This window comes from Gymnoscopelus braueri, assembly GCF_963280865.1.
Source record: "Gymnoscopelus braueri genome assembly, chromosome: 6".
In the NCBI taxonomy this organism is placed as follows: Eukaryota; Metazoa; Chordata; class Actinopteri; order Myctophiformes; family Myctophidae; genus Gymnoscopelus; species Gymnoscopelus braueri.
Genome location: NC_137607.1, coordinates 10,869,036 through 11,013,214, shown reverse-complemented (window position 1 = coordinate 11,013,214; position 144,179 = coordinate 10,869,036). Strand labels below are relative to the sequence as shown.

The 144,179-nt window shown below is 42.2% G+C and overlaps 9 protein-coding genes and 2 pseudogenes across 11 annotated transcripts; 7 read left to right on the top strand and 4 right to left on the bottom strand.

The window, feature by feature from the left end:
- Positions 1 to 25,388: 25,388 nt before the first annotated feature.
- On the bottom strand, positions 25,389 to 26,907 carry LOC308086777 (excitatory amino acid transporter 1-like; annotated as a pseudogene). The gene has a single exon. The product of its transcript is annotated as an excitatory amino acid transporter 1-like (transcript).
- A 5,743-nt stretch (positions 26,908 to 32,650) lies between these two features.
- LOC308086579 (apelin receptor B-like) lies at positions 32,651 to 34,218 on the bottom strand (the record flags this gene model as incomplete). The annotated part of the gene is made up of 2 exons (XM_080430187.1): positions 32,651 to 33,311; positions 33,800 to 34,218. The coding sequence occupies 2 exons, from the start codon at positions 34,216 to 34,218 to the stop codon at positions 32,651 to 32,653; spliced, it is 1,080 nt and encodes a 359-aa protein (XP_080286313.1).
- Positions 34,219 to 38,680: 4,462 nt separating this feature from the next.
- LOC308087288 (apelin receptor B-like) lies at positions 38,681 to 40,240 on the bottom strand (the record flags this gene model as incomplete). The annotated part of the gene is made up of 2 exons (XM_080431068.1): positions 38,681 to 39,338; positions 39,822 to 40,240. 2 exons carry the CDS (start codon positions 40,238 to 40,240, stop codon positions 38,681 to 38,683), a joined length of 1,077 nt encoding a protein of 358 aa, XP_080287194.1.
- Positions 40,241 to 44,795: 4,555 nt separating this feature from the next.
- LOC308087368 (apelin receptor B-like) lies at positions 44,796 to 46,367 on the top strand (annotated as a pseudogene). Its single transcript has 2 exons — positions 44,796 to 45,213; positions 45,716 to 46,367. The product of its transcript is annotated as an apelin receptor B-like (transcript).
- Positions 46,368 to 49,676: 3,309 nt separating this feature from the next.
- On the top strand, positions 49,677 to 51,221 carry LOC308086776 (apelin receptor B-like; the record flags this gene model as incomplete). The annotated part of the gene is made up of 2 exons (XM_080430426.1): positions 49,677 to 50,095; positions 50,582 to 51,221. 2 exons carry the CDS (start codon positions 49,677 to 49,679, stop codon positions 51,219 to 51,221), a joined length of 1,059 nt encoding a protein of 352 aa, XP_080286552.1.
- A 4,443-nt stretch (positions 51,222 to 55,664) lies between these two features.
- On the top strand, positions 55,665 to 57,167 carry LOC308086516 (apelin receptor B-like; the record flags this gene model as incomplete). Its single annotated transcript, XM_080430073.1, has 2 exons — positions 55,665 to 56,083; positions 56,510 to 57,167. The coding sequence occupies 2 exons, from the start codon at positions 55,665 to 55,667 to the stop codon at positions 57,165 to 57,167; spliced, it is 1,077 nt and encodes a 358-aa protein (XP_080286199.1).
- Positions 57,168 to 67,058: 9,891 nt separating this feature from the next.
- On the top strand, positions 67,059 to 68,498 carry LOC308086663 (apelin receptor B-like; the record flags this gene model as incomplete). The annotated part of the gene is made up of 2 exons (XM_080430294.1): positions 67,059 to 67,414; positions 67,841 to 68,498. 2 exons carry the CDS (start codon positions 67,059 to 67,061, stop codon positions 68,496 to 68,498), a joined length of 1,014 nt encoding a protein of 337 aa, XP_080286420.1.
- A 9,683-nt stretch (positions 68,499 to 78,181) lies between these two features.
- On the top strand, positions 78,182 to 80,265 carry LOC308087045 (apelin receptor B-like; the record flags this gene model as incomplete). Its single annotated transcript, XM_080430695.1, has 2 exons — positions 78,182 to 78,600; positions 79,608 to 80,265. The coding sequence occupies 2 exons, from the start codon at positions 78,182 to 78,184 to the stop codon at positions 80,263 to 80,265; spliced, it is 1,077 nt and encodes a 358-aa protein (XP_080286821.1).
- Positions 80,266 to 90,175: 9,910 nt separating this feature from the next.
- LOC308086477 (large ribosomal subunit protein uL13m-like) lies at positions 90,176 to 90,715 on the top strand (the record flags this gene model as incomplete). Its single annotated transcript, XM_080430012.1, has 1 exon — positions 90,176 to 90,715. One exon carries the CDS (start codon positions 90,176 to 90,178, stop codon positions 90,713 to 90,715), a length of 540 nt encoding a protein of 179 aa, XP_080286138.1.
- Positions 90,716 to 91,394: 679 nt separating this feature from the next.
- Positions 91,395 to 91,745, bottom strand: LOC308086775 (succinate dehydrogenase assembly factor 4, mitochondrial-like; the record flags this gene model as incomplete). Its single annotated transcript, XM_080430425.1, has 1 exon — positions 91,395 to 91,745. One exon carries the CDS (start codon positions 91,743 to 91,745, stop codon positions 91,395 to 91,397), a length of 351 nt encoding a protein of 116 aa, XP_080286551.1.
- Positions 91,746 to 128,284: 36,539 nt separating this feature from the next.
- Positions 128,285 to 130,871, top strand: LOC308086636 (uncharacterized protein). The gene is made up of 4 exons (XM_080430261.1): positions 128,285 to 128,370; positions 128,515 to 128,679; positions 128,770 to 129,014; positions 129,375 to 130,871. The coding sequence occupies exons 1-4, from the start codon at positions 128,324 to 128,326 to the stop codon at positions 129,392 to 129,394; spliced, it is 477 nt and encodes a 158-aa protein (XP_080286387.1). The 5' UTR covers positions 128,285 to 128,323; the 3' UTR covers positions 129,395 to 130,871.
- Positions 130,872 to 144,179: the final 13,308 nt, after the last annotated feature.

Genomic DNA, 144,179 nt, shown 5'->3' with positions numbered 1-144,179 from the left:
CAGTTGTGAGAACGTTAGACTGAAGATCTAAAGGTCCCTGGTTCGATCCCGGGTTTCGGCAGTTGAAATGAGGTACTGAACACGATGTATCTCTGAGAGTTACAGCTAAACTCAAATGGTAAAACATTGATCATGACAATAATATGCAACCTTTTAAATGGTCAGTAGATAAGAGTGATTTGTATGATGCCTGTAATATTTAGCGCTACCTCATTACACAGTCATTGCAAAACAAAATATTGGATGTGAGCCCAGTGTAGGCCGAAATAGCTCAGTTGCGAGAGCCTTAGACTGAAGATATAAAGGTCCCTGGTTCGATCCCGGGTTTCGGCAGTTGCAATGAGGTACTGAACACGATGTATCTCTGATGGTTACAGCTTAACTCAAATGGGAAAACATTGACGATGACAATAATATGCAACCTTTTAAATGGTCAGTAGATAAGAGTGATTTGTATGATGCCTGTAATATTTAGCGCTAACTCATTACACAGTCATTGCAAAACAAAATATTGGATGTGAGCTCTGTGTAGGCCGAAATAGCTCAGTTGGGAGAGCGTTAGACTGAAGATCTAAAGGTCCCTGGTTCGATCCTGGGTTTCGGCAGTTTCAATGAGGTACTGAACAGGATCTGTCTCTGATGGTAACAGCCCTTACGCACATGGGAAAACATTGAAGATGATGACAATAATATGCAACCTTTTAAATGGTCAGTAGATAAGAGTGGTTTGTATAATGCCTCTAATATTTAGCGCTACCTCATTACACAGTCATTTCAAGACAAAATATTAGATGTGACCCCTGTTTAGGCCGAAATAGCTCAGTTGGGAGAGCGTTAGACTGAAGATCTAAAGGTCCCTGGTTCGATCCCGGGTTTCGGCAGTTGCAATGAGGTACTGAACACGATGTATCTCTGATGGTTACAGCTAAACTCAAATGGAAAACATTGATGATGACAATGATATGCAACCTTTTAAATGGTCAGTAGATAAGAGTGATTTGTATGATACCTGTAATATTTAGCGCTACCTCATTACACAGTCATTGCAAAACAAAATATTGGATGTGAGCTCTGTGTAGGCCGAAATAGCTCAGTTGGGAGAGAGTTAGACTGAAGATCTAAAGGTCCCTGGTTCGATCCCGGTTTTCGGCAGTTGCAATGAGGTACTGAACACGATGTATCTCTGATGGTTACAGCTAAACTCAAATGGGAAAACATTGATGATGACAATAATATGAAACCTTTTAAATGGTCAGTAGATAAGAGTGATTTGTATGATGCCTCTAATATTTAGCGCTAACTCATTACACAGTCATTGCAAAACAAAATATTGGATGTGAGCCCTGTGTAGGCCGAAATAGCTCAGTTGGGAGAGCGTTAGACTGAAGATCTAAAGGTCCCTGGTTCGATCCCGGGTTTCGGCAGTTGCAATGAGGTACCGAATACGATATATCTCTGATGGTTACAGCTAAACTCAAAAGGGAAAACATTGAAGATGACAATAATATGAAACCTTTTAAATGGTCAGTAGATAAGAGTGTTTTGTATGATGCCTTTAATATTTAGTGCTACCTCATTACACAGTCATTGCAAAAAAAAAATGGATGTGAGCCCTGTGTAGGCCGAAATAGCTCAGTTGGGAGAGCGTTAGACTGAAGATCTAAAGGTCCCTGGTTCGATCCCGGGTTTCGGCAGTTGCAATGAGGTACTGAACAGGATCTGTCTCTGATGGTAACAGCCCTTACGCACGTGGGAAAACATTGAAGATGATAACAATAATATGCAACCTTTTAAATGGTCAGTAGATAAGAGTGGTTTGTATGATGCCTCTAATATTTAGCGCTACCTCATTACACAGTCATTGCAAAACAAAATATTGGATATGAGCCCAGTGTAGGCCGAAATAGCTCAGTTGGGAGAGCGTTAGACTGAAGATCTAAAGGTCCCTGGTTCGATCCCGGGTTTCGGCAGTTGCAATGAGGTACTGAACACGATGTATCTCTGATGGTTACAGCTTAACTCAAATGGGAAAACATTGACGATGACAATAATATGAAACCTTTTAAATGGTCAGTAGATAAGAGTGATTTGTATGATGCCTGTAATATTTAGCGCTACCTCATTACACAGTAATTTCAAAACAAAATATTGGATGTGAGCCCTGTGTAGGCCGAAATAGCTCAGTTGGGAGAGCGTTAGACTGAAGATCTAAAGGTCCCTGGTTCGATCCCGGGTTTCGGCAGTTGCAATGAGGTACTGAACACGATGTATCTCTGATGGTTACAGCTAAACTCAAATGGGAAAACAATGATGATGACAATAATATGCAACCTTTTAAATGGTCAGTAGATAAGAGTGATTTGTATGATGCCTGTAATATTTAGCGCTACCTCATTACACAGTCATTGCAAAACAAAATATTGGATGTGACCCCTGTGTAGGCCGAAATAGCTCAGTTGGGAGAGCGTTAGACTGAAGATCTAAAGGTCCGTGGTTCGATCCCGGGTTTCGGCAGTTGCAATGAGGTACTGAACACGATGTATCTCTGATGGTTAAAGCTAAACGCAAATGGGAAAACATTGATGATGACAATAATATGCAACCTTTTAAATGGTCAGTAGATAAGAGTGATTTGTATGATACCTGTAATATTTAGCGCTACCTCATTACACAGTCATTGCAAAACAAAATATTGGATGCGAGCCCAGTGTAGGCCGAAATAGCTCAGTTGCGACAGCCTTAGACTGAAGATCTAAAGGTCCCTGGTTCGATCCCGGGTTTCGGCAGTTGCAATGAGGTACTGAACACAATGTATCTCTGATGGTTACAGCTTAACTCAAATGGGAAAACATTGACGATGACAATAATATGAAACCTTATAAATGGTCAGTAGATAAGAGTGATTTGTATGATGCCTCTAATATTTAGCGCTAACTCATTACACAGTCATTGCAAAACAAAATATTGGATGTGAGCCCTGTGTAGGCCGAAATAGCTCAGTTGTGAGAACGTTAGACTGAAGATCTAAAGGTCCCTGGTTCGATCCCGGGTTTCGGCAGTTGCAATGAGGTACTGAACACGATGTATCTCTGAGAGTTACAGCTAAACTCAAATGGTAAAACATTGATGATGACAATAATATGCAACCTTTTAAATGGTCAGTAGATAAGAGTGATTTGTATGATGCCTGTAATATTTAGCGCTACCTCATTACACAGTCATTGCAAAACAAAATATTGGATGTGAGCCCAGTGTAGGCCGAAATAGCTAAGTTGCGAGAGCCTTAGACTGAAGATATAAAGGTCCCTGGTTCGATCCCGGGTTTCGGCAGTTGCAATGAGGTACTGAACACGATGTATCTCTGATGGTTACAGCTTAACTCAAATGGGAAAACATTGACGATGACAATAATATGCAACCTTTTAAATGGTCAGTAGATAAGAGTGATTTGTATGATGCCTGTAATATTTAGCGCTAACTCATTACACAGTCATTGCAAAACAAAATATTGGATGTGAGCCCTGTGTAGGCCGAAATAGCTCAGTTGTGAGAACGTTAGACTGAAGATCTAAAGGTCCCTGGTTCGATCCCGGGTTTCGGCAGTTGAAATGAGGTACTGAACACGATGTATCTCTGAGAGTTACAGCTAAACTCAAATGGTAAAACATTGATCATGACAATAATATGCAACCTTTTAAATGGTCAGTAGATAAGAGTGATTTGTATGATGCCTGTAATATTTAGCGCTACCTCATTACACAGTCATTGCAAAACAAAATATTGGATGTGAGCCCAGTGTAGGCCGAAATAGCTCAGTTGCGAGAGCCTTAGACTGAAGATATAAAGGTCCCTGGTTCGATCCCGGGTTTCGGCAGTTGCAATGAGGTACTGAACACGATGTATCTCTGATGGTTACAGCTTAACTCAAATGGGAAAACATTGACGATGACAATAATATGCAACCTTTTAAATGGTCAGTAGATAAGAGTGATTTGTATGATGCCTGTAATATTTAGCGCTAACTCATTACACAGTCATTGCAAAACAAAATATTGGATGTGAGCTCTGTGTAGGCCGAAATAGCTCAGTTGGGAGAGCGTTAGACTGAAGATCTAAAGGTCCCTGGTTCGATCCTGGGTTTCGGCAGTTTCAATGAGGTACTGAACAGGATCTGTCTCTGATGGTAACAGCCCTTACGCACATGGGAAAACATTGAAGATGATGACAATAATATGCAACCTTTTAAATGGTCAGTAGATAAGAGTGGTTTGTATAATGCCTCTAATATTTAGCGCTACCTCATTACACAGTCATTTCAAGACAAAATATTAGATGTGACCCCTGTTTAGGCCGAAATAGCTCAGTTGGGAGAGCGTTAGACTGAAGATCTAAAGGTCCCTGGTTCGATCCCGGGTTTCGGCAGTTGCAATGAGGTACTGAACACGATGTATCTCTGATGGTTACAGCTAAACTCAAATGGAAAACATTGATGATGACAATGATATGCAACCTTTTAAATGGTCAGTAGATAAGAGTGATTTGTATGATACCTGTAATATTTAGCGCTACCTCATTACACAGTCATTGCAAAACAAAATATTGGATGTGAGCTCTGTGTAGGCCGAAATAGCTCAGTTGGGAGAGAGTTAGACTGAAGATCTAAAGGTCCCTGGTTCGATCCCGGTTTTCGGCAGTTGCAATGAGGTACTGAACACGATGTATCTCTGATGGTTACAGCTAAACTCAAATGGGAAAACATTGATGATGACAATAATATGAAACCTTTTAAATGGTCAGTAGATAAGAGTGATTTGTATGATGCCTCTAATATTTAGCGCTAACTCATTACACAGTCATTGCAAAACAAAATATTGGATGTGAGCCCTGTGTAGGCCGAAATAGCTCAGTTGGGAGAGCGTTAGACTGAAGATCTAAAGGTCCCTGGTTCGATCCCGGGTTTCGGCAGTTGCAATGAGGTACCGAATACGATATATCTCTGATGGTTACAGCTAAACTCAAAAGGGAAAACATTGAAGATGACAATAATATGAAACCTTTTAAATGGTCAGTAGATAAGAGTGTTTTGTATGATGCCTTTAATATTTAGTGCTACCTCATTACACAGTCATTGCAAAAAAAAAATGGATGTGAGCCCTGTGTAGGCCGAAATAGCTCAGTTGGGAGAGCGTTAGACTGAAGATCTAAAGGTCCCTGGTTCGATCCCGGGTTTCGGCAGTTGCAATGAGGTACTGAACAGGATCTGTCTCTGATGGTAACAGCCCTTACGCACGTGGGAAAACATTGAAGATGATAACAATAATATGCAACCTTTTAAATGGTCAGTAGATAAGAGTGGTTTGTATGATGCCTCTAATATTTAGCGCTACCTCATTACACAGTCATTGCAAAACAAAATATTGGATATGAGCCCAGTGTAGGCCGAAATAGCTCAGTTGGGAGAGCGTTAGACTGAAGATCTAAAGGTCCCTGGTTCGATCCCGGGTTTCGGCAGTTGCAATGAGGTACTGAACACGATGTATCTCTGATGGTTACAGCTTAACTCAAATGGGAAAACATTGACGATGACAATAATATGAAACCTTTTAAATGGTCAGTAGATAAGAGTGATTTGTATGATGCCTGTAATATTTAGCGCTACCTCATTACACAGTAATTTCAAAACAAAATATTGGATGTGAGCCCTGTGTAGGCCGAAATAGCTCAGTTGGGAGAGCGTTAGACTGAAGATCTAAAGGTCCCTGGTTCGATCCCGGGTTTCGGCAGTTGCAATGAGGTACTGAACACGATGTATCTCTGATGGTTACAGCTAAACTCAAATGGGAAAACATTGATGATGACAATAATATGCAACCTTTTAAATGGTCAGTAGATAAGAGTGATTTGTATGATGCCTGTAATATTTAGCGCTACCTCATTACACAGTCATTGCAAAACAAAATATTGGATGTGACCCCTGTGTAGGCCGAAATAGCTCAGTTGGGAGAGCGTTAGACTGAAGATCTAAAGGTCCGTGGTTCGATCCCGGGTTTCGGCAGTTGCAATGAGGTACTGAACACGATGTATCTCTGATGGTTAAAGCTAAACGCAAATGGGAAAACATTGATGATGACAATAATATGCAACCTTTTAAATGGTCAGTAGATAAGAGTGATTTGTATGATACCTGTAATATTTAGCGCTACCTCATTACACAGTCATTGCAAAACAAAATATTGGATGCGAGCCCAGTGTAGGCCGAAATAGCTCAGTTGCGACAGCCTTAGACTGAAGATCTAAAGGTCCCTGGTTCGATCCCGGGTTTCGGCAGTTGCAATGAGGTACTGAACACAATGTATCTCTGATGGTTACAGCTTAACTCAAATGGGAAAACATTGACGATGACAATAATATGAAACCTTTTAAATGGTCAGTAGATAAGAGTGATTTGTATGATGCCTCTAATATTTAGCGCTAACTCATTACACAGTCATTGCAAAACAAAATATTGGATGTGAGCCCTGTGTAGGCCGAAATAGCTCAGTTGTGAGAACGTTAGACTGAAGATCTAAAGGTCCCTGGTTCGATCCCGGGTTTCGGCAGTTGCAATGAGGTACTGAACACGATGTATCTCTGAGAGTTACAGCTAAACTCAAATGGTAAAACATTGATGATGACAATAATATGCAACCTTTTAAATGGTCAGTAGATAAGAGTGATTTGTATGATGCCTGTAATATTTAGCGCTACCTCATTACACAGTCATTGCAAAACAAAATATTGGATGTGAGCCCAGTGTAGGCCGAAATAGCTAAGTTGCGAGAGCCTTAGACTGAAGATATAAAGGTCCCTGGTTCGATCCCGGGTTTCGGCAGTTGCAATGAGGTACTGAACACGATGTATCTCTGATGGTTACAGCTTAACTCAAATGGGAAAACATTGACGATGACAATAATATGCAACCTTTTAAATGGTCAGTAGATAAGAGTGATTTGTATGATGCCTGTAATATTTAGCGCTAACTCATTACACAGTCATTGCAAAACAAAATATTGGATGTGAGCCCTGTGTAGGCCGAAATAGCTCAGTTGGGAGAGCGTTAGACTGAAGATCTAAAGGTCCCTGGTTCGATCCCGGGTTTCGGCAGTTTCAATGAGGTACTGAACAGGATCTGTGTCTGATGGTAACAGCCCTTACGCACATGGGAAAACATTGAAGATGATGACAATAATATGCAACCTTTTAAATGGTCAGTAGATAAGAGTGGTTTGTATAATGCCTCTAATATTTAGCGCTACCTCATTACACAGTCATTTCAAGACAAAATATTAGATGTGACCCCTGTTTAGGCCGAAATAGCTCAGTTGGGAGAGCGTTAGACTGAAGATCTAAAGGTCCCTGGTTCGATCCCGGGTTTCGGCAGTTGCAATGAGGTACTGAACACGATGTATCTCTGATGGTTACAGCTAAACTCAAATGGAAAACATTGATGATGACAATGATAATATTATGCAACCTTTTAAATGGTCAGTAGATATATTTAGCGCTACCTCATTACACAGTCATTGCAAACCAAAATATTAGATGTGACCCCTGTGTAGGCCGAAATAGCTCATTTGGGAGAGCGTTGGACTGAAAATGTAAAGGTTCCTGGTTCGATCCCAGGTTTCGGCAGTTGCAATGAGGTACTGAACAGGATCTGTCTCTGATGGTAACAGCCCTTACTCACATGGGAAAACATTGAAGATGATGACAATAATATTCAACCTTTTAAATGGTCAGTAGATAAGAGTGGTTTGTATGATGCCTTTAATAGTTAGCGCTACCTCATTACACAGTCATTGCAAAACAAAATATTGGATGTGACCCCTGTGTAGGCCGAAATAGCTCAGTTGGGAGAGCGTTAGACTGAAGATCTAAAGGTCCCTGTTTCGATACCGGGTTTCGGCAGTTGCAATGAGCTATTGAGCAGGATGTGTCTCTGATGGTTACAGCCCTTACTCACATGGGAAAAAATAGATGATGACAAATATCCAACTTTTTTAATGATCAGTAGATAAGAGCTGTTTTTATGATGCCTGTCATATTTAGCGCTACCTCATTGCACAGTCATTGCAAAACAAAATATTGGATGTGACCCTTGTCTCGGCTGAAATAGCTATACCCGACTTCTGATGGACTGGAACGTATTTGACCATTCATGGCACTCCCGGCTGCAATCGTTACTAATGAAAATGACTGCCCTTCATTATCCGGCCAATGAAATAGCCCCCTTCCGCATTTCTTGCCAATGAAATCGCCCCCCCTTGGCTCATTTATTTGTAACCAATGAAAATCCAACCCTCACCTCATATCGCAGCCAATCATGTTTAACTCTTTGACTGCCAGAGTATTTTCATAAAGTACTCCCCAGTGCCAGCAATTTTCGTGTTTTTTATTTTTATATTTTGTAAATTTTCATGAAAATATATTATCAGAGTGTTTTTTTTAAAGACAGCGCACAAATCCGCCACTAGAGAGCAGCACATGACAGCTTGATCAGCTGTCATGACAGCTCGCACTCCACACACAGTGTCAAAGAGAGAAATACATCAAAACAGATGTGACGTGGTCCCAGATTGTCCGATCGGCCAAAATTACGATGTGATACACGACGGCGATGACTGATCGTCACCCAGACCATAGATTATAGAAGAGAACCTGTCCGTTCGTTTGTTATACAGTGTGAAAAAACGTTTGTTTACCTATTATGGACGAAAATGACCGGGGGAAAAGAATCAAAAACCGGAAACGGAACCCAGGTCATGAAACCGGATGCAGATGTGGGTGAAGTAAGTGGAACTCGAAAATAACATTGAATTTTAAGCAGCATAGCGCAATCAGAGATTAAACAATGAACGCGAGTCCAACGCGTCAAACGCGTCGATGGCGTGGGTGGATTAAGTAGTAATTGACGCGTTTTCGAGTCAATGGCGTTTATAGAGTTTTAATGTATACACTCTGCTACATATGTCCACAAATATGCCTTCATTCAGCGTCATTCTTTGAATTAAATTGAATTAAATAAAAGAGCGAAAAAGTCAGTGTACAAGTGATTAATTTAATTACATAACTTGGTCCAGTCCACGGTTGTCACAATATGCATTCATTCAGCATAATTCTTTGAATCCCGTATTGAACGTATTTTGATTGCTTGGTTGTGCGTGCTTTGTTTATTTATTTATGTTATTTCTTGAATGGAATAATAACCTTCTATGATAAGTGAAAGCAGGCCAAAATGAGGGCGATTTAGGAAATACTTTGAATTAGATCATTTTTTCAGTCGGTTTACATTGCACTGGAAAGGTTTATCAACAGAAAGCATGCTTACTCATGCACTTTGATGTCATTATTAAATGCACATCATGCTGGCTTGATACCTTGACATACATGAACAATATTATTAGTTTTTTGTTAATTAATTAATACATTTCATCATACAATCATAAATTCATACAATTATTTAATAGATTTAGCCTACTTGTGTTTCTTATTATCGTATCTGTGCAGGGTGCGAGAGAGCGAGCAAGCGAGCTGTATGAATTTGTGCGCATGCACTCTATGTAGCTTGGTTCCAGACCATAGACCCCGCCCACTCTCTGAGTGGACTTCCCCTCTTGGACTGGTGTTGAAATGTGAACCTAGGTTGTATTCGGTACAAAAAGTACCGTCCAATTAAAGTTCAGAGAATATCTGCTAAAGCAAGCTGTGCGATGACGTCAGATAGGCGAATCCGTGGATCTCTTGTGATTGGTTTAGGGGAATTCGAATCCCCCTTGTAATCACTGACACTGAAGCCAATTTCAGACTGAAGCTCCACACAGCTTCAGGCTGATAATCAGGCTACTCTTGTATGTGCATCACGGCACTGAGATGCATCACACTGGCTGCAAACACTCCATTTTGTCCTTTAACATAACTTCTAATCTATGTAAGGAAACATTGTTTTGCTACCAGTGGATTTTTTTAGTCTTCCTGGTGGTGTGTTGGGTCGTGGGTGCGGGAGAATGTCATCGACAGTATCTGACATGTGGCATTGGTTGCTTTTCCCCTCACCTGTTGTATAGCATTGCCTGCAGACTTGTATGCAGAGCTGCTGTGTTCAGCTCCCGTTGGTTCAGTGGCGTGCTGTCTCGTGGACCAGCCATGAACGCTGATGACGGCATGGTCTCTTAGTTCTTCACCTGTCGTGTATAGTCTCGCATGTAGGCTCGAGGAGTAGCACTGTGTTTATGTCCTTTTATTATTTTTATTGATTAGGTTATTTTGTTTAGATTTATTGTAATGCTGTCAAAATTATTGCGTTAACGGCGGTAATAAATATTTAACGCATTTAACGCATGCGCAGAATGGCCCGCCCCATACATCCCATAATTCCACCAACGCACGTCGCTCACTCGCTCTAGTGTTCCAGCAGGGCGGATGAATGACATGTAAACATGGAGCAAGAACAGGTTGGCCCTCTGGATGGGGAATTTGAGTTTAAAAAGAACGTAGATGGAACAATAAATAAGCAAATAGTTATTTGCAGGCACTGCAAGAAGGAGTTTCAGTTCCACCGCAGCACTTCAAGCTTAAAGTACCATCTCAACGCTAAGCATGCGTTTGTTGGGGCTTCGGCTTCCAGTGCAACACCTGGCCTGCGTCAGACCACACTGAATGAACGCAGGTCAGTAAGCAAGTCCACCTCGGATAAATTAACCAACACAATTGCCAAATGGGTTGCAAAGGACTGTAGACCGATTAGCATAGTTGAAGACAAGGGCTTCGCCGATGTTTTGAAAGTTGCGTCCCTCGACATATCCTACAAGCCACCATCAAGAGGCACAATAATGACCAGAATCCACACACTCTATGACACTGAAAAGGAGAAAAGAAAAGAGGCTTTAGCTCAAGCGGATTATGTCGCCCTGACAGGAGACCACTGGACGTCAGTGAGTAACAATAACTACCTGGGAGTAACTGCACATCAAATCACTGAGACATGGGAATTGAAATCATTTGCGCTAACTGTAATGAAAACAGAAGAACGTCACTTTGCGGAGGCGTGTGCAAAACAGTTCGAAACTGTTGCACGCAAGTGGGACATTGAAGGGAAAGTTACAACCGTAGGGACTGACAGTGCGCGCAATATGATTGCTGCGGCTCGTATTATGCCGTACGAGCACATGCCCTGTATTGCCCACATCTTACAGAGAAGCATCACTGTGAGTCTCGCTGACAGCGGATTTGTCGGCGCGTTGGCCAAGTGTCGCAAAATTGTGGGCCATTTAAAGCACAGCCCGGCTAACACAGCGGAGCTGCACGTAGAACAAAAGGAACTCAAACAGACGGAGGAGCCACTGATCCAAGACGTCCTAACACGGTGGAATTCCACCTTGGAAATGGTCAAGCGCTTGATCCGCAACAAAGATGCAATACAAGCAACCCTGGATCAACAGCAGCATAAACTTGTTATGCTGACGCCACCAGAATGGGACAAAATCCAGAGACTGGAGACCCTTCTAGAGCCCTGCAGGTAAGCCTTCCATAATGTGACCATTCATTGTAGGCTGAAATTGAATTAATATTGAACGTTAATCTACTATTAAATGTAACAACTTGTGTTCAAGTAATTTACTTGTGTCTTTCCTTTTCTTTCTCTCTGTGTGTGTGTGTGTGTGTGTGTGTGTGTGTGTGTGTGTGTGTGTGTGTGTGTGTGTGTGTGTGTGTGTGTGTGTGTGTGTGTGTGTGTGTGTGTGTGTGTGTGTGTGTCTCTCTCTGTGTGTGTGTGTGTGTGTGTGTGTGTGTGTGTGTGTCTGTCTGTCTGTCTGTCTGTCTGTCTGTCTGTCTGTCTGTCTGTCTGTCTGTCTGTCTGTCTGTCTGTCTGTCTGTCTGTCTGTCTGTGTCTCTGTCTGTCTGTCAGTCTGTGTCTCTGTCTGTCTGTCTGTCTGTCGGTCTGTGTCTCTCTCTGTGTCTGTCTCTCTGTCTGTGTGTGTGTCTCTCTCTCTGTGTGTGTGTGTGTGTGTGTGTGTGTGTGTGTGTGTGTGTGTGTGTGTGTCTGTCTGTCTGTCTGTCTGTCTGTCTGTCTGTCTGTCTGTCTGTCTGTCTGTCTGTCTGTCTGTCTGTCTGTCTGTCTGTCTGTCTGTCTGTCTGTCTGTGTGTGTGTCTCTCTCTCTCTGTGTGTGTCTGTATGTCTGTCTGTCTCTCTCTCTCTGTGTGTATCTGTCTGTTATGGAATCGGATCACTGCCAATACTCCTAACTTCAAATAAAGGTTTCAGAACCTTGAAAACCTTTTTTGCAAGACTGAAAACTCGTTTCGAATCTCTGAAAAAAGTGTTGAATCTCTGAAAAAAGTGTTGAATCTCTGAAAAAAGTGTTGATAGGCCGAAAAAAAATTTCAAAACTCTGAACAAATATTTTACAGTGTTTCGCCAACACATTTTCAGAGTTTCAAATTTGTCACAAACACACTTTCAGAATATGCATTTTGGCACTGTTCTCCCTGGGTATTATTTTGTTTTACATGTGTGAAACCTTGTAAACTCCTGACTTAAAATAAAGGGTTCAAAAGGCTTGAAAATAATTTCAAGACTGAGAACTGGTTTTGAATCTTTGAAAAAAGTGTTGATAGGCTGAAAGTGTTTCTCAAATCCTTGCAAACACATTTTACAGTGTTTCGTCAACACCTTTTCAGAGTTTCAAATTGGTCACAAACACACTTTCAGAATATGCATTTTGACACTGTTCTCCTTGGGTATTATTTTGTTTTCCATGTTAGAAACCTTTTAAATGGGAATCGTTTTTGAAACTAGCAACTTTATTGTTGAAAGACTGAAAAAAAAATCAATGGTTAAACTTTATTTTGAAACTGTAATTTAGCGTCACACACACAGCAGCACATTCTCCTCAAATCTCTGAACACACACACACACACGCGCGCGCGCACGCACACACAGCAGCAGCGGCGGCAGAGGCATGCCATAAGTGTTGAAACTCTGAAACTGCTACTCGAAACCTCGCAGGGAGGCGGGGGGGAGCGGAGGCGGGACCAGAGGCGGGGCCGTTTGAAGTCCATTCCATTCGCTCCAAATGACACACTTCAGTTTTATTCATGGTTTACACAGGAAATAATGAACTGATTACAATAATGTAAATTCTCTCAAATCAGTAACAGGTAGGTGATACATATGCCCATCAAATATGGTTTTATTGAAAGGCAATCCAGGTACCAACATTCGGGGAATATCTGACGGCTTGGAGCGCCTCAGTGCGGCTGCAGAGTTCATCTTGGAATTTGTCATTACAATTTTACTGTAATCCACATTCCTAAACCCCCCCACTCCTACACCCCCCCCCCCAAAGGGACCCCCCCCGAACCCCCCCCCCCCCCCCCTGGCCCAAGGGGTCACTCATAATAATTCTATATCAGCATATTTTGTGCATTCAAACAGAACAGTTGAGATTTCATTTGGCCAGATCTCTGGCAATTGTACTTGAATTCTTATAATTTTAATGTTTATATGGTCTTTCAAGTTTATATTTTCATTTGGTATCAGTCATGAATTTATTAGAATGTATTAGAATTCATTTTCTCTATTGATATCAAGCCGGATTTTTCCACGTGCGCAAGTGCATGCTGTAACATAATAATACACAACGTGTACTGTACATATATATAGCCCACTGTAGGCTAACATTTTTGGGGGTTTTAGCTATGGACCCTCAAGCTCCAAGCTCCACCTTAGCGCCGCTAATGGAGCGGTTTCAGAAAAGAAAAATGAAAAAAATTAAACCGAAAAAAAGGTGTGTCTGTCTGTCTGTCTATCTATAAATCTATCTAAATATCTATCTATCTATCTATCAAACTATCTATCTCCAGCATGTTGTTCAACAAATAGCAGATCTACAAGCTCACAACAACTGTTATTGTGAGCTTATCTGCTATTTTCAAATAGCGTATGTATAAAATACGTCTGAATTGGTTAGTGATTCATAATATAATCATTTATATCTGCGAAGTGTAGGATTATTATAATTATTATTATTATATCACAATTAAAGTAAGCGCATCGGTTAGTGTGATTCGGTCGGTCTGTCTGTCGGTCTGTCTGTCTGTCTGTCTGTCTGTCTGTCTGTCTGTCTGTCTGTCTGTCTGTCTGTCTGTCTGTGTATATGTATCTATCTATCTATGTATCTTGTAGATCGATCGATCTGTCTGTCTGTCTGTCTGTCTGTCTGTCTGTCTGTCTGTCTGTCTGTCTGTCTGTCTGTCTGTCTGTCTGTCTGTCTGTCTGTCTGCCTGCCTGTCCGTCTGTCTATCTAACTATCTATCTCCAGCAATATGTACCACTTGCCTACAGCTGCCCCCCCCCCCCCCCCCCCCCCAATAAATAATATCAGTCCAGTAATGACAGCCCCAGATGTAAGCTCCCAACGCGGTGATTAGCAACACGTTGTTCAACAAATAGCAGATCTACAAGCTCGGTTACTGTGAGCTTGTAGATCTGCTATTTTCAAATAGCGTATGTATAAAATAGGTCTGAAGTGGTTAGTGTATGGTTCATAATATAATAATTTATATCAGACAGACAGACAGACAGACAGACAGACTGGTTCAGTCCATTAATGTTGTATTCAGAATAATAAAAAAAATATATATATTATTATTATTATTATTATCATCATTATTATTACCCTTATTATTATTATTATTATTATTACCCATATTATTATTATTACTACAACTTGTTATATCCACATAATAAGGCACGCTACTAGAAGGGTGAGCTTTATAGGTCCATCTTTACTGGGTAACAAACATGTACGCTGGCAACGCACGTTACAAGCCGGTACAACAACAGAGCAGTCACACTTTACGGTTTAGTGTCGTAAACACAACGGTACACTCATACACAACATTTCCCCCCCCCATAGAAAACCATGAAACACAACCCCACCCCCCCAATGTCTTATGCATTCAGAAATTGGTAACATAGTCCTTGAGGTAATCTGGTCGAGCCCGGTCTCGAACTGGCCGTGCCACGGGCACCACCGGGTGGTCATTAGGTGCCGGAGGGCGCACCACCACCGGGTGGTCATCAGGTGCCACAGGGCGCACCGGGGGCAAGTCCATATCACCTGCTGTAAACTCAAAGTCAGTATTAGCCCACATACCTGCGGCAGCAGGCGGTGTAACAGGCATGGCAGCCTCCGGCCCCACGACAGCAGGTGGTGGCACTCGCCGAATGCGCCTGGCATGCCAGCGTGACCCATCGGACAGGCGGAAAGTGGCAGGCCCCAGCTGGTCGGTTATCTGCATAGGCGTGGACCAGAAAGACTGCAGCTTGTGGCCCCTGTGAGGGCGGCGGACGCGGACCCAGTCCAGGGCCGCGAACGATGGAGTCTTCACCCTCCGTGTCCTGTCGAAACGCTGCTTCATCTGACGCTGCCGGTGGCGGACTCTGTTGCGCCCTCGAGCTGAAGGTGGCACCATCACGGAAGCCCTCAGTCGATCCAAAGGCAGCTGCAGCTCCCGTCCCAACATGAGGAATGCTGGGGAGCAACCGGTAGTGGAATGCTGTGAGGCTCTGTAGTGCAGAAGCGTGCGAAGAGCTGTAGAGAAGGAGAAGCCATCTGCCAGGTGAGCTCTGATGCCATTCTTCAGTGTCTGGTTAAATCTTTCCACCCCCCCGTTGGCCTCAGGGTGGTAGAATGATGTACGGACGTGCTTTATGCCCTTGTCCTCCAGGAAGGCAGCAAACTCCGCAGAGATAAACTGGGGGCCATTATCCGTCGTGATGGCCGTAGGGTGCCCCCAGCGGGAGAAGAGCAAGTCCAGGAACTCAGTCACCACGCGGGTGGTAACAGTCCCCGTGGAGAGCACCTCAGGCCACTTGGAATGAAGGTCGTACACCACCACCATGAAACGCTGGTGGTGTGGGACTGCATGAAGCTCCCCGCAGATGTAGAGCTGGAGGTGCTCCCAGGGCTTGTCAGGCCAATGCAGCGGTTGCAGCGGCGGCGGGGCGGGTGGGCCGGTTTTTCCACTGAGAAGGCAAGCTGTACAGTCCCTCACTAAGGCCTTGATGTCTCTGTCAATGCCAGGCCACCACACCAGGTCACGACAGCGCTGCTTCACCCTCACAATGCCCAGATGACCCTCGTGGGCCATGGTCAAGATACATGGTCTTAGGCAGTCAGGCACCACGGTGCAGAGGCCGCGGGCTATGCAGACGTCATTCCAGCAGGACAGCTCGTCCTTGACCCGGTGAAAGGGAACCAGCTGGTCTGGGACCTTAGCGGGCCACCCCGAGCGGATAAAAGTGCGGAGCTGGGAGAGCACCGGGTCCTGTTCCGAGGCTGTCTGGAGCTCTTGGAGTGAGACTGTAGGCTGGAGTGGAGAGTGGAGCATCTGGATGAGGCCCTGCTCAGCGGAGTCAGGACCAGGATCTGGAGAAGGGCCGGGGGTTGCCCGTGACAGTAGATCTGCTACTACGTTGTCACGACCTGGAGTGAATTGCAGGCTGAAGTTATACTGCTGGAGCCGCTCCGACCAGCGATGGATCCTGAGTGGCCTATGCCCTGTGCCAGACGTTGCGAGCAGAGCCGTGAGGGCCTGGTGATCCGTCCGCAGTGTGAAGGAACGGCCATACAAGTACATATGCCAACGCTCGCTCGCTCAGATGCAAGCCAAGGCCTCCCGTTCCCCCACTGAGTACTTTTGTTCTGCTGAGTTAGAGCCCGAGAGGCAAAAGCGATGGGCCGCTCAACGCCAGCATGGATCTGGGACAGCACAGCCCCCAGCGCTGGAGGCGTCACAGGTGAGGAGTGTGGGGCTTGCGAGGTCGAAGTGTGCGAGCAAGGGTGGCGAGGTGAGCTGGACTTTGAGCTGCTGGACGGCGTCTGAACAGGCGGGGGTCCAAACCCATGGTGCGTCCTTCTTCAACAGCTCGCGCAGCGGGGCTGTGGTGGCCGAATACTGAGGGAGAAAACGTAAGTAGTAGGCTGTCATTCCGAGGAACGAGGCCACTTGGGCTGGACAGGCAGGCTCAGGGAGGCGTAGCACAGCCTCCACATTAGACTGGAGTGGACGGAGCCCCTTGGCATTCAGGCGGAACCCCACAAACTCTATCTCAGGCACGGCGAAGACACATTTGTCCCCGTTCAGAGTGAGGTGCTGGCTGGCAAGGACATGGAGGACTCGGCGAAGGCGCTCGTCGTGGGCAGCAGGCGTTGAGCCATGAACCACAATGTCAATCAAATAGATCGCTACCCCAGGGATGCCTGCTAGTATGGTGGCCATGATTTTCTGGAAACAGCTGGGGGCCGAGCTGGGTCCGAAAGGCATCCTCGTGTATCGAAACACCCCCATGTGTGTGACAAAGGCGGTGAGACTCCGGCTGTCAGGGTGTAGAGGAACCTGCAGATAGCCCTGCCGAAGATCCAGCTTTGTGAATATGGTAGAACCATGGAACTGTGTGGTCAGTTCCTCCGCTGTAGGCAACGGGTACTTGTCGGGGATGACTGCCTTGTTAACTGCCTTGAGATCAATGCACAGGCGCAGCTTCCCTGTCTTCTTCCGCACAGCCACCAGATTCGAGATCCATGGTGCCGCGTTGACTGGCTCAATTATGCCTGCCTCCAAGAGGTTGTTGAGCTCTCCAGCCACCTCGTCGCGCAGGGCAAGAGGAACGCGTCGCAGGGGCTGGATGACAGGGTGTACATCAGGGTTGAGGAGGGGCTGGTGGTTAAAGGCAGTGAGGCAACCCAGCCCAGCGAACAGTCCAGGCCATTGTTGGGGCCACAGTGAATCAACATGGTGGATAGTGAGCCCACTGTAATCCATGAGCACAAAACCTAGGTCAGTGAACAAGTCCAGGCCCATGAGGTTAGCACCGTGGCTTGCCACTTGGAATGTGAAAGAGGAAACAGTCTTAGTGCCATAGCGCACCGCGGAGCTGAAGGTGCCCACAATGTTAATTTTGGAATTACCATAACCCTTGAGGGGCACTTTGGACGGCGCAGCAAGCGTGTGGTGTGGGAAAAATTGTGTGACTGTAGCCGCATTCAAGAGGGACGCGTTAGCCCCAGTGTCGAGCAGTAACGGCAGGCACACGCCATCAAGCTCCACAGTACACACCTTGAACGGCCGGCGAGCAGCACTCACAGAGTGTATAGTAGTCGTGGGTGCAGGGTCAGTAGCTGAGAAAGGCTGCCGTGGGGTGGTGGCCGGGGCAGAACGGCAAACCTTGGAAAAATGGTTTTGTTTACCACAACGTTGGCAACGCTGGCCCCTGGCGGGACAGTTTTGGGCTCTGGAAGCATGTGATGATGAGCCGCAGTTACTGCAGCGCTGACCTGGGGGGCGCTGTCGTCCAGCATAGTTTATGTGGGAAGCGTCCTGGAGAGGATCAGGGCTAGCTGAACGCGATGGGGACTCGACCTGCTGTGCTGTGAGTGCAGGCAGTGGAGATGAGGCGCAAGCCAATTGCCTGGCAAACCCCTCTGCTGTCTCAAGTTGAAAAGCTATTTCCACAGCCTTATGGAGAGTCAGATCATCTGGGGACATTATCAATTTCTCACGAACCTTTGGGTTGTTTGTGTGCTCGGCTAGCTGGTCTCTAATCATTTCGTCCTGTAATGCTTCAAACTTGCACAGGCTGGCCAAACCCCTCAGATCGGCCACATATTGGTGAACTGACTCACCCGCACGTTGTCGGCGCTGGCGAAACAAAATCCTACGGAGGATAACGCTTTGTGGGGCTGCAAAATGTCCAGACAGTAATGTGACACAGTCTGCATATTTTTCGGCGGTCCCAAGAGTGGTGAATATCCGCTGTCCTTCTGTGCCCAGGCAGTGGATTAAGATGGCCCTTTTCCGTGCATCGCTTACGTCCGTGAGTCCCAGAGCCGTGATGTAGGTCTCGAACGACCCCAGCCGGCGAGTCCATGGTACAGGAGGCTCGCCCGGGAACGATAAGAAAGCGGGAGGCGGTGAGAAAGTCATCTCCATCCTCGTCGTCAATGTTATATCCACATAATAAGGCACGCTACTAGAAGGGTGAGCTTTATAGGTCCGTCTTTACTGGGTAACAAACATGTACGCTGGCAACGCACGTTACAAGCCGGTACAACAACAGAGCAGTCACACTTTACGGTCTAGTGTCGTAAACACAACGGTACACTCATACACAACACAACTACTATTACGCTATTGTTATTATTATTATTATTATTATTATTATTATTATTATTATTATTATTATTATTATTATTATTATTATTACATTAATGTTGATGTTCTGTCACAGCTCACTGTTGCGCGCACGTTGATTGACGGGTCAGGGTCAGTAATCATCACGTATAGGCCTACTCAGAGACGCTCACATGCTGCAGGTTTCTCAGATGTTTTCTCGTTAATTAACCCACTTGTCACATCTCACATGAATAGTATACGCATCAGACAGACAGACAGACAGACAGACAGACCCAGACCCAATCACACTAACCGATGCGCTTACTTTAATTGTAATATAATAATAATAATTATAATAATCCTACACTTCGCAGATATAAATGATTATATTATGAATCACTAACCAATTCAGACATATTTTATACATACGCTATTTGAAAATAGCAGATAAGCTCACAATAACAGTTGTTGTGAGCTTGTAGATCTGCTATTTGTTGAACAACATGCTGGAGATAGATAGTTTGATAGATAGATAGATAGATAGATATTTAAATAGATTTATAGACAGACAGACAGACAGACAGACAGGCCTTTTTTTCGGTTTAATTTTTTTCATTTTTCTTTTCTGAAACCGCTCCATTAGCGGCGCCAAGGTGGAGCTTAGAGCTTGGGGGTCCATAGCTAAAACCCCCAAAAATGTTAGCCTAGTGGGCTATATATATGTACAGTACACGTTGTGTATTATTATGTTACAGCATGCACTTGCGCACGTGGAAAAATCCGGCTTGATATCAATAGAGAAAATGAATTCTAATACATTCTAATAAATTCATGACTGATACCAAATGAAAATATAAACTTGAAAGACCATATAAACATTAAAATTATAAGAATTCAAGTACAATTGCCAGAGATCTGGCCAAATGAAATCTCAACTGTTCTGTTTGAATGCACAAAATATGCTGATATAGAATTATTATGAGTGACCCCTTGGGCCAGGGGGGGGGGGGGGGTTCGGGGGGGGTCCCTTTGGGGGGGGGGTGTAGGAGTGGGGGGGTTTAGGAATGTGGATTACAGTAAAATTGTAATGACAAATTCCAAGATGAACTCTGCAGCCGCACTGAGGCGCTCCAAGCCGTCAGATATTCCCCGAATGTTGGTACCTGGATTGCCTTTCAATAAAACCATATTTGATGGGCATATGTATCACCTACCTGTTACTGATTTGAGAGAATTTACATTATTGTAATCAGTTCATTATTTCCTGTGTAAACCATGAATAAAACTGAAGTGTGTCATTTGGAGCGAATGGAATGGACTTCAAACGGCCCCGCCTCTGGTCCCGCCTCCGCTCCCCCCCGCCTCCCTGCGAGGTTTCGAGTAGCAGTTTCAGAGTTTCAACACTTATGGCATGCCTCTGCCGCCGCTGCTGCTGTGTGTGCGTGCGCGCGCGCGTGTGTGTGTGTGTGTTCAGAGATTTGAGGAGAATGTGCTGCTGTGTGTGTGACGCTAAATTACAGTTTCAAAATAAAGTTTAACCATTGATTTTTTTTTCAGTCTTTCAACAATAAAGTTGCTAGTTTCAAAAACGATTCCCATTTAAAAGGTTTCTAACATGGAAAACAAAATAATACCCAAGGAGAACAGTGTCAAAATGCATATTCTGAAAGTGTGTTTGTGACCAATTTGAAACTCTGAAAAGGTGTTGACGAAACACTGTAAAATGTGTTTGCAAGGATTTGAGAAACACTTTCAGCCTATCAACACTTTTTTCAAAGATTCAAAACCAGTTCTCAGTCTTGAAATTATTTTCAAGCCTTTTGAACCCTTTATTTTAAGTCAGGAGTTTACAAGGTTTCACACATGTAAAACAAAATAATACCCAGGGAGAACAGTGCCAAAATGCATATTCTGAAAGTGTGTTTGTGACAAATTTGAAACTCTGAAAATGTGTTGGCGAAACACTGTAAAATATTTGTTCAGAGTTTTGAAATTTTTTTTCGGCCTATCAACACTTTTTTCAGAGATTCAACACTTTTTTCAGAGATTCAACACTTTTTTCAGAGATTCGAAACGAGTTTTCAGTCTTGCAGAAAAGGGTTTCAAGGTTCTGAAACCTTTATTTGAAGTTAGGAGTATTGGCAGTGATCCGATTCCATAGTCTGTCTGTCTCTCCGTCTCTCTGTCTGTGTGTGTGTGTGTGTGTGTGTGTGTGTGTGTGTGTGTGTGTGTGTGTGTGTGTGTGTGTGTGTGTGTGTGTGTGTGTGTGTGTGTGTGTGTGTGTGTGTGAATTCCACTGCAGGTATTTAACTGAGCTTCTGGGTGGGGAGGCCTACGTCTCCTGTTCTGTGGTACTACCTGGCCTCTGCCACTTGCGTCGTGTAATGGAAGTTTCTGATGAGGATCCTGCATATTTGGTGAGATTTAAGGGAAAATTCAAGGAAGACCTAGCCTCCCGCCAAGAACACACCAACAATGCATGGCTCAAGATGGCGACGGCACTGGATCCCCGTTTTAAAGACTTAAAGAGCCTTCCCAAGACAGACAGAGAAGCGGTGTGGACCACACTTGGAGGCATGCTGCATTCACCACCCAGAAGATCTCCCCACACTTCTGAAGATGGACCACCCAAGAAGAAAATGAACATTCTTCTACAGTTGGGCTCAGATTCAGAATCGGAGGAAGAGTTACAGCCTGACAGAGCCATACACAGGTACAGAGCAGAGCCCACCACTAGTATGGGGGACTGTCCCTTGCAGTGGTGGACATCTCATGCAGGAGCCCATGACCAGCTGGCCCCACTGGCTCGCAAATATCTAGCCACTCCTGAATCCACAGTTCCATGTGAAAGACTCTTCTCAGTTGCAGGTCACATTGTGCAAAAGAAGCGGTCAGCTTTACTCTCAGAAAATGTGGACAAGTTGGTGTGCCTCAGCAACTGGCTAAAGGATGAATAGAGAAGAGGGCCACATGTAATTGTGTAGGCCATGTTGTGTTGGCCATGTTCCTTTTGGTTTGACAAAAATAAAAGAAAAGAGGTTTCATTCAAATAAGAGAAATGGCTATAAGTGTGTTAAAGAAAGAATGTTCCTAACACCATCCTATTTTGTTTAGAGCAGTGGTTTTCAACCCTTTTCATATCAAGGTGCATTATTTGTTCGGCATTTGAGCATTTGATGAGATTTAGACTCTCAGACCCAAGACTTAGAATAATTTCTAATTTGTTATCGTTGGATACGATTTTGTCCATAATTCCATGCCGTATTGATGGATTTGTTTATTTTTGTTATAATAAACATGCATACATACTGTATGTTAAATGGATATATCAGCCTTATTTCATTTATCTTTCCATTCCCACAACAATATACAGAAAAAAACTTGCATATTTTGGACATAGTTCGAATGGTGATTAATCATAGATTAATTAATTTTTAAGCTGTGATTAATCTGATTAAAAATGTTAATCGTTTGACAGCCCTAATTTATTGTTTAATGTGCAAACCAACGTGTTGTTGTGTGGCTAAAGAGGGCTTAGTAGACTATTTGGCTCGTGTCTTCTCAGTGAGTGCGGGTGGGCCATATAGTGATAGCCCTACATGTGATTGGTCACGTGTGTAGGCTTGTCATTGGGGTTTAGTTAACTGTTGCACCTGCATGCTTATCTCCTTTTAGAATTAAGTGGTGTTGTGTGCTTTGTTAATCATGTTTTTGTGGCTTATAGTGTGGATGTAACAGCGCGTGAATGCTTTTTGGTGGCAGTGAGACTTTAGATTCCCCCTTACTTCAATGTGGATTTGTGTGAACAAAATAAAACAAAAATAATGGTAAACATATTTTACCATTATTTTACAAGTGGTGCCATTGAGGTAAAAAAAAAAAAAAGATTCAAGGGAGTCCTGGCCAAGACAGGAGCAAAACAAAGTTTCACATAAAACAGTGTAAAGTTATGGAAACTTATGTCTTTTAAAATGTAAAAAAAAAAGAAAAGTCAATACTTGTCTTACAAAAAAGAGCAATTTACAATGACACAAAACAAACATTTTCAAATAAAGTAGTACAGCCTTGTGTCCACTAAAGAGCACCACAAACTGCTCAATGACGAAACCCTATGTTCCCTCAGCCCTACATTCAGCCATATGTTCCCTCAGCCATATGGTTCATCAGCCCCATGTTCCCTCAGCCATATGTTAAATCAAGCCCAAGTTTTTTTTTTCTGTCTGTCTGTTATCAGTCAGATATTTTAGCAAGATATCTCCAAACATTTTTGTACATATTGCAACAGTTCACCCATTTAATTTGCGAGATCATACGGAATTCCTCCTAAAACGGTCTCACTGATGGGGTAGTTGTCACTTCGAATGCAGTGTCCTCGTTAATGGAAAACCATCCGAACGGTTCACCGTAGTGTCTGGTGTACGACAGGGTTGTATCATGTCCCCCATTCTCTTCCTGATGGCCATCGACTGGGTTATGAGGAAGACAACAGCCGACAGACCCAGGGGCATCCAGTGGACTCGGTTTTCCCAACTAGAAGAGTGCAACTTTGTACATTTCCAATACATAAGAGCTTAGAGATTGAGGAAAAACATAGGCATGACCCACACTATAAATGCACAGACATACAATATATAATGCAATGATTAAAAAGGCTATACAACCCCCCTGCAGTGTAGAACGTCCTTTACATTCAAAGTAATGCATTGATAGCCTGGCATGGCCAGACTAATATCACTGCGTAGATATTAGTCTGGGATCTCTGTGTGGAACCTGCATTTCCGAGGGGCACATTCAAAAAAGGCCTCTGGTGATAAACCCGCCACATATTTGCATACTGGGCCCTGATGGGTCCCTCACAACTTCGGAGGGAGAGAAATCCAGGGGCGGACCTAATCTGCAGAGGGCATTTTTTTTTTAGCAATGGCAGATTTGTCTGGAACCAGGCTAATGTATTGACAAAGGTCCACACACGCACGCGCGCACGCACGCGCGCGCGCGCGCACACACACACACACACACACACACACACACACACACACACACACACACACAGAACCAAACATTACAATGGAGACAGGATCAATGATTTACTTTTTGATCTCTCTTTCACATCTTTATGTTGATTTTAGGAGCAACCCAATCATAGTCAAATTAGAGTTAGTCAAACATGAAGAGACACAATATTGTATTTGATATCAAGGCATGCAAAATAAATACTGTGAATGCAAACACTGGTCCTCAAAGATAATTTTGAACAAGTTTGCACATACCACCATTTTCAAAAACAAAATTTGAAAACCTGCTACTGCAGGCACAATTTTAAGGCACATTTGCCTTGTGTGTGGGGTGCAGCCTTCAAGAGATGAGGAAATTGTGGGGGAAAAGTTTGTGCACCAGTTGGCGCAACTTTTTGTGTTTGTGGTTTGTGTCTTTCTGTAGAGCTGTGGCTCTCAAACTTTTTCATTTCAAGGACCCCCATAACTCTGAGAGTGTAGTTACAGACCTGTAGGGGTCCATTTGGAAACCCAGAGAGTCCCTGGACCCCACTTTGAGAACCACTGCTATAGAGGCCCTTCAACACGTGGTTCCAATGTGGATATGATTGAATGTTGCATTTATATATTGTATGTATTTGTGAGAAATAGCCCCTTCCCACTTGTTTTGAAGGCAATTAACAGGCAAACAGTATTGAGTAGAAAACCCTGTTTGACGATCATTGTCCCTAATTTGGAAAAAAAAAAAGAAAAGGACAATAAATTGTATTTGTGTTTGACGCACCCTATGATAATATATACCGATTTGTGAGTTTTGAATACAATCTGTAGAAAAAAGAAAGAGAAGCAAACCTAGTCAGGCCGAAATGAGTGTGGCCAATATGGGAAGTTGTGTCATGATCAAGGGACTCTGGGTGGACGATTGTATGACCTGCTTCTCAAAAGTTGGGAACGATGTACAAAAAAGAATTTCACCCACTTTTTTACCTTGTAAACCTGTGATGTGACAATAAAACTGATTCTGATTCTGATTCTGAAGTTACAGGCCAAAACATAAGATAACTGGTGTAGTGCCACCATTGAAGCCATATTCTTACACTGCTATCAGCAGCTCTGCTTCACCAACCAAACCAATGCAATATTCATCTTGCTAATCGGGAAGCAAAGGGCCTTTGGGTCTCACACGATGGTCTCACTGTAGCAGCGTTTGTGCAAGTCTTGACAGATGAGTTGGTAGCAGCGTTTCCCCATTCTCCTCAATGACAGGGTTGCCCAGTTCAGGATCTTCGTTTTGTAGTTCTGCGCGGGACAGATGCTCCACAATGCCCGCGCCAAGAGAGTCACCCAGCACATTGATGGTGGTGCGCACGCGGTCTAGGAACCAATCCACCATGAGGATCAGTGTTATGCCCTCCATGGGCAGTCCCACCGATGCCAATACGATCACCATGGTAATCAGCCCAGCCTGAGGGATGCCTGCTGCTCCAATGCTGGCAAGGGTTGCCGTGAGACTGATGGTGACAACCTGGCCAAAGTTGAGGTCCATGTTATAGACCTGAGCGATAAAAATGGCTGCCACAGCCTCATAGAGGGCAGTACCATCCATGTTGACGGTGGCACCCACAGGGAGGACAAATCGTGTCACTCGCTTATCCACATGGTTGTTTTCTTCCAGACAACGGAAGGTGATTGGCAGGGTGGCAGTACTGGAGGAGGTGCCCAGAGCGGTGAGGAGTGCCTGAAGCAATCCTCCAATGAAGATGTATGGGTTCCTCTTAGTCACCAGGAAAAACAGCAGTGGCAGGACAAGCAGGCCGTGGATTTGAAGGCCCAAAATGACAGTCAGAGTGTACATCCCAAGCTGACTTCCCACCTCTGTAAGGTCATTCATCTCCATGATCTTCCCCGCAATTAGGAACAGGATGCCCACGGGTGCATACCAGATGATGACGGCAACAAGTCTCATGATGGCTTCGTTGAGGCCGTTGAAGAATTCCATGAGCACTTTTCCCTGCTCCTTCATTTTGCTGATGACCAGTCCAAGGCATAGGGAGAATACCACTAAGCCCAGAACATTCACGCCAGGAGAGGAACCTGCTACGGGCACTAGCTCCTCCACTGTCTCCACTACAGTAACGTTGTCCACAGTCACATTCGTGGTGGTTATGATCTTCTTGTACACGGTTTTGTACTGCTTGAAGCAAGCCTCCACCAGGTTAGGGGGGATCATGTTCCTGATGAGGTCCAACATGGCATCGGCAGCCTGTACCGGTTCTAAGGTCCCACCAGAAACCTCAGGGCTGTCGCTGAGGCCATTTCCTGGCCTGAGGACCACAACCAAGACGATGCCCAGGAAGACGGCGAGGAGGGTGGTCACCATGTAATATGCCAATGCACGCATTCCCATCTTGCCCGATGCTTTGTTGTCTAGAGAGGCGATGCCTGTGACCAGACTGGAGACTACCAGTGGTATCATCACCATCTGCAACATCCTCATCAGCATCTCTCCAGGATAGGAAAAGTACTTGATCTGCGACATCGTGAGGTTATGTGGGCGCAGAGCAAAGCCCAGGATCACTCCCACTATAACCGCAGCAATGGTGAAAAGAACAAAGAGGTTCCTCATTAGGAAGTCTTTCACATTCTCCGCAGTGATGGAGCGGAACCTCTTCTTCATACTGTTGGCTCTTCGTTCCATTATTGCCCTTTTGGGAGAAAAATAATTGATTATTGATTGACTGGGCTCAGGGCCCTGTGCTGCAGTAGTGGTGTTCAATCAGAGCTTAACAACCAGTGATGTTTGCTCTTGTGATCGGGTGATGGCTTTGGTGACTACAGCAACGGTACTGAGTATAGTTATCAAAAGGAGCGCCTTCGAACGCGTCTTCGAACGTCTTGAAGGCTGTCTCTGAGCGTCTTGAAGGTCAAGCGTCTATATCTGATGATTCTAAATGATTCTTGAAGTTCCTACATCAATGTCAATGTGGAACTGGGAACGCACTGCTATTATGCTGTTTGGCGGGGTTTACTCACGCCATGATGAGGTCACAAGTTAGTCATGCCCAGATATGGAGCTCCATGTCATGATGTGTTTTAGCTACGTCCTTGTCCAGGTAAAGACCAGCACTGGTTGGAGGGGGCTTGCCAAAGCACCTGCTCAAGGAGGGAGGTGTTGTGAGAAACACGAGTGGTTCAACAAGTTAATCATCAGTTTACATTACGGTGATTCTCAGAACCACATTTGATCTGTGTATTTTTTCAATCTAATATGGGACCCCGATCTCCACTTAAGATCTTCAGTGTTAATTTGGACTCTTACTGGTACAAATGTTTTTCCTTGGCCTCTAGGGAGTACACATAGTTTTACACAGATCGGTGCAGTTATAGGTAAAAACACAAATCGGCCTGTTGTAGCACCACCATGAGGCTGATTTGAACATTTTCAAATAGCATTTCTTTGTGCGTGCAAAATTGCACGGAAATTGCGTTCATGATTTGAGGCATTTTGTTCAAAACAGGCCACCCCTGCAAACTTTGGAAGCCATTCTTAGCCAATCAGGATGGAATATGAAAAATCTGAAAGACACATTTCGTTTAATGACTATAGAGATACTGTGTACCGATTAGCGTGACAAAATATGTAGGAGTACTGTCAACAAATGTGTTTAGCAAAAAGCGGGCCTCCATAACAGGCCCATGTGAAAAAATTGAAGCAGAGGCTGAGGTTCTGATTTGTCATTCAGGGAGTGTGTGTGCACAGTTTCGCTGCAATCAAGCCAAAAAAGTGCTGGAGATTTAGCTACTCACAGACGGACGGATGGACGGACGGAAACACACACACACGCACGCACGCACGCACGCACGCACACGCAGCGTCCGATTGCGGTGAAACTTTACACGCACCTTAGCACTTTGTTGAGGAACAAATGCCCCCCTTTTAACATTGCCCTATTATAGTGCCACCAGGAGGCCGATTTTTGCTAAACCTTTTTTTTATATTACTCCTAGAAATGTTGTCCAAACATCATGTGCAAATCGGTACATATCATCTCTATAGTCAAGTGATCAAGAAGGTCCCGTCCCATTTTTCATATTCCATCCTGATTGGCGAATTTAAAACATTGCTGGCCAACAATAACCTACCTGACCTGGCGGAGACCTGTGTTCCGAGGAGCACTTTTTCTAGTTTATATTAAATGTGGCGCGCATTTGAATCACAAAGAAGCGTACACCCGGAAATAACGAACAAATAACAAACCCAGCCCCGTCTAATATAATGTTAAACGATTTAAAAAAATACAAAAAAAACAAGCTATATTCAACAGCCACTAACTAAAGAACGGAGGGTCGCGGTGACACGCTTTTCCCCCCCGATGGAAGCAAAGACACTCCTCCGTCTTTTACGACACTCGTGTGTTGATCGTCCTGGAGCAAAATATTCTGTGGCTCTTGAAAGGTTAGTAAAAACACTCAAAAACGCTGGCAAGATTTTTTCATTTATTTACTCCCGGCAGTCAATGAGTTAACGGGTGCCGAAATTTCCCAAAACATGAGTTTGTTAGATCATGGTACTTTCACGTTTCAATGTTCAATGATGCTGTAGGTTATTTTACCTATGATCCTAGATTACCGAGGCTGTGTTTACATTGCTTACTGTATGTGTAAATTGTAATTGTAAATTGTGTAATGTTCATGGGGTGCGAAATATCCCCAAATGTGACACTGTTTGTCTCATGTCCCAGACGGACATGCTTATGGGAGATCACTTGACAAAGGATTTTCAGTTTGTGGGGTAGTGTGGGTGATGCTATTTGGTTCAAACAGATTGAGTGAAAAGGTTGAAGCTCTGTATTGTGGTCATTGTTGTGTAGTGTTTGCTCAGTAATCCTGTCTCTCCAACTATTTAGTGAATGGAAAGTGCTGTGTGTGTGTGTGTGTGTGTGTGTGTGTGTGTGTGTGTGTGTGTGTGTGTGTGTGTGTGTGTGTGTGTGGTGGTAAACGTACTCAAATGTATCAGTACTGCAATGTACAATGTATTATCTCTGTTTCAAGTAAAAGTCCAGAATAAAATGTACTTGAGTACAAAAGTATTGGCTACAAGTAAAAGTACCCATTATGAAGAATGTCCCATTTCACAGGTTTTCAAATGTATAGCATGTATAACAATCTTTTGAAAATAGCAGATCTACAAGCTCACAACGCGTCGCATCACGACAAGTTGTGAGCTTGCAGATCTGCTATTTTCAACTAGCCAAAGTTTAAATAGGGCTGAAGTGGTTAATGTACGCTTTGTAATAATAATGCAAATCTACAAAGTAACTAGTAACTAAAGTTTTCTAATCATTGTAGTGGAGTAAAAAGCATTATTATTTGACTTTTGAGATGTAGGCCTAATGGAGTAGAAGTAAAAGTACCACAAACTTTTACTTAATAAGTACTGTCAGTTACACTCTACAAGGAGTGGGTCTCCAGTCACCAGACACTAGCTTTGACAAATCCAAATAAGAGACACCTGTCTAATAAAAATGGATAAGGATAAGATAAAATCTAACCGTATGCACAGTGTTTATCTACCACAATGGGATTGTTAACTCTCACTCACGCTAATATGTCCATAATTTTCGTGCCATGGAAATCCCAAACAATAAATTATTAGTTACCCGCGCCAGCGTCTACACGCTGCGAACCGACTAGCCAGTCAGTGAGGATGCCAGGTTGGAGAAAAACAAGTGCCAGAAACAAGCAAGCTGATTCATGAAAAAACAAAAGCCACAGAGAGCAACACGGTGGATCTATATGGGATCTGAAGGGGTCCGCGATGTTTCGCGCGGCTCCCAAGACTCCCAGGGCGTCCGCGGACCCCCAGGGGGTCCCCCAGGTATTTTTTTCTCTTTTTTTAAAAATCAGTTAATACATACAGAGAGAGGGACACGGAGGGACCAACAAGCACATAGGGGGAAGGGGCGTGCAGCGCCCCGACCCTCTAGTGTATTATATTACAACCTGTATTATAGTACATGCACAGTATAGCTGTTTGAACTTGTAAGTCGTGTCATTAATTTGAACTTGTAAGTCGTGTCATTAATTACCAAAAATAAGAATAGCTTTTAGTTTCCAAAAAAGAGATGATTCCTTATTTCAAGGACTGTTTGGAACCCTACCAGCCACTATGTTGAGAAACACCACTTCAGATGAGGACGATAAACCTCCATTCTGTGCTATTCATACGTCGTACTTTGTGGTATGACTGTCGCACAACAAAAATACGGTTCTTTACCGGAATAGCATAAACTGTTTTGGTTAAAGAACCGTTACAAGCCTACCTATTATCCGACTATAAACTGACCATGTTGCCTGTGAATACTGACAATGTTGCTGCAATGTTATTACCCAATATGTTCTTGCTCTCATCTTGGTCTTCTTCCTCGTCCTCACTGTCCAGCATTGGTACAGTCTCTATAGAATTAACCAAAATGTTATGTTAGGGAAACATTAGCCAAAAATAGCCAATCTACAAGCTCACAATGCGTGGCCACACATGGTGAGCTTGTAGATGGGCTATTTTTGACCAAGAGACTAGGGCCCCTTCTTGAGAGGCACCTTATGCCTAATCTTATTAGGCATGTTTTTATTATTTTGAAAACCTTTTAAATTCTACAAGCTCACGTGTTGATGTAGATCAGCTATTTTCAGTATTTTATATGTAAAAAAAAAAAAAAAAAACATAGCCCAATAAGATTATGCATAAGGTGTCACACAACCTGGTGTTAACAGGAAAAAAAAGTCCAAGTGCAGAAACAACTCAGGTTTAGAGGGTTTTTAGTGGTTTAGACCTGACACTTTAAGCAGCAAAAGTTGTAAGCTGTAAAATAATTATTCAAAAATCAATATACAAAATCCCAAGTTCCCTCAGCTGCTGTCGAACATGTTTGCTTTGGTCTGACCCTTTCGACATACTCTTATTTATCAAATGGATGGCAAAATCTCTGATTAGTGGATCACCTTATATATACCACCCACCTGTCCTAGTCCCTCCTCATCCTCATGCCCACACCTGTTGTGTTATGATAATGAGGGGGAGGGTATATTGTTACTATGTCACTAAAGGGCTGTTTTTCTATTGGCACGTTTGACCCTCAAGGTTTCAGCCTCCAGGTAGAAACTCAAAATAGTCAGAGAAGACATAAAACACCATAAAAACACCACCAGGGGGCTTAATGAAGTTCTATCAACCTCATAGACAGAAAAAGTGCAAAACCATGGCACCACCTCTTTAAAATCACGAAGGCTAATTTGACCTTTGGGATACACAAATAAGTCGTTGTGTCCAAAAACGTAGTTATACTGCACTTTGGCTTTATAGGGCAGTATAGGCCCTAAGCATATGAAATAGCATCAATAAAAGACCAATTAAAATCTTTGAATACGTTGATATAGTTGAACTTACAATTGTTGAATTTCTTGGTGATGTTGGTTAATTTCACTGGACGTTGGTTGTCTTTGGCCTGTTTGAATGTTTGATGGTGTTGGGATGTAAAGCAGACACCATCAAAGTATTTGCCTTCATCGGTTTGTAGTTTGAAATTGAAATATTTTGTTTGCTAGCTGTTGATGCTAATCTGGTGTGACGTTAAATAGGAAGCCTGTAGCTGTAGTGTCCGATAAATGTTTTTGCAGTTTAGCTGGGGGTGTGTTGCTGTTCACTATGAGAATCAATGCCACCTAAACAAAGCACAGGTACTAATACTGTTTGCTAATTAGCTGTACGCCACAGAATGTGACATTAAGAATGTCTTAATAGGGCTAAATCAGCTTCAGCTTCAGACTTTTCAACAGTAGGTCTTGACAGAACACTGTCGTAGAATATATAGCCTATATGCATCTAATAGGGAGGGGAATGGTGTCTCAGAGTCTAGACTCTAGAGGCTGTGACAGCAAAGGTCACCCCTGAGACTGGGTTTAGTTTGTGTGATAGCTATGTCCCTGCTCTATAGCAATTATTACTATGAGAATGTTGAGCTATTTAGCACTTATTTTAAACGAAGCACCATCACTTACAGTACCTTTAAAAATCTATAACAAGTAATAGACGGACCAGTGTAGTTGTTTTGGTTAATCAACCTTTTTATTATAAATCATAACTATATAATTCCTATTCACAATGTGTATTCACATATTTACACATCAGGTTTGTCGCTCCTTACAACAATATTCAGAAAGTGCTTACAATTGAAAACGGCAGCAGTCGTGTGGCAAAAGCATGACTAATACTCTTTGCAATCGCTAGAAGATATCAGAGTAGGCCTAACTGAGGTTTGTGGGGAAAAAAAGATAGGAAAAGATGACACCTGACAACTGACCTAAGGCAATGCCATCATGCTCAGCTGATGATACCGTTTAGTGTCATGAGTCACCCGTTCCATGACATACGTGTGGTGAAGTCACACCTTAGTAGCCAGGCTCTGAACCTGTGTCTTTTGGAAGGACAGCAGGATGACAGGGCTGACATGCAAAGCCTTCTTCAGGTTGAGCAGGCCCAGGGAGGCCCACTGGGAGCGAAAGCGCGGGTCAAAGAAGGCATACAGGAAGGGGTTGAGGCAGCTGTTGACGTAGGCCAGACAGGTGGCGTAGGGGTGAGCCAGGAGGAGGAAACGTAGGAAGGCACATGAGTCAGGAGCCAGGTTCAGGTAGGAGAGAGCGTCAGCACTCTTCAGCACATGGAAGGGAGTCCAACAGGCGGCGAACACCACCACCAGTGTGGTGATGGTCTTCAACAGTCTCCGCTTGCGCCGGTCTTCCTTGCGCAGGCCGTGGAAGTGGCGGGTGACGGTGCATCCGATGAACCAGTAGCACACCATCATGGCCAGGAAAGGTAGAAGAAACCCCAGGACTGAGGAGCAGAGGCTGAGACCGGCCACCAACAGGCTCTCTTGGTGCTTATCTGTCACCACCAGGCTGAAGTCCATGACGCAGGAGGTCCGGTTGCTTGTCTCGTCATGTTTGGTGGTGCGGAAGATCAGAGTGGGGGCAGCCAGTAGAGCAGACAGAAGCCACATTACTGTCAGGGAAGCCCTCATGTAGCCCCGGGTACGAAGTTGTGAGCTGGACATGGAAGAGAGCAGGGTTGTTATAGGTAAATAAAACCAATGAAATAACAAAATCTGAAATTTAAAAAAACAGTTAACTAAAATAAAAACAAAAACATTGCTTTATTTTAAAAAGTATAACTGAATGGAACTGTATTGTTTGTTTACAAAATAAACAAAGCATAGAGAAAATGTGCTTAGTTTTAGTCTCAATATTTCATTCATAAGCCTTATATTTTCTTGATAACAGCTGATCTACAAGCTCACATGTCACCTTGCAACACATTGTGAGCTTATAGTGGCTATTCTCGCATTTAATCTCAATTCTTTTTTTGTTTTAAACATTATAAAAACTAAGCCTTTATAAAACATGTATAATAACAATAATAAACTAGAACACCACTTTGAAAACTAATCAAAACGAAACTGAAATTGAAAACAAAAAGGTCAACACAAGATGAAAATAAAAGTCAAAACTAAAGAAGAAGTGAAAACTCTAATCACCTTGAGGAGGAGTGTACGATGGCCAGGTAGCGGTCGTAGCTCATACAGGTGAGGCAGTAAACGCTGGCGTACATGTTTAGATGGACCATGTAGCTGCTGATCTTGCACAGAGCCACTCCAAAGGGCCAGTGGTAGCCCATGGCAGTGTACACTGCCCACAGAGGCAGAGTGAGCACAAAGGTCAGGTCAGCTACAGCCAGGTTGCTGATGTAGACGTCAGCAGTGCGCCGTTTGCCCTGTGCTCTCCATACGGTGAAGATGACCACTCCGTTTCCAGACAGGCCCAGGATGAAGATGAGCATGTAGAGCACTGGGATGACAGAGTATGAAGGTCCCCACTCTGAATAGTCACACATGCTGGACGTCTGGTTCTCCTCATAGTCATAGTAATCATAAACACTTTCATTTTGCATCTCCATCTCCATTTGTTCCTCTCTGGTGATCCGTTCTTGTATTTGAAATCTGTTAGGAAGTATTTAGTCTCTGTATAGGTTCAAATGAACTTCACAAAGTCCAATGTGAAGAAAGACAAATATTTCTGATGGAAGTAATCCCAGGAGAAGTTGTCAGCACTCTGAAGTGTGTTTGTTACATCTGAGTGGTCTTGTCTTTATATACCCTTGATGCACTGCATGCCCTCCTACTCCTAGGACATGCCCTAGCCCCTCCTCCTGGGACATGTCCTATAGCCCCTCCTCCTAGGACATGCCCTAGCCGGTCATCCAAGGACATGTCATAGCCCCTCCCTCCTAGGACATGCCAAACCCACCCCCTTCCCCTTCCATTCACTGCTCTCTGTACATTTCATATATTATGTTCATTAATTCACAGAAAGTAAACTTCTCCAGGCTCATGTTATAAATCAAAATGCCATCACAGACGGGAACATGCGGTACACAAATACACAATAATCAGGCTATCAATTAATTTCAATTCAAATTCAATTGGCATTAGAAAACACGTCATGTTTAATTGCAGGGAAGTGTCAAGAACATAATAAAACAAACTGTGTAAAGCATACAGTTGTGTGTAAAGTAGTTGTACAGCATTGTGTTAATACAGCTATGTCACATTTTAACTTTAAAAACTGTGCTGTTAGAAATGCTCATACTGTATGTACATGTTGGTGAGGGTAGCTCGGTATAAAGCTTTTTGATATAAAGCTTTTTTAAAGGAATAGCAGCGATCTTTCAGGGTTTTCCGGTCCCTTTTTGGGACAAAAAGCAGCAGTTTGTCAAAACTATTTAAATAGTAGGCCTATACATAAAAGCAGACACTTTTCAAATTATTTTAAAGTTATAACTCCATTGATATGTACAGTAGATCTATGTCTGCGGTCCACTAGGTCCAGAAACCGAGAGTGTATGTTCATCAGGTTTTATGTCCCCCGGGTTTTCTGCCCTGCGCTTACAACCCACTTACACTCACTAACCCTAATCCTAAAGTAAGTGGGGATCATAGAACCCGGGGAACATACGTAGGGATGACCCCGTAAAACCCATAACGGTTAGTAGTCCTTAAGGTGGTCTTCTTCCATTGGATAACCTTCCAACAATAAGGGGGAGTGTTAAATTTTTTTGTCATTGGTTATGTTTTCAAACTCTCTTTGGGTGTTTGTAATCTGTGGGAAGTATGTGTCTCTGATGTCTTGGTATAGTGGGCAGGTGGTTAGAAAGTGTAGCTCTGTTTCCACCACATTCTGTTAGCAGTGGGTGCATAGTCTGTCTTCCCTTGGGAGACACAGGTCTTTCTGTTCTCTATTGCAAGGCTGTGTTCACTGAGTCTGTAGTCAAGCCTTTCCTTAGTTTTGGGTCAGTCACAGTGCTACTGTGTATTCTCTATTCAGGGCCAAATAGCATTCAATTTTGCTATGACTTTAGGTTTCCTCTTTTCAGTAAGTCAGGTAGCTTTCTTTTTTTGTCTGGTAGCGGTGCTTGTGTTTGTGTTTCTTTCACAAATGATGTTTCATCATCATTGACAAAACACGATTTCAAGCGAGATTAAGCAGTTTCCATGGTATACATTATTACTAGATAATGTTAAGAGTATACATGTATTTAAACATCTGTACAGCAACCTATGAACCTTAAAAATCTGTACAGCAACCTATGAACCATATGTCTGGACATGTCATGGGTTGTTTTACCCATGAGGTGTTTTACAATTATTTTGTCAATGCAGCGTCGTTCTCAAACTGGAGCACTGTACTCCCAGTTGAATAGACTGCAGCATTTGCATTTGAATGGTTGTTGTTTCATGGCTGAAACATGTATAGTCAACTAAATATAGATGCCTTGAGCCCTAATGGACTGCTGTGCATTGGAGAAACATTATGTCAACATTTTTTATGTAACTTTGCAGCTATAATGAATACATTACTATGCAGGGAGCAAAACAGTGAACCTTTTGAAAGTATAATTGAAAATGTTAATTTCAGGGGACAGTTGAATATATGGGCAATACTAGAAAAAGTGCTCCTCGGAGCACAAGTCTCCGCCAGGTCAGGTAGATTATTGTGGCCTCCTGGTGGCGCTATAATAGGCCAATGTGAAAAGGGTGCCATTTCTTCTTAGGCCTTGCACGACAATCGGACACTGCATTCGTGATTTGAGGCATTTTGTTACAAAAATGTGGTTTGCTAAATTATACCTGCTGGTGGCGCTATAACAGGCCAATGTGAAAAGGGTGGCATTTCTTCCTGGGCCAAGTGGGAATCTCTGTGGAAAATTTCACGGAAATCGCATGCTGCGTTCATGATTTGAGGCATTTTGTTCAGAATGAACCAATCCTGCAAACTTTGGAAGCCAATTTTAGACAATTAGGATGGAATATGGAAAATCAGACAGATCCGTGTTGATCACATGGCTATAGAGATACTGTGTACCGATTTGCGTGTTTTTTGGACAAAATCTGTAGGAGTAATAGCAAAAAATGTGTTTAGCAAAAGTCGGCCTCATGGTGGCGCTATGACAGGCTGATCTGAAAAATGTGGGGCAGAGGTTCTGCTGTGGCATCCAGGGAGTGTGTGTGCGCAGTTTCACAGCGACAGGGCCAACGGTGGCGGAGATTAGCTGGTCGCAGACAGAAGAACGGACACACACACACACGGACGGACGGACGGACAGGGGGCAGAATATACTCTCTCGCCATGCCTTTCGGCCTGGCGGAGATAATAACAGTGACACATGCAGATAAATACAAAAATCTTCATATATGGGCATATAAGGGACACAGACGGGTATTGCAGGATAATTTATTGATACCAACGTTTCGACCAGGAAAGGTCTTCTTCTTTCCAGGTCGAAAGTTGGTATCAATAAATGATCCTGCATCGTAGCTATGAGTGTGCAGCCTTTTCTTCACTTATAGACTTATTTACCAAGGTCAGCAGCACCTCATAAATACTGGCGTGCACCCTTCTCCTGTTTGTTTATCATATTAATGATCAACATAATGGAGAGGGATGGCAAGACAGTGGATCTGAGATGTTCAATTCACAAAATGTGAAGAATATTCACACACACACACAAACACGCACACGAACACGCACACACACACACACACACACACACAAATGCACACAAATGCACACAAACTGCCATGCTGTAAAAAAAGACTGATTTAATGTGTGTGATGTTTCTATGGTAAAACTAGACAAAGCTCAAATGTGAAAAGAACATGTTATTGTTATGAATACATTGTTCTGTGCTTATTAACTGTAATTAAGCAATTATTAAACAATCAGGATTCTCTCTCTCTCTCTCTCTCTCTCTCTCTCTCTCTCTCTCTCTTCTCAACCAATCCCATCCTACTAACTCCCATCCAAGACCTTGCTTTACCCTCAACTCACTATTCATCTGATTGATCAAGAGAACCAATTCCCGCTTGTTCAAGTATTCTATTAGCCAACGACATAAGGCCTGTTTGTTGGCAGAAGCTCGTGGAATTTATAATTACACTGATGATTGGACAGCTAGTGCTTTCTTGTGGCTGTCATGTGTTTTTTTTTTTTTGACTGACAGTTGGTGGCATCAACCGATACCAGCACTGAGGAGTGTGATTTACCTGTTGTATCAGCAGTTTGTTGATACTGTTTACATGTTTGCAAGACATAATCGTGAGGCTGAACATTCCTATTGTTAAGCCAAAAATAAAATACAAATCTATTTGTATAATCTATCATTAGTCCTTGACACCCCTCGTCTATACAAATGATTAGCCTACTATAATGAAAATGTAGAGCTATCTAGCACTTATTGTAACAAAACAACATTGCTTACAGTACATTTAAGAAGAAACAACAAGTAACAGACAGACCAGTGTAATTATTACTTTTTATTACAAATTATAAAGATGAACTCTATGCACATTCAAAATGAGTATTCACATATTTACAAACAAAAAAATAATCATACCCACAAACACAACATATTGTTGGCTGGTGTATATACATCACATAAGAGGAAGTGCACCTCAAGTGCTTGCAATTGAAAACAGTCATGTGGCAAAAGCATGACTAATACACTTAACATAAGCTAGTAGACCTCAGAGTTCCAAGCGCTACACTTTCCATCATATACCAAAAGAAGATGTCCATTGGTCCGTTTGACACACATTACATATAGTCCCAAATGTTCCCTTGTTTTAAGAAGTTTGGTTTTACCTCAAACATTCCCTCGACTGAAAGTCACGAAGGAAAATTAGCTAATAAATATTTTTTTTTCATCACACAGGTAACGTTACTTTAGCTCTGTTCCTACACATAGTCCACACAATCATAGTGAAGTAAAACATTTCATCATGCTCAGCTGATACACTTAGATTGTCTGCATTGTTCAATTGGAGGCAGTTCATAAGCATTATTCCATGTGTGTGGTGAAGTCACACCTTAGTGGCCACCAGGGACAGAGCCTGTGTCTTTTGGAAGGACAGCAGGATGGCAGGGCTGACATGCAAAGCCTTCTTCAGGTGGACCAGGCCCAGACACTGGGAGCGAAATCGCGGGTCAAAGAAGGCATACAGGAAGGGGTTGAGGCAGCTGTTGACGTAGGCCAGACAGGTGGCGTAGGGGTGAGCCAGGAGGAGGAAACGTAGGAAGGCACATGAGTCAGGAGCCAGGTTCAGGTAGGAGAGAGCGTCAGCACTCTTCAGCACATGGAAGGGAGTCCAACAGGCGGCGAACACCACCACCAGTGTGGTGATGGTCTTCAACAGTCTCCGCTTGCGCCGGTCTTCCTTGCGCAGGCCGTGGAAGTGGCGGGTGACGGTGCATCCGATGAACCAGTAGCACACCATCATGGCCAGGAAAGGTAGAAGAAACCCCAGGACTGAGGAGCAGAGGCTGAGACCGGCCACCAACAGGCTCTCTTGGTGCTTATCTGTCACCACCAGGCTGAAGTCCATGACGCAGGAGGTCCGGTTGCTTGTCTCGTCATGTTTGGTGGTGCGGAAGATCAGAGTGGGGGCAGCCAGTAGAGCAGACAGAAGCCACATTACTGTCAGGGAAGCCCTCATGTAGCCCCGGGTACGAAGTTGTGAGCTGGACATGGAAGAGAGCAGGGTTGTTATAGGTAAATAAAACCAATGAAATAACAAAAACTGAAATTTAAAAAAACAGTTAACTAAAATAAAAACAAAAACATTGCTTTATTTAAAAAAGTATAACTAAATGGAACTGTATTGTTTGTTTACAAAATAAACTAATCATAGTGTGCTTAGTTTTAGTCTCAATATTTCATTCATAAGCCTTATATTTTCTTGAAAACAGCTGATCTACAAGCTCACGTGTCACCTTGCAACACATTGTGAGCTTATAGTGGCTATTCTCGCATTTAATCTCAATTCTTTTTTTGTTTTAAACATTACAAAAACTAAGCCTTTATAAAACATTTATAATAACGATAATAAACTAGAAACCCCACTTTGAAAACGAATCAAAACTAAACTGAAATTGAAAACAAAAAAGTCAACACAAGATGAAAAAAAAAGTCAAAACTAAAGAAGAAGTGAAAACTCTAATCACCTTGAGGAGGAGTGTACTATGGCCAGGTAGCGGTCGTAGCTCATACAGGTGAGGCAGTAAACGCTGGCGTACATGTTTAGATGGACCATGTAGCTGCTGATCTTGCACAGAGCCACTCCAAAGGGCCAGTGGTAGCCCATGGCAGTGTACACTGCCCACAGAGGCAGAGTGAGCACAAAGGTCAGGTCAGCTACAGCCAAGTTGCTGATGTAGACGTCAGCAGTGCGCCGTTTGCCCTGTGCTCTCCATACGGTGAAGATGACCACTCCGTTTCCAGACAGGCCCAGGATGAAGATGAGCATGTAGAGCACTGGGATGACAGAGTATGAAGGTCCCCACTCTGAATAGTCACACATGCTGGATGTCTGGTTCTCCTCATAGTCATAGTAATCATAAACACTTTCATTTTGCATCTCCATCTCCATTTGTTCCTCTCTGGTGATCCGTTCTTGTATTTGAAATCTGTTAGGAAGTATTTAGTCTCTGTATAGGTTCAAATCAACTTCACAAAGTCCAATGTGAAGAAAGACTACTAAGAATATTTCTGATGGAAGTAATCCCAGGAGAAGTTGTCAGCACTCTGAAGTGTGTTTGTTACATCTGAGTGGTCTTGTCTTTATATACCCTTGATGCACTGCATGCCCTCCTACTCCTAGGACATGCCCTAGCCCCTCCTCCTAGGACATGCCCTAGGCCTAATCCATTTTCCTAGGACATGCCCTAACCCTTCCGGCTAGGGCATGCCCTAGCCTGGTCCATTCTCCTAGCACATGCCCTAAAGCCCCCTCCTAGGACATGCCCTAGCCCTTCCTCATAGGACTTTCCCTAGTCCATTCTCCTTGGACATGCCCTAGCCGTACATGTTTTTTTGAAAGTGTTTGAACATTTGAACATGTTTTTTTTTTATACAGACTTCCATCCTGTTGTCTTTGGTCATATCTGCTGTGACTCTGTCTCTGTTAACTGACCAGCTTTCAGTGATCACTGCCACTGTCTTGACGGTGTGTGGGTTGCATGTGCCTTGTTGCCAGTATTGTATATTCTGAAAGAAGAGGAGACAAAGCTTTATTGGCAAGGTAGGCACAAACCAAGATATGAAGTCTGATTAAAGGTGCAATGATTTTGTTTTCTTAAAACAAGTGTTAAATAGCTCTGTATTTTGATTGTAATCATTGCCATTGAGTGTTTGTTCAGTAACATGAGTGAGTAGTGATCCCTGGAGTAGTGATCCCTGTCTCTTTAGTAAACAGTAAATACATTTTCAGGTTGGGACACCAATTGTATCCAATCAGGAGAAAGAACTCCTACAGAATACAGGCTAAACAAGTGAAATGTGAAGTGATGACACGAAGAAGTGAGCAGACAATATTAGAATTGGAACACTATCAAATTGAAGATGACAAATGGGTACTGGCTGAAATTGTCAAACCACCTGAAAATTTATTTTCTGTTTAGACAAATGGAGAGACCAATGTTACTGAACAAACACTCAAGGATTACTATCAGGAATCAGAATCAACTTTATTGTCACATCACAGGTTTACAGATGTAAAACAGTGGGTGAAATTTGTTTTTGTCGTTTTTGTAATTTCCTTAAAAATGGAAGAAGAGGCTGGCCAGGATATATAGAGCTTTAACTTTTTAACAAAAACCTTTTTCTTTTACCCACAAATATAACTACCCTTCCCTGCCTTTAACCCAGTAATAATACATTTTATAAATTTTTAGTAAGACCGGGAACGCATCTGTGAGAGCAGATGTAAAAGCTCATAACGTGGCACGCGTGCTATGAGCTTGTATATATATCTGCTATTTTTGTATAGCCAAAGGAATCTTAAAATGACACACACAGATGTGTTTCTGGCCTTAAAGGGTTGAAGGTGCATTCCGTAACCTTTAGTGTATGTCTCACCTGTGCAAGCGTCAAAATAACTACTGGGCGGAGGATAAAGTGTGCTTTGACTTTGACGCAATACCGCTTGTCAACCAGTAGTGGTCCCACCCGACCACAGGACATACAGTATGTCTCAATAGAAAAGCAGGTTAGACCAAATACAACCACCTCAGTTGTGTTAGTTATTTTGCGTTAACAATAACAGATTTGTCAAAAGAACATTTGTATTCAGTAAATCGTTATGGATTGCAGCTTCAAAATATGGAACTATATGAATTGATGCAAACATGCAACAAAGCAGTGTATTCAAATCAATCCATCTCTCTCTGCCCAAGACCTTGATCAAGTCATCCTATCACTCTGCTTGGATTACTGCAACAGGCTCTATGCACAGCAGCCATATTGGAAAGAAATTGGGCCTCTTCCTTACTTCCTTCACAGGTCTTACCACTTACACTAATTAAGGCTCTGTTTCATTTAGTGTAGCACGGCTGTTCTCAAACTTTTTTAATTTCAAGGATAACTCTGATAGTGTGCAAATGGAACCAAATTGCACCCTTACGGGTCCATTTGGTTCCATTTGAACACTCTCAGAGTTACACATCCGTAGGGGGGCATTTGGAACCCCCTCAAGGAACCATGAGACCAAATCATATGCAAAGCAAAACACAATAATACATGCATAATACACTGGGTGCTTATTAACTGTAATTAAGCCATTATTAAACAATCAGGATTCTCTCTCGCTTGCTCTCTCTCTCTCTCACTTGCTCTCGCTTGCTCTCTCTCTCTCTCTCTCTCTCTCTCTCTCTCTCTCTCTCTCTGTCTCTCTCTCTCGCTCAAACTCCACTGACAGCAAAACTGCAGTATGTGATCGCACACCAGCTGGAAAAAAGAAGGTCTCAATCTTTACCAAAATCCCTGCTAATATTTGTACAATACACTGTCCCTAGCCCCACCTACCCCTCGGCTGTAGCTCCAGGACTCAGTCACTGTTTTTTTAAAATTGTTTTGTTATATTGCATTTTGGGAAGAAAAACTATTGATAACATGCAGATGCAACATGGAATAAAACAAAACAATATATAACCACAACAGAGGTTATAACACAATGTATTTTTCAACTGTCAGTTAGGGGTTAGGGTTACAGTCATAATAATGTTCACTGTTTTTCTCCCTGCAAATTAATGTATTCATTATAGTTCACTGTTTTGCTCCCTGCAAATTAATGTATTCATTATAACTGAAAAGTTGTATTAAAATTGTGGTCCTGCTATATTTGCTGAGAAGTTCACCAGGGCTCAAGCCATTGTATTTAGTTGTCTGTAGCCTGCATGTTTAGCATGTACAGTGGCAGCCATGAAACAACAACTATTGAAATGTAAATGTTGCAGTCTATTCAACTAGGTGTGAGAAGGAGCCTGCATGGACTAAACACTTGTAAAACAGCTCAGCTCATGGGTAGAACCGTCTGTAACATGTCCACACATGCTGGTCCATAGGTTGTTTAATACTAGTGTAATAATCATTTCACCATGCTTAATCTCGCTTGATTTTTTTTGGCTGCATCATTGTTTGCGATATCCTGAATATTGTGTCATTACGTGCAGTATGTACACTTCAGTGGTATTGTGGTTCATAACTTAGGCCTGGAGAACTGTCCTTGCTGTTAATGCACTCAAGCACATTATGACATGAAATTGTGTGGAGGAGAGTGGGAAAACAAACAAATTACCGGCAAAGTCCTGGCAAATTTTTGTTTTGCCCTTGTAAACACAGGTAAACACAGTTTTTTTGGGGGGGAAATGTAAGTTTCTTTTGTTGGGGAAATGGCATTTCCCATGTAGTCGTTGAGAACACAAAGTCTCTCATAGATACCTCCACCTCCTTTAACCCATTTTGGGGCGGGAACACCTTTTTGTAACTATACCTTTCAGGACTGGAACCCCTTTTGGGGTTCCTGTTGCTATGTATAGTATATAGCAACATACATTTGTTGTAATTTGTTTATACATATTTGAAGTTTTTCAGGATTTAGAAGGCGTTTTTGGAATCGCCCTCAGGTCTAAATGGGTTAAGAATGCAGAGGGCATTTTTGCGGGCAGAGGATGTACAAGTGGCCGTGAACCCCACTACCCGCGATGACCCCAGCAGGGTGACATACGCCTATGATATTGACTGGCGGTAGTGGACTTCAAGGAATTGTATCCGTTGAAGGCCAGGCTCCGCTACCTCTTCCACCCTTAGGTCCTTGGGATTAGGGCCCAAAGGCACTGGCCCATCCTGAAGAAGCACGTGAAGTTTTGTGAGTACTCGCCAGAGGTATGGCACCATGGCCACGAGGTCCTCCTCACCTATGTTAATGGGGGCTGGCACAATAACTTGTCGTTAGGCCCTGCCCACAGACAGCCAGTGTCCAAAGGAGCTACTATCAGATACGGAGGGAAAGAGGAAGATGGGGTGGGTCCTCAAAGAGCTTAGAAAGGAGCTAAGAGAGTTGGGGCCTGTGTCAATTCAAAAGAACACCATTGCGGACTTGTCCACAATGGCTAAGAAGTTAGTCCTATTGCTTTCAATTCAACAATAGTTGTGCCGGTCAAGTTTTTTGATTTAAGTGGGTTTAACACTTTACAGATCAGCATGTTAAAATGTTTGACATTTGTTCAAATGCTCAAATGTTTTATCATTATTGTTATTCTTCTCAAGTACCCCCTGAAGTACTCTGTGTACCCCTAGGGCTACCCGCCCCCCACGCCCCCCCCACTCCCCAAATAGAGGAACAATGAGCTAGGGTAGGTCCTAGGAGGGAGAGGGCTTGGGCATGTCCTTGGATGGGACTAGGGCATGCCCTAGGAGTAGGAGGGCATGCAGTGCATCAAGGGTATATAAAGACCAGACCACTCAGATGTAACAAACACACTTCAGAGTGCTGACAACTTCTCCTGGGATTACTTCCATCAGAAATATTTGTCTTTCTTCACATTGGACATTGTAAAGTTAATTTGAACCTATACAGAGACTAAATACTTCCTAACAGGTTTCACATACAAGAACGTATCACCAGAGAGGAACAAATGGAGATGGAGATGCAAAATGAAAGTGTTTATGATTACTATGACTATGAGGAGAACCAGACGTCCAGCATGTGTGACTATTCAGAGTGGGGACCTTCATACTCTGTCATCCCAGTCTCTACATGCTCATCTTCATCCTGGGCCTGTCTGGAAACGGAGTGGTCATCTTCACCGTATGGAGAGCACAGGGCAAACGGCGCACTGCTGACGTCTACATCAGCAACCTGGCTGTAGCTGACCTGACCTTTGTGCTCACTCTGCCTCTGTGGGCAGTGTACACTGCCATGGGCTACCACTGGCCCTTTGGAGTGGCTCTGTGCAAGATCAGCAGCTACATGGTCCATCTGAACATGTACGCCAGCGTTTACTGCCTCACCTGTATGAGCTACGACCGCTACCTGGCCATCGTACACTCCTCCTCAAGGTGATTAGAGTTTTCACTTCTTCATTAGTTTTAACTTTTATTTTCATTTTGTTTTGACTTTTTTGTTTTCAATTTCAGTTTAGTTTTGATTAGTTTTCAATGTAGGTTTTCTAGTTCATTTAAAACATGTTATATTATTTGTAAAGGTTTAGTTTTTGTTAAGTTTTGTATTAGTTGTAATGTTTAGTTTTGTATTAGTTTTAATGTTTAGTTTTGAATTGTAATATAGGATAGTAGGTAGGTAGTTATAGATCAGCTGTTTACATTATTATTGAAGAAAAGGCTTATGAACGAAATATTGAACATGAACAAACTAAAACTAAGTACATTTCTCTATGATAATTTATTTTTGTAAACAAACAATACAGTTCCAGTTCGTTATAGTTTCTTAAATAAAGTAATGTTTTTGTTTCTATTTCAGTTTAAAAAATTATAATAATCTGTCTTTGTTATTTCATGAATTTGAGTTAACTATAACAACCCTGTTCTCCTCCATGTCCAGGTCACAGCTTCGTACCCGGGGCCACATGAGGGCTTCCTTGACAGTAATGTGGCTTCTGTCTGCTCTACTGGCTGCCCCCACTCTGATCTTCCGCACTACCAAACATGACGAGACAAGCAACCGGACCTCCTGCGTCATGGACTTCAGCCTGGTGGTGACAGATAAGCACCAAGAGAGCCTGTTGGTGGCCGGTCTCAGCCTCTGCTCCTCGGTCCTGGGGTTTCTTCTACCTTTCCTGGCCATGATGGTGTGCTACTGGTTCATCGGATGCACCGTCACCCGCCACTTCCACGGCCTGCGCAAGGAAGACCGGCGCAAGCGGAGACTGTTGAAGACCATCACCACACTGGTGGTGGTGTTCGCCGCCTGTTGGACTCCCTTCCATGTGCTGAAGAGTGCTGACGCTCTCTCCTACCTGAACCTGGCTCCTGACTCATGTGCCTTCCTACGTTTCCTCCTCCTGGCTCACCCCTACGCCACCTGTCTGGCCTACGTCAACAGCTGCCTCAACCCCTTCCTGTATGCCTTCTTTGACCCGCGCTTTCGCTCCCAGTGCCTGGTCCACCTGAAGAAGGCTTTGCATGTCAGCCCTGCCATCCTGCTGTCCTTCCAAAAGACACAGGCTTTGTCCTTGGTGGCCACTAAGGTGTGACTTCACCACATGTACGTCATGGAATAATGCTAATGAACTGCCTCCAATTGAACAATGCAGAAAATCTAAGTGTATCAGCTGAGCATGCACTTCCTCTTATGGGATGTATACACCAGACAACAATATGTTGTATTGGTGTAAATAGTTAAATTTTAGTGTGTAAATATGTGAATACTCATTGTGAATGTGCATTATATAGAGTTCATCTTTATCATTTGTAATAAAAAGGTGGATTAACCAAAACGAATTACACTGGTCTCTCTGTTACTTGTTGTTTTGTCTTAAATGTACTGTAAGCGATGTTGATGTGTTAAAATAAGTGCTAAATAGCTCTACATTCCCATTATAGTAGGCTAATAATTTTGAGAGACCAGTGGTGTCAAGAACTTCTAGCCTTTCCCACAAACTAAACCCCGTCTCAGGGTTTGCTGTCACAGATAGATTATACAAATAGAGTTGTATTATATTTTAGGCTTAACAATAGGAATGTTCAGCCTCACGATACAGGAGACACTGTTTACATGTATGTAAGACATATCTTACATACATGTTAACAGTGTCTCCTGTATCTGGACAGTTATGAACTCCTAAAAAGTCACAATGTCTCACAAGATCTGTATCAACAAACTGTTGATACAACAGGTAAATCACACTCCTCAGTGCTGGTATCGGTTGTGCCACCAGCTGTCAGTCAAAACAAACAAATGACAGCCACAACAAAGCACTGTCTTATCATCAGTGTAATTATAAATTCCACAAGCTTCTACCAACAAACAGGCCTGATGATGTTGGTTAATATAATACTTGAACAAGTGGGAATTGGTTCTCTTGATCAATCAGATGAATAGTGAGTAGAGAGGGTAAAGCAAGGTCTTGGATGGAGTATTAGGATGGGGTTGGTTGAGAAGAAGAGTGTTGAGTGATACACTAAGCTGTGTCTGAGACACTCTGTGAATTCATCTTACAGGATCAATATTCTATACATCAATCAATCAATATATCTGTGTGTCTATCTATCTATCTATCTATCTATCTATAATATATATATATATATATATATATATATATATATATATATATATATATATATATATATATATATATATATTTTTTTTTTTTTTTTTTCTTTTTTTTTTCTTCATAATTGTATTGTTTATTCATAATTGTATTGTTTAACTTTCACTTATTATTTTTACACCCAGTGGTGCCAGGTTTTTCCTTATGGTATTTCCAAATATGTATAGGTATGATGTTTCCTTTATAAACTGTGTACAAAACACATTTTGTAAACTGTTTTAAAAGTGCATACACATTATTATTATTATTATTATTATTATTATTATTATTATTATTATTATTATTATATAGACCGGCCTGCTCGGGAACAAAATTGGAAATACATTTCCCGACCGGTTATGCAATACCCGTTGTACCCATTGTCAGAGTACCTGTTGTACCCGTCTGTGTCCCTTAAATGCCAATACATGGACATTTTTGTATGTATCTGTCTCTGTCACGGTTATATTGCCTATATATTCAACTGTCCCCTGAAATTTTACATTTTCAATTATACTTTCAAAAGGTTCACCGTTTTGCTCCCTGTATAGTAATGTATTCATTATAGCTGCAAAGTTACATTAACAATTGTTGACATAATGTTATGTCTCCAATGCACAGCCGTCCATTAGGGCTCAAGGCATTTATATTTAGTTTCAGCCATGAAACAACAACCATTCAAATGCAAATGCTGCAGTCTATTCAACTTGGAGTATACTGGAGCAGTGTAAGAACGACCCTGCATTGACAGAACCATTGTAAAACGCCTAATGGGTAAAACAACACATGACATGTCCAGACATATGGTTGCTTTACAGATGTTTAATCAATATTTACCCTTAAAATAATCTAGTAATTAATTTAAACCATGGAAACTGCTTAATCTCGCTTGAAATCTTTTTTTTGGTCAATACTGCAACATCATTTGTGATAGAAACACAAACACAAGCACCGCTACCAGACAGAAACCCCACTGGACAAAACCTGATTATAAGAAAACTAAAAAGAAAGCTACCTGATTTACTGGAAAGAGTCAACCAAAAGTCATAGGCAAATTGAATGCTATTTGGCCCTAAGTAGAGAATACACACGGTAGCACTGTGACTGACTACAGACTCAGTGAACATAGCCTTGCAATAGAGAACAGAAAGACCTGTCTACACAGGGAAGACAGACTATGCACCCACTGCACACAAAATGTGGTGGAAACAGAGCTACACTTTATAACCACCTGCCCACTATACCAAGACATCAGAGACACATACTTCCCACAGATTACAAACACCCAATATTAGTTTGAACACATGACCAATGACAACAACAAAAAAACTCCCATACCTACTGGGAGAAATACAATAGTGTGCGAACACAGCAGCAAGATTTGTGAACGCAGACATAGACCTACTGTACATATCAATGGAGCTACAACCTTTAAAAACATTTGAAAAGCGTCTGCTTTTTTGTATACTTTTTAAATAGTTTTGGCAAACTGCTGCTTTTTGTCCCAAAAAGAGACTGGAAAACCCTGAAAGATTGCTGCCATTTGTTTCAAAAAGCTTTATATCAAACAGCTTTATACCACCAAGCTACCCTCACCAACATGTGAGTACAGTATGATCATTTCTAACAGGCAGTTTTTCCAAGTTGAAATATCACATAGCTCTGTTTACACGTGGTGTACTCCCTCCAACTGTAAATACTTTACACAGTTTGTTTTATTATGTTTTTGACACTTGCCGTGGCAATATAAACGTATGTTTTCTAATGCCAATAAGGCTCCTTTGAATTTTGAATTGAAATGAATTGATAGCCTGATTATTGTGTATTTGTGTACCGTATGTCCCCCTCAGTGATGGCATTTTGATTTTTGGGGAAGTTTACTTTATGTGAATTAATGAACATATGAAAAGAACAGAGAGCAGTGAATGGACGTGTTCTTCACTCCAGACAGGAGGAGAAGGGGAAAGGGGAGGGGGGGTATGGCATGTCCTAGGAGTGGGTTGGACATGTCCTAGGAGGGAGGGGGCATGCAGTGCATCAAGGGTATATAAAGACCAGACCACTTCAGATGTAACAAACACACTTCAGAGTGCTGACAACCTCTCATGGGATTTTATCCATCAGAAATATTTTGTTTTCTTCTACACACTGCGGACGTTGTTGCTACCTTTAGTTCATTTGAGCCTAAACAGACTAAATACCTCCCACTTATTTCAAATACAAGAACGGATCATCACAGAGGAACAAATGGAGATGGAGATGCAAAATGAAAGTGTTTATGATTACTATGACTATGAGGAGAACCAGATGTCCAGCATGTGTGACTATTCAGAGTGGGGACCTTCATACTCTGTCATCCCAGTGCTCTACATGCTCATCTTCATCCTGGGCCTGTCTGGAAACGGAGTGGTCATCTTCACTGTATGGAGAGCACAGGGAAAACGGCGCACTGCTGACGTCTACATCAGCAACCTGGCTGTAGCTGACCTGACCTTTGTGCTCACTCTGCCTCTGTGGGCAGTGTACACTGCCATGGGCTACCACTGGCCCTTTGGAGTGGCTCTGTGCAAGATCAGCAGCTACATGGTCCATCTAAACATGTACGCCAGCGTTTACTGCCTCACCTGTATGAGCTACGACCGCTACCTGGCCATCGTACACTCCTCCTCAAGGTGATTAGAGTTTTCACTTCTTCTTTAGTTTTGACTTTTATATTAATTTTGTTTTGACTTTTTTGTTTTCAATTTCAGTTTAGTTTTGATTAGTTTTCAATGTAGGTTTTCTAGTTCATTTAAAACATGTTATATTATTTGTAAAGGTTTAGTTTTTGTATTAGTTTTAATGTTTAGTTTTGTATTAGTTTTAATGTTTAGTTTTGTATTGTAATATAGGGTAGTAGGTAGGTAGTTAAAAAAAGTATTTGTTATTAGTTATAGATCAGCTGTTTACACTATTATTGAAGAAAAGGCTTATGAACGAAATATTGAATATGAACAAACTAAAACTAAGTACATTTCTCTATGATTAATTTGTTTTGTAAACTAAATATACAGTTCCAGTTCGTTATATATTTTAAATAAAGTAATGTTTTTGTTTCCGTTTTTGTTATTTCATGAATTTGAGTTAACTATAACAACCCTGTTCTCCTCCATGTCCAGGTCACAGCTTCGTACCCGGGGCCACATGAGGGCTTCCTTGACAGTAATGTGGCTTCTGTCTGCTCTACTGGCTGCCCCCACTCTGATCTTCCGCACTACCAAACATGACGAGACAAGCAACCGGACCTCCTGCGTCATGGACTTCAGCCTGGTGGTGACAGATAAGCACCAAGAGAGCCTGTTGGTGGCCGGTCTCAGCCTCTGCTCCTCGGTCCTGGGGTTTCTTCTTCCTTTCCTGGCCATGATGGTGTGCTACTGGTTCATCGGATGCACCGTCACCCGCCACTTCAACGGCCTGCGCAAGGAAGACCGGCGCAAGCGGAGACTGTTGAAGACCATCACCACACTGGTGGTGGTGTTCGCTGCCTGTTGGACTCCCTTCCATGTGCTGAAGAGTGCTGACGCTCTCTCCTACCTGAACCTGGCTCCTGACTCATGTGCCTTCCTACGTTTCCTCCTCCTGGCTCACCCCTACGCCACCTGTCTGGCCTACGTCAACAGCTGCCTCAACCCCTTCCTGTATGCCTTCTTTGACCCACGCTTTCGCTCCCAGTGCCTGGGCCTGCTCTACCTGAAGAAGGCTTTGCATGCCAGCCCTGCCATCCTGCTGTCCTTCAAAAAGACACAGACAAGTCTCTAGCCAACAAGCTGTGATTTCACCACACGTATGTCATGGAATAATGCTTATGAACTGCCTCCAATTGAACAATGCAGAAAATCTAAGTGTATCAGCTGAGCATGATGACACCTGTGTGACTGAAAAAAGTAAATTGAGGATCATGGTGTATTAGCTCATTTTCCTTCGTGGCTTTCAGTCGAAGGACTTTTTGAGGCAAAACCAAACTTCTTAAAACAAGGGTACATTTGGGACACAGTGTAATGTGTGTCAAACGGACCAATGGACACCTTGATGATGGAAAGTGCAGCGCTTTGAACTCTGATGTCTTCTAGCTTATTTAAAGTGTATTAGTCATGCTTTTACCACATGACTGTTGTTGTTTTCATTTGCAAGCACTTGAGGTGCACTTCCTCTAATGGGATGTATATACACCAGCCAACAATATGTTGTGTTGGTGTAAATAGTTTTTTTTTCCAGTCAACAAGAGGTGATTGAGAGTCTGATTATATTTGTAAGGAGCCTTGTAAATATGTGCATTATAGAGTTCATCTTTATAATTTGTAATAAAAAGGTGGATTAACCAAAAATAATTACACTGGTCTGTCAGTTACTTGTTGTTTTGTCTTAAATGTACTGTAAGCGATGTTGTTGTGTTAAAATAAGTGGTAAATAGCTCTACATTCCCATTATAGTAGGCTAATCATTTCTATAGACCAGGGGTGTCAAGGACTTAGGTCTTCTAGCCTTTCCCACAAAATAAACCCAGTCTCAGGGTTTGCTGTCACATATAGATTATACAAATTGATTTGTATTATCTTTTTGGCTTAACAATAGGAATGTTCAGCCTCACGATAATGTCTTACAAACATGTAAACAGTCTCTCCTGTATCTGAACAGTTATGAACTCCTAAAAAGTCACAATGTCTCACAAGATCCGTATCAACAAACTGTTGATACAACAGGTAAATCACATTCCTCAGTGCTGGTATCGGTTGTGCCACCAGCTGTCAGTCAAAAAAATATAGAATGACAGCCACAAGAAAGCACTGTCTTATCATCAGTGTAATTATTAATTCCACAAGCTTCTGTCAACAAAAGTGCACACACACACACACACAGTCCACACACACACACACACGCGCGCGCGCACGCACGCGCAAGCCGGGATTTTTTCTTCAATTTGGTTTATTGAAAGCATGACTGTTAAGATACTTTTATTGTGTTCTGGCTTTTGTTATAGTTTCTCCCTGACACGCACTCGCGCACACGCGCACGCGCTCATGCTTTCAATTTGGTTTATTGAAAGCATGACTGTTAAGATACTTTTATTGTGTTCTGGCTTTTGTTTTAGTTTCTCCCTGACACACACACAGGCACACACGCACGCACGCACGCACGCACGCACGCACGCACGCACGCACGCACGCACGCACGCACGCACACACACACACACACACACACACACACACACACACACACACAGTGATCCATGAAAATAACTATTCTGTCCCTATCGGTTCACAACTCGGACGGCGCTGATTCGACTCAGCAGAGCATCGGCCGGTCAGCGCGGGCACTCGCGCCTCCTCGGCCTCAAGCTCTGCTGAGTCGGCGCGCCTCCGTCATGGACAATAACTATTATCCCGTGTGCGTGTGAACGCGTGTTCAGCGTTCCCCTAGCGTAGCTTCCTGGTTGCTACGTGGGGGGAACAACAAAAGACAGGTCCTCGTCGCATCAAAGCCCCGCCTCGCCCCGAAGCCCCGTGCCTAAAAACGAGCGCTCTGTCTTCAATCTCCCTGGTTCATCGATCTCCCTGTGACATATATATATATATACAAACACATGTGTGTGTGTCCGTCCATCCATCGACCTGAGAGAGAGAGAGAGAGAGAGAGAGAGAGAGAGAGAGAGAGAGAGAGAGAGAGAGAGAGAGAGAGAGAGAGAGAGAGAGAGAGAGAGAGAGTGTCCTGATTGTTTTATAATGGCTTAATTACAGTTAATAAGCACCCAGTGTATTATGCGATGGGCAGTACAGTATAAGAATGATTTAATCATAACAATAACATGTCCTCTTGGTATTAGAGCATTGTCTAAAGGACTGTCACAAATTAAATCAGTCCTTTTTTACAGCATGGCAGTGTGTGTGTGTGTGTGTGTGTGTGTGTGTGTGTGTGTGTGTGTGTGTGTGTGTGTGTCTGTGTGTGTGTGTCTGTGTCTGTGTGTGTGTGTGTGTGTGTGTGTGTGTGTGTGTGTGTGTGTGTGTGTGTGCATGTGAATGTGCGTGTGTTTGAATATTCTTCACATTTTGTGAATTGAAATTCTCAGATCCACTGTCTTGCCATCCCTCTCCATTATGTTGATCATCAATATGATAAACAATCAGGAGAAGGGCGCACGCCAGTATTTGTGAGGTGCTGCTGACCTTGGTAAATAAGTCTATAAGTGAAGAAAAGGCTGCACACTCATAGCTACGATGCAGGATCATTTATTGATACCAACTTTCCACCTGGAAAGAAGAAGGCCTTTCCAGGTCGAAACGTCGGACACCTTACCTGTCTGTGTCCCTTAAATGCCAATGGACATTTTTGTATGTATCTGTCTGTCACTGTTATATTTCCCATATATTCAACTGTCCCCTGATATTTTACATTTTCAATTATACTTCCCTGAAATTTTACATTTTCAATTATACTTTCAAAAACTGTTTTGCTCCCTGTAAAGTAATGTATTCATTAAAGCTGCAATGTTAGATTAAAAATGTTGCCATAATTGTATGTCTCCAATGCACAGCAGTCCATTAGGGCTCAAGGGATTTATATTTAGTTAACTATACATGTTTCAGCCATGACAAAACCATTGTAAAACGCCTCATGGGTAAAACAACACGTGACATGTCCAGACATATGGTTCATAGGTTGTTGTACAAATGTTTAATCTGTACTATGTAATATGTACTCTTAAAATAATCTAGTAATTAATTCAAACCATGGAATCTGCTTAATCTCGCTTGAAATCTTGTTTTGTCAATACTGCGACATCATTTGTGATGGAAACACAAACACAAGCACCGCTACCAGACAGAAACCCCACTGGACAAAACCAGATTATAAGAAAACTAAAAAGAAAGCTACCTGACTTACTGGAAAGAGTCAACCAAAAGTCATAGCCAAATTGAATGCTATTTGGCCCTAAATAGAGAATACACAGAAGCATTGTGACTGACCCAAAAACTAAGGAAAGGCTTGGACTACAGACTCAGTGAACACAGCCTTGCAATAGAGAACAGAAAGACCTGTCTACCCAGGGAAGACAGACTATGCACCCACTGCACACAAAATGTGGTGGAAACAGAGCTACACTTTCTAACCACCTGCCCACTATACCAAGACATCAGAGACACATACTTCCCACAGATTACAAACACCCAATATTAGTTTGAAAACATGACCAATGACAACAACAACAAAACTCCCATACCTACTGAAATACAACAATGTGTGAACACAGCAGCAAGATTTGTGAACGCAGACATAGACCTACTGTACATATCAATGGAGCTACAACCTTTAAAAACATTTGAAAAGCGTCTGCTTTTTTGTATACTTTTTAAATAGTTTTGGCAAAGTGCTGCTTTTTGTCCCAAAAAGAGACTGGAAAACCCTGAAAGATTACTGCTATTTGTTTCAAAAAGCTTTATATCAAACAGCTTTATACCACAAAGCTACCCTCACCAACATGGACATACAGTATGATCATTTCTAACAGGCAGAAGTTGAAATGTCACATAGCTCTGTTTACACGTGGTGTACTCCCTCCAACTGTAAATACTTTACACAGTTTGTTTTATTATGTTTTTGACACTTGCCGTGGCAATATAAACGTATGTTTTCTAATGCCCATGAGGCTACTTTGAATTTTGAATTGAAATGAATTGATAGCCTGATTATTGTGTATTTGTGTACCATATGTCCCCCTTAGTGATGGCATTTAGATTTTTGGAGAAGTTTACTTTATGTGAATTAATGAACATTATGAAATGAACAGAGAGCAGTGAATGGAAGTGTTCTTCACTCCAGACAGGAGGAGAAGGGGAGGGGGAGGATATGGCATGTCCTAGGAGTGGGTTGGACATGTCCTAGGAGGGAGGGGCTAGGACATGTCCTAGGAGTGGGTTGGACATGTCCTAGGAGGGAGGGGCTAGGACATGTCCTAGGAGGGAGGGGCTAGAACATGTCCTATCCTAGTAGGTTCTGCAGTGCATCAAGGGTATATAAAGACCAGACCACTTCAGATGTAACAAACACACTTCAGAGTGCTGACAACTTCTCCTGGGATTATATCCATCAGAAATATTTTGTTTTCTTCTACACACTGCGGACGTAACTTTAGTTCATTTGAACCTACAAAGACCAAAACTTCCTACCAGCTTTCAAATACAAGAACGTATCACCAGAGAGGAACAAATGGAGATGCAAAATGAAAGTGTTTATGATTACTATGACTATGAGGAGAACCAGACGTCCAGCATGTGTGACTATTCAGAGTGGGGACCTTCATACTCTGTCATCCCAGTGCTCTACATGCTCATCTTCATCCTGGGCCTGTCTGGAAACGGAGTGGTGATCTTCACCGTATGGAGAGCACAGGGCAAACGGCGCACTGCTGACGTCTACATCAGCAACCTGGCTGTAGCTGACCTGACCTTTGTGCTCACTCTGCCTCTGTGGGCAGTGTACACTGCCATGGGCTACCACTGGCCCTTTGGAGTGGCTCTGTGCAAGATCAGCAGCTACATGGTCCATCTAAACATGTACGCCAGCGTTTACTGCCTCACCTGTATGAGCTACGACCGCTACCTGGCCATCGTACACTCCTCCTCAAGGTGATTAGAGTTTTCACATCTTCATTAGTTTTGTTTTATTTTCATTTTGTTTTGACTTTTAAGTAGGTCAGATTACTTTTTAACTGGGTTTGATTACTTTTAAGTGTGTTTTAATTATGTTTTAATTTTAAAGGCTTTGGTTTTGTTACATTGAAGAATAGAGAAAATACATTGAGAATAGCCACTCTATAAGTTCACAACGTGTCGCGATGTGATACATGAGCTTATAGATCAGCTGTTTGCACTGAAATATTGAGAAAGATTAATCATAGAGAAAATGTGCTTGGTTTTAGTTCGTTTTCTAAACAAACAATACCATTTCAGTTAGTTATCTTTTTTTTAAGATAAAATTTGTTTTTTATTTCAGTTTTTGATATTTCATGAATTTGAGTTAACTATAACAACCCTGCTCTCCTCCATGTCCAGCTCACAGCTTCGTACCCGGGGCCACATGAGGGCTTCCCTGACAGTAATGTGGCTTCTGTCTGCTCTACTGGCTACCCCCACTCTGATCTTCCGCACCACCAAACATGACGAGACAAGCAGCCGGACCTCCTGCGTCATGGACTTCAGCCTGGTGGTGACAGATAAGCACCAAGAGAGCCTGTTGGTGGCCGGTCTCAGCCTCTGCTCCTCAGTCCTGGGGTTTCTTCTACCTTTCCTGGCCATGATGGTGTGCTACTGGTTCATCGGATGCACCGTCACCCGCCACTTCCACGGCCTGCGCAAGGAAGACCGGCGCAAGCGGAGACTGTTGAAGACCATCACCACACTGGTGGTGGTGTTCGCTGCCTGTTGGACTCCCTTCCATGTGCTGAAGAGTGCTGACGCTCTCTCCTACCTGAACCTGGCTCCTGACTCATGTGCCTTCCTACGTTTCCTCCTCCTGGCTCACCCCTACGCCACCTGTCTGGCTTACGTCAACAGCTGCCTCAACCCCTTCCTGTATGCCTTCTTTGACCCGCGCTTTCGCTCCCAGTGCCTGGGCCTGGTCCACCTGAAGAAGGCTTTGCATGTCAGCCCTGCCATCCTGCTGTCCTTCCAAAAGACACAGGCCTTGTCCTTGGTGGCGACTAAGGTGTGACTTCCCCACATGTACGTCATGGAATAATGCTTATGAACTGCCTCCAATTGAACAATGCAGACAAATCTAAGTGTATCAGCTGAGCATGATGACCTTGTTTACTTCACTATGATTTTGTGGACTATGTGTAGGAACAGAGCTAAAGTAATGTTACCTGTGTGACCGAAAACAAGTGAGGATTTTAATGTATTATCTAATTTTCCTTTGTGGCTTTCAGTTGAGGGAATGTTTGAGGTAAAACCAAACTTCTTAAAACAAGGGAACATTTGCGACACCTTCTTTTGGTACATGATGGAAAGTGTAGCGCTTGGAACTCTGATGTATTCTAGCTTATGTGAAGTTTATTAGTCATGCTTTTGCCACATGACTGTTGTTGTTTTCATTTGCAAGCACTTGACCTGCACTTCCTCTAATGGGTTGTATATACACCAGACAACAATATGTTGTGTTGGTGTAAATAGTTTAATTTTAGTGTGTAAATATGTGAATACTCATTGTGAATGTGCATTATATAGAGTTAATCTTTAACATTTGTAATAAAAAGGTGGATTAACCAAAACTAATTACACTGGTCTGCCTGTTACTTGTTGTGTTGTCTTAAATGTACTGTAAGCGATGTTGTTGTGTTAAAATAAGTGCTAAATAGCTCTACATTCCCATTATAGTAGGCTAATCATTTTGATAGACCAGGGGTGTCAAGAAATTAGGTCTTCTAGCCTTTCCCACAAACTAAACCCCGTCTCAGGGTTTGCTGTCACAGATAGATTATACAAATAGATTTGTATTCTATTTTTGGCTTAACAATAGGAATGTTCAGCCTGACCATAATGTCTTACATACATATATCTGGACAGTTATGAACTCCTAAAAAGTCACAATGTCTAACAAGATCCGTATCAACAAACTGTTGATACAACAGGTAAATCACACTCCTCAGTGCTGGTATCGGTTGTGCCACCAGCTGTCACCAAATGACAGCCACAAGAAAGCACTGTCTTATCATCAGTGTAATTATAAATTCCTTAAGCTTCAGCCAACAAACAGGCCTGATGACGTTGGTTAATATAATACTTGAACAAGCGGGAATTGGTTCTCTTGATCAATCAGATGAATAGTGAGTTAGAGAGGGTAAAGCGAGGTCTTGGATGGAAATTAGTAGGACGGGATTGGTATCTACTGTATCTATCCGTGTATCTATCTATCTATCTATCTATCTATCTATCTTTCTTTCTATCTATCCATCTATTCATCTGTCCGTCCGTCTGTCCGTCATATATATATATATATATATATATATATATATATATATATATATACACATGTATGTCCGTCCATCCATCAACCTGAGAGAGAGAGAGACAGAGACAGAGAGAGAGAGAGAGAGAGAGAGAGAGAGAGAGAGAGAGAGAGAGAGAGAGAGAGAGAGAGAGAGAGAGACAGACAGACAGACAGACAGACAGACAGACAGACAGACAGGCAGACAGACAGACAGACAGACAGACAGACAGACAGACAGACAGACAGACAGACAGACAGACAGACAGACAGACAGACAGACAGACAGACAGACAGACAGACAGACAGACAGACAGACAGACAGACAGACTCAATCAGGATTCAGAGACAGAATCCTGATTGTTTAATAATGGCTTAATTACAGTTAATAAGCACCCTGTGTATTATGCCATGGGCAGTATAAGAATGATTTGATCATAACAATAACATGTCCTCTTGCTAGAGCACTGTCTAGTTTTACCACAGAAACATCACACAAATTAAATCAGTCCTTTTTACAGCATGGCTGTGTATGAGTATATGTCTGTGTGTGTGTGTGTGTGTGTGTGTGTGTGTGTGTGTGTGTGTGTGTGTGTGTGTGTGTGTGTGTGTGTGTGTGTGTATGTGTGTGTGTGTGTGTGTGTGTGTGTGTGTGTGTGTGTGTGTGTGTGTGTGTGTGTGTGTGTGTGTGTGTGCATCTGTATGAATGTGCGTGTGTGTGAATATTCTTCACATTTTGTGAATTGAAATTCTCAGATCCACTGTCTTGCCATCCCTCTCCATTATGTTGATCATCAATATGATAAACAAACAGGAAAAGGGCGCACGCCAGTATTTATGAGGTGCTGCTGACCTTGGTAAATAAGTCTATAAGTGAAGAAAGGGCTGCACACTCATAGCTACGATGCAGGATCATTTATTGATACCAACTTTCCACCTGGAAAGAAGAAGACCTTTCCAGGTCGAAACGTTGGACACCTTACCTGTCTGTGTCCCTTAAATGCCAATGGACATTAGTTCATGTAGACACGGAAGGCAGATGTTTATATACTTCATTCACACTCCCCGGACCCCCCCCCCCCCATTCGCTAACAAGCTTAAATACAGTTGTACTCCTTTAAGGCTTAAGTTCAAACTCTTGTCATTCTCATTCGCTACAAGCTAACTCACTCACGCCCTCATACCCACAGTGCATCTCAGGCGGTTCATTTAAGCAGCCTCTTTTCTCTGTTCATTCTACGTGCTTAGCTGTCAGTGCCGGTTGTACAGCTGTCAGTGTCAAAATTGGATCAACAATAGCGATCACCCGTAAAACGGTAACTTCTGCCAGCAGATGCGATTTAAGGCGTGGATTTTTGCTCTACTCACCCTTCTTTCGGTGCGGATCATGTTCCAAATGGGAGAACAGGAGGATGATTCGTATTCAGAGGAGGGTGAGGAGGATGCCTTCATTGAGGAGACCCAGATGGAAGCCCGTCCAGAAACCTTGCCTCCGAGCAGCCAACATCGTAGCCAAGAAGGAGCGGTAGAGAACACCCAGTCCGTTCGCCGCTCCAGTAATCGGTTGGCTAGAAGAGGAATCGAATTCCCAGTCATCATGGATTGGCCAGTGGGAAAAATCCTGGAAGAGCTCTTCAGGTTAGGTATCCAACCTCCAGCGGGTATATCGCATGATGCCTTGTTCCAGTTCCTTTGCCAGCAGCAAGAGGGCAGCAGCACGAGCACGGCTCAGGCCAACGCTGCTCCGAGCAGCGCAGCTGCGAACCCCGCCCCCCCAAGGAAAGCTAGAGCCAAGGCTAAAAACATCGAACCTAGCGCTCAATCTGCTCCAAAAAGGGCCAAGATTCAAAACCCTGCGGTTAATCCAACTGTCACTGATCCTGTGCTTGCTGCCCTAAATAAAATCCAGGTTTCGCTGAGTATGATGGATTCCAGGATCCAAACGCTGGAGAGTGGAGTGCCTGCAGCTCCCGTTCCAGATCCAGTCACCGGGCGACGTGCGCAGGTGGATGACGTCATCTCCCCTGGCCGGGTGATCCCTCCGGTCGTGCCCCAGAGGACTCTGGGATCTGCAGTTCCAGCTACGGGTACAGGAGTTCCATTCTTCTCTCCGGCAGCAGCTATTTCCCCGCATCTAAGAAGCCAAATTCTGGCAGGTAACGATGTTAACTTGATTAAGATCTTGCTAAGCTCTGCCGAGTCAGGCCTCGGAGAGAAGCGAATAATTAACTGTGGGGACATATCCGTTTGTCTTAAAGATAGTGATCCGAGACTGACCAAGGACATGACTTTAACAGAGTTTACTGTAGCTTTCGGGGTTTTCAGAGACGTCATCTGCGAAACGTACCCTGACCGGAGAGCTGAGCTAGACACCTACTTGGCCATTGTAGCAGACCTGACTTTGTCCTATGGGGGGACTTTATTCTATCAGTACCATAAATAATTTTCTGCCAAAGCTGCCAACTTTATTCAGAAGTATAATCAGCGCCTGGATTGGTCACTGGTTGACCTGGCCTTAATAAGTAGGCACTTCACAGGGCATTGCGCCCTTTCTTGTTCGGTGTGTGGTTCTTTTACCCACCAGAGCGGGCTCTGCCCAAGAGCAGTCTCAGAGCCTGGCCCCGCTGCCAAGATTGAGCCAGATGCAGATATATCAAGGTGAAGAAAGAGTTTACAAAATCCCAGAATGTGTGTTACAAATTCAATGAAAGTGTATGCCGGTTTAACAACTGTAAATTTTTGCATGTTTGCAGTTTTTGTGGAGACAGCCACCCAAAGTTCATCTGTCCCCGGCGCACATTCAAGAAAAAGTGAATAAACCTTCCACTCCGGTGAACATTCCAGAGATGAAAAAAGCTCTGGCTAAGCATCCAGATCGATGTTTTGTGTTTTATTTGTTGTCAGGGTTAATTCATGGGTTCTTTAATGGTTTGTGTAGTCTCCCCTCCAAGATTTTTGTTTGTGGAAATCTTTTATCTGCTAAAAAAGAACCGGAGGTGGTAGACAAGTTGTTGGCTAGGGAGGTCGAGAAAGGCTATATGATCGGACCTTTTGATGACGCTCCTTTTCCTAACTATCGGATTAATCCGATCGGGGTTGCTACGAGGAAGTATTCGGGAAAAAAACGCTTGATCGTTGACTTGTCGAGCCCTCATGACGAAAGCGAGGATATAATAATTTAATTCCCCTCGCCCGTTTTCCTTATGTTATGCCACTGTGGATCACGCAATCAGTTTAATTAAACTGGCAGGGAAAGGAGCTTGGCTTGGAAAAGCTGACATAGTAGACGCTTTCAAAACAATGCCACTCCATCCCTCGCAGTGGCCCCTGTTTGGGGTTAAATGGCGAGAGAAAATGTATTTTGCTGTCCGACTCACTTTTGGTTGTCGTAGTAGCCCAAACATATTTAACAAGCTTTCAGAAGCGCTATGTTGGATATTGCTTAACACCTACAGGCTGCCATTCCTTGTCCATTTGTTAGACGACTTTCTAGTGGTAGATTTTCCTAACAGTAAGCCAGACTACAGCATCAAAACAGTTAAAGAGGTTTTTGCAAAGTTAGGAGTTCCCCTCTCTGTGGAGAAAACGGTGGATCCTGTGAAAAAACTAGAGTTTTTGGGGATCAATTTAGACACAGAGCTAATGCAAGCGTCGCTGCCTCTCGAAAAATTAGAGCGCATCAGAGGGGTGATGCATCATTTCAACGACGCAGTGTCCATTTCCAAGAGGGAATTGTTGTCCTTATTAGGGCATCTAAATTTCGCTATGCGGATAATTCCCCAGGGGAGATCGTTCATAGCAAGACTTCTCGACCTCTCTAAGTCTGTGAAAAATCGAAATGAACAAGTGTATTTAGATGATGGTTGTAGATCGGATCTGCGGTTTTGGTCAACCTTGTGCAACCAGTGGAATGGCATCTCTTTTTTCTATCACGACGGTTTGAAATCGTCCGTCAATTTGGGTTTTTACACAGACGCAGCCCCTTCTATCGGGTTTGGAGGGTATTTTAATAACGAGTGGTTTGCCGGTCCATGGCCTAAAGAATTACTTGCGCTGCCAAAAAACGAGTTATCTACAGCATTGTTTGAGCTTTACCCGGTGGTGGTCGCAGCCATGCTATGGGGAAATCAGTGGGCAAGAAAATAGATTGTTGTGTTCTGTGATAACGAAGTAACCGTTCACATTATTAACAAGGGCCGATCCGCAATTCCCATTATCAATAGTATTCGTAAGGAGACTGACTTGGACAAGTGTGTTGGGGAATTTCTCAATTTGCGCGTCCCACATTCCGGGACTAGATAATAAAATTGCTGATGCCTTGTCCCGTTTCAAATTTCAGGAGTTCAGGGATCTATGCCCAGATGCAGCTCCATCCAGTCTGGTTTGCCCAGCGTTAGACCAAATAACGCTAGACTAGATGAAAGTTTACAGTCATACATGGATTCGGCTTCTCATTACATGAGACTGGGCCTTTCCAGGAACACATTAAAAGCTTATGATGCTGCATGGTCTTTTTTCAGTTCTTTCTGTGCAGCTTTTTCAGTATCCATTTTTCCGGTTAATATTCCCATGATTTGCGCATTTATAGTTCATTGTGCAGAATCAAAAAGACTTCAGCCCTCTTCTATTAAAGCATTGGTCGCCGGCGTGCAGTTCCATTTAAGATGCCTGAACCCATCCATGGGTAGTCTGCTCGGGGATCCATCAATTAAGCTCCTTTTCAACGGATTAAAGAAAGCACACCCCCAAGGCAATGATAAACGTCTCCCACTTATTCTCCCACTGGTGCATAAATTAGTGTCTCAATTAAGAGCAGGGTGTTTTGGTCCTTTCGTTGATTCTCTCTTGGAAGCAGTTTTTCTTTTGGCATTTTATGGGTTTCTTAGATGTGGGGAATACACTACGTGCACCGAGAGCTTTAACCCCTTGCATGACTTGTCAATTTCTGATTTCTCTCTTCAACCTCACATGTTTTCCATCAATTTAAAGCATTCTAAATCTATCAAGCATTCTAACGGGACATCAATATTCATTGTAAAAACTGATACTGCTTTTTGTCCATGTCTCGCTACCTTCAATGGCGGGTAAATCCTGGGGGAGATGAACCGTTGTTCGTCACGGATGTCGGGAGAGCTATGTCAAGGCCGTGGTTCGCTGCCAGGCTGCGTACAGTGTGCCAGCGATGTGGAATTTGCCCCAAGTTGTACACTCCTCACTCTTTTCGGATCGGGGCAGCAACCTCAGCAGCATCTTTGGTTCCATCATCCACATTGAAAGCCATGGGTCGCTGGTCATCTGCTGCTTATGAACGCTATATTCGTTTAAATACTGATGAAATTATTGCAGCTCAAAAAGCTATGAGTGTAAATGTATGATCAATTATGGAATAAATTCAGGAGTTGCATAATTGATATTTTGTCTAAGTAATTGCTCCTGCCAGAGCGCAGGTCGGGGGTTGGGTAAACATTATAGCATCGGTCGTGTTATGGTCTCACGTTGGCTAATTTGTGGTATTATGATGGTATAATTGTATAGTAGCTTGGTCACGTTGGTTTCATGCATGCTTCAGTGGTATTAGGATGATAGGTGTGGGCATGGCAAACCACTAAGCATTGGTCGTGTTTGGTCTCACGTATACCTAAATGTGGTAGGCTACTAGATTGGTAAATAACTAAGCATTGGTCATGTTGGGTCTCACGTATGCTTAATGGTGGTTAGATGGTAGGTTATTTCATTTATTTAAGGATTTAAATGAAATTGTGTCACGCTTGATGCTTTAACTGATAAACATTCTCATATAGTTTAAGGTGTGGCTCTGTATTTGCTCACTGCAAGTGAGCGCGTGTTGGGGGGTTGTGATTGAAGAGCTGTGTCATTTTGCACAGGAAATCTTTTAATATCACATGAGCAGAGTCACACCGCCAAACTTGAATGCAATATCATTGCATATATGGTTAATGTTAATACATGGTAAATGGTTCATTAACGGTCTGGTTATTTCTGAGCTGAAGTGTCTAAATGAAATTCAGTGTAACGTTAGTTCATGTAGACACGGAAGGCAGATGTTTATATACTTCATTCACACTCCCCGGACCCCCCCCCCCCCCCATTCGCTAACAAGCTTATACAGTTGTACTCCTTTAAGGCTTACGTTCAAACTCTTGTCATTCTCATTCGCTACAAGCTAACTCACTCACGCCCTCATACCCACAGTGCATCTCAGGCGGTTCATTTAAGCAGCCTCTGTTCTCTGTTCATTCTATGTGCTTAGCTGTCAGTGCCGTTGTACAGCTGTCAGTGTCAAAATTCCTCCACCTCCCCGGCCTCCTCCCTGGCATCTGGTTGTTGGTGGGATAGTTCTGTAGATGGCGTTGTATCATGGTGATGGTTGTACATTAAGGGTCTAATGTTGTGTTATGTTATAACTGTTGTGTAATAACTGTTGTATCAGGTAAAAATTGTGTTATATTTATAACTGTTGTGTTATAACTGTTGTGTGTTGTTATAACTGTTTACGCTCTGCTCAGGGGGTTGTGATTGAAGATCTGTGTCATTTTGCACAGGAAATCTTTTAATATCACATGAGCAGAGTCACACCGCCAAACTTGAATGCAATATCATTGCATATATGGTTATGGTTAATATGTTAATAAATGGTAAATGGTTCATTAACGGTCTGGTTATTTCTGAGCTGAAGTGTCTAAATGAATTGTATGTATCTCTCTGTGTCACTGTTATATTTCCCATGTATTAACTGTCCCCTGAAATGTTACATTTTCAATTGTACTTCCCTGAAATTTTACATTTTCAATATACTTTCAAAAGCTTAACTCTTTTGCTCCCTGTAAAGTAATGTATTCATTATAGCTGCATTAGATTTAAAAATGTTGACATAATTGTATGTCTCCAATGCACAGCAGTCCATTAGGGCTCAAGGGATTTATAATTAGTTAACCGCACATGTTTCAGCCATGTAACAACAACCATTCAAATGCAAATGCTGCAGTCTATTCAACTTGGAGTACACTGGAGCAGTGTAAGAACGACCCTGCATTGACAAAACCATTGTAAAACGCCTCATGGGTAAAACAACACATGACATGTCCAGACATAATGGTTCATAGGTTGCTGTACAATGTTTAATCAATATGTACTCTTAAAATAATCTAGTAATTAATATGGAAACTGCTTAATCTCGCTTGAAATCGTAATTGTCAATGATGCAACATCATTTGTGATAGAAACACAAACACAATCACCGCTACCAGACAGAAAACCCACTGGGCAAAACCAGATTATAATAAAACAAAAAAGAAAGCTACCTGATTTACTGGAAAGAGTCAACCAAAAGTCATAGTAAAATGGAATGTTATTTGGCCCTAAATAGAGAATACACACAGTAGCACTGTGACTGACCTAAAACTAAGGAAAGGCTTGACTACAGCCTTGCAATAGAGAACAGAAAGACCTGTCTCCCAAGGGAAGACAGACTATGGACCCACTGCACACAACATGTGGTGGAAACAGAGCTACACTTTCTAACCACCTGCCCACTATACCAAGACATCAGAGACACATACTTCCCACAGATTACAAACACCCAAAATGATGACAAAATACAACAGCAGCAAGATTGTGAACGCAGACATAGACCTACTGTACATATCAATGGAGCTACTACCTTTAAAAACATTTGAAAAGTGTCTGCTTTTTTGTATACTTTTTAAATAGTTTTGGCAAACTGCTGCTTTTTGTCCCAAAAAAAGACGGGAAAACCCTGAAAGAGCACTGCTATTAGTTTAAAAAGCTTTAAATCAAAAAGCTTTATACCAAGCTACCCTCACCAACATGTACATACAGCATGATCATTTCTAACAGGCAGTTTTTCCAAGTTGAAATGTGACATAGCTGTGTTAACACAATGCTGTAAAACTGTTTATACTTTACACAGTTTGTTTTATTATGTTTTTGACTCTTGCCGGCAATATAAACGTATGTTTTCTAATGCCAATAAGGCTCCTTTGAATTGAATTTGAATTTAAATGAATTGATAGCCTGATTATTGCGTATTTGTGCACCGTATGTTCCCTTCAGTGATGGCATTTTGATTTATAACAAGGGCCTGGAGAAGTTCACTTTATGTGAATTAATGAACATTATGAAATGAACAGAGAGCAGTGAATGGAAGTGTTCTTCACTACAGACAGGAGGAGAAGGGGAAGGGGTGGTATGGCATGTCCTATGAGTGGGTTGGACATGTCCTAGGAGGGAGGGGCTAGGACATGTCCTAGGAGGAGGGACTAGAACATGTCCTATCCTAGTAGGGCATGCAGTGCATCAAGGGTATATAAAGACCAGACCACTTCATATATATGCAACAAACACACTTCAGAGTGCTGAAAACTTCTCCTGGGATTTACTTCCATCAGAAATATTTTGTTTTCTTCTACACACTGCGGACGCTGTTGCTAACTTTAGTTCATTTGAACCTACACTGACTAAATACCTCCTACCAGATTTCAAATACAAGAACGGATCACCAGAGAGGAACAAATGGAGATGGAGATGCAAAATGAAAGTGTTTATGATTACTATGAGGAGAACCAGACGTCCAGCATGTGTGACTATTCAGAGTGGGGACCTTCATACTCTGTCATCCCAGTGCTCTACATGCTCATCTTCATCCTGGGCCTGTCTGGAAACGGAGTGGTGATCTTCACCGTATGGAGAGCACAGGGCAAACGGCGCACTGCTGACGTCTACATCAGCAACCTGGCTGTAGCTGACCTGACCTTTGTGCTCACTCTGCCTCTGTGGGCAGTGTACACTGCCATGGGCTACCACTGGCCCTTTGGAGTGGCTCTGTGCAAGATCAGCAGCTACATGGTCCATCTAAACATGTACGCCAGCGTTTACTGCCTCACCTGTATGAGCTACGACCGCTACCTGGCCATCGTACACTCCTCCTCAAGGTGATTAGAGTTTTCACATCTTCATTAGTTTTGTTTTATTTTCATTTTGTTTTGACTTTTAAGTAGGTCAGATTACTTTTTAACTGGGTTTGATTACTTTTAAGTGTGTTTTAATTATGTTTTAATTTTAAAGGCTTTGGTTTTGTTACATTGAAGAATTGAGAAAATACATTGAGAATAGCCACTCTATAAGTTCACAACGTGTCGCGATGTGATACATGAGCTTATAGATCAGCTGTTTGCACTGAAATATTGAGAAAGATTAATCATAGAGAAAATGTGCTTGGTTTTAGTTCGTTTTCTAAACAAACAATACCATTTCAGTTAGTTATCTTTTTTTTAAGATAAAATTTGTTTTTTATTTCAGTTTTTGATATTTCATGAATTTGAGTTAACTATAACAACCCTGCTCTCCTCCATGTCCAGCTCACAGCTTCGTACCCGGGGCCACATGAGGGCTTCCCTGACAGTAATGTGGCTTCTGTCTGCTCTACTGGCTACCCCCACTCTGATCTTCCGCACCACCAAACATGACGAGACAAGCAGCCGGACCTCCTGCGTCATGGACTTCAGCCTGGTGGTGACAGATAAGCACCAAGAGAGCCTGTTGGTGGCCGGTCTCAGCCTCTGCTCCTCAGTCCTGGGGTTTCTTCTACCTTTCCTGGCCATGATGGTGTGCTACTGGTTCATCGGATGCACCGTCACCCGCCACTTCCACGGCCTGCGCAAGGAAGACCGGCGCAAGCGGAGACTGTTGAAGACCATCACCACACTGGTGGTGGTGTTCGCTGCCTGTTGGACTCCCTTCCATGTGCTGAAGAGTGCTGACGCTCTCTCCTACCTGAACCTGGCTCCTGACTCATGTGCCTTCCTACGTTTCCTCCTCCTGGCTCACCCCTACGCCACCTGTCTGGCCTACGTCAACAGCTGCCTCAACCCCTTCCTGTATGCCTTCTTTGACCCGCGCTTTCGCTCCCAGTGCCTGGGCCTGGTCCACCTGAAGAAGGCTTTGCATGTCAGCCCTGCCATCCTGCTGTCCTTCCAAAAGACACAGGCCTTGTCCTTGGTGGCGACTAAGGTGTGACTTCCCCACATGTACGTCATGGAATAATGCTTATGAACTGCCTCCAATTGAACAATGCAGACAAATCTAAGTGTATCAGCTGAGCATGATGACCTTGTTTACTTCACTATGATTTTGTGGACTATGTGTAGGAACAGAGCTAAAGTAATGTTACCTGTGTGACCGAAAACAAGTGAGGATTTTAATGTATTATCTAATTTTCCTTTGTGGCTTTCAGTTGAGGGAATGTTTGAGGTAAAACCAAACTTCTTAAAACAAGGGAACATTTGCGACACCTTCTTTTGGTACATGATGGAAAGTGTAGCGCTTGGAACGCTGATGTATTCTAGCTTATGTGAAGTTTATTAGTCATGCTTTTGCCACATGACTGTTGTTGTTTTCATTTGCAAGCACTTGACCTGCACTTCCTCTAATGGGTTGTATATACACCAGACAACAATATGTTGTGTTGGTGTAAATAGTTTAATTTTAGTGTGTAAATATGTGAATACTCATTGTGAATGTGCATTATATAGAGTTAATCTTTAACATTTGTAATAAAAAGGTGGATTAACCAAAACTAATTACACTGGTCTGCCTGTTACTTGTTGTGTTGTCTTAAATGTACTGTAAGCGATGTTGTTGTGTTAAAATAAGTGCTAAATAGCTCTACATTCCCATTATAGTAGGCTAATCATTTTGATAGACCAGGGGTGTCAAGAAATTAGGTCTTCTAGCCTTTCCCACAAACTAAACCCCGTCTCAGGGTTTGCTGTCACAGATAGATTATACAAATAGATTTGTATTCTATTTTTGGCTTAACAATAGGAATGTTCAGCCTCACCATAATGTCTTACATACATATATCTGGACAGTTATGAACTCCTAAAAAGTCACAATGTCTAACAAGATCCGTATCAACAAACTGTTGATACAACAGGTAAATCACACTCCTCAGTGCTGGTATCGGTTGTGCCACCAGCTGTCACCAAATGACAGCCACAAGAAAGCACTGTCTTATCATCAGTGTAATTATAAATTCCTTAAGCTTCAGCCAACAAACAGGCCTGATGACGTTGGTTAATATAATACTTGAACAAGCGGGAATTGGTTCTCTTGATCAATCAGATGAATAGTGAGTTAGAGAGGGTAAAGCGAGGTCTTGGATGGAAATTAGTAGGACGGGATTGGTATCTAGTCTACTGTATCTATCCGTGTATCTATCTATCTATCTATCTATCTATCTATCTTTCTTTCTATCTATCCATCTATTCATCTGTCCGTCCGTCTGTCCGTCATATATATATATATATATATATATATATATATATATATATATATATATATATATATATATATATACACATGTATGTCCGTCCATCCATCAACCTGAGAGAGAGAGAGACAGAGACAGAGAGAGAGAGAGAGAGAGAGAGAGAGAGAGAGAGAGAGAGAGAGAGAGAGAGAGAGAGAGAGAGAGAGAGAGAGAGAGAGACAGACAGACAGACAGACAGACAGACAGACTCAATCAGGATTCAGAGACAGAATCCTGATTGTTTAATAATGGCTTAATTACAGTTAATAAGCACCCTGTGTATTATGCCATGGGCAGTATAAGAATGATTTGATCATAACAATAACATGTCCTCTTGCTAGAGCACTGTCTAGTTTTACCACAGAAACATCACACAAATTAAATCAGTCCTTTTTACAGCATGGCTGTGTATGAGTATATGTCTGTGTGTGTGTGTGTGTGTGTGTGTGTGTGTGTGTGTGTGTGTGTGTGTGTGTGTGTGTGTGTGTGTGTGTGTGTGTGTGTGTGTGTGTGCATCTGTATGAATGTGCGTGTGTGTGAATATTCTTCACATTTTGTGAATTGAAATTCTCAGATCCACTGTCTTGCCATCCCTCTCCATTATGTTGATCATCAATATGATAAACAAACAGGAAAAGGGCGCACGCCAGTATTTATGAGGTGCTGCTGACCTTGGTAAATAAGTCTATAAGTGAAGAAAGGGCTGCACACTCATAGCTACGATGCAGGATCATTTATTGATACCAACTTTCCACCTGGAAAGAAGAAGACCTTTCCAGGTCGAAACGTTGGACACCTTACCTGTCTGTGTCCCTCAAATGCCAATGGACATTAGTTCATGTAGACACGGAAGGCAGATGTTTATATACTTCATTCACACTCCCCGGACCCCCCCCCCCCCCCATTCGCTAACAAGCTTATAATACAGTTGTACTCCTTTAAGGCTTAAGTTCAAACTCTTGTCATTCTCATTCGCTACAAGCTAACTCACTCACGCCCTCATACCCACAGTGCATCTCAGGCGGTTCATTTAAGCAGCCTATTTTCTCTGTTCATTCTACGTGCTTAGCTGTCAGTGCCGGTTGTACAGCTGTCAGTGTCAAAATTGGATCAACAATAGCGATCACCCGTAAAACGGTAACTTCTGCCAGCAGATGCGATTTAAGGCGTGGATTTTTGCTCTACTCACCCTTCTTTCGGTGCGGATCATGTTCCAAATGGGAGAACAGGAGGATGATTCGTATTCAGAGGAGGGTGAGGAGGATGCCTTCATTGAGGAGACCCAGATGGAAGCCCGTCCAGAAACCTTGCCTCCGAGCAGCCAACATCGTAGCCAAGAAGGAGCGGTAGAGAACACCCAGTCCGTTCGCCGCTCCAGTAATCGGTTGGCTAGAAGAGGAATCGAATTCCCAGTCATCATGGATTGGCCAGTGGGAAAAATCCTGGAAGAGCTCTTCAGGTTAGGTATCCAACCTCCGGCGGGTATATCGCATGATGCCTTGTTCCAGTTCCTTTGCCAGCAGCAAGAGGGCAGCAGCACGAGCACGGCTCAGGCCAACGCTGCTCCGAGCAGCGCAGCTGCGAACCCCGCCCCCCCCAAGGAAAGCTAGAGCCAAGGCTAAAAACATCGAACCTAGCGCTCAATCTGCTCCAAAAAGGGCCAAGATTCAAAACCCTGCGGTTAATCCAACTGTCACTGATCCTGTGCTTGCTGCCCTAAATAAAATCCAGGTTTCGCTGAGTATGATGGATTCCAGGATCCAAACGCTGGAGAGTGGAGTGCCTGCAGCTCCCGTTCCAGATCCAGTCACCGGGCGACGTGCGCAGGTGGATGACGTCATCTCCCCTGGCCGGGTGATCCCTCCGGTCGTGCCCCAGAGGACTCTGGGATCTGCAGTTCCAGCTACGGGTACAGGAGTTCCATTCTTCTCTCCGGCAGCAGCTATTTCCCCGCATCTAAGAAGCCAAATTCTGGCAGGTAACGATGTTAACTTGATTAAGATCTTGCTAAGCTCTGCCGAGTCAGGCCTCGGAGAGAAGCGAATAATTAACTGTGGGGACATATCCGTTTGTCTTAAAGATAGTGATCCGAGACTGACCAAGGACATGACTTTAACAGAGTTTACTGTAGCTTTCGGGGTTTTCAGAGACGTCATCTGCGAAACGTACCCTGACCGGAGAGCTGAGCTAGACACCTACTTGGCCATTGTAGCAGACCTGACTTTGTCCTATGGGGGGACTTTATTCTATCAGTACCATAAATAATTTTCTGCCAAAGCTGCCAACTTTATTCAGAAGTATAATCAGCGCCTGGATTGGTCACTGGTTGACCTGGCCTTAATAAGTAGGCACTTCACAGGGCATCGCGCCCTTTCTTGTTCGGTGTGTGGTTCTTTTACCCACCAGAGCGGGCTCTGCCCAAGAGCAGTCTCAGAGCCTGGCCCCGCTGCCAAGATTGAGCCAGATGCAGATATATCAAGGTGAAGAAAGAGTTTAAAAAATCCCAGAATGTGTGTTACAAATTCAATGAAAGTGTATGCCGGTTTAACAACTGTAAATTTTTGCATGTTTGCAGTTTTTGTGGAGACAGCCACCCAAAGTTCATCTGTCCCCGGCGCACATTCAAGAAAAAGTGAATAAACCTTCCACTCCGGTGAACATTCCAGAGATGAAAAAAGCTCTGGCTAAGCATCCAGATCGATGTTTTGTGTTTTATTTGTTGTCAGGGTTAATTCATGGGTTCTTTAATGGTTTGTGTAGTCTCCCCTCCAAGATTTTTGTTTGTGGAAATCTTTTATCTGCTAAAAAAGAACCGGAGGTGGTAGACAAGTTGTTGGCTAGGGAGGTCGAGAAAGGCTATATGATCGGACCTTTTGATGACGCTCCTTTTCCTAACTATCGGATTAATCCGATCGGGGTTGCTACGAGGAAGTATTCGGGAAAAAAACGCTTGATCGTTGACTTGTCGAGCCCTCATGACGAAAGCGAGGATATAATAATTTAATTCCCCTCGCCCGTTTTCCTTATGTTATGCCACTGTGGATCACGCAATCAGTTTAATTAAACTGGCAGGGAAAGGAGCTTGGCTTGGAAAAGCATAGTAGACGCTTTCAAAACAATGCCACTCCATCCCTCGCAGTGGCCCCTGTTTGGGGTTAAATGGCGAGAGAAAATGTATTTTGCTGTCCGACTCACTTTTGGTTGTCGTAGTAGCCCAAACATATTTAACAAGCTTTCAGAAGCGCTATGTTGGATATTGCTTAACACCTACAGGCTGCCATTCCTTGTCCATTTGTTAGACGACTTTCTAGTGGTAGATTTTCCTAACAGTAAGCCAGACTACAGCATCAAAACGGTTAAAGAGGTTTTTGCAAAGTTAGGAGTTCCCCTCTCTGTGGAGAAAACGGTGGATCCTGTGAAAAAACTAGAGTTTTTGGGGATCAATTTAGACACAGGGCTAATGCAAGCGTCGCTGCCTCTCGAAAAATTAGAGCGCATCAGAGGGGTGATGCATCATTTCAACGACGCAGTGTCCATTTCCAAGAGGGAATTGTTGTCCTTATTAGGGCATCTAAATTTCGCTATGCGGATAATTCCCCAGGGGAGATCGTTCATAGCAAGACTTCTCGACCTCTCTAAGTCTGTGAAAAATCGAAATGAACAAGTGTATTTAGATGATGGTTGTAGATCGGATCTGCGGTTTTGGTCAACCTTGTGCAACCAGTGGAATGGCATCTCTTTTTTCTATCACGACGGTTTGAAATCGTCCGTCAATTTGGGTTTTTACACAGACGCAGCCCCTTCTATCGGGTTTGGAGGGTATTTTAATAACGAGTGGTTTGCCGGTCCATGGCCTAAAGAATTACTTGCGCTGCCAAAAAACGAGTTATCTACAGCATTGTTTGAGCTTTACCCGGTGGTGGTTGCAGCCATGCTATGGGGAAATCAGTGGGCAAGAAAATAGATTGTTGTGTTCTGTGATAACGAAGCAACCGTTCACATTATTAACAAGGGCCGATCCGCAATTCCCATTATCAATAGTATTCGTAAGGAGACTGACTTGGACAAGTGTGTTGGGGAATTTCTCAATTTGCGCGTCCCACATTCCGGGACTAGATAATAAAATTGCTGATGCCTTGTCCCGTTTCAAATTTCAGGAGTTCAGGGATCTATGCCCAGATGCAGCTCCATCCAGTCTGGTTTGCCCAGCGTTAGACCAAATAACGCTAGACTAGATGAAAGTTTACAGTCATACATGGATTCGGCTTCTCATTACATGAGACTGGGCCTTTCCAGGAACACATTAAAAGCTTATGATGCTGCATGGTCTTTTTTCAGTTCTTTCTGTGCAGCTTTTTCAGTATCCATTTTTCCGGTTAATATTCCCATGATTTGCGCATTTATAGTTCATTGTGCAGAATCAAAAAGACTTCAGCCCTCTTCTATTAAAGCATTGGTCGCCGGCATGCAGTTCCATTTAAGATGCCTGAACCCATCCATGGGTAGTCTGCTCGGGGATCCATCAATTAAGCTCCTTTTCAACGGATTAAAGAAAGCACACCCCCAAGGCAATGATAAACGTCTCCCACTTATTCTCCCACTGGTGCATAAATTAGTGTCTCAATTAAGAGCAGGGTGTTTTGGTCCTTTCGTTGATTCTCTCTTGGAAGCAGTTTTTCTTTTGGCATTTTATGGGTTTCTTAGATGTGGGGAATACACTACGTGCACCGAGAGCTTTAACCCCTTGCATGACTTGTCAATTTCTGATTTCTCTCTTCAACCTCACATGTTTTCCATCAATTTAAAGCATTCTAAATCTATCAAGCATTCTAACGGGACATCAATATTCATTGTAAAAACTGATACTGCTTTTTGTCCATTTTCCTCCATGTCTCGCTACCTTCAATGGCGGGTAAATCCTGGGGGAGATGAACCGTTGTTCGTCACGGATGTCGGGAGAGCTATGTCAAGGCCGTGGTTCGCTGCCAGGCTGCGTACAGTGTGCCAGCGATGTGGAATTTGCCCCAAGTTGTACACTCCTCACTCTTTTCGGATCGGGGCAGCAACCTCAGCAGCATCTTTGGTTCCATCATCCACATTGAAAGCCATGGGTCGCTGGTCATCTGCTGCTTATGAACGCTATATTCGTTTAAATACTGATGAAATTATTGCAGCTCAAAAAGCTATGAGTGTAAATGTATGATCAATTATGGAATAAATTCAGGAGTTGCATAATTGATATTTTGTCTAAGTAATTGCTCCTGCCAGAGCGCAGGTCGGGGGTTGGGTAAACATTATAGCATCGGTCGTGTTATGGTCTCATGTTGGCTAATTTGTGGTATTATGATGGTATAATTGTATAGTAGCTTGGTCACGTTGGTTTCATGCATGCTTCAGTGGTATTAGGATGATAGGTGTGGGCATGGCAAACCACTAAGCATTGGTCGTGTTTGGTCTCACGTATACCTAAATGTGGTAGGCTACTAGATTGGTAAATAACTAAGCATTGGTCATGTTGGGTCTCACGTATGCTTAATGGTGGTTAGATGGTAGGTTATTTCATTTATTTAAGGATTTAAATGAAATTGTGTCACGCTTGATGCTTTAACTGATAAACATTCTCATATAGTTTAAGGTGTGGCTCTGTATTTGCTCACTGCAAGTGAGCGCGTGTTGGGGGGTTGTGATTGAAGAGCTGTGTCATTTTGCACAGGAAATCTTTTAATATCACATGAGCAGAGTCACACCGCCAAACTTGAATGCAATATCATTGCATATATGGTTAATGTTAATACATGGTAAATGGTTCATTAACGGTCTGGTTATTTCTGAGCTGAAGTGTCTAAATGAAATTCAGTGTAACGTTAGTTCATGTAGACACGGAAGGCAGATGTTTATATACTTCATTCACACTCCCCGGACCCCCCCCCCCCCCCCCATTCGCTAACAAGCTTATACAGTTGTACTCCTTTAAGGCTTACGTTCAAACTCTTGTCATTCTCATTCGCTACAAGCTAACTCACTCACGCCCTCATACCCACAGTGCATCTCAGGCGGTTCATTTAAGCAGCCTCTGTTCTCTGTTCATTCTATGTGCTTAGCTGTCAGTGCCGTTGTACAGCTGTCAGTGTCAAAATTCCTCCACCTCCCCGGCCTCCTCCCTGGCATCTGGTTGTTGGTGGGATAGTTCTGTAGATGGCGTTGTATCATGGTGATGGTTGTACATTAAGGGTCTAATGTTGTGTTATGTTATAACTGTTGTGTAATAACTGTTGTATCAGGTAAAAATTGTGTTATATTTATAACTGTTGTGTTATAACTGTTGTGTGTTGTTATAACTGTTTACGCTCTGCTCAGGGGGTTGTGATTGAAGATCTGTGTCATTTTGCACAGGAAATCTTTTAATATCACATGAGCAGAGTCACACCGCCAAACTTGAATGCAATATCATTGCATATATGGTTATGGTTAATATGTTAATAAATGGTAAATGGTTCATTAACGGTCTGGTTATTTCTGAGCTGAAGTGTCTAAATGAATTGTATGTATCTCTCTGTGTCACTGTTATATTTCCCATGTATTAACTGTCCCCTGAAATGTTACATTTTCAATTGTACTTCCCTGAAATTTTACATTTTCAATATACTTTCAAAAGCTTAACTCTTTTGCTCCCTGTAAAGTAATGTATTCATTATAGCTGCATTAGATTTAAAAATGTTGACATAATTGTATGTCTCCAATGCACAGCAGTCCATTAGGGCTCAAGGGATTTATAATTAGTTAACTGTACATGTTTCAGCCATGTAACAACAACCATTCAAATGCAAATGCTGCAGTCTATTCAACTTGGAGTACACTGGAGCAGTGTAAGAACGACCCTGCATTGACAAAACCATTGTAAAACGCCTCATGGGTAAAACAACACATGACATGTCCAGACATAATGGTTCATAGGTTGCTGTACAATGTTTAATCAATATGTACTCTTAAAATAATCTAGTAATTAATATGGAAACTGCTTAATCTCGCTTGAAATCGTAATTGTCAATGATGCAACATCATTTGTGATAGAAACACAAACACAATCACCGCTACCAGACAGAAAACCCACTGGGCAAAACCAGATTATAATAAAACAAAAAAGAAAGCTACCTGATTTACTGGAAAGAGTCAACCAAAAGTCATAGTAAAATGGAATGTTATTTGGCCCTAAATAGAGAATACACACAGTAGCACTGTGACTGACCCAAAACTAAGGAAAGGCTTGACTACAGCCTTGCAATAGAGAACAGAAAGACCTGTCTCCCAAGGGAAGACAGACTATGGACCCACTGCACACAACATGTGGTGGAAACAGAGCTACACTTTCTAACCACCTGCCCACTATACCAAGACATCAGAGACACATACTTCCCACAGATTACAAACACCCAAAATGATGACAAAATACAACAGCAGCAAGATTGTGAACGCAGACATAGACCTACTGTACATATCAATGGAGCTACTACCTTTAAAAACATTTGAAAAGTGTCTGCTTTTTTGTATACTTTTTAAATAGTTTTGGCAAACTGCTGCTTTTTGTCCCAAAAAAAGACGGGAAAACCCTGAAAGAGCACGGCTATTAGTTTAAAAAGCTTTAAATCAAAAAGCTTTATACCAAGCTACCCTCACCAACATGTACATACAGCATGATCATTTCTAACAGGCAGTTTTTCCAAGTTGAAATGTGACATAGCTGTGTTAACACAATGCTGTAAAACTGTTTATACTTTACACAGTTTGTTTTATTATGTTTTTGACTCTTGCCGGCAATATAAACGTATGTTTTCTAATGCCAATAAGGCTCCTTTGAATTGAATTTGAATTTAAATGAATTGATAGCCTGATTATTGCGTATTTGTGCACCGTATGTTCCCTTCAGTGATGGCATTTTGATTTATAACAAGGGCCTGGAGAAGTTCACTTTATGTGAATTAATGAACATTATGAAATGAACAGAGAGCAGTGAATGGAAGTGTTCTTCACTACAGACAGGAGGAGAAGGGGAAGGGGTGGTATGGCATGTCCTATGAGTGGGTTGGACATGTCCTAGGAGGGAGGGGCTAGGACATGTCCTAGGAGGAGGGACTAGAACATGTCCTATCCTAGTAGGGCATGCAGTGCATCAAGGGTATATAAAGACCAGACCACTTCATATATATGCAACAAACACACTTCAGAGTGCTGAAAACTTCTCCTGGGATTTACTTCCATCAGAAATATTTTGTTTTCTTCTACACACTGCGGACGCTGTTGCTAACTTTAGTTCATTTGAACCTACACTGACTAAATACCTCCTACCAGATTTCAAATACAAGAACGGATCACCAGAGAGGAACAAATGGAGATGGAGATGCAAAATGAAAGTGTTTATGATTACTATGACTATGAGGAGAACCAGACGTCCAGCATGTGTGACTATTCAGAGTGGGGACCTTCATACTCTGTCATCCCAGTGCTCTACATGCTCATCTTCATCCTGGGCCTGTCTGGAAACGGAGTGGTCATCTTCACCGTATGGAGAGCACAGGGCAAACGGCGCACTGCTGACGTCTACATCAGCAACCTGGCTGTAGCTGACCTGACCTTTGTGCTCACTCTGCCTCTGTGGGCAGTGTACACTGCCATGGGCTACCACTGGCCCTTTGGAGTGGCTCTGTGCAAGATCAGCAGCTACATGGTCCATCTAAACATGTACTCCAGCGTTTACTGCCTCACCTGTATGAGCTACGACCGCTACCTGGCCATCGTACACTCCTCCTCAAGGTGATTAGAGTTTTCACTTCTTCATTAGTTTTAACTTTTATTTTAATTTTGTTTTGACTTTTTTGTTTTCAATTTCAGTTTAGTTTTGATTAGTTTTCAATGCAGGTTTTCTAGTTCATTTAAAACATGTTATATTATTTGTAAAGGTTTAGTATTTGTTAAAGGTAGGGTAAGTGATTTGCAATTATTCAAATAATTGCAAAATGGGTCTATGTTCTGATAGTGCTCGTTACTATAGAGTGTCCTGTCCATATAAAGAGTCTCCATGTCTCTCCAGCTCTTTATAAAACAGAAAATGTATTTTGTAGTTTTTTTTTTTTTTTTTGTAGTTTCATTTCCAATTTTATCCAACCAGGACAGAGAACTCAATCAGGATATAGATTAAACAAGTGAAATTGGAAGTGATGACACTAACAAATGAGCAGACAATTTTTTTACTGGAACACTATACAAATTAAGCTTAAAAATGGGTACTTTCTCCTGATTGGCTGAGATTTTGACACCTACCGAAAAATGTATTTTCTGTTTATTAAAGAGCTGGAGAGACAGGGAGACATCTGTTACTGAACAAACACTCTATAGCAATGATTACTATCAGAATATAGTATTTTAACCTTTTAACAAAATACTTTTTGTTTTAACCAAAAAATATCACTTACCCTACCTTTAAGTTTTGTATTAGTTTTAATGCTTAGTTTTGTATTGTAATATGGGGTAGTAGTTGGTAGTTAAAAAAAGTATTTGTTATTAGTTATAGATCAGCTGTTTACACTATTATTGAAGAAAGGCTTATGAAAGAAATATTGAACATGAACAAACTAAAACTAAGTACATTTTCTCTATGATTAATTTGTTTTGTTAACAAACAATACCGTTCCAGTTCGTTATATTTTTTAAATAAATCAATGTTTTTGTTTTTATTTCAGTTAAAAAAATAATAATAATAAGTTTTTGTTATTTCATGACTTTGAGTTAACTATAACAACCCTGTTCTCCTCCATGTCCAGCTCACAGCTTCGTACCCGCGGCCACATGAGGGCTTCCCTGACAGTAATGTGGCTTCTGTCTGCTCTACTGGCTGCCCCCACTCTGATCTTCCGCACTACCAAACATGACGAGACAAGCAGCCGGACCTCCTGCGTCATGGACTTCAGCCTGGTGGTGACAGATAAGCACCAAGAGAGCCTGTTGGTGGCCGGTCTCAGCCTCTGCTCCTCAGTCCTGGGGTTTCTTCTACCTTTCCTGGCCATGATGGTGTGCTACTGGTTCATCGGATGCACCGTCACCCGCCACTTCCACGGCCTGCGCAAGGAAGACCGGCGCAAGCGGAGACTGTTGAAGACCATCACCACACTGGTGGTGGTGTTCGCCGCCTGTTGGACTCCCTTCCATGTGCTGAAGAGTGCTGACGCTCTCTCCTACCTGAACCTGGCTCCTGACTCATGTGCCTTCCTACGTTTCCTCCTCCTGGCTCACCCCTACGCCACCTGTCTGGCCTATGTCAACAGCTGCCTCAACCCCTTCCTGTATGCCTTCTTTGACCAGCGCTTTCGCTCCCAGTGCCTGGGCCTGGTCCACCTGAAGAAGGCTTTGCATGTCAGCCCTGCCATCCTGCTGTCCTTCCAAAAGACACAGACTCTGTCCCTTGTGGCCACTAAGGTGTGACTTCACCACACATATGTAACCGTTAAAGAATGTAAAGTGTATCAGCTGAGCATGATGGCAATGCCTTTAGTCAGTTGTCATCTTTGATTGTGTGGACTATGGGTATAAACAGAGCTAAAGTAGCATGTTACCTGTGTTACTGAAAACACATAAAAGTGTGGAGTGTGGTGTATTAGTTCAGACTATTATCCGCACTGGATTTCGGTGGAAGGAATGTTTAAGGCAGAAATCAAACTTCTTAAAACAAGGGAACAAAGCTGCAGTAGGCCTACAATGCAGGCATTTTGGACACAGCGGGAATGTGCGTCAAATGGAGCTATATGTTACTTTTTGCTTCATGTAGAGTTCATGCAAAGTGTAGAGCTTGGATCTTTGGATTCTAGCTCTTGTGAAGTGTATTAGTCATGCTTTTGCTGCATGCACTTGTTTTTATTTGTAAGCACTTGGGTGTTCAATTCCCTCTCATGGGATGAATATACACCAGCCAATTAGTGTGTGTGTGTTTGTGTGAATCATTTTGCCAGCCAGCAAGAGGTGACTGAGACTGATCATTGTTGTGGAGCGACAACCTTGATGTGTAAATATGTGAATACACATTGTGAATATGCATTATATGGAATTCAACTTTATGATTTGTAATAGATTCAGATTCAGATTCAGATTCAGATTCCTTTATTTACCATTGTGTAATACACATAGGAATTTGTTTTGGCAATGCATGATTGTGTTTCAATCTTTTTTCACATATAACATAAATAACAACAAACACAAAACAAACACCGTGCAAGAAAATAGATAATATAAAGTGCTATAGTGGACAGTAGTGCAATGTCATTGCCAGTGTCAGGTTTCAGGTTTCAGTGACCCTTGGGGGCGGGGGAGAAGGGAAGCCAGACTCATTGAGCAGCCTGGCAGCTGAGGGGAAAAAGCTTAGTCTGTGGCGTGCTGTGGTGGCCTTCAGCAGCCGCATCCTTCTCCCAGAGGGGAGCAGGGTGAGGAGGCCGTGGCCAGGGTGGGAGGGGTCAGCCATGATCTTTCTTGCCCTCCTCAGCGCCCTGGAGTCGTGCAGGGACTTGAGGGAGGGCAGGGGACAGCCAATCACCCTCTCTGCGGAACGGATCACCCGCTGCAGCTTGACGAGATCTTTTGCAGCTGCAGCGGGGAACCAGGTGATGATGGAATGGGTGAGGATGGACTCGATGATGGCCGTATAAAAACGGGTCATCATAGCCCTTGACAGTCTGTACTTCCTCAGCTGCCTGAGGAAGAACAGTCTCTGCTGAGCCTTTTTCAGAAGGGACATGATGTTCAGTTCCCACTTCAGGTCCTGGGAGATGGTAATGCCCAGGAACTTAAAGGACTCAACAGAGTTCACCAGGGTGCCTCCCAGCATGATGGGAGGGGGAGGGGCTGCTTTCCTCCGGAAATCCACCACCGTCTCCACTGTCTTTTGGGCATTTAGCTCCAGATTGTTGCTGCTGCACCAACTACGCAGCCGCTCGATCTCCCTCCTGTAGGCTGACTCGTCCTCCTTGGAGATCAGGCCCACCAAGGTGGTGTCGTCGGCAAACTTGAGGAGCTTGACCGACGGGTGGAGGGAAACACAGCTGTTGGTGTACAGAGAGAACAGTAGAGGGGACAGGACACAGCCCTGCGGGGAACCGGTGCTGGTGGACCTGGAGCTGGAAATGCTCTTCCCCAGCTTCACACGCTGAGACCTGTTGGTAAGAAAATCCGTAATCCACCTGCAGGTGGAGGCAGGCACTTGCAGCAGGGACAGCTGGTGCTCCAGGATGGATGGTTGGATGGTGTTGAAGGCCGAACTGAAGTCGACAAACAGGATCCTGGCATAGTTGCCGGCAGAGTCCAGATGGTGTAGGGCGTAGTGCAGAGCCATGTTCACGGCGTCCTCCGTGGATCGATTTGCTCTGTACGCGAACTGCAACGGGTCCAGCACAGGATCGGTGATGCGCTTCAGATGAGCCAGGACAAGGCGCTCCAGTACCTTCATGACCACAGAGGTCAGGGCGACGGGTCTGTAGTCATTTAGGCCTGTGACCTTGGCCTTCTTGGGGACGGGGATGATGGTTGAGGCCTTGAAGCATGCTGGGACATGACACAGCTCCAGTGAGGCGTTGAAGATGTTGGTGAACACCGGGGCGAGCTGGTCAGCGCAGTGCTTCAGGACAGAGGGGGAAACAGAATCCGGGCCGGGCGCCTTCCGGGGGTTCTGGCTCCCGAACAGCAGTTTCACCTCTCTCTCCGTGACAGAGAGAGGGGGTGGGGGGGGAGAGGAGGGGGGCCCACTAGGGTACGGAGGTAGTGGTTGTGGCTGGGGGGGTGGAGGGAGAGGGCGGGAGGGAACCTCTCTTTCAAATCTGCAGTAGAACTCATTGAGCTCGTTCGCCAGGGGGAGATTGTCGGACGCTTGTGGCGACTTTGGTTTATAGTTAGTGATGGTCTTGAGGCCTTTCCAGACCGAGGAGGAGTTCCCCTCAGAGAGCTGCTGCTGCAGCTTCTCTGAAAAGCGATGTTTCGCCTCCCTCACTGCTTTGGCAAACCCGTACTTGGCTTGCCTGAACAAAGCCACGTCACCGCTGCGCCTGGCCACCTCCTTCTCTGACCTCAGCCTCCTGAGATGGGCTGAAAACCAGGGCTTGTCGTTGTTGTAGATCTTCCTGAAGCGGAGAGGAACGCAAACTTCCTCACCGAGGCTGATGAATGATGTCACAGTGTCCGTGTATTCATCCAGACTGTTTCCAGCCTCAGGCCCCGCCCACTCAACAAGGTCCTGGTCACAGCCCGCATTCTCCAGCCAGGCACAGAGTCTCTCCTTTGCCTCACTGGACCACACTCTGAAACTCCGCACTACAGGTTTTGATATTTTTAATCTCTGCCTGTAGCGAGGGATCAGATGGATGAGATGGTGATCTCCTTTGCCCAGTGCAGCCCGGGGGACAGAATGGTATGCCTGTCGAATAGTGCAATAGCAGTGATCAAGAGTGTTCATTTCCCTAGTAGCGCATGTGACTTGCTGTCTGTATTTGGGGAGAGCCCGGCTAAGATGAGCCTGGTTAAAGTCCCCAAGCACCACAGCCAAACTGTCCGGGTATTTGCGCTCCGCCCCCGACAGCTGTTCGGTCAGCGTGTCCACAGCTGTGGTGACGTCAGCATCCGGAGGAATGTAAACACACACGAGGATGAACGCATTAAACTCACGGGGGGAATAGAATGGGCGACAGAGTATGAAAAGAGACTCAATGTTAATAGAACAGTATTGTTGCAACACTGTCACATCGGAACACCAGCAATTGTTTACAAAGAACATTAATCCACCTCCACGCGACTTCCCTACCGCCTCGAAGTCTCTGTCGGCACGAAACATGGAGAAACCCTCTAGCTGTACAGCCCCGTCTGGTGATAGTGAGTAAATGTACTTAGTTTAGTTACTTTACACACCACTGCTTACGACAGCTACTGTGGGGATATACAACTGACATAGTTGGGACTGCATGCTAATTGACTAATAAAAAGGTGGATTAACCAAAACAATCAAACTGGTCTGTCTGTTGTTTGCTTGTTAAAGGTACTGTAAGTGATGCTATTTTGTTAAAGTAAGAGTTAAAAAGCTCTATATTCACATGTCCACTTAGATGTAAGAAACACACATAAGAGTATATATTGTTTATATTAATGATCTGTGTACAGTATCAAATACGACACAATGTGTATATTTTGCAGATGACCCAAACATCGTTTGTACCGGGGAGGATATCCAGAGGCTTTTGCAAGCCATGACAACAGAATTAAGTAAATATAAACAGTTCTTCGGCAACAATGAACTATCTCTAAACCTAACAAAAACTAAGTTCAAGGTCTTTCATAATCATGCAATTACCACATAACTCATACTTAAGATTGACAACATTGAAATTTAGCGTGTGGGAGGGTATGGTGTATGCATGTGTGCAAAAACACCATGTTAATTATGTATTCTTGAAGTGTGCAGTAAACACTGTGACGATCTAATTTATTTATGCAAACTGAGCCAGGGGTCGAGCTCGATAAGCATAATGCTTCTCCCCTGCGTCCCCTTTGTCGGCATCTTGGACAACGTATTATGTCAAATCATGGACTTCACAACTTGTGCCTTGGACTTTTTTGAGATTGTGCCTTGTTCTAAATGCACTGATGTACATACTGTAACACAGACATGTATTTTGTTGTCCAAAAGTGCTGAAAATAAACTGAACTGAACAGAACAGAGTATTGACAACGTCTCCTGGGACGCATTGTGAGCTGATTTTCTTCACTAGTATTGATTTTTAGTTTTTGAATATTTATGAGAAATCTTTGATTTATTTTGGGAAAATTGCACAATTTCAATAGGCCTACACCAATACATTGATATTACAAATGTACTTTGTAATTTGTACTTTTGAATACTTGAATATCTAAAAAAAAGCAAGTGCGTTAACTCAAGTCAAAATCTGACTTTCTAAGATAAGAGTTTGAATAATTCTGAGCCTTCAGTAGTGATTAAGTGGCATTTTGTGTTGAATTTGGAGAAACCAGTCATACAATTTGTTTTGTTTAATTTGTTTATTTCATACGGTTGACAGTTTGTACATTTTGTAAATCCTGTATAATCATGGGCCAGCGGACCTATGACTAAGACATAACCATATAGACCTATGACTTAGACATAACCATATAGACCTATGACTTAGACATAACCATATTATAGACCTATGACTTAGACATAACCATATTATAGACCTATGACTTAGACATAACCATATAGACCTATGACTTAGACATAACCATATATAGACCTATGACTTAGACATAACCATATATAGACTTATGACTTAGACATAACCTATGACTTAGACATAACCATATAGAGGCCGGCCATGGGTCTGTCAGTATGACTCAGACATAACTCTGTCATATGGCCATAGATGGGCATATTACTGATGGCATGGATCTCCATATATGGGCATCAAAGAGACAGGAATGGCAGATACAGAGATCTCCATATATGGGCATATTGGCGGTGCACTCTAGTAAGCCATACTCGTCACTTTGCTAAACTAAGTCATTTGTTTAAGTTTTTCAGGAAAAATAAAAAACGGATCCAAAACAAAACTATAGGATATTTCTTAATCATTTCACCCAAAACGTTTATAACAAATTATGACTATTAATTTAAAAATAACACTGTCTGTCAGTTATGTAACATAAGAGATTTAAATAGGTTTAAATAGGATTAAACCTGACTTAGGCCAAATGATTTTGGCCTAAGTCAAAATCATTTGGCAATTATTTTGGCCTAAATCACAAAAACAAGTGACTTAGGCCAAAAAAAAATGCATATTTTAAGTCACACTAGGGAGATAGGCCATTACACTAAAAGGGGCGGGAATAGCATGATCCTTTTCAATTAGGATATAGGGGATTTTACCAGAGGTGGCCAGTGTCATGAGGAGCTGACTGAATATAATTTTCCTCAAAAAATGACTTCGGCCATTAGTTTAGCAAGGTGAAGATATTTGCAGTCGGGTTTGAATAATTTCAAGTGCAACTGTATGGAGCCAGCTGATTTGTTTGGGTCTGATGTCATGCTGACACGGTTAGGTCACACAACGCACGCCATAATATATATATATTTTTTCATTTTCTTTTCACAAATCTTTATTTATAGTCTCATGAAATACAATACAAAACAAACACAAACACAAACAACATACACAAACAAAGAAGTTATCAATGCATCTATATAACATCATCAGAGCCAGGGGGATTTACTAACAGAAAACATTAAAGAGTGAACACAAAAAGACAGTTCTTGTAGCTTCTTTATTTTTTTTTATGTACTGCCTGGCTTCAATCTCAAATACAATGAATGAGGGTTTGGAATGACGAAATTTGGATTTATTTATATGAAATGTAGCTAGAATAATGGTCAAATTAATTATGAATACCTCATTTTTCTTATTATTACTATTATTATCAAAGCCAAACAGTACATTTGCCAGTAAAGACTAAAGTCAGAGTCAACATTATCAACAATATACAGAGATACAACCTTCCAAAACTTGTTAGTGTGGGTACAATTCCAGAATAAGTGCAGCATTGTCTCCGGGTACATTTCACACAATGAACAGTTCACACAGATGTCTTTCTTAAACTTAAGAAGATAATGACTTGCAGGATAATACCTATGGATTTTAAACGAAACCTCCCTCACTTTATTGGTAAGAAGATATTTATATGGAAGATTCCAAATAACTTTCCAGTTCAAGCTATCAACAAATCTGGACCAATAGGATACTACATAAGATGTACTAATAATATTTTTCTGGAATAAAGCCTGTATGCTACGGTTTGTATTTTTTAACTCAGGTGACAGGCAGACACTACACACTGGAGTTTTCACAGGGTCAAGTAATGGTGCGTCATCTGATCTTACTGTCCCTTTATAGCTAGGGAATTTTAGCAAAATATTTGGACCATCTGTGAAAAAATGTACTACCAATAGCTTTCTTCACCAATGTGTGAATTTAGATGTCAAATTTCTCTAGCCTATTGCTTACATTGAACAACCATTAGTTAAACAATCATGACACTTGTCTTTTAGTAGACAACATGGAAGAGGATTCTGTAGCTTGTGGCTTAAGGTGCTTCAGCTGCGGTGGTCCTGAGACTGAGATTCAAAAGCTCTCAAAAGTCACCCAAAAAGGCTATGTACAGATTTTGTCTTATTCTGAGAGTGTGGATGATGCAGCATTAATCAGAAGACTACATGAGGACTGGAAAAACTGAGATGACCCCAAACTAAGATACCATTTGGAATGCAAAACCGAGCTATACAGTCGTGCAAGAGGTATATCCACTGGATATTGTACGTTTTTTTTTTCATTATGATGAAAGTTGCCACTTGCAGATTTCAATCCTATTCTATGTTGTGAGTGACATCATAATTTAATAAAAACTTTAAACATAATCTATTCTTTAGAGCAAGATGAGCAAGACCAACGGCCAGGCAGGAAGAAAAGACGCAGGGCATTGTCTGGGTCAAGTAGTTCAAGTGCTAGCTGGCACACTTGATCTACCATAATACTTGCATCCTTTGCAATGAAGGTATCAATGTTGGCACATTGAAAAGAAACCATGGTAAGTCTTTTGTATGTAAGATTCAAATGAATTTTGATAATTGTTTTTCTTGCTCCTCATTGTAGGCTTCCACTCAAAGTAAAATAATTTAATCATGCACCTTTTATCCAGACAGAGCTCGGCAGTATCGTGCACCTGATAATGTCTACCAGGACCAACTGAAAAGGAGTTTGATGCAGAGAGCAAAGCGACGAGGTGATGACTGGGGACGTGAAGTCACTGGTCGCCTGTCTGGTATTATAGATTTGTTGGCAGAAGAGGCAGTATATCATATTCGATGAAGAAGAGACTTTGAGAACCCTGTTACAAAGTCTAAGGTAACATTATATGGATACACAATACAGCTGTACAATACAACTCACATTTCTTATCCTTTATTAGTCCCCCTCATTCCTGGACCCATATCAATCTTGCAGAATAAATTATTTTGAAGTCAAAAGTTTCAAAATTATATTTCTTCCCTCAGGATAAGAAATGTGAGTTGTATTGTACAGCTGTATTGTATATCCATATAATGTTACCTCAGACTTTGTAACAGGGTTCTCAAAGTCTCTTCTGCATCGAATATGATATACTGCCTCTTCTGCCACCAGGCGACCAGCGACTTCAAGTCCCCAGTCATCACCTCGTCGCTTTGCTCTCTGCATCAAACTCCTTTTCAGTTGGTCCTGGTAGACATTATCAGGTGCACGATACAACTGCCGAGATCTGTCTGGATAAAAGGTAGCCACATACAGTATGTGCATGATTAAATTATTTTACTTTGAGTGGAAGCCTACAATGAGGAGCAAGAAAAGCAATTATCAAAATTCATTTGAATCTTACATACGTGCCAACATTGATACCTTCATTGCAAAGGATGCAAGTATTATGGTAGATCAAGTGTGCCAGCTAGCACTTGAACTACTTGACCCAGACAATGCCCTGCGTCTTTTCTTCCTGCCAGACCGTTGGTCTTGCTCATCTTGCTCTAAAGAATAGATTATGTTTAAAGTTTTTATTAAATTATGATGTCACTCACAACATAGAATAGGATTGAAATCTGCAAGTGGCAACTTTCATCACAATGAAAAAAAAACGTACGATATCCAGTGGATATACCTCTTGCACGACTGTATAGCTCGGTTTTGCATTCCAAATGGTATCTTAGTTTGGGGTCATCTCAGTTTTTCCAGTCCTCATGTAGTCTTCTGATTAATGCTGCATCATCCACACTCTCAGAATAAGACAAAATCTGTACATAGCCTTTTTGGGTGACTTTTGAGAGCTTTTGAATGTCAGTCTCAGGACCACCACAGCTGAAGCACCTTAAGCCACAAGCTACAGAATCCTCTTCCATGTTGTCTACTAAAAGACAAGTGTCATGATTGTTTAACTAATGGTTGTTCAATGTAAGCAATAGGCTAGAGAAAATTGACATCTAAATTCACAGTAATCAAAAGTTTTGCCAGCAGAGGAAAATAAATGCCAAAAAGTAGATAAACTACCGTACCTTAAAATCGTCCAGAAATATTTGCCAGGATGCAACACTCCCGCTCCTTCCCCACATGCAGACAGTGTATCCCACTGAGCATGTGCACAGTAGGTGTACACTCTTATCAAGTGTTTAGCAATATTTTCTTATTTTATTTTTCAGAATAGAATCAATTCAACAACACCCCAATCCCCTACCATTGATTATACACTGATTATACACTAACAATAACCAATATACCAATATTAGATGGCCAGGGAGACATTTTTACTCAAAAATAATGGTTGGAATGGATTCAGCACCCCTGAAAACCCCTAGTTAGACACCTCACAAGACTTTTATTTCTTTTCCTATTTTTCACCCAAGCCCTCTGGGCTCCTTAACTTTGATTGGCTCTCCAGGATTTTCCACGAGGAGTTGGGTTTAAATAAATTGAGAGGTGATTCTAGACACCTATAAGAACACATTGGTGAAGAAAGCTATTGGTAGTAAATTTTTTCACAGATGGTCCAAATATTTTGCTAAAATTCCCTAGCTATTAAGGAGCATCAAAATTCCAGAGGGAATAGCATCCATCACCGTTGCATACTCCTTTGGGGTAATAGGAATGCCAAAAGTTCTAAGAAACTCAGAATAACTTAACAGTGCGCCATTACCATCAAGTAACTGATTCACACGGATAATATTACTGTTAAACCAGTTATGATAAAATAAAGATCTATTTTTAAACAAAATGCACCTATAAATGTATCATTTATGGGGGGGGGAATTGTGTTTATATATCAAAGACCAGGCCAACAACATTTGTTTATGATATTTTGACAGACTTGGAGTAGCCGCTGAGTCAGTGACATCATCACATCAGTCATGATGTCATAGTGAGATGACTGACGTGATCAGAAAGCTCAAAGTAGCACAGCGACCGACACTGTTTCAACATTGAAGAAATACAGAACTGAAACATCGCTTCAGCCCTTTCTGGTTGACTCTGCTTGTGATTTATCAGAGTTTTCGGGACCGTCTCTAGTTCTCATCGGCAAGACATCACTTATGTTAAGCAGCGAGTCTTGACTCAACCAGCAAACCAAACTAAACTCCCAACGCTATTTTTCAGGGACCTTTATAGGTTGGCTAGCCTGTGACATGCTAAGTTGTATAACTGTCTGTGTGGCAGACATTGTTGGGGTAGATTAGCTAAGAATTAACAACTGGTGTCAACCCTGAAACCAAGGAGAATATACTGTAGCCAGAGAAAGAATGTCCAGTTTCTCCAGATCCGCCCAGCAGTGGGCGACCTTCGCCCGTTCGTGGTTCCTGATTGACGCCAACATGCAGCCACCGGGGAAGATAGCTGCCATGTGTTCTGTTAGACTGCAAGGGAAACACAAACCCATCTACCATGCACTGAGTGACTGTGGGGACCACGTGGTGGTAATTAACACCAGACACATCGCCTTCTCTGGGAACAAGTGGGAACAGAAGGTTTACTCATCGCACACTGGGTATCCGGGTGGATTCAAACAAGTCACAGCTACCCAGCTTCACCTCAAAGACCCGAAAGCTATTGTGAAGTTGGCAGTTTATGGGATGCTACCCAGGAACCTGCACAGGCGCACGATGATGCAACGCCTGCACCTCTTTGCCGACGACGTCGTTCCAGATCATATCCTGCCTAACCTGACTGAGACGCTGCCTCAGCCCAGAAAGGTGCCCAGGAAGCTGAATGAGTACGCACAAGAGGAGATAGATGCTTTCCCCATGCTGTGGACACCGCCTGAAGACTACAAGATGGAGTGAGCTCATCAGCAGATGACCAGGTTGTGTTACTGTATGTTGATGCAACTTCACTATGTCCTCTCTAGAGCAAACTGTTGGCTTGAAATATCACGTGAAACGATTAAAAAGGAATACCGGTGCCAAATTGTCTCAATGTGTAAAGACAGCAAATGGCTCTGCATCTTCATTGGAGCTGTGTCTTTGGCTTCAGAGCTGGATACATTCATAAAGGTTTTTTTTAAAGTACATTTTTCCAAGTTATTGTAGTAATGCTGGAAACATGCATGATTTTAGTTGAGTACCACGTGAAATGTTTACCCTGAAGCATAAATAAATAAGCCTTACTGAAAGCTGCTCTGCTATCATCCTTATAAGCTGTACAATTAAGTAATACCTTTAAATCCACTATATTAATGGTATGTATTTCTTAGTTCGGATTCTTAAAAAAATCAGAACTATCCCACATGTTTGATAGTCATGAATATGTTAATACATGTTTGTAAATAACACATGCCAGGGAGTAGGCTAACAAAACATCTAGTCAAACGGAACATTGTGATTTTAATAATAGCATTCCATTGTGTAATACGAACAAACAAATAAATCAATCAAATACACGCTTAGATGTTTTTATTTTTATTTCATTTCCCCAGCAGCCTAAAAAATAGCTCCGTCGTGATTGCTCGTGCCAAAAAACAGACTAAAAATCTATGCAGCGGCCCTTCCTCTCCCAGTCCCCGTAACGTGTGGGCTCCGGCCCTCTGGGGCCCCCTTTCTCCTTGGTTTCAGGTTTGACATCATGAGGAGATTTTTCGAGAACGCCCTTGCCCTTCGCTTCGGGCGTGTTAAACCGCCCCGGTGACGTTACACCCTTGCCCTTCCCTCCGGGTGTGTCAAACCGTCCCTGTGGTGCGTTCTCTTTCCGCAGTGGTTCCTTGTCCTTCACAGATGCACTGACTGACTGTGAGCATCCTCTGAAAGCTGGTTCCACTACGAATCCCTTGGTTACGCAACGGTTGGTTGTAGCAACGCAGAGCCTCAGAAGAGACATTGTGCGGGCGGGACAGGAGCTGTCTGTGACCTGGTGTTCATTCAACTTAGCTAATTTACCTATCATCAACTTACTTTATTCTTTGATACCGCAAACCTATAAGGGTCACTGGAAACTATGGAGCTTATGGAGTCAACCATGACCATATATGGAGCTTATGGAGTCAACCATGACCATATAGCTTATGGACTCAACCATAAGATATGGACTCTTGGGTTGACCTTATACCCTTTTGAGTAGGGTCGGTCCGTGCACACACATTACGCATGCATATATTTCCGAGTTACACTATGTGCAACTCTGAGGTGTTCTGCAACAGTAGGAGAGTAGACAAGTACCTGACCTTCATGTGATCTGAACTACTTTATTGTAAAAGAATAAAATAATGTTATGCCGTATTAAGGAACATGAAACGCAAAAAGTCAAAACACACCTTAGTTTAATTGTTCTGCCTCAAATTGCAGTAAGAACCCACAAGGATATCAAACAGCAAAGGCCCAGACAACATGACAGGTTGGCTTCACTGACTGAAAAACAAAGACTTTGAACCAACAATAACACATGGCACTCTTAACAGATTGGCTGCGAAGGACGTAGATCTACGTCATTTCAAATCCAACCGTTGACCGCCATTGACATAGATCTATTCTACGCCAATTAAAAAAAAACAGGAATTGACTCGACTCTGATAGAAGGAATGGACGGATGTGACGTCATCCCAAAAAACGTCACTTCTGTCCACTCCTATATTAGGATCTGTAGAAAAACACATCTAGCTTCTTTTTTTTTGTGGTGAAAACCAGCCATTTTCAACGGGATATAGCAATAAAATGGCCGATCACGGTAAAAACGTTTTTGCTCCAGTGAATACACTAGACCCTCCCCCACCCCCAGACACTCTTTGTTTTCATCCGCGGCTCTCCAAAGATCGCCAAAACAAGGTAAAAAACGCTGGCACCAGTGTCAAATGTCGCTACATTGCAGTATCAATACTGCAATGTAGGTACTCTGTTATGTGTTGCATCGCAACGCATTGTGAGCTTGTAGATCGGCTATTTTCAAATGGCCGAAATGTATATAGGGCTAAAGTGGTTAATGCATGTTTTGTAATAATAATCAAAATCTACAAAGTAACTAGTAACTAAAGTTTTCAAATAATTGTAGTGGACCAAGAGTATAATATTTGCCTCTGAGATGTAGTGGAGTAGAAGTAAAAGTACAGAAAATTGGAAATACTCGAGTAAAGTAAAAAATACTTTCCTACTCCTGTTTCCGATTGATTTGAGTGGACTCACCTGTGATGACCAGCTGAGACTGGTCTGCCAACGAGCTGAGACAATATAAAGACTGCCTGAGCAGTCAGTATGGCCAGTTCACTTGTCTCTCTCAGTCTGTTTGGCTCAGTGTTAGTTAAGAGGCTGTCTAGTGGTGGAGAAATTACCATTAAATGAATGTAGACATACCATAATGTAGACAAACTGTCACAAGTAAAAGTCTTGCACTCAAAATGCAACTTGAGTAAAAGTACGAAAGTAATTGGCATGAAATTGTACAAAGTGCCGAAGTAAACGTACTTTTCTAAAAAACGTTTCTTTGTCCAGAATTTGTCAATGAAAATGCAGTATTCTCACTTGTAAAATGGCACCAACATGCTCGATAAATTATTTTGAATGTTGGAAATGTAAACCGCTTGCACATATGAACAGTACCGTGGGAAGTAGGGGTGCGGGGGGGTGCGGCCGTCCCCCCCTCCCCCCAGGTACCGCACCCCCTACCGCCCCCCCATAAATATATATATTTTTTTGATAATAAATCGGTAAAATCAGGCAAAAATAAGAATTAAATATCATAACTCTAACCTAACCCTAATCCTAACCCTAAAACCAAAATAAAGGAACCAAAAACTGGGAAAAAAAACTAACCCAATCCGCCCAAAACCGCGAAAAAAAATTGCGCATGCGAAGTTTAGTCATCTTGGAAGGACACAGGATGTGGTGGTAAACAATTAGCAGCTGCCTGTCACAAATAACTGTAGTTAAACAGGCAAGTTAAACAGGCAATTCACTAGTAAAGACCACACCATCAAACATAATCGAGTTGGGTTGTATTTATTGGATCTGAAATCAGCATGGATTGATTGAGCAATGGAGGAATGAGGGGAGGAGGGGTTGAAGGTTGAGGAGTAGAGTTAGGTAAGCAGGGAGCAATGGAGGAGGAGGCGTTGGGCTGAGGGCAGGTCAAGGAGCTTTATTGTCATTCCATACAGAACGAAATGTATTACTCAGGTCCTGGTCATGGCAGAGTAAATAAATAAGATAAATAAGACACCTAAACACAACAAAGGCTAAAACTACAACAACTATATAAAAACAACAGCATTTAAAAAAAACTGTTAATGTGTCACGGTTCAATTCATAGTGCAGAGTTCATTGGTAGTTTTTACAGATCACTAAGAGCGAGAGTTCATGATTCGCACAGCTTCGGGGAAAAAGCTGTTTTTCAGCCTGGTGGTGCTGGCCTTAATGCTGCGCAACCTCCTTCCCGAGGGGAGGAGGTCAAACAGACCGTGAGCAGGGTGGGTGGCATCTTCCATGATGCTAGTAGCCTTATTCCTACACCTGCTGATATAAATGTCACTGATGGCAGGTAGGCTGCTTCCGATTATTTTTTGAGCAGACTTCACCACCTGCTGCAGAGCTTTTCTGTCAGCAGCAGAGCAGTTTCTGTGCCATGCGGTGATGCAGGATGTAAGGATGCTCTCCACCGCACACCCATAGAAGGAAGTAAGGACAGGGGTACCTAGCCCCGGCCGCTTCAATCTCCTCAGGAAAGGAGTGAGGTGACGAAAGGAAGGGGAGGATGAAGTGGAGGATGAAGTGATGTGCGATATTAACGAGGGGATGTGAAGTTAGAGGAATGGCAGGCGAGTGGGATGAGGGGATGGAGGGTTGGGAAGATGTGATGAGGGGTGAGGTGAAGAAGGAGAAAGGAGCGAGTGGTGAGGTGATCAAGATGGGGTGGAGAAAGAGCACGGGGATCGAGGGTGATTTAGTGAGGATGGGGTGGAGGGGAAATGGGAGAAGGGTGGCGAGATGAAGTGAAGGGGTGATGGGACGAAAGGTGATGTGAAGAAGGGTGATATGATGACATGGATTGAAGCAAAATAAAATCTCACGACTGAAAAAAAAATTGTATGGCCAAGTCCTATTATAACATTTGTGAAACAGTGTGAAAGGAGCCCCCCACAGTAGCGCCGTTTCCTAAACAATGAACACAATATGTAAAATTAGGTTTTAAGTCATATTGTTTCTGCCTTGAAAAAAAAAAGGCTTTAGCCTTTGCTTTTATGAAATATCTGAGATATTAGGGTTTTATGGAATATGCTTCTGAACATATTGCTAGTTTGACCACTTCAAATGATCTAATCTTTCAAAATAATAATCGAAAATAGCCTATTCTACAAGCTCTCAATGCATTGAGAGCTTGTAGATCGGCTATTTTCGCTGCGCAACATGCTTCCATAGAAAACATGCTGGCTTCTATGGACTCCAAATGACTGAAATCAGTCATGGTGACTGAGAACTTTAATCCATGTATGATGAAGATGAGGTGAAGGGGGATGAAGTGTGATGTGATGACAAAGGGTGAATGATGAAGATGAGGTGAAAGGGCAAGGGGACGAAGGTCGGTGCGGTCAAGGAGTGTTGGTCCAGGAGCAGGTGGTAGTTGGTGGTTCCGGGGGGGAATGAACTTTGAGTATTTGGCTTTGGGGTCCGTAGAGCTGAGTGGCGCTGATTTACGCCTGAAGACCCCCATCAGGAACCTGAAGGAAAGGATGAGGAATGGTTAGTGGAGCACACAAAGAACCGTGGGGAGACTGGAGTGGTGGAGGGATGCGAGAAACGAAATGACAGGTGACGGTGGTCATGGCTCATGTATATACAACCCTTGATTAGCTTGGTGGGAGGCGATAAGGGAGGAGTTGTTATCAAAGGGATCACAAGCAGGTGAGCTTGGGAGGAGTTGATATCCGCCAGATCGGAGGCGATTACAAAGGGGAGGAGATACTTTTTTTTATTTTTTATTTTGTATACATTTTTATCCCACGATTTTTGTAAAACATTTTTTCACCCAGTGCCAATTATCTAAGTAATCATGGGCGCTACACTCCCTCTGCCAGCCTAGGGTGAGCCTAGAGCCGAGCTCATGCCTCACGCAAGCCGCTTCTTATCTATATGATATATATCCCTTGTTAGACGTAGCGCGTGGAAGGAACACGTTTTTCCAACCAATTCCTTTCCCCTTCATCAGGTGCCCTGGCTGACCAGGGGGAGGCAGTATAGAGACCAGGATTACTGCATGTTTTTGTGAGGGTACTTACCCTAGGTGACACGGGAGAACATGCAAACACCACACAGAGAGGCCCTTTCGCCAACCCCACCTAGGGTATGGGCAATAATGACGCGGAGGAGAGAATACGCCCCTAGTGCCCACAGCGTCCCTGGCGGGAATCGAACCCTAATACCGAATCATCCCCTCTCATGTCTCAAGAGTGGAGCTCTCATACAACTGCTAATGAAATGAATATGATATCACAATACACTCAGAAACTAAAATCCCCATTACTTAGTTGTCCTGATTGTGAAAAAGGGGAGGAGAGAGAGCGACTATTGTTCAGTGGGTAGTTAAAGGATGGAGACGTTATATTCTAAATAAGCGGTCAATCCACTGTAAAATCAAAACGAACCAGGAACAGAGAACAGGAGTCAAGCTGAATGGTTAACTCACCAGGAACCTTCTTGGGGAGGATGGAGGAGACATATTTCGGTATCTCCTGCAGCGTGGAGGGCTTGAGCATCTCCATGTCTATTGTGAAGTCGTCAACGCCAGGGGTCATGTTCTCGTGGGTCTGCAAGAGCTTGCAGACATGCCCCCTCTGCTCGTTGTTTAGCCCGCAGATGTTATAGGCGAGCTGGAGGAACATGTGCTTCACTTCAGGTTTCATGGTGGGGGGCTCTGCCATCTGAGGCAAAATAGGGAGTGTCAGGATGTAAACACTAATTGGTAAGTTTATTACATTGCGTCAGAGCCATTTTGGTTTGTGACTGTTAGTAATGCTGAAATTTACTGAGGAGAGAGAGAGAGAGAGAGCGAGAGAGAGCGAGAGAGAGAGAGAGAGAGAGAGAGACACTCTGTATGTTCAGTGCAGCACCGGTTTAAAAAAAAGAAAAAATACGCACCGACATTCCATAGGCTAAATCAATGCATTTTGTGATCACATCGCACAGAGGCTGCTCTAAACCTATTATCAAATAGGATTCTATAAGCGGCGCTTCATGTCCTCTTTCACTACATCCATAAATCTCCAGGTCTGAGGTTATGACGTCAATCAAACTTTCATTTTCAACTACCCCATAACAGTCATCCAACGTTAGAGGCCAACATTAATTCAATGTCTAACTAACATCAGAATTTGACGTCAAACCAACGTTGGGTTATGTATGACGTCAATCAAACTTTCATTTTCAACTACCCCACAACAGTCATCTAACGTTAGAGGCCAACATTAATTCAATGTCTAACTAACATCAGAATTTGACGTCAAACCAACGTTGGGTTATGACGTCAATCAAACTTTAATTTTCAACTTAAATACAACTTGTATCCGACGTTAGATCACAACGTTAATTTAATGTCTAAATAACATCAGAGTTTGACATCAAACCAACGTTGGGTTTTGACGTCAATCAAACTTTCATTTTCAACTTAAATACAACTTGTATCCAACATTAGATCACAACATTAATTCAATGTCTAAATAACATCAGAGTTTGACATCAAACCAACGTTGGGTTTTGACGTCAATCAAACTTTCATTTTCAACTAAAATACAACTTGTATCCAACGTCAGATCACAACATTAATTCAATGTCTAAATTAACATCAGAGTTTGACAGCAAACCAACATTGGGTTAAAGGAGAATTTTGGACTAAAGTTTTCTTACCTTTTCTATGACGTTATGATATCTTAGGAGGAATGGTACAGTAGAAAATTTTCATAACTCCACCCCTGAGCCGCCACAGCTTAAAAGGTGCGCGGATAGGCCTTAGGTTAGATCACATATTTTAATAGCTTTTTTTATTAATTTTTTTGGTGAGATCTGACGTTCATAGTGACAGAACATTGTCCCAAAAAAAAAATAAAAAATAAAAAAACAGAAGTCTCGCTAGACGAGATTGAAATCTCGAGATTTCAATCTCTTCTAGCGAGAATTCTGTTTTTTTTTTTTTTTTTTTTTTTTTGGTTGCATAGTGTTCTGTCACTATGAACGTCAGATCTAAAAAAAAAAAAAAAAAAAAAAAAGCTATTAAAATATGTGATCTAACCTAAGGCCTATCTGCGCACCTTTTAAGCTGTGGCGGCTCAGGGGTGGAGTTATGAAAATTTTCTACTGTACCATTCCTCCTAAGATATCATAACGTCATAGAAAAGGTAAGAAAACTTTAGTCCAAAATTCCCCTTTAAGACGCCTATCAGATTTTCATTTTCAACTAAAATACAACTTGTATCCAATGTTGGAGCCCAACAATAAATATTGTTGAAAATGATAAACTGATTGACGTTAATCTCTGATGTTGTGTACACGTTATCTTTTTTTCTCTACTCCAACAGTATGCAAGTTCAATTTTGGTTAAATGAAATTCGGACTGACGTCATAACCCAATGTTGGCAAGACGTCATCCTCCAATGTTGGTCAGACTTTAAATTGTGGTTGTAAGTAAGAATTGCATTTCTCTCAAACCCAACGTTGGGTTGACATCAATATCCAACATTGTTCAGATGTTGCATGTTTGTTGTAAATCAATATCAATATCTTCAACTTCCTACATTAGACAAGACGTGAGAAAAGAATAACAATCTTGGTTATCAAGACTGCTTTATTTAACAAACTATTAAACTATTAACTATTTTTTAAATTATTTTTTCAAAATAAACATATACAATATTGTGTTTACATATACAATAAAACTTAGTACAAATGTACAAATATGTACAACATTTCAACTTTGTTTGCGTTCGTTTATGTGCTAAAAGAGTGACTTTGAGATCTGTTTCAGCTTACAATGTAAGTCAATGAGGAGCATATTTTGAATTATCAATTTCTAATTGATGGAGCAATTATTTTTGATTTCTAGTCCACCTTTGGAGTTACATCATGACAAGGTAACTACACAACCCAAACCTCTACCAAAGTGGTCTTGCCCTTGCAAAGTACAAATATGTGCAAACCTTTAAAATGAAAAACCTTTTTAAAGTGTACTTACAAAAAAAAATTACAATTTACAATAAAACTTTTGGTGACCACGTCTCTCCATTATCACTTAACCATTACAAATATGTACAAAATTCTAAACGGAATCATTTGGACCCATTAAAAATGTTGAAATAGAAAAACTTGGACCGTTGAAATGAAAAAACTTGGACCCTGGAAACCCTTTGAAATTGTGCAAACATGCTTGAGGTGCACCTGAGCTGGCTGCTAGGCAATCGGCTGCTCTGCACGGGCACTCGATTGCCTGGCAGCTCCTATCCTCCCACCTATTCCGTCTTCCTTCGTCCACCTCCCCCGACCCTGTCAGGTGCATACTTGAGACAGAGGGCCATCTGTTCGTGGATGGCTGACTCTGTCTCCTGGCTGCTCCTCTGGACACTCTCTGTAAGACATGACAAGATGGGCTACAGTAAGCAGTAAAACTGCTGACATTCTAAGTGGCCAAACATTTAATTAATATAATGCTCACAGGGATTTCAACTTTGGACGCTGTTCAGCAGGCTACATCTTTGGCATAACAAAATGAAAGCCAGCAGAGATATCAGTTTTAAAGATGTCAAAGAACATAAAAGACCACATATAACATATCCAGCATGTTTACACTTGAAAGCATTGTGGGTAGTGGCCAGGTTGTTCACAAGTGGCCACTGTGTCAAGACATGATTACTTGTTTTCACAAAACCATACTAAACACTGGATATATGCCGTTTACCTGTGATGACAGCACAGAGGCGGAGCTTGGTAAAGGCCAGCTTGGGCTTGGCACCCTTCATGTTACATCACCTCATTTGTCATCAACCTGTGGATACAAAAGGTAATTTAAAAGTGATGTAATTAAATTATTGATGTAAATATAATAACTTATGACTAGTAGAGTTAAAAAATGGGCTGGAGCAGTAGAAGTTAGCACTCAAACTGCAGAAAAAAAATGATATCACCATTACAAAAGTTAAAACCACCACCACTGTTTCAACAGTTTGGCCTGGTGTTCCCTATGCAATGGCAAGTCTACCCAATTCCCATAATATTAATGCTTCCTTAAAAGCCATAAAATAAACTTACTTCTCCATGACCTTCCTTACGTTATCCTTTAGTGATGTCCCTCCTACCATCGTCAATGCATTGATCTGAAATTAAGGGGGTTGAGGAAAAAAAAAGTGTTCAGAATTACACCATGACTGTTGGAAGATAGTGATTGAAACACTCTACATTAGATAAAACTGTACCATGTTGGCATCACTTCATTGATTGAATACTTTGACAGAAATGTAAACAGCACTGTGGTACAGAAAGATATTAATGCTAAAAGGATAACACAATAACGACCTGGGGACTCATTTCCATTGTGATTCTGTGTATTCAATTCATCAACAGAGCATCAAATATTACACATTAACCCATTAATACCTGGAACGCATCTGTGTCACTTTTAGATTTCTTTAGGCTATTCAAAAATAGCAGATATACAAGTTCATAGCGCGGCACCGAGTGCCGCGCTATGAACTTGTAGATCTGCTATTTTTGAAAAATCGAGGAAAAAAAAAGGTTTTTTTTTTCATTTTTTTTTAGGATTTAGAAGACATTTCTAGAATCTTCTCAGGTCTTAAAGGGTTAATACATGTCATCAACAAATATAAACAGCTATATTTAGCCAATCGTATCTCAGATCTCTACCTACCAATGCATTTTGTGATATTTAAATTCAATGTAGGGCCTACAACTGGGGGGAAACATTTGAGATTTAAAAACAAACTGCATTGCAAAACCAAGGCAAAGACTGTAGAGCAGTCTTTCATATTGGGATGGTATCAGGATTGGTTTTCAAAGCAGAGGCTGTAGGTTGGTAAGTTGAGGATTTCTCCACTGTTCTAAACATACATTGAATTTAGAGGTTCCAAGATAGTAGGCGAAGCGTGCCAATACGGCTGGCTATACTACAGTTGTGAAACCTACCAGCTTCTCCCTGTCGGATGCAGAGCTGAGGGATTCATCGAGCTCATTCAGCTCCTCCAGGGTTGTCAGCCTATTCGGAAGCGGCACTTTGCTGCTGGCTTGCTCTTTCAGCGACATGTCCTGCAGCCCATCCCTGATGGCCACCAGCAGCTCCAGGACTTTCCTCTGAAATTCTAACGCATTGAAACAAATAATCACAATTAGAGCACGACCTTACCAACAACACAACGGAATTGCGTGTGTGTGTGTGTGTGGCTTGCTTACTTGCTTGCTGCATTGGGAAAGGGGAGTTTCTGGAGCTGCTGGGCCGATGTGACTGCAGGGCAGTCGCTTTTCTTTTCTCTGTTTAGTGAGACAGGCATCGATGAGAAGGTGAACTGCTCTACTTTTCTTCAATATAAATCACCTTTGCATTAAGTGCAGGCTTAATATATCCTCCAAATGTGACCTAGTGGCAGCTAGTGTTCTTCCAAAAAAAAAAGAAGCTAGTGTTCTTCCGAATTGAAATAAATGCAAACAATGATGACTTGAACAAACCAACAATCTTAAGTTGATTTTTTTTTTTGAAAGATGCACAACATTGTTTAGGATTAACTATTAAGCCCCCCTCCCACACACACAATATCTATTACATCGTATGTATGTATGGACTAGCAAATACCAATATGTGTATGGGCCAAATGTTTATTAAAACAATCTGACTTCATACAAACCTTTTGGCCTGACAGTTTTTTCCGGACTGGCTGGCATACTCTGTGTGCTAAGGACACTCCTTGTCCGAGTCTTCCATGGCCGGCATCTCTGGCTCTGGAAGGCTGTGGCCTAGAGAAAACAGTGATTAACACCTTAGTCTGTAATTCCAATGCATTGAAACGAATGATCACCACAATTAGAAAGAGGACAACCTTACCACCAACACAACGTAAGTGTGCATCGCTTACTTGCTAGGTTCGTTGGGGGTGCGGCTTGGGATGTGGAGGAGACTCCAACTTTGTTAATCTTTTTTGGAGGAGCTGGCAGCTGTAGGCTTAGGTGGCCTAAAGAAAACAGTGATTAACACCTTCCTCTGAAATTCTAATGCATTGAAACGAATGATCATCACAATTAGAAAGGGGATAACGTCACCACCAACACAACAGAAGTGTACGTGTGTGTTGCTTAATTGCTTGTGGCGTTGGATTACCTTTGGAAGAGCTGGGCACAGCGGACTTCTTTAACTTCTTCTTTGGAGCCGGCAGCTCTGGCTCCGGACTCTCGTCTGGCTCCGGACTGTTGCGGCCTAAAGAAAACAGTGATTACAACCTGGTCTTTTAACTGTCTTCAGCTGTATTGTATGTGAAACTTAAAAGTTGCAATATTCCTCATCGATATTGCTCGTGTCACTAGGCATTTGCCATTAACATCCAGCGGTGGGGGGAACTAACCTTCATTACCTTCCTCACGGTCCTCGTCTTCATACTCAGAATCTAATTAAAAGACAAATGTTAGCAAAAACGTATTCTGTTGAAAAGAGGATTTTTATTGCCTAGAGTATGTCGTCGATAATGACAGTAGCCGTGACGCAAATATTCATTTGTTCACAAAGCCTAAAAGCCACAACAGAAATGTTGCTTTTATGTTCCAAAATGTTCAATGCCAAAAACACATAATGAAATAATTATTCAGTTATTTGAGTGACAATTAATCCATTGTCAAGTAAGCGTTATATATAATCAGTGAAGATTGACTGCAAAGTTAAAGAGAAAATACCATAAGCGTAGTCTGCATAAACTGCATCTTTGTCTGGCGTTTCTCTGGAGCAGCTGCTTCTGAACCACTTGTGAGGTTTTGGTCCTCACACTCATCAAAGTTATCTATCAATCATAAATAAACCATGGCAAAGCAAAAAGGTTGTCAATGCCTGACATATGGCAGGTTAATTAAGACAAAGTGCACATAATAGATGCAACTACCTACCAGATCGCGTCTTCACCTTCAGTAGCGGAAACCGCCGCCAACCATCTGTAGGTGGGCGGCGTTCACGAAATTCACGAAATTTTGCCTTCCAACGCTCCAGCTTTTCAATCGTTTCTTCCAGCTCCAAAAGGGTCGCCTTGGCTCTCTTCCGCCTGCGCAGGCATGCGGCAGACATACATGGAGTGTTAGGGGAGGGGTTCGGTCCTCTGGGGGAGATGGGAGGTCCCCCAGAGGGACCAGGAACCGGGGCTTCCTCGGGAACTTCCTGGGGAACCGGCGGGGTTCCTTCAATTAAATCAAATTCTGAGACCACTGCTACTGCTGGGGCAGAGGCCCGCAGCGCTCCAACTAACCTTTTCACCTCCTCCCAGGTGGCGAGGTGTAAGAGGAGCCTGCGAGTGCGGGCGCGCTCTTCTCTGTCCTTCACCCCCTTTAGATGCATCTCCAAGTGCCTTTAGACTTTGGCAGTTTTTTTTGGCACGTGGGGCAAGGAACCTGGGAAATGCGAATCCTCCCCCTGGCCAACTTCAGGAAAATCACAATTTCCTCAGGGTTCTTCAGTAGGTGTTTTTTTCTGAGGTGTCCCTTCATGTCGGCCAAAACCTTACGACACTCGGGGAAGGGGCAGGGGGCTTTTTCTGGATTTTTTCTTTCGGACGCTTTCGATGGCTTCTTGGCCTTCCCCTGAAACCACAATAACACTGCTTTAAAAAAGTGCATTGGCTTAGAATGGTGTCCCTTTTGTCAAACACTGAGGGACTTGCATCACTATATGCAATCCAATGTCATTGTACATTTCAAAAGGATTGTCAAATTGGCATTGACATGGGAAAGGGTCATGCCAAGATGACATATGGTACGTTGAATAGGACAGTCATTTTGGAATAGACTTGGGAAAAGTCTATGCCAAGTTGACATTTGTTACAATGGAAAAGGACAGTCAATTTTGCATTGACATGGGAAAGGTCTATGCCAAGTTGACATCTAACCTACAATCCGATTGTGTCGCTGTTTGTTCATGTGTTTGTCAAAAACTCGCCACTGCGCATGCGTATGCACCGCTGTTGCCAGATCGTGCGCGAGCAACAAGCAACCAGCTTCATGAAAAAACACAACGCTGCGCACTGCGCATGCGTCGACGCACTTTCTCTAACCAATTTACACCCACTTCACGCTTACAAAACCTGGACATGGCAAAGTCGCTCATCGTTCTGTGATTGACAGCAAAAGTTGGCCAATCAGGTGGCGAGTTCGCAGCCTGAAAAAATACGAACGGCAGCCATTGTTGGTTGTCCGAGTGCCTTCACTTCTTATTTTCGCTTATTAAACGCACTCAAACTACTGCTTTGAGGCACGGAATTCACTTATAACATATCGTTTGGATAGAATTTAGTTGTTTCACTTCATATGTGTGGTCAATTAATCATGACAGAGCCTATTTAAAAATAAATATTCAGAGAACCGTCAGGGGCGAACAGTCACACGCATGTATCCCAATAAGTCAACCTATTTTGCCAGTAGCCATCTCAAAAGTCCCGTTGCGTCATGGCTGTCCCCCCCACCACACCCCCACCACACACACACACACAGGGAGAGAGAATAGTCAGCTAAACAGCGCGACATAATTTTCGCTGACGCAGAGACAGAGAGACAGAGAGAGGAAGAGAGGGAGGGAGGGAAAGACAAAATAAGCAAGCCCTCGCTTATTTTCCCGCGGACGTAATTTATTTGTCATTGTGGTGAATGTTTGCCGCTGATGTTTGTTGTGTGAAGCTTAATGTCAGAGTGTTTGTGTTGGAGCGCCTCAGTGCGGCTGCTGAGTTCATGTGCAACATCTTGCATGCTGGCTGTGGGTGGCTTCACAGTTTTCCTTCGCCGTGTCTGTAGGTCATGGCCTGTCTCCAGGGACCCCCAAGGGGGGGGGGGGGGGGGGCGGCCACCCTCTGGGTTTTATTTTTTATTTTTTTATCCCATGATTTTGTACCGCCAAACAACATTTTCTTTGGCGGGGTTAGGGGGGGGGGGTACTAGAATTCTGCCCACGTAGCGGGCAGAACTTCTAGTTTGTTACAATGGAAAAGGACAGTAAATTTCGCATTGACCTGGGAAACGGCCATGCCAAGTAATCAGTCAATTTGGCAACATCCCAGTGAGCCATAGTCGTCTATTAGACCTCCGTCTAAAACTAGGTTATAATTGGTCTAAAAGTGAAAGTTTTTTCAACGTCTATTCTTAGCCTAGACGTTGATTAGCTGTTTTTTAAGCGTCTATATTTAGACCGTCTATATTATAGACGTCATTTCAACGGCTATGATATAGACGGTCTATATATAGACGCTTAAAAAACAGCTAATCAACGTCTAGGCTAAGAATAGACGTTGAAAAAACTTTCACTTTTAGACCAATTATAACCCGGTTTTAGCCTAGACCTTAGACGTTTTTTAAACGTCTAATAGCCCGAAAAATGCTCAGTGGGATAGCGATGCTGAAAATGATCCCTAGTTAATTAAAAGTGTCTCAATGCATTATAAGTGTCCTCTGTTACTCCGATGCAATCTAAAAAAATCCAGGGACCCACCAGAAAATAATATTTGAGTTAAAAATATTTTACAAAGATTGTAGGTGCTTTGTTGCATTGGCAACATTTGGATTTGGCCACAAAAAAACGTTATTGGTCGAGTCCACCCAGGTGTCTGGCACCGTCCCCTCTTCCTCGCAGTTCTTTTCCCTCCATACTGCCCTAACCCAAGCCATACTGTAGGGAAGAAAAAAGAAATAAATTAAACATGACTTTAAAATACATATACAGAGCCTATTTTGGCACTGTAGTAAATTGGGGAGAAAAAAAAGGGGTAACAAAATAATTGGCCACTGTGAATTTAATTTAAAAAAAAATGAATGTGCCCCTAAATCTTTGATTGTGGCCGAAAAAAATCACATCGAAATACACACATCGAGTCTCATCTACCCCATGTTGTTGATGAAGGGTGAAGAAATTTAATTTTACAAGTTCTTTAAAGTAGTAATAGTCTCTTTGTTGTCAAAGTAAATAGCAATTCACTTTTGTTAGATATTGCGCTCCAAGCTGTGCAGTAAAGGCATAAGCACATAATCCTCTTTGATAGGGTAGACAAGCCACTTTACGAACCATTTCTTCTATTTCAACAAGCCTGCGCTTTTTCCGGACTTTCTCCAAGTTTTTGACAAATACTATATCGATAAGCTTGGAATCACAAGGCAAATTAAAAAAGCTGTCTAGGTCCTCTTGTGATGTGACATCGCATGAGAATTTTCCATCGTCACGTTTTTCCTGTACAAATGCAAAGTGTCCATCTTTCAAGAGGAAACACCCATTTCTCTCATTTACTGAAACAAAATGCCAACTCTTTTCTTTCTTCTTCCTGTGGCTCCCTGCCTTCTCTTGTTCAATAAGTCTCTTTGCAACTTGACTGATGGGATTCTTGGCATTTCTCACCATTTTCTTCACAATTTGAAGATGATTCTCAAAAGGAAATGCAGATATGTCGTTGAGAGAACATTTGTAATGACTACAGTCTTCCGGCAGATGTTTCAAGCCATGGACATTATACACAGAAAAGGCTGATGTGTCTTACATTCGTCGACAAAAGTGCGTAAAATATCTCCCGCATAGTTCATGTAAGACTCACGGCTTTTCTCAGAAGTATTGATACAGCTACTGTCAAGCAGAGGAAGTGTTGATATACGTTGGTGTGCAACACCTTTTTAAAAACTACAGGTCCAGTGTACAGAAGGAACTGTCTGGCTCTGTTGCTTTCTACCGATCCAAATCCTGTAGGGTTCTTGGTTGGCGAGCAAATTCACTTGGCAGCTTGCCAGATAAAGACACAAGATTACTTGAAATATCCCCTACTTGTTTTTGTGACAGTCTACATCCAAGCGGCCCTTTTTTAAAGAAGCACAGCAGTCTTTTCACAACTCCTAGACATACTAGATGCATGTAGTCCAGAGGAAAACCTGTGACACATCCTATCCCTATAATATGTTAAGGGGATCCCCAACTTGATGATCAACATAATCTCTATCAGCAAATTCTACATCAGTCCTTAAAGCGTGGTCTCCCTCGTACACAACTCTTATGTTTGTGTACTCCCCCTTAACTATGCATCTTTCACAACTGTGATATCCGGTGTGCCCCTTTATACATTTTAAAAATGCTCGAGCTGGAGCATCACAAACAGATAGATAGATATGCATTTGGCTGCGGACCCCTCATCTCAAAATATGTTGTTCCAGGGACCCCTCAGAAGCAAAGGTTTGAGTTACAAAAGTTCGCTTTGAAATATATAAAGATTTTCAAAAATACCAGATATACAAGTTCATCACGGCACTCTGTGCCGCGCTATGAGCTCGTATATTTGCTATTTTTGAATATCCAAAGAAATCTTAAAATGACAGATGCGTTCTCGGTCTTAATGGATTAAGTTACTAGCAGATCGATGAACTTGGTCTCGACTGTCTAGACTTGTGTTTTAATCTGAATGTAAAGCATGTTGAACTATTTTTAGGTCTGAAAGGTGCTATATAAATAAAAAAAAATGTTATATTAAAGCATGAGACACAGCCATTGGATTTCGGTTACATAACTAAACTATAAACAACCACAAATCTACATGTGAGCTATAAGCTCGCAGCATGCCGCAATATGGTGCATTGTGGGCTTGTAGATTAGCTATTTTCAGCAAGCGGTATATTAGATACAAGCAGCCATATAACTTCTTCCTCAAGGCCTAATGGCAGAGGGGATGAAACTGGCACTGTCCTTAATTGCCTTCCTGAATAGAGAGGCACCATATCTCCTACCCGAGGGCAGGACCTGAAAGCAGGTGCTGAGGTTATGATTTGGGTCTCTCACGATCTTTGCTGCTTTCTTCACTGTCTTCTGGTCATAGATGCTCATTCCTATGTTAATCCTATGTTAATTCATGCTGGTGTGACAACCGGCGGTCGGCAGCCTTTGTTAACTTTGCTTAGGTGTGAATTTAAAGTTGTTTTAAATCTATGCATATGCCTGTGCGTGCTCCTGTTCAAAAAGGTTGTTGCACAGCGTGTTAGGCCGTCCCATGACCAATGCAACCCTGGCCCCAGGAGCAACTGGATTGGCATTTGTCTGAAAGCACAGCTGCACTGTAATGTAGCACAAGTGAAGAAAATAAATATGTGTGCAATATTGCTTGTGTCTCAAGTCAAAATCAGTTATCTGGAAAAGGAGGGTTATACAACTTGCATTGTTGATTTGATCTCGGGTGGGACACTATTGTAAAGACGTCATGCGGACGTCGCTTACACTGCAGGTCACACTGGTGTGACACTCAGCAGTCGGCAGCCTTTGTAAACTTTGTTGAGGTGTGAGGGTAGTTTTTAATCGATGCATGTGCATGGGGTGGTACGTAGCTCATCATGGAAGAACAGTTTTACCACGGTTGACACGGCTACAAATTTCTCTGGTTGGACTTTTGCAGGTTAAACAGATGATTATTACACTATGCCTTCTGCCATTCCTGTCCTTATTCTTCATCCAGATTACACTATGCCTTCTGCCATTCCTGTCCTTATTCTTCATCCAGATTATGTTGGATTTTGTTTACATAACAGTAACATTAGCCCCCAAAAATATCTACATCTATGATGTTAGAAAGAATGTAACGTTGAGTGGATATTTATTATCAGATGTTGGGTTTTGGTCACAATACCCGACAACAGCATGTCAGTATTCTACCCTTTACGTTGGGATAATATGTTGAAAAGATGTCGGATGTCAGCTACTTAACAACACAACTTAAAAGCAACCAAAAAATCAACGTTGAATAATGTTATAATTTCACATTGAGTGGACGTTAGCATAATACGTTGAAAGAGGTTGGTATTGGTTACTTACCAACACAACTTAAAATCAACAAAAAAACAACGTTTAATGGTGTTAGAATTTAACATTGTGTGGACATTATTATAATAACGTTCAGCAGACAATGTGTTTTGGTCACGATACCCGACAACAATATGTCAGTATTCTACGTCATTACGACATTAGCATCATACATTGAACAGAGGTTGGGTATTGGTTACTTACCAACACAACTTAAAACTAACCAGATATCAACGTTTAATGATGTTAGAATGTAACATTGTGTGGACGTTAGCATAATAACGTTAAGCAGACATTGGGTTTTGGTCACAATACCCGACAACAGCATGTCAGTATTCTACGTCAGTGTGACGTTAGCATGATACGTTGAACAGACGTTGGGTATTGGTTACTTACCAACACAACCTAAAACTAACCAGATATCAACGTTTAATGATGTTAGAATGTAACATTGTGTGGACGTTAGCATACTAACGTCAAGCCGACATTGGGTTTTGGTCGCAATACCCGACAACAGCATGTCAGTATTCTACGTCAGTGTGACGTTAGCATGATACGTTGAACAGACGTTGAGTATTGGTTACTGACCAACACAACCTAAAATTAACCAGATATCAACGTCAGTTGACGTCAAATAAATACGTTGATATGACGTCAATATTAGACGTCGTTCCGACGTTGGATTTTGGTTGACCAACGTCGCAACCTAAATTCAACTAAATACCAACGTCAAATGACGTCGCGTGCCAGCTGGGGGTGCCAGCTGTGGTGGGAAACACGCCTTATGGCCACTTAAATAGCTTGGAAGGCTTGGCGGGAGTGTCCAATGGTGCGCTGTTCCATGAGGTGTGTACAAGTGGCAGTACAAAACCGTGGAAGCTTCCATGGATTGTGAAAACCTGAGTGTAAGGCTGAGGACAACTTTTAAAGGTGCCAGCCATAAAAATGGTTCTGCATTGTCTGAGCTTTATCAGGTTGTCGTCTGTGGCAAATGCTGTTATGTCCCAGGCATTGTCAGCATGCAAAAGGAAACGTTCTTGGGCCCATGGCCCTCCGATCACCACTTCCTCTGCAGTACCTGGGATAGGTGGCATTTCCTCAGACCTGGCTCTATGCATCGAGATTCGGACCACGTTAAAACCCTGGAATTTGCGGTCTGTCACCTACTTGCTGGGCCTGCCGACGCACTCTTACAAATTCGGCATTATAAACCTGCCTTTCTGCCACAGTTGGATCCCGCCTTACTTCCGCTTAAACGCCTTGACGGAATTGAGTTCTGTTCACCATGGATGTGTCCGGGGGTTGTGCATGGTCATTGAAGTCAATGATTGGATTGTCATGTTCCACATCAAACATGTTTGTGATCACTTTTGACCTGCAATCTTTTCGCTAGCACCCCCACTGAATATTGCCACTTCTCTTTCTCCACGTTCTCCACATACCAATCTTGCTTGCATAACAGCCATTGTTTAGAGAAGTTGAAAGGAGCACTCCTGAGTTGCTAGTGGTTTCTGAACAGGGGGGGTAAAAACACCTATTTTAATGCTATGTTGATACTAGCTTGAATTCAACATGAACTGGTCATTAATTTAGGGACATTTTTCCCCAGTTCCACTTCTATATGAGTGCTTATAGGTGTAGTGAGCTTATAGATCAGCTACTTTTGCTCAACACTTATGGTTGGAACAATAATGGTCATTTGGTCTTGCGTTCTCAATGAAACCAAACTTGATAACTATCATCATATTTTCTATTTTTATCGTGTTTGTCATTGGGCATATCACTTGATGATGTGGACGTACACAAATATTTGTCCATGCTCTTTGATTGTTAGTTGGCTAAAAATAGCCTAACCAAAGCAGCAGCAGAAAAGGTTCAGGTGTTCTGAGTGTTTTTGTTATTGTTTTCACGACAGATTGACTGATTTTAGTAATCACACCCTATCTCTCTCCCCATTTCCTGTCCAGCTATTGGCCCAAAGCAAACATGGGATAAACATAATGAACACCACAAAAATATGTGTATTGCACAACTTAGCGGAAATGACCTCGTAGATACACATTCTTTTAAAAAAGCACTTTAAGAACCGTGGCTGTAAACTACCTGCTGGAGAAACTCCCATGTAGGAGCACCCTGCTTGAGGTAGTTGTTGTCAAACACGTAAAATGCCTTAAAGCACACATCAACTGCCGCAAGCAGTGTGCTTACAGGGAGAGCCTGACCTGCACAGACCACAAATGCCTGAGAGGCAAGGTGGAATGAAAGTGTAGCCTACAAGGAATGATAAAATAAACAGACATAAGGGGGTAGGCAGTTGAAGTTAAGTAGCATAGTTGTAATGTTTAGTCATCATATTTCTTTTGGCTTGTTGCATGCGTGGCAGGTGAGACCTGAAATGAAGCAGAATAAAGCAAATGATGCTTTGATTAAGACAGCGTGAAGAGCTAGATGGCCGTCGAAGGCCTGAAGTGAGATGGCCGAAGAAGGCCTGTTAGAATTAAGACAGCAATGGAAGGATAGAGTCCTTCAAGGCCTGCAATTACTTTGAGAAACCACCAACAGCTATATGTAGAACTCATATGTTCTCGAGCCATGATAGTGTTTATGCAGAGAATGACAACACATTTTAAGACTGCAATGAAAGGCTAGAGGCCTCAAAAGCCGGCAATAACTTGAATTTGAATGACGTGAGAAGCCACCACCACCAGCTATATTCAGCTGAAGATTAAACTGTTCTTAAGGCATGCTAGAGTGTTTAAGCTGAGAATAACAGAATAAGGATAAATAAACAAGGCAATGGCATAGGGAAAGAAGACCACCAATTCATGTGAGGGAGAGGTACAATTATTTGCGTCGCTAAAGTATTCCTATTGAAATGGAATGGCCAAAAGGAGCACGCTGCGGCCTTCCTGTCCATCTTCACTGTAACAATGAAGGGGAAAAAAATGCCTCTTGTGAAGTGATGATGATCCATCCTGGCATCACACCTGGCATGACACCTACAGTAAGTGGAGATCCATGTGCATTGTGATTCCACTGGGTTATGTGCAGGCTGGGCAGAAGTAGTCCTCACTGGTGTTAGGCCTGCCTACACACACCCAGTGGAACCACAATGCACATGATGAGCATTCAATCTGAAAGAAAATGGATACAATGTTATGCATTTATTTATTTAGTTAGTTACAGAAATAATGTGCTCTCCATGTAAAAAACTTTAAAGGTTTCGTACCCAATCATCCACGGATGCGGCGGACCTTCCTGTCCCAGCACTCACCTCCCCACAGGAGCGACAGAGATGTGTCTGGTCATCTATGAAAACATATTTTTGAGTTCAGTGAAGTCCAATTTTTTGGTCTGGGTGAGGCTGATAAACATTTGATTGAAGCCTACCAGAGTCCTCCAAAAGTTGTCTTCCAATACTTTGGCATACCAGGTCAAGGTTCCCTAGCAGGCCCTGCTCCACCCCAGCAGTGGCTATGACCAGCATCTCTGCGATCTTAAAAAACAGGTTAGTGTTAACAGTGTTCTTTTAGAATGTATTAAATTGTTACTAGGATAGATATTCTAGGCTATATAATCTCACTTTGCACCCCACATGATGTTGTATCCGTTTGGTGGGGATGAGGGACAGTCTCACAGGTCCAGCGAGTGATTGTGCCCCTCATCCTCCGCATATAAGCTCTGAAGAAAAAACGAAACCGTTGGTTACTTGTGTATCAGAAGCCATTGAATATACTTGCAATGAAGCACAATAAATCTATGATTTACTTGCCTTTGACAAATCTCCCTTACTATTTTGACAAATCTCCACTTGTCTTGGGGTGGCAATGAGTGGGTCCACAAACAGACACTTGTGGTCATGTGGATACATAACCTTCGGCAGATAGAATACTTTAATACTTCAAAAGCTTAGTTGTAAATATAGTTGCATAATTTGCATTGATTAAAGTTAACTTACTACTAGTGTGTAGTGGCCATTCTTACACACTGCCCCCATAATGATGTCCCATTCCAGGACATCAATCTGCAAGTGAAGTGATCATTTAATTTGTTAACATGGTGCGACTGTAACCAACACTTTTAAAAGTAACTATTATCCTTACTTTTTTAACCCCCCTGGTCACACCGTCCCAAATCCGGTTGACCTCCTCCACTGCCAAAACGGTCACCCTCCTTGTGGCCTTTTGGGCGACCCACACGAGGTACGCATTGACTATCTACACACAAAAATAAATACAATTAAAAATCACTTTAATATCAATGAGAACACTTGCTCACAAAACGAGACTTACTTGACGAGACTTACTTCACTGGTCAATGTCTCCCCTGGAGCTAGGCTCTGTATGTCGAGGGTCAAAATCTTAAATGGGCCAAATTTGGCCCACGGAATTTGACCCCTTTGGCCCTTCCATATAGCTTGGAGAAGTGGAAATTCAGAACATTTCAGTCATTAAAAATTGTACATGGCATTATTATTATTCATGTCACATTAGTGAATGGGATTTCACATTACATAACATTATAGCAGACATTCAGATGCATTTAATGTAGTCTACAGCATTCATGTTGTGTACTGTAGGTGTATCTGCCAATTTGGCAGTATGCAACTTACTTCTGGATGGTCCCGTTCATTTTTTCTACCAGGCCGTTTGTCTGCGGGTGGTAGGGCGCTGAAAAGCTTCTTTTGATGTTGAGCTCCTCACAGAGCCGAGAATTCACCTATAAATTCCATTAATAATAGATTTGGAACACAATTTGACACAAATCTCAAAGTGCTACATTGCATAAAAGTATAAAAGCAATTAAGAATTATTTTTAAATGGAAACAATAATAATAAAAACAATTAAATGAACACAATTCAGATCAATGGTACGAGCCCCATCCCCAACATAAAAAATGAAATAACAATATAATTTGTAATGTTTGATGAGTGTTGTACCTGATTTCGGAATTCCGAACCTTGATCCGAAAGTAGCCTTTGCGGGGCCCCATGCCTGTAAACAAAGTCGACTATGCACTTGGAGACCTCCCCTGCATGTTTGGACTTCAGTGGGTAGGCCTCCGTCCATTTGGTGAAATAGTCCACCATTACACAGACGTACTCATTGCCATCTTCCGTCCTTTTGAGCTTCATCAGGTCGATACCCACAAGTTCAAATGGCTCCTTGACCTGATAAAAAGGTGATTAAAAAAGAAACCAATTAGACATCTGTATGATTGCTGGTAGCCTATCTTTGCACATTTAGATGCATGGGATTTTCAGTTGCAAAACACTCACTGTTATGGGTTGATACTGAGCTTTGTCCTTCAAGCTACCCTGCTTTTTTTGGCACCCAGGGCACTCCTTGATCTTAAGTCAATTGATATGCACATTAATTGATATCACAGGCCTTTGGTCAAGCACAAACAGTAAGTGAAGGGGATATACAATCACATGAGTGTGTGCATTTAGTTAATGCTTCAATTTGCCATTGTTTTATTAAGTAGGCCCTGCATAAATAGGCCTGCATGCGTTCCCGAAACAACAGACAGGCAGCGTTGCGGAATGCGTTTGTGTCAACTGTATACTTGTACTTTTCTTCACCGAGAAAAATAAGAGCGCAGGGCATCCCTTGTGGCGTCGCCTGAGGGCGATGGAATTCATCCTCAGTGTCCGCAGACTCTGCGCTAAGGTCCAACTCCTCTCCGTCATAAGCCTCATGGTGTACTTAACAGAAATTATGAAGTACACAGCAGGCTGTGATGGTGGCATTGATATTCTGCATATGACTGTCATATCTCTTCATGAGACAGAGCCATCGTCCTTTCAGACGGCCAAATGCCCTCTCCACAGTGATCCGTGCCCTGCTGAGCCTGTAATTGAAATTTCTCTCTGCAGGAGTTGCTCCGGTTTCGGGGAATGGTTTCATCAACCAGGGGAGGAGTGGGTAGGCAGCATCACCCAGCATCACCACTGGCACATCTACTCCCGAAATCCTCTCATTCGGAACAGTGTGCCACTCTGACCCCTGTCATACACACTGGAATTACCAAAAACCCTCGCGTCATGCACCCGACCTGGCCATCCCACATTAATGTCCCAGAATCGGAGCCGATGGTCGACTACAGCTTGGAGTATGACTGAATAAAACCCTTTCCGATTATAGTAGTCTGCAGGGGCGTTTGGTGGAGATACTATGGGAAGGTGGGTCCCATCAATAGCCCCTCCACATTGTGGGAAACCATGACGGTCACGGAAACCTGCGATGATTGTGTGGAACTCTTGCTCGGAGGGTACTGAAATGTATCTTGACAGTAACGTGTCCACAATGACCGTTATGACCTCATTGGTGATTTCACAGGCTGTCGAAATGCCAACACCAAATAAATGGGAGATGAGTCTATAGAGTGTGTTGGTCGACAGTCTGATGAGGTATATGGCCACACGTTTTTCCACTGACACTGGACTTCGGAGTTGTGTTGCCTCTCTCTCCAGATATGGGCGAAGAAAATCACACAGCTGCATGAAGGTGGCCCTCCTCATTCTGAAATTTGCTTGCCACTGCTGATCTCCCCAGGATGCAAGGACAAGCTGCCACCATGCCCCAGACCTCTCTTCAGCCCACATTGTCCTGAAGAAGAATAGAAACTACTTAATATATGTACATGTAGTATACTTATTTATATTATTTTGAATAGTGTACAAGTAGTTTTCTAGTTTAATTGAGAATAATGCAAGTACAGTAGCTGATGATTCAGATGGTTATCACAACAATATATCACCAAGTTACATCTGAAGGGATATTACAAATAACATAACTTAACACTTCTTCTAAAGCATTGTGGAAATGAAAATAAACGTTCTGGTCAACAACTCGTATGTTTCTCACCTTGGTGACAAGCGCGAGTAGTAGTCAGCGAGTACAGTTGACACAAACGCATTTCTCAACGACGCCTGTCTGTTGTGGAATCTGCGGATCCGCGCATTACGCGCAGATCTCAGCCTCTGGACTGCAAAGGTATAGCTGGTCATATAGGAAGGTGGGCGATAGGATCGCTCTTGGCATAGTCTCCAAAGTAATACAAACAATAATGCTATTGAATCCATTCTAAGTTCTAACACGACACACACTGGAGCGGAGCTGACCGCTGTGACCGCAGGCTGATCGGTGGCTGACAGTGAAGCAACGGCAAAGGGGCATTGAACTGCTTCTTCCCTGAATTTATGGCGTTTTCCCCACGCAGATGAAGCGGAAATGCACTCCGGAAATGCACAAAGCAGTTTACGACCATATATATATATATACACACATACACACACACACATATATATATATATATATATATATATATATATATTGATTGATTGATGGTTACTCACAAGATACTCACAAGTAAGACGCGCGAACGCTGGAAGCGAACGCAGCTCGAAAATATTGTGTATTTACGGACTTGTAATCCGTGTTATTTCACCGTGATGGGGAGAGAACATTGACATTGTGTGTGTGTGTGTGTGTGTGTGTGTGTGTGTGTGTGTGTGTGTGTGTGTGTGTGTGTGTGTGTGTGTGTGTGTGTGTGTGTGTGTGTGTGTGTGTGTGTGTGTGTGTGTGTGTGTGTGTGTGTTCCTGCACTCTGGCGCACTCGGGTGGCTGCTTACAGGCAGTGCACGCATGTGAGTCACATGGGGGCATGAGCCAATGAGAGCATGAACACAGACACACAGACAGAGTCACAACCTGAGCAGGGTTACATAGTAAGCTCCACTTGGTCGGAGGCGCGGCTTCCTTCCGCGTTCGCAATGATACAATTTCTCTTTCATAACAGATACATACATGTGCCAGATAATCCCCACACCAAGAGAGTAAAAAAAGAAAAGACGTTTGATTGATTGATCGATGTACTTTATTTAGTAAGACATGAGAAACAGTACATGGAAGTACAATTCACAATACAAGGTTTCTGTCATTCAGTCCGACTTCACTGTATAGGCTGCTACTATAGTTGCCTTTTCATAAATGATATATTTTTGTACTGAAGCTGTCGTGAAAGTTTATCATATTTAGAGCAATTTAAAGTTTCAAATACAAAAGTAGCCTAGTAGTAGTTGTGAAGGTTAGCAAACTGGACATTTAGACTGAATGTTTCCTTTATCCTCATCTTGCGCTAATGCACACAAGTGTTTCACCAGGTTTTATTTATGTCGTTTCTCATAAGCGTGCATCCGTTGTCCGTCAACAACACAGCCTTCTGACTTCTGTGCGCTCATTGCCCTCAGTGCGCTCAGACTCTCTCACCAGCCGCAACTCCGCCCCCTTGCTTTCAACATATTTAAACGCATATTTGTGCGCGACCAGCACAAACATTGTCGCATAGTTGATGACGTCTGTGTCCACAGGGGAAACACTATGTGCATGCCGCCACCTGTAGGATCGGGGGTATATATGCATGTGTTCTCTGGCGCGATTGGATCTTGGCCAATGTGAATGCAGGCCAGCATTCGAACTGGGAAACGTTTTCAATGAAAACGGATCCAGTGTGAAACGGCCCATAGATAGCATATAGAGAGATGAGATAGACAGATACTTAGATTCCTCTTTTGATTCCCATGGGGAAATTCAAGTGTTTGAGCACCAAAAGTAAGCATGAAACACATTTACCTTGGCGAAATGGGGCTCCTGCTTCTTGCTTCGTGTGCACAAGTAATGAAGGATGCCATCTAGTACAAATAAATGTGAAAATGTTCAATTTACTCTTAAAGGGACATTTTATCGTCGACTCTTGCTTGATTCAGTATTTAGATATTTGATATTAATTTTATCAGACACGCCCCCTTCCTATACAAACCCATTATAACTTCAAACTCCATTTTAACCAATAATGGATTAATCAAAAACACCAGTTCTTGGTCCTGGCGACTGATATTGTCCTTCTAATGTGTGAGGAGACCATGTTTTTTCAAATAATTTTAAAAGGTTAATGAACAAAGTACTTTAAATAAAGATTGATAGTGTAACAGAATACATACCCTTAAGGACATACTGGTTGGCCCTTCTTTTGAGGTTGAACCTCTGGTGCTTTGAGAAGCCTTCTGGAAATGTTGCATTCCTCTTGAAATTGAATATTTCTGAAAACATTTGTGGGTCCATGGCTATTTTGCCCAAAATGTTACAAAATATATATATTTGAAAAATGGTCTTAAGTAATGTAAAGTATACATGACTAGAACGTGCTTTAACATTCGACAATTAAGGTCTAATATTTCTACAATTGCTACAAAACCAATATATCCAGTCATTTTGGGGCATAAACGAGAAGTTGAAGGATTAAATTAAGTCTGATTATGATGTACCGTGCATGTTCACTATACTATACTTTACATTACTTAGGAACATTTCTCTTTACTCTTTGGACAAAATACTTTACTATACTTACATTTACATTACTTAGGAACATTACATTCACCCATTCACACATACATACATTCATTACATTCACCACATTCACACATTCACACACACATCCATTACATTCACCCATTCACACACCGATGTCAGAGGAAACCATGCAAGGCACCAACCTGCACATCGGGAGCAATTAGGGGTTCAGAGTCTTGCTCAAGGACAATTCGACACTAACTCTGGGGGAGCCCGGGATCGAACTGGGAACCTTGCGGTTGCCGGCCACTCTACCCCTGAGCCACTGCCTCCCCTGCACAATTAAACAAAATTAACAATGACGTGTTTGACTCCCTCCCAGTACTGCTCTACGGTCCTAAGACCCCTCTGGTACTGAGTACGCAGGCGCTGGAGCCTCTCGTCCAGCATCCTCCACTTCCTTCGTGTTGTAGGTGGGCGGCCCCCACGCTCTGCTGTGACACATAAGGACTCCACCCGGCGTTGTTCGTCCTTCAGCCTCCTTATGAATACCCACAAGGAGGGGTGGCGGCGATTGACAGTGGCATTCCATCTGTGATGGAAAGCTGAAACAATCATAGATGTGTAAATACAACACACATGGCATATATGGCCCATTGATATTTTTTCATACATTGCTCAGTGACGTTTAACTAATTGAACCAATTCTGCATGAGAAGATGCACAGATGTAACCTCACTTTTGACTTATGAGTCTGCTTTCTCTGTCATGATGCTATACGATTCTATATAGAAACATATGTCACCATGACAGAAAAAGGGCAAACTTTAATTCTCTATAATTGTATTTTTATTAAATCCTCATAACCTGATTGATCACTAGTTTTTCAATTATTGCCAAACTTTTTAGTGTACAGTATCCTGGATCAGGATGCTCTCACAAGGATACCACACACCTCCTGTCTCCTCACAAATTGTAAAGAGAATCTATAATCATTTTCAGCTATCTTACCCAGGAAATAAATATAAGTTGTTACCTTCAACCCGGTTGTTGGTCCTGTTGTCCGACCCACGGCCAAAAACATTCCAGACGCCTGGGGGGAAGGTGGCATGGTCTGCTACATAAGTATTGTAGAAATACTCAATGAAAGCAGCCAGTGCTGGGTACATTCCCCTCAGCCGTCTGGTCTCCCGTTCCCCGGCCATGAGCCGGAAGTTGTTGCGGACAACCAGCAGAGGCAGGTAGCCTATGGCCATGGCCTTCCTGAGCCACCGTTTAAGATCTCTGTCCTGCCGGTATGGAGCTGCAAAAGTTTTGTAAAGAAATAAGAATTAGTTCCCTGAAAATTGACTCAGATCAAAGTACAAAGTAACATATAAACACCTACAATACACTAAATACATACTTTTACATTTACTTTGGAGACACAATGCATTGATTCCAGATATATTAGTGTACATGTACTGTGACATAATAATTTCATGAACAATCAATAGTAATTGATAACTTGAAGTCTATTTTTAATCTGTAATTGAATGAGTTCAAGTTATTGTTAAATTTAACTTGAAGTCTATTTTTAATCTGTAATTGAATGAGTTCAAGTTATTGTTAAATTTAAAAATGTTGATACAGGCTTTCATAAAGGACACACATAGAAAAAGTCTAGGGCAGGTTCATTGGGTCAACTTTTGATAGAAATAGAATGGAACATGCATTAAAAATAATCAAAAAATTAAAAGGGTCTCCCAGACGTCTTAGCATGTATCCATCAACCAAATGACTCGTTGTGTGCTGTTAATGCACTGCCACTGACCTGCCAGGCCAAGCTCCTGGACTTTCCTCCACAGGCTCTGGCAGAAGTGAAAGTAACACCCAGTGGTCCGGACTCCTGCAATTTCAGCACGTAGCGCATTCATTGAAGCTAATTCGAAGTCCGTGACCACGGTTTCTGGTGTCCATCTGGTAGATTTATGACAGGAGGGATGAAGGATAGATAGAAACATAGACAAACACAGACAGACAGACAGACAGACAGACAGCAAAATGGGTTACTCTTATTTCCCACAAAAATATAAAGCAAGGATGCGGTTAATGTGCGCGCACACACACACACACACACACACACACACACACACACACACTCCTGCTCCTGCAGCTCCACTTCCCATGTCCCGCCTCCCCGCGTTGTGATTGTCATGCAAGCGTGTAGGAGCTCGCCAATCAGAGGCAGTAACGTAGGACGCGCAGCTTGTCAGTCACCGCGGGGAGGCGGAACATGGGCAGTGGAGCAGAGTGTGAGAAAGGAGCTTAAGGTTTACTAAATTATTAAAAATGTTAAACGGCATCGCCGATCCCCGCTTTTTGATGCCGCTTTCTCGCGTGTTAGTATTGCTCTTGTTGGTACCTTTGAGAAATCTCTGCAACTTCTAAGCGACGAGCTGTACGCCCGAGACCAGACAGTGGTAGCCGCCGGTACGAGAGAGCGTGTTCTAACCAACAAGGGACCCTGGTATACCGCCTTCCCAAATACAAAAAAGGTAAACAGGGTCCCGAAAGGGGCTAGTCGTTACATAGGCCATAGGAGGGCCTTTTCCTTGAAAAAGCATTGACATATGTGATCAAATTTGATACACTATTTAGACTAACCTACAGACTAGACCTTGCTTGAAAATGAGACAAGGGAATGATGGAAGGTCCTTAAGTTACCCATTCTAACGAATTTAGGTCCCAATCAGGATGGGGCCTATCAATACATAACAATTAGCCAAATATTTCCATCAATCATTATAGATTTACTGATACGAAATTTCATGCGGAGTTCTAACCTGGCGGCACTGGGCCAGCTTCTGGAAGTTGGCCTCTGTCCCGAACACCAGATAACCATGCTGGTCGTTCTGTTTGGCCAGGAGCTGGTCTCCCCCCCAGCTGACGGCCCAATCCCCCTCCACGGCGACGTCATCAAATCGACGTGGGATGGGGGGCATCAGGCTGGCCCGCCTCCGTTCAAGCCGTGATCTCACGGCTTGGAACGGAGGCAAGGCAGCAACACTTGTGTATGATTGCGTAGGTATCTGTAATTGTTCAGAATAAGGGCTCTTCCTCCGCGACTATTGGCAATTTGAATGTACGCCATTCTCAGGGTTTGGTTTGGGAAGGAATAGACTGGCAAGATGCGCTGCCCTTTATACTAGCCTCCACAGGTGATATGCGTAAAAGTGATTGCTGTCTAATAATACGCAGGAGCTGTGCGTAAAAATGTTAATTATGTTGTAGGCCTAGTATATAAGTGGTCATAGTGATGTGTGATTGCACAAAATGTAGTATGCTTGTGCTTTGCTAGATGCTGGTCGGTGTACAGTTTAACTGATACGGTAGCTGATAAAATGTGAGCATATAGCAGCTTATGTGAGTGCCCAAAATATGCCTCACGTTTATTTTTATTTTTATGCAGACAGTGGTCAGAAAGACAGCGGAACCAAACATTGACAGAAAACAATATCAAGATTATTCACATATCCTATAGGATTAGGGCCTACTGATACTAAATCCACCATGTACCATGTACAAAGGAAATACTCTTGAATTAAAATAATCAATAAGAACACTGCTTGCTGTGTTGCCGTTAAAGCAAAAATATACTTTGTCATATGACCGGGTCACTGAAAATAGCCTACAAGCCCGCAGATGCTGCAAACTAGACATGTTGTGAGCTTTTAGATCAGCTATTTTTTATGTGTGGCTTGTATCCTGCCCAGTGTTGGTTTATATTACTTAGGAGAGTAATATGTTACTTATTACTTATTACTCCTTTGAAAAGTAATAATATTATATTACTTATTACTTGGAATCAAGGGTAATATATTACATATTACTTTATATTACTTTCCCCGCGCCCCCCCCCCCCCCCCCCCCCCGCAAAAGAAAAGACGTGTACAGTTTTTAGCCTTTTTGTTGCTGCTGCAAATTCCATATTTGGAATTGGAACAATAATTATCCTTACAGGAACAACATCAATCTAAACTGCACACACTGGCTGCAGCCTCTCAAAAAACTGTATTGTATAAACATAACAAAAAATTAAGTAAACATTTCTTAATCTCTTCAACATATCTTACACCAGTCAATAAATAATTAGCCAAAGTGCAAAACTGTAAACAAGTCAAACAAATAAATACAAAATAAAGCAGCAGTCTCTCTGACCTTTTAAACTTTCAAATGCAAATAAAATATAAAATAAAGCAGTAGTCTCTCTGTTTTAGTGGCTAATTTAGTGGCATCTAAACTGAAATCCAGTTTCTGTTGTTTTGGTTCTGAGGGGCCATCAGTTTCATCCTCTGGTGTTTCGGTCAGCGTAACATTCTTGTGCATCTTTTCCATATGCTTCAACAGGTTAGACGTTGTATTTTTTGCTGTGGAAAGTATTTTTCTGCCCACGCAAAGTTTACAACGGACATTAATATTCTTGGGATCTTTGACACCCACATATTCAAAATAATGTCGATATTTCCAGCCGTGAAAAGTGTAAACATCATCCGCCGCCATGCTGTTTGTGTTTGTGTTGTGTCAACTCGTGTGTTGTGTGTTCTTCTTTCTGTGTGTTACCCGGCGCCGGCAGTGTTGCCAGGTCTGCTTAGTGCTTACTGTAAGCGACAGTGGGCTTGTTTTTCTGTAAAGTTGCTTGTAAATATTGGTAATTGCAGGTTGCGTTTTTTTGGCTTGTTTCTAAAGTGTAGTTGCCTATTTGGGCTTGCTTTTTATTTTTTAAATAAACCAGTGGTTCTCAAATATTTCTATGTCATGGTCCCCCAAATTAATATGTATTTATTTGTCCCTAAACCCCATCTGAAAATGTTTTGTGCCAGGGAGCCCCGCATCCACATACCAGATTTGTGTTAGAATGTTTCAAAAATCATAAAAATATTCACATTTTATTTCTAAAAGCCAAATTAAGCCAATGCATATAGGTTTAAAGTGCTCATGTGGCCTATTTAGTCGCTTCTTTTAGGCTTGTTTTCCTAGACCTGGTTGCTTATTTATCATGCAAAATCTGGCAACACTGGGTGCCGGTCGCATACGGATCATGCGCTACGTCATAACTGTGCGCAGGCTGCGTGCTAAAAAGAACTGATCTGCAAGCTATATAGCATCGCTGTTGACGTAGGTTGATGCCTTGTAGATCTGCTCTATTTTTGCATGCTGCTACAACTTGCCTCTACGAGAGACGGAGAGAGTACATATTAAATGAATGAATGAGAACAAAAAAAGACGCTCGTCATCAGTAACGAGTAACGAGGCCTTTTTTGACCGAGTAATATGGTATTATATTACTGTTCTGGCAGAATAATACCTTACTTTACTCGTTACTGGGAAAAGTAATAATATTACAGTAATATATTATTTTTAATTCGTTACTGCACAACACTGATCCTGCCTGGGCCAATATAAAATGCTTATTTGATTGCGGTCATTGAGTGACACCAGACCAGCTGATTGCGTATGAGTAGATTGATCTGACCTACATTGCAGTGCACTGGCAATTAAATATTCAGAGCACCTGTTTAAGATTGCAACAGATTTTTAAATGGCTTTAGGCCTAAAATCCCGGAATCCCCCCCCCCCCCCCCCCATCTCTCAATCTTACTTTAATGTGATTGAATTGTTTATTAAGAAATGCACCGTTATGGAATGCAAGGAAGACAAACCAAATTTTCAGTCGGCTGCCATGCTCTGCGTCTTTCTCCGCCATTGTTTGTTTTCTTTGTTGGACCTACTGCTCTTCCACGTATTATTTCTAGAATAGCTTACATTTCAAACTGTTAGACGGCTCTAATTATGTTCTGAATAAAATTGGAATCTATTTTATTTTATAAAAGTTAAGACTTATGGCTTCAATTAATGGAGACCAGTCTGAGTCTCTCTCTCTCTCTCTCTCTCTCTACAGCACAGCGAGCTTCATTTCATAGACTATTGAACACATGGAATATCAACATCAATGTGTGTGGCACCTGAATTTCCCGAGGGGAATCGGGTGGGGAGGGGAGACAGACAAACAGACAGACAGACAGACAGACAGACAGACAGACAGACGGATAGATACTGTAGATAGATAGTGTTGCCATTCTTCATGTGGCATTGACTAGATTCCTGTTTAGTGAATCCCTTCTGTATTAATTTTGGTAAATAATTAGTCTGTGTGTGTGTGTGTGTGTGTGTGTGTGTGTGTGTGTGTGTGTGTGTGTGTGTGTGTGTGTGTGTGTGTGTGTGTGGTGGGGGGGGGGGGGGGGGGGGGCATAACAATGAGCCAGTGCAATGAGCTGCACTTTGATCAGAATAATGGTCATAGATATGTGTGTGCATTAATTTATGAACACCCAGAAAATTATGGAATGCCAAAGCTGCCGTATCTACATATCTATCTATATAATCGAGGATTGACTTCCGCGCGCCGCTGACGCTATAGCCACAGCTGTGTTATCGAATCTACACAACACCGACACACCACATCTCGCCAACACAGTAGCGACAACGTGCGCGCTGATTTTACGGCTGCCGCTGCCAACGTCACATCGCTCACTACACATTTTCCACGTCGCAACATAATTAATTCTACTCACCACATTACGGACAAAACGGAAGGGGAGACAGTTTCGTACCGTTTACCGTGCACACCACCGAGCCAAAACAACACGACGCGGCCGCCATTGTGGGATGCCAGTCGGGATGCCAGGTTTTCAAAAACAAGCGCCAGAAACAAGCAACCACCTTCGTGAAAAAAACAAACACCGCCGAAGGGGTCCGCCATGTTCCATGGGGGTCCCCGCGGGTCCCGACACTCCCAGGAAAAAAAATATATATTTTATTATATATATATATATATATTTTTTTACTTTTGGAAATTTTTATCCGACGATTTTGGTACCCCAATATACACGCGCGCACGCTACGGGCGCCCGACCCCCTAGCAAATACATAAATAAATAAATGAAATTATAAAGCAATAAATGCTAAAATAAATAAATAATTGTGCAAAGAAATATACAATTAAATATTGAAATGTATTCATTTGTGTGACCATTTATGTATTTATTTATTTATATATTTATGTATTTATTTATTTTTATATTTATGTTTTTATTTATGTTTTTAATTATTTATGTTTTTAATTATTTATGTTTTTAATTATTTATGTTTTTATTTATTGATTTATAATATAAGCACATTGTTTTTCTTTGGAACTGCTGCTAATTGATAAGCTATTGTACCTGTCTGTCTAAGACAATAACCTATATTTGTCATTTGTATTTTCTTATTTTAGGAAGTCATTGGATTTTTGCATTGGTGCCATCGATGTGGAACAGTTCAATGACATCAAAAACTCGACGTAAGCTGCTATGCAATGCATACATACATTTTTATTAGTTTTAATTTGTAGCTTGTCAAATTGTTGTTCATTCTCTGAGTATTGTGTAGTCTGAATAATGCTGTCTGAACATTTCCTTCCATAGCATTGACTGGGCAGAAGAGTCTTGGTGTGTGCTGGAGACGGAGCAAGTGGAAAGTGAGGCAGAATCTGTGTCATCTGAGGAAGAGGACGATGTGTCCACTGAGCCAGATGATAGTGATGATGAAGATTATGTGCCTCCGCTTTATATTAGGTAGGTTCCTATCCCATAACTGATTCAGTCAAGTGATTGTTTTATTGTTTTATTTTTCATGGCTGATTTCATTCCTAAAGGACTGGCGGTGCTCTGCAGGCGGGTGTCAACATCTCCAACCATCACCATGGAGGAGACTGTGCATGATGTTGTGCAGGAAGACTCAGAGGCTCAGTTCCCAGAGGAAGACACTTCATTCCCAGAAAAGGCTCGGGTCCAATGTGCTGAAGATATGATTGGCCATCCAGCGTCCATAGCATACCATGACTGTCTAAAACAACTGGCAGAATATCTTCAGCTACCTGTTCCCATGTGCACAGTGAAGGACCCTGAGACTTCTAAAGAGTGTGGGGCACCTAGACCATTTGGAGTCAGTGTGAAGTCCAGGGGTACGGCTGCCATCATTGAATGGGTGAGTCCTTACTTAGCAGAAAATATAATTGTGAAATGCCTTTGTCTGTGTTGGGCACAACACATTTGGGTAAGACATGTTTGTCACACAAACATGTCAACTTAGATAGCATGTTATGTAGACAGATGCCAGGTCAATATAGTGTGGATAGTTTCAATGTAATGTAGTTTCAATGTACGGGCTGACGATAGGTTCTGGGTTTACTTATGTATTACTTTATTATTAGATTACTATTCCTATGTATCTGATGTATTATCTTGTGTTGTCCTTGCTTACTGTCGCTCTGGAACCCATTTAGACCTGAAGCCGATTCTAAAAACGCCTTCTAAATCCTGACCTAAGTTTTCAGAAAAACTTAATAAATATTTATTCAAAAATGTATGTTGCTATATACTATACATAGAAACAGGAACCCCAAAGGTATAGTTAAAAAAAGGGGTTCCCGCCCGAAATGGGCGTCATTACTTAGATTGTAATGACAACTATTGTGCTTTCTATTCCATGTCTATTTCTCAGACATGTCCGTTAGGTCATACTGTCTGGAAATGGTGTTCTCAGCCTACTCTCAAGTACGGGATGCAGGCTGGTGACTTCTTCTTGGCGTCCAATATCCTTCTCTCCGGGAACAACTACACAAAGGTGGCTCTGCTGTTCAAATTTCATGAACATGCAGATGGTGAACAGCTCCACCTTCTTCAAAATCCAGGAGACCTATTGTGTTGACACAATCAAGAACTTCTGGACTGAGAAGAGAGAGGAGGTTGTCTCTAGACTGCGGTCAAAAGACAGTGTTGTGGCCCTGGGTGAGTCACACACACACACACACACACACACACACACACACACACACACACACACACACACACACGGTGGTAACTATATGTATTGGTCATGTATGCTTCAGAAATGAAAGCGTCTGTAGTTACCATTGACCAGTTTCCTTTTGTTTTTTGTAAATATATGTTCAAATTACTATTCAAAGGAGATGGTCGGATGGACAGCCCGGGATTCTGTGCTCAGTATTGCACCTACACTGTGATGGAGAATGACAGCAAGGAGATCATTTCTGTGGTCACTGTGGACAAGAGAGAGACGATGAGGAACTCTCTGATCATGGAAAAGGAAGGATTCGTCCGGACCTTTGACATGATCCGACAAGAGATGAATCTCGTTGAAGTGTGCACAGATGCTCACTCACAAATCTCTGCCCTCTTCAGTAAGTCATTGTTTTGGGGTTTATTACAGTTTGAGCGATTGGCACAGCAATCTATTTACTGTACTACTCTGACTATAGTAATGCATTTAATGAGAATGTTCTTTTATTTGTTATGAAGTATAAGTTTTACATGGGCCTGTTTTTGTCTTCCATGCAGACCCAGACAAGGGGAAGTACAAGGGCCTTGGCATTCTCCACACTCTAGATGTTTGGCATGGATCTAAAAATATTGGGAAGAAAATACACGCAGTATGTTTATTTATTTATTTATTTTTTAATTTTTAGATAATTTTTTCCTTGTCTAGTAATACCTTGCACAAACAACCATTACTAATGTTTGTTCTGCTACATGTGCAGGCAGGCCAGGAGAAGGGATGCGCCATTCTCCTCCATTGGCAGAAGGACATCTGCAACCATTTCTGGTTTTGCTGCAAGACGGCGTCTACCTATGATGAGTTCGTAGTAAGTTCTATGCAAATCTTGGCCTTGGAATGTTTTAATCTACAATATTGGTCTATTACAGCTGTTGTGTAATTCAATATTTTAGTTGCATACCGTTATGTTTCATGTGTTTCTGAGAACAAGACAATAGCAGTAACCTTCACCTGTGCTTTTACATGTATAGCACAAGTAATGATGCCTTGCTGTTTTCCAGGACATGTGGATCGGACTACTGCACCATGTCGCCGGAGTGCACCAGTGGTTCTTTGGAGCCTGCTACCATAAGCCAGACTTTGTGGAAAGTGACATCTCTCCTAATACCGTGGCCCATGACAGACTCAAAGACATCATTATGAATCCACGGTTTCTGAAGGATGTTCACAAGTACCTGACTTTCAGGTAAAACATCAACATAGACTTTTAATCAACTTGCCATCTCCCTTATGCAATATATATTTGACGTACATATTTGTCGTTCTGAAATGGTGTACTGCTGTGCATCGAGTATAAAGACGCTAAAATGTGTTGTTTCTGCGGACTCAGGTCGACTTGTGAATTGGAGTCCTTCCACAACCACATCCTGATGTACTGTGCCAAGCGCTTCTGTTTCTCCCCTCCGGTGTACGAAGCTCTGAACCTGCTGGCAGCTCTGGACTACAACCACCACGTCCACAGGCCATACAAGTTGAAAGCTGATGGATCACCGGAGTATGTTAAAAGAACTAATCCACAAGGGTTGCAAGGGTCTGTTTACTGTTCTGAAGAATGTTTATCTACAAATTATTATTTTTGTGTCAGATATAGAAAGCTGCACAACAAGAAGTCCAGGAAGTGGAGCCTGTACCCGTTGAGAGTTGTGAAGGACTACAGCTACATCTCAGAGCTACAGGGTGCTATTCTTAATAGCAGACTGTCCTCTGACAGAGGGATGCCACGGACCACAACAAGAAGGCCTGATGACCCACGCCAGCATGGCGTTCTTTGTGGTGTTCCACCCCCATCCACACAGGAGCTGTTGGAGTCACAAGTCAGCCGAGGTCTAGGTAAGCCTCAGCATGAGACTACTGTCTACTCTATGGTATAGAGAAATGTGTAGACTATGCATTTGATTATAACACTTGCATAGAAAGTGATTTTCAATCCACCAGGACTGGATCGAAAAGCAGTATCCGTGAATCAGTTATCCTGCACTATGAGTGTATCTGTTTAGTAAATAACTATCCATGGTAATTTGTAAGGCAACATTGTAACTGCTGTTTTTGTGTGTGACTTCAGCTAACAATACTGTTGTTTCTGATGCTTGAAAAATGACTAGTCGGTGGGTTAAATTCAGTGTCCAGGCGTAAACCTGTGAACAAGCAGATTTCAGTTGATTGATTCTAATTATGATTTTACTTTACCAGGCCATGGACTTCCACTGTAGCTGCCTTTCCTCAATCACCAGGCAGTGCCATGGGGACAGCCTCCTCCTGTACTCCTTGTTCAGTCAGTACTGTGTGGCCATGCACCGCTCTTTCTGAGGTTCACACCAGAACGCTGGGGCACCTTCTTCAAGTTAGCTGGTGATGTCAAGGTGATGCTCCACTCATGACCTTAGACTAGGGTGGTTAAAACAATGCAGGACAGAGCTCAGGACTGAGCCGCCAGCAATCTCTAAAGAGCCCAGAGGATCATCAAGAATCCCAGTCACCCCCAGCAATGGACGATTCACAGTTACCACCTGATCCCAATCTAGCAGGCTAAGGGACAGTTTCTATCCTCAGGCTTTGAGACTTCTGATTTCAAAACAGTGATATGACTGTACAGAATATGTCTTCCTTTGCCCCATACAACCTTGTACATAGTGGCATCATGTGTGCACCAACAGTATTAGGAATTATACTGCACTGTTCACTTTACCTTCATTTATGACTGCAGTATATAGAGTAGTGTCACATGAGGAGATACTAGAGCTATGGAGTTACATAGGTGTTCAACTGGGTTGAAAGTGCTTACTGAAAAGGCCATAACGTATGAAAAGGCCAAAATATTTGATTCACATAATTTTTATACTCATCAAACCATTTGGTGATCCCTCGTGCCCTGTGGATGGGGACATTGTCTGAAAGAGACCACTTTACTTTTTATTTATTTGATTTATTCACTCAAAATAACTATATTGATTTTCAGTGACCCTTCTCTAGGGGGGCAAGTGGACCCAAACCATGCCATAATTGTCTTTGTTTCCGCCACTGAACTCTCAAATGTGCGTTTGTCTTTGTAATGGGGGGATAATGCCCTACAACCCTACCAGAGTATTCCTTGTATGTAGTTGTCATTGGACTGTTCTTGCTGACAGTCTGATCTTGTCCTGCATTGACATTCTCACCGGAGTGCAGTGAAGTTGCTCTTACATTATTCCTTCCATATTGCACTAATGCGTGAGCATCATGGACATGGTAAGTGAATGTGCACTTTCAGCCATCATGTTCAACCCTATTTACTGATCTTGCCCATGGATCAAAAAGTAGATGTCACATCTTGTTACAAGATAGGCAAAGGGGCTCTGCCCTCAACACCCTTATACCTGAGTGACAGCCACAGTACTAGAGGGATCGACAACAATGATCTGGTACCACCCTCCTATAGAATAAAAATGGGTAAATTATCTTTCTACTGCACTGCCACCAAAGTGTGGAATGCCCTGACACATCCCTTGGATCCCTGGCTACCTTCAAATCAGGCCTAAAATCCATCTCTCTGGAGACCAAAGAAGGAGGTAAACTCACTTCCCCCCATAGAAAGGTGTTGGCATTCAATGCCATTTATCCCTCCACCTTTTTTTCTCTGTACATGTAGTGTTTTATGTTTTTGATGATATTGTATTTGTGTTATTTTATGCCATGTTGATGAATTGAATACATCTAGGACCGCAATGGAAGCAAGTCCCCAGGACTTTGTTATCCTTTTAGCTCAAATGTTAGCTCAAGACTGTACCTCATGCTCAATCAATCAACATAGATTTGAGCCACCCCATACACAAACTATTTCAGGTGACTGCACTTTACACATCCAGTATGCCTTTGCGTGCTCATGTTTACACTGTCACAATGTTTACATTCCTGACAATCTAGGACAGGGGTTTTCAACTGAACCAAGGACCAACATCTTATACTGTACATGCTGTATAAATTAACACTGTACACATTGTGTGTACTGTAGATCAGGGGTCTTCAACGTTTTTCAGACCATGGACCCCTTAGCTGAGAGAAATGAAGCAGGGACCCCCACTACATGTCGTGTTGCAGATTATTTTTTATAGATAGCTTTATAGACCTGTCTTGTTTGACAGCACTGTCATCAGTGTTGTCGATGTGTATTTTCAGACCGTCAATGCTTAGTAAACTTACAACCTTTGGCTCTGTACTCGTCTTGGTCTGCTCTTTCTTCCCCCTCTACACCAAACCTCTTCGCCGAAAATAGCCGATCTGCAAGCTCACAGCGCAAGGCATTTTGAGCTTATATCTGCTATTTCCAGTTAATGTTCCCCTCAGAATAGGGATGTTAGGGTTAGTGTAAAAAAAAAGTTCATATTACAAAGTTTTGGCGGCCCCTCTGTAGTAACTCAGAGGACCCCCTGTTGAAGACTCCTGCTGTATTGTATTTATATATATTATATATATATTTTTTAATGACCTATGCTGCTACAATGTCTGAAGGACAAATGTTTACTCTGCAGTGGTGTTGTCACGGTGTGGACTAGGTGGAACAGGGTAGGACCCAAACGCAGGACACGACAACGAGAAAACGGGAAAACAAGGGCTTTACTTCAGTAAACGGGAACAGAACAATACAGAACCCTCAAACATAGAGGGAAAACACACAGGACAGGTAGCACACCAAACAATACAATGTCCAAGCACAGGGCACTGGCTGGGAGAGATTAATAAAGCAAAGTCTGCTGCCAGGGCTCTGCGCGGAGGACGTCGGCACAGAGGGCACATGCAGGACCAGGGGGGGGGGGGGGGGGTTTCGCTGCCAGGGCTCTGCGCGGAGGACGTCGGCACAGAGGGCACAAGCAGGACCAGAACAGAGGCACGGGTCGAGGCCGGAACGGCCACCCGGGTCCGGCCGGACAACGGCAGGAGAGGTCCGGAATGGCAGGCGAGGAACCGGGGCAGAGAGGCGGAGCTCGAAGCAGGAGGACCACCGGGGACCAGCCGGAAGGCGACTGGAGAAGCCCGGACGGCAGGCGAGCAGGTGGGGGGGGCAGAACCAAAATCAAGGCAGAAGAGGAAAGTCCCCGGACAGCGACGGGACCGCGGACCAGTCAGAAGGACCGAACACCGCACCTGGATACTGGCGGTGCCCGTCCAGGTTCGGACGTCCCGGCGGGCCGCCCGTCGTTCGCCGCCGCCGACCCGGGGCGAAACAGGAGCTGGAGACAGGACAGGAGGAAAGAGAAGACAGGAGGAAAAACAGGAGGCAGAGGAGGTGAGCCAAAACCAAAACTGAACGAAAAACTACCTTAAGAAAAGGCGCAGAACAAAACAAAACAAGAACTTAACTTTCTTCACTTCTTGGGACGTGGGGGCCTCACCAGGCAGTTGTTAATGTGGTGGTCCCCCACGCCACAGTAGAAACAGAGACCTAATCGGCTCCGCCGTTCCTTTTCCGTCTCCAACTGGCTCGGGGACCCGAGCGCGGCGGCGAGTGGCTCCGGCGGGACCTCCCACCCGGGAGACGGAACAGATGGCACCGACGGGGCAGAACATGGACCAAGTGACACGGCCGGAACATGGATCTGACGAGGTGGCACGGCAGGGACAGGACACGGACGAGGCGTGGAGCGGTGGCGCGTCGGGACGACCCGCCGACGCAGCGTGGCCAGCGTGGTCTCCATGTGGAGCAGGCGCGAGTCCATGCAATTTAACATGTCCATTATCAGATCTAACCTGTCCTCCAGGGCAGGCCGACCGAGCCCGAAGCCATCGGTCTGGCAGGCGACGGACGCGTGTCCCGCTGGGTCCGAGTACGGCTTGGACATTCTGTCACGGTGTGGACTAGGTGGAACAGGGTAGGACCCAAACGCAGGACACGACAACGAGAAAACGGGAAAACAAGGGCTTTACTTCAGTAAACGGGAACAGAACAATACAGAACCCTCAAACATGGAGGGAAAACACACAGGACAGGTAGCACACCAAACAATACAATGTCCAAGCACAGGGCACCGGCTGGGAGAGATTAATAAAGCAAAGTCATTAGGCACAAGGGCCACCAGCCGCAAGAGCCGCGGACAACAAAGGCTCAAAACTGACTCACAAACAGGCACAAAGTTAGTGACGAGAGGGGGGGGCGGGGCCGGAGGAGAGGCGAAGCCCGAACTGTGACAGGTGTAACAATAAAAACCTGGAACATTTGTCAGACAATCCTCATGGTCCCGTGTTTATTTATTCTCTATATTGGTAATAATACTAGTCTAGCCCTGATGTTCTATTAAAAATCCTGTCCAGATTAAACGGAACTGGGTCACGGTATCAAATATAGCACCATCTGTCCTGTACATACATGAGCCCACTAATAATTCTGTGATATTCGTCTCATTGTATTGCACAGGTTTGCTAATTGTCCATCCTCTTGTGTCAGTCAGTTCTGGGCTACATTACTTACTTAGGCCATATACTACTCCTCTCCATCCAACACAGCTTTGGGCTGTCCTTTCTGGGCTCGATTGCTGCCGTTTATTTAAAAAAGGCAACGTTTCAAAGACTTCCCAAATAAGGTCCTTCACTGTCTATTCTTTAATCTCAATTTGCTTCACCTGTTGGATTACCTACAAGTAAAATATACAATTATTAAAACAGTTATGCAGTGTGTGACTGGAGATGACATTTCTATTGTGTTTCAGCACTTATGCCTAACAGTAAAACAAATACAAGTAGAATTGTCTGTGGAAAATACATTTATTTTTAAATGCAGGGTTTTATGTCAGTCATCCTGTCAGTCACTCTAGATCCTGCGTGGTATAAAGCCAACATAATGGTTATGAGGATCTGGCCACCGATCACGGATTTTCCAGACCGCACAACTGGGAACCACAATTCGGTGCTCTCTTGTAGTTCCGTAACGCCACACAATAAACTGCCGGTAAGCTGCAAATCTGAACTGTCTGTTGTCCTCTCCTGGGTTTTGAAGGTCAACGCCAGCCCGGACATCGTTGTAAATCCTCCTGGCAAGCCTCAGATGGCCATCCTGCATGACATATATGTCAAACTGTGGCAGCAGTGAGACACAGGATCCAGGTTGAAGCATGCAACACTTTTGCTCTAATAATGTTGGCATGTCCCTGCATCTGTGACAGACACACCAACTCGGTGGCCGTTGGACAGGCGGATCGTGTGGAGGGGTGTTGGGGGAATTTGGCAGGTCAAAAAGCAGGCTGGGTTCTCGCTTCAGGGCCCTATGCAGTATTTCCCGGCAACCAGCAAGTGACAGACTGTCAATTCGTACCTGACAATAGTAAAGACAATAGACAAAGACATTAGTATTTAGAGACAATTTGTTTCTCAGTGAAGTAACTTATGTTCATCTATGTATGCAATGAGCCAAGGAAACATGGGAAATGGAAATATAAATGGTAGGGTTCTTTGCCAATAATGACATGCTGGTGTATAGGCTGTGTCTGGTGTGCAGATATTTAGACTAAAATTGGCATACAATGTCATAAGCCCATATATGAACTGGACTTGCCCGATGCCGCATATATAGCAACATGTTGTCCTTTCCCCCATACTTACACCCTGGTAACTATTTGATATAATAGTCAGGAAGACAGGCTAATGATGTTTATGTCAAATTAATCTATCTATATATATATATATATATATATATATATATATATATATATATATATATATATAAAAAAGGAAACATTTGTTCTAGCTAGGCCTAGAACAAATCCTCGATGATCCTTTTGATCCTCGATGGCTTGCTCCCTCAGCTGCTCCATCCTATGGATGTCGTCTGGGTGGAGACGTTCCTCTCCAGACTGGCCCCCCCGGACCCTTCCTCTATCCCGTGGTCTACCACGACCACTGCCAACATTTGCTGCCTTCTTGGCTCTTTTTGCAGCCTTTTTGCGAGGGACAGGTGGTTCTGGTGTGTAATCCTCACCACTGCCAGAACCATTGCTGCCTTCGTCCACTCTGGAGGAATTGTGCTGTTGCAAAAAAAACACAAATCTTGGTTAGCTTATGTTCTTTTCCCGAACGATTCATTAGAAAATATGACTGCGACGTACATGGTACATATAGCTCAGGGGTCTTCAACGTTTTCAGGCAAAGGACCCCTTGGCTGAGAGAGAAGAAGCAGGGACCCCCACTACATATTTTATGAAACTATGTTGTAAATTAAACATTTTCATAGATTTCTGGGACAGTTTCATAGACTTTGACAACACTATCGTCAGTGTATGTTCGATTATTGTGTATATTCAGACATTTATCCACTTGAACTGTCACTATTTAGTATTTTTTTCCCCTCTACACCAAAAGTATTTTCCAAAAATAGCAGATTTGCAAGCAAAGCTCACAACGCCTCGCGCTGTGAGCTTGTAGATCTGCTATTTTTGGCTAATATTCCACTCAGAATAGTAATTCTGGGGTTCAAGTGGTTCATGTAAAAACATGATCCTATCACACAAAGATTTGGCGGCCCCCCTGTAGTAACTCTGGGGACCCCCTGTTGAAGGCCTGGTGTAGCTAATCTTAGCCAGCAAACTGAATACAGCACAATATAATGTCTTCCAATAATGAACATACTTGCTATAAAACTGTGAGTAAAAACGTTCATTAGGCTATGACACATAGTTTACTATAGATCTATCCAGTGGTGGAAGAAGTACTCAGATATTTGAGTTATAAAAGTAGCAATACCACAATATAAAAATACTATTTTACAAGTAAAAGGCCTGTGTTAAAAATGTTACTTGAGTAAAACTGCTAAAGTAGTGGCATCAAAATATACTCAAAGTACCAAAAGTAAAGAAAACATAGCCGATCTACAAGCTCACAACGCGTTGTGAGCTTGTAGCTTGTAACGTGTAGCTTGTAGCTACATGCTACACGTTACAAGCTACAGGTAACTGAGCTTGGAAATACTCTAGTAAAGTAGAAATACCTAAAATCTTTTCGTACAGTACTTGAGTAAATGTACTTAGTTACTTTACACCACTGAATATATCTAGGATAGCTTACTTACCTCAGAATCAGACATTGTACTCTCGGTCGAAGTTTACTGTTTTTCATTCAAAGTCTACATGGGATAGTGGGCATGCGCAGTGCATATTTCTTGTTCTTCTTCTGTGGTGTTTCTTTGAGGGGCTTGATATGGGAAAGAGGTGGGAACTGAGCAACATGAATCATCACAGGATTGGTTACTGGTTGTAACACATTATTATAGTATTATTCTTTGACTGATCATACTGATTTTTGTTATTTACTACTGTATTCTTTCTAAAAAGTAAAAACAATTTTTTTTTTTAAATAAAAACAAATCACGAAATAATACTTATAGCTGCTTTAATATAATTTATTTAATAGAACAACTGTGTGATGGATGACTGCAGATGAATATGATATGTTTAATATACATACAGTAACAGTAGGCTACTGTGTGATGATTGCACAAACATTCGGTTCTGTTTTCTCTGTAATAAATGTGTGTAAATATCAAATGTATAAGATTTTTTTAAATATATATTTAATTTATACAGATATCATAGGATTTATGATATAGATTTAAATTTGTAATTGTTTATATGAATCAGGAAGGATACATACAGTACGAAGGGGGTAGGAGTAAATACGTCTTCATTTCTTCCTATTCCTTTTTGAACATGTTGGGGATTATCCCCAAGCATTTATTTATTGTTAAATATTATTTAGTTTTGCTTCATATTTTTAAATATATTATGGCTTTCATTGTTATTTGTTAATTTATCAAATCAAACCAAATTATTATGAACATAAACGCAGTTATCATCATCAACAAAATAATAATACATTTGACCACTGACCAGCTGTATGGGCTGGAAGTTATTTTTTTGGTGTTTGATCCCTCTGGGTTTGATTGCTAAAGCCTGAATGGGACGGCAAGACACGCCCCCTCATTAACATACCGTCAATGAAATACGGCATTAAATAAATGTTTAAATAAATGTTTAAATAAATGTTTAAATAAATAATTAAATGTTTAAATAAATAATTAAATACGTAAGTAAATAAGGAAATAAATACATAAATAAATACATATATGTATAAATCAATAAATAAATACATAAATAAATAAAAACATAAATATAAAAATAAATGAATACATAAATAAATACATAAATATATAAATAAATAAATACATAAATGGTCACATAAATGAATACATTTTGATATTTAATTGTATATTTCTTTGCACAATTATTTATTTATTTTAGCATTTATTGCTTTATAAATTCATTTATTTATTTATTTATGTATTTATATCTAGATACGGCAGCTTTGGCATTCCATAGAAAATAGCCAAAGCTGCTCAGCTTTGGCATTTCGACAGAGAGAGAGAGAGAGAGAGAGAGAGAGAGAGAAAGAGAAAGAGAAAGAGAAAGAGAGACAATACAACATTTATTTCAAATAGAAAGCATTTATTTATTAATTTATTAATATTATTATTATTCAGTCACTTTGGCATGGAAATAATCTAGACAATCTAGACAGCCTCGAGCCAGGCAGCCTGCCTATAGAGCCAGCCTAGAGCCTGCCTGGAGGAAGCCAGCCTGCCTAAAGCCACCCCTTATATATATCCAATAATGTAATTTTATATATATATATATATATATATATATATATATATATATATATATATATATATATATATATATATATATATAAATATATATATAGCCATGAAAATGAATTTGGGATTTATGGACTGTCGGAATGGCGGGACTAAATGTCGGAATGGCGGTATGTCGGAATGGTGGTATGTCGGAATGGTGATACGTCGGAATGGCGGAATGTCGGAATGGTGGGATGTCGGAATGGCGGTATGCACCCGTATTTGAGAAGTATGATAAACAGAGGAGATCTCATCCGGAGCCTTCATTGAAGGGAATCTGAGAAACATAATAAGAAACATCTGAGAATAATGAGCCCTTATAGAGTTCTCATCATTGTGAGTTCAATATCTCTTCCTCATCTCATTTATTTCTATTGGATGCATTAATGGAGCTATACGAGACCTCGATCTGACACACATGAGAATTATGAGAAACAATTAAGAATTATACAATTAATACTCAGATTTCTGAAAAAAATAGACACCATTGATCAGTTTAACAGTACAATTTTTTTTTTTAACACAGGGACACATTTACAGCAGTTAACAACTCTTCCGTAATGATAAAAATAAATAAAAGAGTGACACACTTTAAAAACAATAAAACTATAAAAACAAACATTACTCAACCGAGGTAGATATCAGAAAGTGCCTTGTTACAATAACAGAAAAACAGTCAAAGTGCCTTGTGTTACAATAATAGAAAAACATTCCCATCTTCACGTTCAGAGGATGATTAGCATAACAGCAAGCAATCAATATAATAAGCCAGGGGACAGTCTTCCAGCATCCTTGATTGTAATTGCTATGTGTTGGTCAGTAGGTGGGCATCCTCTGTAATCCCTGGCTATACTGTATACTGTACTTCATCAAATGATGGAATAGGGAAAATGGACAATCTCTATAAGCACACGATGTGCGCTATTGTTTTAGTTGAGATTTTGGAAAATGTGGATACGCTTGTTTGAAATGTTCTAACTTTTCTTTCGCATGGGGTGGGGGGGGGGGGTGACATGCCCAACAACAACAACAACATAGGAAGGCCAGGCTTTAAATTGGTTAAACGGCCTGTGCTCATGTAGCATAATGGCTATTATTATTAACAGAAAAACATTCACAGAGAGAACAATTTCAGCCAATCGGGAAAAGAGATAAAGTGTCACGAAAAAAAAAAGAAAGAAAGAAAAAAAGAAAAGAAAAACAGATTTCTTTTTTATTTCAAAATATACTCAAAGTACCAAAAGTAAAGAAAACATAGCCGATCTACAAGCTCACAACGCGTTGTGAGCTTGTAGCTTGTAACGTGTAGCTTGTAGCTACATGCTACACGTTACAAGCTACAGGTAACTGAGCTTGGAAATACTCTAGTAAAGTAGAAATACCTAAAATCTTTTCGTACAGTACTTGAGTAAATGTACTTAGTTACTTTACACCACTGAATATATCTAGGATAGCTTACTTACCTCAGAATCAGACATTGTACTCTCGGTCGAAGTTTACTGTTTTTCATTCAAAGTCTACATGGGATAGTGGGCATGCGCAGTGCATATTTCTTGTTCTTCTTCTGTGGTGTTTCTTTGAGGGGCTTGATATGGGAAAGAGGTGGGAACTGAGCAACATGAATCATCACAGGATTGGTTACTGGTTGTAACACATTATTATAGTATTATTCTTTGACTGATCATACTGATTTTTGTTATTTACTACTGTATTCTTTCTAAAAAGTAAAAACAATTTTTTTTTTTAAATAAAAACAAATCACGAAATAATACTTATAGCTGCTTTAATATAATTTATTTAATAGAACAACTGTGTGATGGATGACTGCAGATGAATATGATATGTTTAATATACATACAGTAACAGTAGGCTACTGTGTGATGATTGCACAAACATTCGGTTCTGTTTTCTCTGTAATAAATGTGTGTAAATATCAAATGTATAAGATTTTTTTAAATATATATTTAATTTATACAGATATCATAGGATTTATGATATAGATTTAAATTTGTAATTGTTTATATGAATCAGGAAGGATACATACAGTACGAAGGGGGTAGGAGTAAATACGTCTTCATTTCTTCCTATTCCTTTTTGAACATGTTGGGGATTATCCCCAAGCATTTATTTATTGTTAAATATTATTTAGTTTTGCTTCATATTTTTAAATATATTATGGCTTTCATTGTTATTTGTTAATTTATCAAATCAAACCAAATTATTATGAACATAAACGCAGTTATCATCATCAACAAAATAATAATACATTTGACCACTGACCAGCTGTATGGGCTGGAAGTTATTTTTTTGGTGTTTGATCCCTCTGGGTTTGATTGCTAAAGCCTGAATGGGACGGCAAGACACGCCCCCTCATTAACATACCGTCAATGAAATACGGCATTAAATAAATGTTTAAATAAATGTTTAAATAAATAATTAAATGTTTAAATAAATAATTAAATACGTAAGTAAATAAGGAAATAAATACATAAATAAATACATATATGTATAAATCAATAAATAAATACATAAATAAATAAAAACATAAATATAAAAATAAATGAATACATAAATAAATACATAAATATATAAATAAATAAATACATAAATGGTCACATAAATGAATACATTTTGATATTTAATTGTATATTTCTTTGCACAATTATTTATTTATTTTAGCATTTATTGCTTTATAAATTCATTTATTTATTTATTTATGTATTTATATCTAGATACGGCAGCTTTGGCATTCCATAGAAAATAGCCAAAGCTGCTCAGCTTTGGCATTTCGACAGAGAGAGAGAGAGAGAGAGAGAGAGAGAAAGAGAAAGAGAAAGAGAGACAATACAACATTTATTTCAAATAGAAAGCATTTATTTATTAATTTATTAATATTATTATTATTCAGTCACTTTGGCATGGAAATAATCTAGACAATCTAGACAGCCTCGAGCCAGGCAGCCTGCCTATAGAGCCAGCCTAGAGCCTGCCTGGAGGAAGCCAGCCTGCCTAAAGCCACCCCTTATATATATCCAATAATGTAATTTTATATATATATATATATATATATATATATATATATATATATATATATATATATATATATATATATATATATATATATATAGCCATGAAAATGAATTTGGGATTTATGGACTGTCGGAATGGCGGGACTAAATGTCGGAATGGCGGTATGTCGGAATGGTGGTATGTCGGAATGGTGATACGTCGGAATGGCGGAATGTCGGAATGGTGGGATGTCGGAATGGCGGTATGCACCCGTATTTGAGAAGTATGATAAACAGAGGAGATCTCATCCGGAGCCTTCATTGAAGGGAATCTGAGAAACATAATAAGAAACATCTGAGAATAATGAGCCCTTATAGAGTTCTCATCATTGTGAGTTCAATATCTCTTCCTCATCTCATTTATTTCTATTGGATGCATTAATGGAGCTATACGAGACCTCGATCTGACACACATGAGAATTATGAGAAACAATTAAGAATTATACAATTAATACTCAGATTTCTGAAAAAAATAGACACCATTGATCAGTTTAACAGTACAATTTTTTTTTTTAACACAGGGACACATTTACAGCAGTTAACAACTCTTCCGTAATGATAAAAATAAATAAAAGAGTGACACACTTTAAAAACAATAAAACTATAAAAACAAACATTACTCAACCGAGGTAGATATCAGAAAGTGCCTTGTTACAATAACAGAAAAACAGTCAAAGTGCCTTGTGTTACAATAATAGAAAAACATTCCCATCTTCACGTTCAGAGGATGATTAGCATAACAGCAAGCAATCAATATAATAAGCCAGGGGACAGTCTTCCAGCATCCTTGATTGTAATTGCTATGTGTTGGTCAGTAGGTGGGCATCCTCTGTAATCCCTGGCTATACTGTATACTGTACTTCATCAAATGATGGAATAGGGAAAATGGACAATCTCTATAAGCACACGATGTGCGCTATTGTTTTAGTTGAGATTTTGGAAAATGTGGATACGCTTGTTTGAAATGTTCTAACTTTTCTTTCGCATGGGGTGGGGGGGGGGGGTGACATGCCCAACAACAACAACAACATAGGAAGGCCAGGCTTTAAATTGGTTAAACGGCCTGTGCTCATGTAGCATAATGGCTATTATTATTAACAGAAAAACATTCACAGAGAGAACAATTTCAGCCAATCGGGAAAAGAGATAAAGTGTCACGAAAAAAAAAAGAAAGAAAGAAAAAAAGAAAAGAAAAACAGATTTCTTTTTTATTTCAGTTACAACTGAGCCATAGCAGCATGAAAAACAAAACAAAAAAATAAATAAAAAGTGTACATGGAGAAAGTATACATACTACTGTCCCTCCTCTGGCCCTACACTTATTTATGAAGGCTTTCTTGATTTCGCAGTCGGTGATGTTGGTCCACCCGGGCAATGTTGCACATCTCAGGACATAGGCTGCAAGACAAAAACATGTAAAGCTGCAATGAGAAATTTTGACAAATAACTCCACAGACCAACCTTATCTTTATAAAGCATATTAAAATGTTCTTCTAACTAATCATGTAGCTACCCAGCAAGCACGGTCAGGACCGGTGACGTCTTGATTGGGGCCAGATCAAGTCAAACCAAGACTAGTTTTGATCTGGCCCAAAACATCACCTGATTTGAACCAGGACGTCGAAAACAGACGTCCTGGTGACGTCCTAGCGACGTCGTCTTGAAGACGTCCTGGAAATGACGTCATGATCATCCCTATATGGGCTGTCCTTGTCCTGAACGTCATCGGAGTCACCGGAGGACGTCCTCATAACGTCATTATGACGTCATTTGGCTGGCGTTCTGTCCTGATTAAATATTCTGCAAAAACTCTTATTTGACTCTTATTTATTTAAGCATGGTGCCTGCTTAGAGACTGTGCAGGCAGGCAGGGGAAAAAAAGTCCCATCTCCCCGTATACAGAAAGTATTTCTGTGTGAATGCAACACTCAGGCTGACATAGGCCAGGGAAACGAACAAACAGCGCTGCACACGCACGCACGGATCAATGACTGGAAACGGCCAAAATGAAGAGTTTGAAATGACAGACTTTGGCACGCTGGATGCGTCACATACTCGCGGTACGTCAAAAGCAGTAATAGAGTAAAGGGGGAAAATCTTACTTTGAATTCCCTCGACCTTCTTCCTGTCCAGCAGCCTCTTTCCCTCTGGGGGCTTGCCATGCCGCCCAAAGGCAACAGAGTTTTCACACTCCTCTGCTGTAAAGAAGTGGTCGAAGAGAGAGTGGAACAGGCGTATGGAGTCCTGTCTTGCTAACTGGTGGATGGCAGCAAGTTTGAAGGAGGAGATCCACAAGCCGCTTTCTGGAAAAAGCTCCTGTCGACCGGCTGCTGCTGTAGGGCTGGTGGTTCTGGGCTCTGACCAATCAAACTTAAGAGATGCTGCATCTCTTGCAGCTGGCCTGGGTCTGAAAAATAGAAATGGCACAAATAGATTAATTATTAGGTGTTTTCTTCATTAGGTTAACAAAGCAACAGAAAACAAGCAACTAAAATGAACATAGATGACTTGCCTATTTTCGAGGCGACCTCGTCGACCGCCTTCTTCTGACGGAGCAGCCTCTCAAACTCCGTCTTGCATGCAGCGCAGGGTGTCCACGTAGGTGCCGGGACGTTGCCCTCATCTGATGAGCAAGGTTCAAGTTTATTAATGTCCCCAAAGGACAAATTGGTTTGCAGCATATAGCCACCAGTACATTAAACATTAAAAACCTGCCTGGTTCTCTCCAGTAATGGGGAGGGCTGTCGGCTTCTCTCCCACCACCTCTGGCAGGGTCTGGACCGGCGCTATTCCCACCATAGGCCGTTTCTAGAGCTGTCTGGACTCTGTAGGGTAGATAAAACATAACTTAAATATACAAAGAAATGACGTGGACAATGACTGCACTATAGCTAAAACAGATAATGTTTAACGCATTGAGTTGTAAGCTTTTAGATTGTCTATTTTCATTAGTTGTGAATAAGTACTAATTCACCCTTTGTCCCGCCTGTGGTTGTGCCCCTCTTCACACCCATTGGTCGCAGTTTCTTGGTTGGACAAAAGATTTCTCTCTCCCTCCACTACCATTGAAATAACCTGTTTCTTAGTTGCTTCATATTGATATTCTATGTATTTAATTCTTGCTCAACGGGGGAAACCACCCATCAATATTGAACGGTCATTAATACACCTTAGTGGAGTTGTGTGGAACTTTGTTAGAAATGATATAAACAGCACAAATAGCAGTAATATAACATGGTTTACATAGCAAATTACACCGTGATGACATCACAG

Bases quoted from the DNA above. Each gene is read 5' to 3' on its own strand.
- LOC308086636 (XM_080430261.1), top strand. From the start codon at position 128,324: ATGAATCCACGGTTTCTGAAGGATGTTCACAAGTACCTGACTTTCAG. The intron at 128,371-128,514 runs GTAAAACATCAA...CTGCGGACTCAG, and splicing joins CACAAGTACCTGACTTTCAG to GTCGACTTGTGAATTGGAGT. The intron at 128,680-128,769 runs GTATGTTAAAAG...TTTTTGTGTCAG, and splicing joins AAAGCTGATGGATCACCGGA to ATATAGAAAGCTGCACAACA.